Source organism: Haliotis cracherodii, unplaced genomic scaffold (genome assembly GCF_022045235.1).
Source record: "Haliotis cracherodii isolate W230 unplaced genomic scaffold, xgHalCrac1.p SCAF_22, whole genome shotgun sequence".
In the NCBI taxonomy this organism is placed as follows: Eukaryota; Metazoa; Mollusca; class Gastropoda; order Lepetellida; family Haliotidae; genus Haliotis; species Haliotis cracherodii.
The window spans coordinates 13,032,699-13,155,831 of NW_027266278.1; the positions used below are offsets into that span (position 1 = coordinate 13,032,699).

General features: G+C 42.0%; 2 protein-coding genes across 5 annotated transcripts; both read left to right on the forward strand.

Annotated features, from left to right (window-relative positions):
- The first annotated feature begins 7,739 nt into the window (after positions 1-7,739).
- On the forward strand, positions 7,740-82,675 carry LOC139471236 (endothelin-converting enzyme homolog). Of its 4 annotated transcripts, XM_071253532.1 has the most exons (25): positions 37,291-37,456; positions 48,042-48,131; positions 49,494-49,633; positions 50,652-50,744; positions 50,892-50,936; positions 53,159-53,194; positions 53,760-53,921; positions 54,298-54,381; positions 56,870-57,069; positions 58,231-58,410; positions 60,397-60,483; positions 62,810-62,943; positions 63,941-64,034; positions 68,415-68,543; positions 69,121-69,219; positions 70,647-70,724; positions 71,793-71,896; positions 73,345-73,403; positions 73,840-73,891; positions 76,302-76,369; positions 77,134-77,258; positions 78,610-78,675; positions 80,195-80,290; positions 80,747-80,823; positions 81,962-82,675. In XM_071253532.1, the coding sequence occupies exons 2-25, from the start codon at positions 48,070-48,072 to the stop codon at positions 82,059-82,061; spliced, it is 2,370 nt and encodes a 789-aa protein (XP_071109633.1). In that variant the 5' UTR covers positions 37,291-37,456; positions 48,042-48,069; the 3' UTR covers positions 82,062-82,675. The 4 variants fall into 4 exon arrangements, with proteins under 4 accessions (XP_071109631.1, XP_071109633.1, XP_071109630.1 ...); XM_071253530.1 differs by lacking the exons at positions 37,291-37,456; positions 50,892-50,936 and adding an exon at positions 7,740-7,939; XM_071253529.1 differs by lacking the exon at positions 50,892-50,936.
- A 4,947-nt stretch (positions 82,676-87,622) lies between these two features.
- Positions 87,623-110,887, forward strand: LOC139471352 (uncharacterized). Its single transcript, XM_071253670.1, has 10 exons — positions 87,623-87,726; positions 95,795-95,894; positions 97,489-97,623; positions 102,098-102,169; positions 103,331-103,391; positions 105,043-105,158; positions 106,881-106,989; positions 107,348-107,403; positions 108,201-108,393; positions 110,698-110,887. The coding sequence occupies exons 1-10, from the start codon at positions 87,623-87,625 to the stop codon at positions 110,739-110,741; spliced, it is 990 nt and encodes a 329-aa protein (XP_071109771.1). The 3' UTR covers positions 110,742-110,887.
- The last annotated feature ends 12,246 nt before the right edge of the window (positions 110,888-123,133 follow it).

Consider the following 123,133-nt stretch of genomic DNA (forward strand, 5'->3'; position numbering starts at 1 on the left):
CTTGTCGTAAAAGGCGACTATGCTTGTCGTAAGAGGCGACTAACGGGATCGGGTGGTCAGGCTCGCTGACTTGGTTGATGCTTGTCATCGATCCCAATTGCGTGGATCGATGCTCATGATATCAATCAATGGATTGTCGGGCGTTAAACAACAAACAAACCAAACAAATCCGACACGGTACTAACTGCGGATAGATAATCTTACTGAATGCTTTGCACAATGTGCCATGTGTATATAAACAGTCCTCAGAGAACTGGGGGTAGCCTAGTGGTTAAAGCGTTCGCTCGTCACGCCGAAGACCCGGGTTCGATTCCCGACATGGGTACAATGTGTGAAGACCATTTCTGGTGTCCCCCCCGTGATATTGCTGGAAGATTGCTAAAAGCGGCGTAAAATCAAACTCACTCACTCAGAGAACTGCACTGGCTCCACTGGTGTTGGAACTGCTAACTATCATCCATAACGTAACTCCTGCAAAAAGCATTAAATGATAGACGGATAAGGTCACTAATACGTAAACTGAATATATTGCATCGTATTGAGATGAACCTGTCTTTCATTAAGTATAGCGCGTCCGATTAAACTTTATCACTCAAGTAAACAGCGTTATAGACGTACCTCTAAACGACAACCTGTACCATATGTTTTAAGAAGATAAATAAAATTGCAAAAAGGTTCCCAGGATGGCTTTCGTATCACTTTACTAAGCCTTGTCTATTAACGCTTTCCCTAAATGATGTGCAAAAGCAAAGGTTTACTTCAACGCTGTGTTTTAAAAAAGCCCGAAACACGTAACGAACGGTTCATCGAGTCTTAATGTTCTCCATACAGCGTGCCTGCGCGGAGTTTACGCTATCACTACACAAATATAATTAACTCAGCCTGTACGTTTCGAGGTAATGATATTTCCCCATGGGAGGAGCGGTTAAGAAATGGTTAATTATGAAATGTGGCGTTGTGGTACTCTCGGGGAGAACAGGCCTGTATGTGTGCGCATTGTTTAGCAGTTCCATGATTGTGTTGTATAACACTTCTTTCTTGTCTCTAAACACGCACTTCCTTAAATTTCTTGCACTTCGCTGTGTTTTAACCTTGTTTACCAGATCTGAAAAAGAGTTCATCACTGTTGTCGTATATCTCTCAATCATTATGGCGTCACGAGCGGATAACATTGCTCGAGCTCCTTCTCGTGGTATCAGTGTATGGTCTTTTTCAATTATATTTGATGGCAAAGAATGTATTCAATTATCATTCAAAGTAGGTGCAGTGAGGTAGCACAGTGGTTTAAGCGGATGCTCGTCATGCTGAAGACCCGGGTTCGATTCTCGGTCTTTCCTGTCGTAATTTGGCTTGAATAATGTATTAAGAGCGCTTTAAAAAACAAATATAACGCACATGCTCCTTTAAAAAATACATAACGTCCAATGAGATATTTGTACACATCAGAAAGCATTTATCACGACGGTCGTAAGTCAGTGTTGAAGTGTGGAAGTTGCGATCGTCTTAGAGCTAAGATCGATTCCTGCAAGTGGGCCAAGTTCCAGAGTTCCTTGTAGGATGAGACAAGTGAGACCACCTACTTTGCCTTGATACTGAGTGAGTGAGTGAGTGAGTGAGTTTGGTTTAACGCCGCTTTTAACAGTATTCCAGTTATATCGCGGCGTGTCAGCTTAATGTGAGAGGAAAGCCCGAAAGGATGCAGGTCTCAGACGTTTACCACTTCGGTGAAACCCACGAGCACGGGTATGGTGCTGACAAACCTAGAAACATAATCGGGGCGAACCGGGATTCGAACCCACAATCATAGGTTTCTGGCGTGCCCAAGGGACGCAACTCTGCACAGCGAATCGCTGCGCCTTAGACGACTGGGCCACCCGTGCCCCCGCCTTGATACTGAAGGGAGTGTCCATGTATTACATCTAAGTAAAGAAATATATATCTAATGTGTATCGTTGGCATCGATTTTAAGGAATATGGGGGTGGTCAGGTAGCCTAGTGGTTTAAGCGTTCGCTCGTCACGCCAAAGACCCGGGTTCGATTCCCGACATGGGTACAATGTGTGAAGCCCATTTCTGGTGTCCCCCGCCGTGATATTGCTGGAATATTGCTAAAAGCGGCGTAAAAGCACTTACTCACTCTAAGGAATATGGTTTAAAGAAATATTTGAAGACAAACTGTTGGTTACATTAGAGGAGTCGTTCTTCGCGTTTTCTCAAATTTATCACAAAAATACATATAGATGTATATACACCTGCCGTATTGGCTTTCCTATTGTAGACCCAGCGAACCCACTTGTGGTCTCTCTGTGACTACAGGAATACTGAATTTTATTCGCTCGGTGACAAATGGTGTTTGCATACAAACAGCAATACCTGCAAGAGAGGCAAAATATTTTCTGCTAAACAACCTTTAGAAAACACCGCGTTTGTGCGCAGCAGCAATGGCGCATGCAGATGAAGACTGCGTTTCCATTGGACGTTTACTTTGTGACGTAGTTTACGTGAAATTCATGCTCTACGAGTATTGAAACCGTCCACTCCCATACTGTACCCCTTGTGGGCCTCACCGCCGTTGAATTCGATGCAAACGAAGGCTGCATGGATTCTTCAACCAATCAGATGTCAGCTTTCTAAAACGATTCGGCTTCATTTATTTATTACCGCGATTAGGAATTTTCGATCTTAGCAAAAAAAATAACCGCCAAAGAACACAACTATACCCTCCATAGTACACATTTTGGAGCAGATGCTACATCCCTCAGAAACGACAGAAAAAAAAGAATATTCACAACGATATAATAGTGCGGCTTTTTTATTTTGCATTCGGAACTCCCTGGGCATATATATACGTATTCGGGATAGATGAATCAGATATGCTTGGCTGAATGCACTCGTAAGGAGAAATTAGAAGCCTCGGCGCTGATTGGCTAATACGAAAGTTAACTCCTTTGGATCTTAACACAGAGGGATATCGAATCTGAGTAAAAGTTCTCATTATAATGAGACTGCGATCTTGCTGATTGTCTGTCATCGGGCCCTGGCGTCCAGAATATTTGGTCATGCTATTAACCTGTGGTTTGCCTGACATACGCAAGATTATTTATAGGCCGCTCTTATATACAACGGTTATAACGAACTCGAGAGGACCACTGATTTTAGTTCGTAAAAACCGTAGTTCGTTATAAGCATACATACAGCATACATTTAACAAATGGTCGGGGCTAGTTCGTTATATAGGTCAGTTCGTTATAAGCGTGTTCGTTACAAACGTAGTTTACTGTATGTTTGAAAAAAAATATTAAACAAGAATTGCATGGTTATTAGATGGTGATGGCAGTGGTTCAGCGACTGTTTCAGCCTGGTAACGTTTTGATAACGTTTGCAATTCTTCAGTCAAATCCAACTTTCTTATGGCCGCCACTTCACCATAAGTCTTAAGGCATTGTCTACAATAAAGTTTGTTTTGCCTGTCACTCAACAATAGGTCTTTCGTCATTGTCTACAAATAAACATTGTTTTGCTGGCACTTCACCATAGTTCTTACGTCATTCTCTAAAAATAAACTTTGTTTTGCTGGCACTTCACCATAAATCTTCCTGAGGCAAGGGAGTTAGCTGACTATAAAAGTCCAGTTTCCCTTGCCGAACTAGGCTGATATTATGGAGTTAGATTTTGGCTGGACTAACGAGTCTATGCATAGTCCAATCAAAATCACGCACCGAAATCGAAATCCGGTTCGTAGAGTGTCATGCAGATTTCGGTCGACTGCAGGATTTGCAAAGCATGTGCACCGCTAACTCGTTGTCAACAGATATTTTCAAAATCTTTTCGTGTTTTTAATCAAGGTGCTCACGTGATTTGATGCACTTCGCGATGTAAGACTCGTTTTATCACAATATAGATCTTGATTATCGATCAGATCGTCTTGATTGGGCGCCACCGTTTGAAACAAATGCAAGTGATACGAGAGGTTGAATATGATTGGTCAATAGGAGAGGCATAGAAAGGACATAACTCGTAATAGCCACTGGTGGTGCTACGATCGAGACCAGGAATTCCAGCCTAGTTCGGCAAGGGTGGAAACTGGACTTTCAAAGTCAGTCAACTCTCTTGCCTCGGGAAGATGTTCACCATAGGTCTTAAGGCATTAATCTACAATAAACCGTTGTTTTGCCTTCTCTTCACCATAGGTCTTACGTCATTGTCTACAATAATCTTTGTTTTGCTGTCACTCAACAATAGGTCTTACGGCATTGTCTACAATAATCTTTGTTTTGCTGGCACTTCACCATAGGTCTTATGGCATTGTCTACAATAAACTTTGTTTTGCCTTCACTTCACCATAGGTCTTATGACATTGTCTACAATAAACTTTGTTTTGCCTGTCACTCAACAATAGGTCTTAATGCATTGTCTACATTAAACTTTGTTTTGCTGGCACTTCACCATGGGTCTTACGGCATTGTCTACAATAATGATGTTTTGCTGGCACTTCACCATAGGTCTTATGGCATTGTCTACAATAAACTTTGTTATGCTGGCACTTCACAATAGCTCTCTTACGCCATTGTCTACAATAAACTTTGCTTTGCCTTCACTTCACCATAGGTCTTATGGCATTGTCTACAATAAACTTTGTTATGCTGGCACTTCACAATATGTCTTACGCCATTGTCTACAATTAACTTTGCTTTGCCTTCACTTCACAATAGGTCTTATGGCATTGTCTACAATAAACTTTGTTATGCTGGCACTTCACAATAGGTCTTACGCCATTGTCTACAATAAACTTTGTTTTGCCTTCACTTCACCATAGGTCTTATGGCATTGTCTACAATAAACTTTGTTATGCTGGCACTTCACAATAGGTCTTACGCCATTGTCTACAATGAACTTTGCTTTGCCTTCACTTCACAATAGGTCTTACGGCATTGTCTACAATAAACTTTGTTATGCTGGCACTTCACAATAGGTCTTACGCCATTGTCTACAATAAACTTTGTTTTGCCTTCACTTCACCATAGGTCTTATGGCATTGTCTACAATAAACTTTGTTATGCTGGCACTTCACAATAGGTCTTACGCCATTGTCTACAATGAACTTTGCTTTGCCTTCACTTCACCATAGGTCTTATGGCATTGTCTACAATAAACTTTGTTTTGCCTGCCACAATAGGTCTTATGGCATTGTCAACAAATAAACTTTGCTATGTTTGCTATATTTAAACCTTAATATTTTTGTTGCAGTTGATTCTGAGCCAGGAATTCACGACATTTTGAGCTTGCATTTTGTGCAAGTAAAACCGACTCAACTATATGTCATGCAGAATTAAAGAGAAATTATGTATCAGACACACATGGTTAAAGTCGGAGAAATCACACGAATTTGTTGATTCTATTTCCGGAATTATATAATTCTTATGATCTCTCTATTAAGTTTGAGTGGATACACAAATTAATAGTAATATGATGGTGTTTGTACAACAAATGTATCTCTTCGACAAGCGTTGTTTTGGCGCCTGTATTAAGCAAGGTAGACTACTCTGAATCAACTGAAACCGCTTTTGTCATCACTCGCATCTTTCCGTAACCCAATCGGCTTGTCCCGGAATGGCGTGAGTTGATCAGCAACGCTGACACAGCACTCGACATGCGTCTGGTTCGTAATTCTGACAATAGTTTGAAGATCATTATGCATTGTCTCCAAGTTCCACAGAACACACTCGGTCGTTTACGTTAACCACACAATCGTGCAGTCAGATTCCTTCACTTCCAAAGGCCCATCGAATGTGTCAGAACCATCTCATACGGACTGGTTTCTGGATGTCTCTGCGCAGTGACCTCTGTATGTTGTTAACAGACGTACTTATTCAGATATCACACCAACCCGTGAAGATCCGGGGTAGAAGAGGTCTTCAGCAACCCATGCTTGCCGTAAAAGGCGACTATGTTTGTCGAAAGAGGCGACTACGGGATCGGGTGGCCAGACTCGCTGACTTGGTTGATGCATGTCAAAGTATCCCAATTTCGGGGATCGATGCTCATGATATCAATCACTGTATTGTCTGATCAAGACTGAGTTATTTACAGACCGAAATATAGCTGAAATATTGCCGAGAGCGGCTTAAAACATACAAACAGACAAACAAAAGATCGCCACAAGGAATAACTTTATGTTTCGCTACCGATATCTTCTTAACATAATAACTGTCAGCATTTATCAGCATTTGGGTTCCCGTACAAATTAAAACTTAAAAATAAACTTATAGCGCACCTTTAATGACAGAAACAGGTATAGATAACGTTCCACAGTTTTCTCCGAACAGCACCTGTTTTATGCAGGTGGATCTAATAAATGGTCATACGATCCGTAAATTGACGGCTATTGGTCTGTCTTAACTCACCATGTAAACGCCATATAGTTATTGCTCTTTATCGAACGTGAAGCACGCTTTATATACGTTCACCGCAAAGTGTATATCTTAATACTTGTTCAACTGTTGTGAGACTATCTCGTTAATCTTTTGATATGTAATCACGAACCACCGGAATCCGATGTTCTGATTTCTTTTATGAAATTTAATGTTGTGTTTACAATCAAACACTCACTCTGGAAACAAATTAGTTTTGGTACGAACTGTTTTATGATTTTTTCACGCAGTGTTGCTTTTCGCTGACGGCAAACACAATCTAGTGTTGAAGTTGAAACATGACTAACAGAGTGCTTGCTTTTGATCTACTGATTGAATCAGTTTGGTTTATCGTCGCTGACAAACTTTAAAAAAAGTTTTTTTAGTCCAAAATACGTGTTTGACCTCCAACTGATTTCGTTTGTGAGTTTTTTTTGTTGCTATTCGGCTGCTTACCTACAAACACAATAGAAGCTGAGAAAAATACATCTTCAACTGCGTAGTGAGCGGGTGAGTGTGGTTTAACGCCGCCGACCAGTCCTTGTTTTATCCGGTTAACGCTAACTGCCAGGCAGGTAACAACAAGTACCATCTTTTAAAGTCTTTTGGGAACCCCCGACCTTTCGCTCTCTGTGCAGACACTATATGCATTAAACCCCGGACGAAGTCCCTTCACTAACATTAAGAGTTCAGATAAAGAATATATCTGTATAAGCTTGACATTGTTTACATATATCTAAGAGAAAACTATTTCCTCTTCAAACCCAGTCCTTTAAATTTCGACCGCTTCCGTTGTGTAGTGGACAGAGCGTCTGACCTGAGCGCGGAAGGTCGGCGGTTCGATCCCCAGGCCGCGTCATTCTCTCTAAGCTCCGTGCAGCGATAGTGTGATCCCTAACGAATCCGTTTACAACTGCACGGCTTAGCCTTTCTGTCATTCACGAATACTGGTGCGTCGAGTTTCGGATTGACATATATTTTTACCAGGCATAAGACAAATTCGATTTCACATGAAATATGAGTTTGGCTATTCGCAAATACTTGCCAGGTTTACCCACATTCTGAAGCAAGAACTCACGCTGTAAGAGCAAAAGAATCTCTCTCAGATCAGTCATCTTTGAAGCGACGGCAGCTTTGATGAGATAAATCAGCCGCCATGTTGTCACAAAAGCATCATGCCAGAGCTAGGGAAAGCTAGCATGCGTCTTAATTGCTGCAGTCAATCTTGAAAACCGGGCTTAGCTAAGTCTTGACAACTCCGGCGCAGGGGCACACGCTGTCTGTAAGCTCAACGGATACATCGCTGAAATACTTCAGAGATTTTCTCCAGACTTCTTCAACTATGTTATGCCGTCTTTGTGTACGGGATTCGGTGACCGAATCTAATCGAAGACGCCGTTCGTCGAGGCGTCTTTTGTGAAACGCGCTATAGTGAAATGTCACTACAAGGGGACTGGGCTGTTAACAACCTGACAGAAAAAGCTGGCATCATCTTGGAGCATGTTGGAATAACATTCTGGCAATATAAAGGTAAGCGATAAATACTCTCTCCAATTTTTTTCAGCTGTTTCCGTGAATGGCGTGTTTCATAGGGAGTTAAATTGTGTGTCGATATAAATATTACCTACCGAGAAACATATACGATGTTTTTTTATCAAACTTTTAATATCATTGTTGTAAGGTTGGGTGTATTTCCGCGGTTGAAATGATGTGGTTACATGGGTGTAAGAATTAAATGTACAGTATTTATATTTCGCTTACAGTATGTAGGTCGGGAATTGTTCAAATTTGGTAGAATTAGAACTGATTGTTTTATAAACGACCAAACCACATTTCACATATCATTTTACACACATTGTGTCAACGATATTGAAGAAATGTCAGTCTGCATCAGGATTAAACAATAATAATCGGTGGGGTAGCCAAGTGGTTACAGCGCTTGCTCGTCTCCAAGAGACGCTAGTTCGATTCACAAACAAGTAAAAGTGTGAAGCCCAGTTTCGTTGTTCTTCCCTGCGATATTTTTTTATTAGTACTCAATCATCATAAGCACTTCTCATCCATTCATTAACTCGTCCAAAAGAGTGTCCTATATTTTTTTGCCGAAGGACGTGGACGCGCATTAATATATTTTTTTTATTAAACAGATGTGCTTTAAAAATGCATTTGGAATGTAACATTGCTTTATGAAATGTTTAATAACCGTGGGCCTCATGTGGTTTATGATTAACTTCCTGTTTATTGGTCTCATGGGACTATCATCACTCAATGGTATCTCCCGGGCCCCACGTCTGTGAGATAAATGCATGTTACTTCCTCGCCAGGGTATTTATACCAGAACAGTTGGGTTTTATTTCAGATGCCTGCTACTAGGGAATGTACTGAAACGCGTTATTGACGTTTTGACCATTCCATGCACAATGCATGCAGAAACAGTCACCGATATAGCTCCCGAAATCAACTTGGTGTTGTATATGACGCCATATTAGGTTAGGCTATTTAGGGTTTAACGTCGCGTCCAAGATTATTTGACTTGTATAGCGACGTGCATGTACGTGTGTGCGTCCGTGCGTCCGTGCGTGTGTGTGTGGATGCGTGTAATAGTCTGGACTTATGCCGATTTATAGTGCTAGCTCGCTGAGATACCATGCCGCAGTTTAACATGAATACCCCACTCAGACACAGTATACTGACTCTGAGAGCCCTCTGAGATATCATGCCACAGTTTAACATGAATACCCCACCCAGACACAGTATACTGACTCCGAGAACCCACTGAGATACCATGCCGCAGTTTAACATGAATACACCAATCAGACACAGTATACTGACTCCGAGAGCCCTCTGAGATACCATGCCGCAGTTTAACATGAATACACCACTAGGCACAGTATACTGACTCCGAGAGCCCTCTGAGATACCATGCCACAGTTTAATATGAATACCCCACTCACAGTATAGTGACTCTGAGAGCCCTCTGAGATACCATGCCACAGTTTAACATGAATACCCCACTCAGACACAGTGTACTGACTCTGACAGCCCAATGAGATACCATGTCGCAGTTTAACATGAATACCCCACTCAGACACAGTATACTGACTCCGATAGACCACTGAGATACCATGCCGCAGTTTAACATGAATACCCCACTCAGACACAGTATACTTACTCCTAGAGCCCAATGAGATACCATGTCGCAGTTTAACATGAATACACCACTCAGACACAGTGTACTGACTCCGAGAGCCCACCGAGATACCATGCCGCAGTTTAACATGGATACCCCACTAGGCACAGTATACTGACTCCGAGAGCCCTCTGAGATACCATGCCGTAGTTTAACATGAATACCCCACTCAGACACAGTACACTGACTCTGAGAGCCCTCTGAGATACCATGCCGTAGTTTAACATGAAAACCCCACCCAGACACAGTGTACTGACTCTGAGAGACCACTGAGATACCATGCCGCAGTTTAGCGCAAGATTCCAGCTATACGACGGCGGTCTGTAAATAATCCACCCCGGACTGGACAATCCAGTGATTGACATCATGAGCATCAATCTACGCAGTTGGGATACGACGACATTCAAACTATCTTGGATAAATTGAATTTTTCTATTGGTTGAAAAGAATTGCTGAAACGTATGTATTGAGATTATTTGTCAGTGATTGGGTTATAGCTCATGACTTGAAGTAGCTCACCTCTTTTAAGCCCAGTAGCATTTATCAATAATGTTGAGTCAGCTACAAAAGAAAAAATTGTTTGTGCCGAGAAATAAAAAAACAACAGGTAATCGAGACACACATAGTGTCTTGAGTTGACGTTTTATACTGTAGCTACGTACGTTATGGTCATTCATGGTGGGATTGGGGGCACGGGTGGCCCAGTCGTCTAAGGGGCTGCAATTCGCTGTGCAGAGTTGCGTCCCTTGGGTACGCCAGAAACCTTTGATTGTGGGTTCGAATCCCGGTTCGCCCCGATTATGTTTCGAGGTTTGTCAGCACCATACCCGTACTCGTGGGTTTCATCCAAGTGGTAAACGTCTAAGACCTGCATCACTTCGGGCTTTCCTCCCACATTAAGCTGACACGCCGATATAACTGGAATACTGTTAAAAGCGGCGTTAAACCCAACTCACTCACTCAGTCATGGTGGGATTGGTCAAGCGTGTCTGATGGTCACGGGGCAGAACCCCACTCTCTCCGATTATCCAGTTTAATATCTGTTATTTTTTTCTGACAAATACCCAGGACCAATACGTCACCATACCGTCACTCGTTAGAGTAATTTAACTGGGGGGAGATATTTTCGTCGAGCTGTTAGAATCAGACTCCAAAAGAACCTATAGTAACTAATAGGTCAGGGTTTTTATCATAATGGAATGGAGATATTACACACTGGATAATCGAGGATAGAGTCCCACTATATAAATCTTTTGATGAACGGAATTTGTTTATTAAAATATATTTATCAACGTCAGTGTATATTGTGATGACAATATTAAGCCCATGTCAAAACACTATGACGAGCATGTCGACAAACTTACATCATCACATACTGCACAATGAAACATTCATTGAAAAATAAACAAACAAAATATTTTAGAAACGGTCTTAATGACCCCTTTGAGAATCTGGGCAGGTGAGCTCCAGTGCCGCACGCAGGTAGTAAGCGTCGGTGTCCCGGTATAAACTCTCCGCCCGGAGATTTTATACCGGTACAGATTCTTCCACGGCGAATCTGTTCTGAAATAAAATCTTCCCCGGGCGGATATATTTCGCGCCCCCCTCAGTATAAAGTCTCCCCCCTGATTATTCGGTTTGCTGCATTGTCTTTAAGTACTATATTCTTTAAATAGTTATCTTTAATGTAAGGAGGGTTACTTTAAACATAGATTATGAAATATGGTCATAATGAATTGATATTTCAGCATATTTTATTTCAATTGGTAACTGTACCTTCCACCCTAAAATAATTATAAGACATAATCATACCTCAGCTATTGAACTGCATGGCAAGATTTTATTTCGCAACGTGGGGGAGAGTTTATTTCGAGAGGGGCGGAACTATACCGGTATAAATTCGCCGGGGGAAGATTTTATTCTGGGGGGAATATATTTCGTGACACCGGCTGAAGGGAATCACGTGATACAATATGTGACGTGGCCTTATCGGTGTGCATGCTACCAGCCTCTGCTTTTGCCTGGTACATACTCAAGTATTGATAGACTGTCGTTAAAAAGGAAATATTGCTGTTCGCGTCGTAAAATAACATCCTTTCACTCACGAACTCTGTAATGGTCAGTTGGGTATGGCTAGCTGCTAGCTGGCGCGTCTTTGCAACTGTTTCCTGTGTACACAAAGCGGTGGTCAGTGGTGTGCAATGCACGATTTCCTACTGGAGCTGCACGAATGACAATGCCGGATGTTGGCGCCACCTATTGCAATGGGTAATATTAGGGTTTAACTATTTTCCACGTGAGACATTGGTCATGTGATATATAGCTGGACTGATAGGGATTATAACATTCGTATGTGTGTCATTCTGATTTTAAAAATGGTCCCTGTCGGATTGGAAATTAATCCCCCTGAATTATTAGGATACATCCACGAATATAAGAACCTCATGAATTTTCCGCGATTTGTTCTTCCTGCAAGTAACGAAGATACAGGCTCCTATTTCGATAAAAGTGTCAACATGACGTCCCACAGTGATAGATTGTGACGTCATTATGCATAACATAAACAATTCTGGCTACATTACATCAACAATGACGTTGGGCACGTGAAATAATTATTACACGTGTGCTTTGTATTTAAGAAATAAACGGCGTTGGGAGTTGTTTATCGTGCAGTAAAGCACTGTAGTGTTTTATTGTATTATAAACAACGACCACGGAGCGTTTAGTTTTTATATGAGGTATCAATAATATGTACAGTCTCTTTAAGGATGATGATAAAATGTACATCGTTCGGCCGTTTAGCGTTTAGCTGGGTTGCCCAGCTACATCTATGGGGATACTCACTGGACACTCCCCTCTCAAATATAACGTCGTCCATTTTAAGACGTCTTCAAGTTGCGAGCGCATGTTAGAATCTTCAGAAATGACGCCATGATAGATGTTTATAAACCACTCTTCGTTCTTCACTGTTCTTTGCGATTTATCGAGCACAAATGGAGCATCCAGATATCTAGATATCTGTCGCGACAGTTTAAACTGACTTCATTTCACCACGCGTAACCATTTACGTTAAATCAAATTGAAACTTGCGAAAGTGGTCGCGGGGTACGTCACGCTCAGCGGGACCCTCGATCTATCGGTAGTCGTACATTGCAAATTGATATAACGCGATTGTATAATGTCTGTAGTAGCTATATGCACAACTAAAATAGACTACAAAGCGAATTGGATCCGTGTGACTATCTTGTTTGGTCTGATAAAGTGTTGTAAATATCTCGTCATGAGATTCCTAAAGTTCCGTCTCGTAACGTTCTGTGAAAGTGAATGACGTCTCATTATGTTTTATGAATGATAAAAAGTAGTTCCGGTGTGACAGAGGTCACGGTTATCCAATCAAAACGAATAAAACTAGGTCAACCTTGTACGCCACACGTGTGACGTACGGATTTAGTATCTCACCGCCCGAATCTTCTCCACGTGGGTATTAAACAGTTAAAAAGTACAGCTAACCAGCTTCTGTGGCAGAGATATTAATGATGCCATTTGAATGTGACGTCATAGTATCCAATGACGTCACAATGGTCTGCAAATCATTGTGATGAAATTTCACTGTAGTGATATTTCCTAGGATACACCAAACGATATACCCAAGAAGCTGGTTTTGGATGATAAAAAACCCCTCTCCTACCCAGAGTTCCATGCGGCCCTCAGCCAGCTAGCATAGTACCTCTGCCACAGGCCAGCGCCATGTGACGATTCGTCACATCTTTCACTGTCCATTCAAAATATTGCGTATGCTTTTCATCCGTTTCATGTTTGACAAGTCTACACATTTTCATAAACAAATGTCAAAGAATGGTTACGGTTCATTAGGAAAATATCCCAAAACTTGAAAATCTGCTTGTTTTTGCGTAGTTATCCTTTGTTTACATTGGTTGTACGGCTCCACGTGCTGTCATCGAAGCCCAACGGAGAGCTAGCAATACGGTCACTGTGATGTATAAATACATATTGTCATGCAACTCACTGTCGTAGTTGTAGTAGCATATCTATATAATTATGCAAAGGACTATGTAAAGCGCCCCAAATACTTGCATTAGTCCTTTCTATGCTGATTTCTGAAAAAGCGCGTTTGTTTACAAACAAGAGAAAAGTCTGGTCACGTGATATGCAAATTAGCCTGTGGCAGTGGTGTTTTGCTGAGTCACCACTGCGCCGGAGTGTGGATGAAATCGAGTTACTTGACAAGAAAAGACAACGATCTTGCCGACCCTCACTCTCTGTAAACAACGGTGTCAGTCATTCGTCACCACTCGCCCCTTTCCGTAACCTGCATGAAGACTCGTTCCCCTATCGATGAATGTTATGTGCGAAAATACGACAAACCAATCAGAATGCGCTTATGATTTCAAGTTCTTCGTCAAAGAATCCCTCAGAAATAGTTTTTGATTTTACATATGTCTTGCATCTAAAAATATACCCAAGACACAGTTGAATGTGTTCAACCATACTGTATAACTTCGCATGTCCCGATGTGCTTTAAATTACATCTGAAATATATATAATATATGGGGAAAGATAAGTGAACAATCACGCAACGAGTTAACAATTGTTTTAGGCATGCCCGTTTGCGCTTAGACGGAACCCGGTCGCAAAAATATCAACGAGAGGGGCACGAGTCGCTATTCGGCTTGTCCCGGAATAACACGAGTTGGTCACGAATGCGGTGTCAGTAAGGCACACTGAAAGTAGTTCCGGTGAAAGGTGGTATTCAGGATTACATGCAGGTAGGGAAATAGCATTATTTCACCCCCAGTGACATACAATACTTCATCACTAAATACCAAAAAACCTCCATGGACTGTGTGGTAGCCTAGTGGCTAAAGCGTTCGGTCGTCCTGCCGAAGACCCGGGTTCAATTCCCAACACGGGTACAGGTTGTGAAGCCCATTTCTGGTGTTCCACGTCGTGATAGTGCTAAAATATTGGTAAGGGCTGCGTGAACCGATACTCACTCATAAATAAATACATATATTAAATAGCTCAGAATCGTATGTACAGCGGACCCGTGAAGATTCCGGGGTAGAATAGGTCTTCAGCAGCCCATGCTTGCCGTAAAAGGTGACTATGCTTGTCGTAAAAGGCGACTAACGGGATCGGGTGGTCAGGCTCGCTGACTTGGTTGATGCATGTCATCGATCCCAAATGCTCGGATAGATGCTCATGATATTAATCACTGGATTGTCTGGTCCAGACTCGATTATTTACAGACCGCCGTCATATAGCTGGAATATTGCTGAGTGCAGCGTTGAACAAAAAACCAACCAACATATGTACAGCGCGAAATACTGAAACTATCTTGAGTTATAAACTGTTAGATCACTGAGTTTATTGTCCATCGATTGCTATGGACTCAAGTTGTCACGGAACATCTTCTACAGTCGCTAGATAACACGAGACCTCACCATGAGTTAAAAACAGAACTCTTATGGTCGTAACTGCACGCACTTCCTTGTTTAAGTGCCAAATGAATGTCATTGCGCCGTCGTTTGTTTGATATTTTATTTTGTGTTATTTTTACATTCGCAACACATTCGCATACATTCGCATTCAGAAGGAAGTCCTAGGCATCGCGTCCCTGAATGGCTCCGAGTACAGCAAACATATTTCACACAAGCCGTTCAATTTTGAACTGTGCGATCAGTTGTCTAAACCGTTTTAGATGGAGTGGGTGAAGATTGTGTTGTGCCGCAATCAACCAAATCCAGCTGTATCACAGAGTGTCGTTATAAAAAAGTACATCCTTTGTCTATCAGCTTACTCGTGGTCGAGACTTTCATGTAGTGGCAAACATCTCGGGAATTCCCCGACATTTTAAACTGACACGCCGTGATGCATATTCTTTAACTGCCGAATGATGCACACACTGTCTGGAGACCATAATAATACTCACCACCAAAAGAAACGAGAACCACAGAAACATATAGGGAAGTATGTAAGAGATGTTTCCAATGCGTACCACTTTATGACAAAACCAACAATAAGTCAAGTGTTACCACAGAGTGCCTTTATTCTCATCACGATATGCTGCACGTGATTTCAAAACTTTACACGCTAATCCTGCTAATCGAGTCATGGATCTATGACGTCACATGTGATGCGTTCACGAGCGTCGGTTCACACAACATATCGCTGTGCATCGAACCAATCTAAAATCTCGTGACTATGAGAACCTTTTTTCATATTATTAACCAACATGTATGGTATTCTCGTCCCTTTTGTCGGTGAGTATATATGCAGATGCTTTAATCTTACTCAGCCCGTGTAAGATTGGTTCATGAGAGATCAATTGCCCTCTTGTGGTTGACGATATCAACCAACTGGTTTCATGGGGCTATCTTCACTTAATGATATCTCACGGGCCCAAGACCTATTCTAACCCGCCTTAGGACGTTATCCGGGAGTTACATATGGCCCCCGTGGGAATTCCGGGTTAGGACAGATCCTCACCAACTGGTCTGTCATACAGACCCTGAAACAAATATAATCAATACATCCCATGCAAGTCTATGATAGTGGGTAAATCTAGATTAATGCAGTTTCTGAAAACGAAGAGCGTCTCTGGGCTTCTTTTTATTATATTTTACTAAGATACGAAATTAACAACTCTTATTTTTGTAATATATTTCCATTCCCGAGACTAGATCAACCCATCAAGCTATACCTTTCGTAACAGGCGATTTAATGGATAGGGTGATAATGCTCGGTGACTTATCCGACTGCGGGTCATCGTCATGGACGGATCGATGCTCATAATATCAATCACTGGTTTGTCTTGTTCAGACTCGTTTATTTGCAGGGCGCCGTTATATCTGCAATAATTATTATAGAGTTGTTAAACAACACATACACTCTTTTCAGTATTGTTTGTGATTGAACACGTTCCTCCAATGATCAAATCAGCGTTAACCACGGTTTTTTTTATAACTGTGCTAACGTTAAAGTGCCTATATACAGTACTATCTTACGTTGGTCATGTTTTAAGGCATGTGTGTGTGTGTGTATTGGTCGCTTTTTCTGTTATAATCCCTATAGAAACAATATCACGGAAGTGGACGCTAAGATTGGACGCCAAAGTTGCACCCAGATACGATCCTGGTCATATGCATAGTGAGTGAGTAAGTGGTTGATATTAAGAGCACCTGTCCACGTCTTCTGGACATAACAATTTACAGTAACTCAGGTATATATTTAAATCCATTTTGAAAGGGGAACAAAAAGCGTTTTCATAATTATATGTTAAACAATGAAATATTAGATGTACTATTGTGTCTGTACATCTTTCATTCTATAATATTCTATACCACCTTTGACAGGGATAAACATATCTTTCCATCATACACGAGACAAATTTTCCTGATCTGTTAGGTGTATATTTAAACAGAATGACATCTGATGATCTCTATCAAACGTTGAGTGGTATGGTTAAAATCGGTCTATATATGAAGTACATATTGGAACTACAGCAAACTACGGTTATAACGAACTCAAAGGGACCACTAATTTAAGTTCGTAATAACCGTAGTTCGTAATATGCATATATACAGCATATATTCATTGAATGGCCGGGACTAAAAAATAAGCTCGTTATATCGGTCAGTTCGTTATAAGCGTGTTCGTTATAAACGTAGTTTATTGTATATTCTCATATGATGGTTCGTTGTCGCCAAAGACAAAATACAAATTCAATTGCAGTTATTAAACACCCAAAACAAATTGCAAGGAAACAAAACTTCACAGTCCCCCAACACATTCCGTTGATAGATAGAATCAAAATGATACCAAACCGTTTTCAAATACAAATTTCAGATAAAGAGTATTCAAATTAGCAATTACCTTGCCATAAAACGTTCACGGGCAATGTGGACTTAAAATTCCGATCACTTCAAAGTAAAAACCTCTATTCACACCATCATACAGGCCTATATTGATGTTATCGAAGACGCAAATGTCATTGGCAACACTGAATAGCACCGAGATCCGCGGCAAGCGGTCCCCGAAAGACAACGTTTAGCTGCAGATTGACCCCCGGGCAATCTTCTCGCTCGGAGTGACATGAATCTCCGTGTGTGCACACATCATCTAACTTCTATAAAGGCGGGGAATATCATACCGACCTACTGGACATTTAATCAGCGTTGTTTGGCTTTGTCTGGGACGGCCGTCTCTCGTTGGCCACGCGCGACATCACGGGTTAGAGCACTTGACTGTGTGGTGAGCTGTGGACGGTAAGGCTGTATAGATAGGTTGGCTTCCTGTTCTGTGACCCCTTGGGGGGACGGTTCAGAAGGGGTCCTCAGCATCCTTGCTTGACTCTGTGGGGATGCAGAATAGGTTCTCATCACCCGTGTTTTACAGCAAGCGTTATTGTTTCTTTGTGGGAATAAATCCTGTCAGAATAATTCCCATGCAGCCCCCAAATCACACTGTAGTGAGTGTGTTGTGTTTAACGCCGCTTTTAACAGTATTCCAGTTATATCGCGGCGTGTCAGCTTAATGTGGGAGGAAAGCCCGAAGTGATGCAGGTCTTAGACGTTTACCACTTTGGTGAAACCCACGAGCACGGGTATGGTGCTGACAAACCTAGAAACATAATCGGGTCGAACCGGGATTCGAACCCACAATCATAGGTTTCTGGCGTGCCCAAGGGACGCAACTCTGCACAGCGAATCGCTGGGCCTTAGACGACTTGGCCACCCGTGCCCCCAAATCACGATGTAAGGCCACAGATCCATGGTACATAACGTAAAGGGAGGTGAGGTGAGATGGGGTTTAACGTCACGTCCAAGATTATTGCATTTATATAGCGACGTGCATGCACGTGTGTGTGTGGCTGCTTGTACTAGTCCGGATTAATGCCGATTTTGGTGCTAGCCCACTGAGATACCACGCCGCAGTTTAACGTGAATACCCACCCAGACATAGTACTTGTTTTAGTCCCGTAACGCCGGGTTCCAGGCAGAGTAACAACAAGTACCATCTTTTAACGTCTTTTGGTGTAACGTAGCCGGGGATCGAACCCCGAACCTTTCGCTCTCCTGGCGGACGCTCTACCACTAGACCACGGAGGCGGTCACATGATGCACAGAAGCGGCTGTAGAGTTTACAAAAATGCAGTTCCTAACTTAGCATAACATATAAACAATGTAAAGTTTAGAGTTATCTTCTTGTTGGTACATGACATAAATGAAGTAACTGTGTCTATACTGATGTACATAATATTATTTTCATAATTCATCGTATCTGTAGCAAACTAACAAACAATATTTCCATCTTTAACCTTGTCCAAAGAACAATGGGTACATGATAGTAAATCTCTATGTTTAACCATGTGTGTGCCAACTAGTCAATAATATATGCGTGTGTCAACTAGCAAATAGTCTATGTGTTACAGGGGCGGTCGGGTAGACTAGTGGTTAAAGCGTTCGCACGTCTTGCCGAAGACCCGGGTTCGATTCCCGACATGGGTACAATGTGTGAAGCCCATTACTGGTGTCCCCCGCCGTGATATTGCTGGAAAATTGCTAAAAGCGGCATAAAACCGTACTCACTCACTCTCTATGCGTTACATCTGAATTGTAGCAAAGATATTCAACATTTACTAAGATTAACATTCAAAATATTGTATTCTGCCGACATATGATAATTTATAACGATTATACTACACATTTGTTTGAGGATTCTACAATGGATCTCGATTTTTGAAAGTACAAATCTATACGAGTTTGACTTATCGATAATAATAACTCATTGTGATTCCTGTAATAGATTTTGAATTTTCCAGATTGTGGGTGTATTGTTTGTTTGTTGTTTAACGCCACACTTAGCAATATTCAATCTATATGACGGCGGTCTGTAAATAATCGAGGCTGGGCTAGAGAATCTAGTGATTGACATCATGAGCATCGATCCACGCAACTGGGATACCAGGGCAAGCATCAACCAAGTCAGCGAGCCTGACCACCCGATCCCATTAGTCGCCTCTTACGACAAGCATAGTTGTCTTTTACGGCAAGCATGGGTTGCTGAAGACCTATCCTACCCCGGATCTTCACGGGTGGATTAAACTATGAAGTCGAAGCTGCATGTCGAGTGTGTGTTACAGAACCTCGGAACTCCTGACAACGAGTTTAATGAGACTGCGCAGGTCGTTCACGTCTGTTAGCGATCCTGGCATGGCTAAGGGAAGCAACTGTTTTCAGCGAATGCAAGGCGTTAGAACGTTGAGCCTCCCATACCAAAGTATTGCTTTTGTAAATTAAACAAGTATTACATATGTATCAAGGATCGTAAATTAATTGTGTCTCATCTGTATCCAATGATTTTATACAAACTCGTTTTGTTTATTTCTGTCATCGTTACATGGCCAGTTACTCTTCAGTGAGTGAGTGAGTTGGGTTTAACACTGCTTTTAACAGTATTCCAGTTATACCACGGCGTGTCAGCTTAATGTAGGAGGAAAGCCCGAAGTGATGCAGGTTTCAGACGTTTACCACTTCGGTGAAACCCACTAGAACGGGTATGGTGCTGGCAAACCTAGAAACATAATCGGGGCGAACCGGGATTCGAACCTACAATCATAGGTTTCTGGCGTGCCCAAGGGACGCAACTCTGCACAGCGAATCCCCCAGTTACTCATCAGGGTAGCTGCCTCTGTCTGAACTCAACACGTTGCCTTAAGCCCGCTGCGCTTCACACATCATGATGACTTGTGCTGAAATTACAACTAGGGCTAATTCACGTTGAAAACAAAGTACACTTATTCCTTTTTCAAAATGGCGGCGCTGTGAGCAGACGGCAGGAAGTCAGTGTATTCCTACGCGGCGTGTAACAACCTCTCACGTCATTACGCTGAATGAAGGAGGAGCGGAAAAGCAAGCAATCGTCTTGTTATATAATTCGCGTGCCCTTGAAGTGAAAACTGACGCACGTAATTGAAGCGATTGGTGAAATATTGAGCGGAAGGAACGAGCCCTAGGACTTAATCCGCCGAACTGGGATGAGGGAAGGTCTATGCTATTGCTGCAGTGGAAGACAGCTGACATTGAGAGCTTCAATCGCATGGAGAAATTGCTCAAACGCATCGACATCCTTTTCTGTACTTTAACTCACAATATTACACTAAGCTACGTTGACGAATTTGATGATGTGATAGAGGTTTCAAATTCTCTCTTATAAATACCTGAGGTGTAGTTGGTCAGGCGTTCTGACATGTGGAATTATATTGATTTGAGTTTGTGAATTAGGTCTCTTAAAAATCGTACACATCATTTCACTTGAGGAATTGGTCTAGACGATCAGGAGCGCGCTACAGAACAGAGGCAGTGAGAAGATCGCATAGACGTATTGTTTGCCTGTCTCAGAAAGAATAATTTGAAAACTGGAAGCTTTTGTCTCGGCGTGAGAGTGATCTTAGTGTCCAGTCGGGCCTTAAGTCAACTCTGGTCCGTTAAACTTGGTGTTACTTACATGTAACCCGCCAGGAAAAAATCAGATGCTTTTTTTGTCTCTGAGTGAGACTGGGAACGATGCTTTTGAAGCTTCGTAGACTTTTCAATCCTTTTCCTTGGCAGTTGTCAATATTTCAGAATTCATGGAATGCCAGTGATTAAATTTATTGGTTCCGACTTCTTCTAAATCCCAAGAGAGTTTATTAATGCCTACTCCTTGAAATTAATGTTTTGACAAGAGGAGTGAGTGATATTTTTTATCGCATCAATCAACAAAACAACATGGCCACGAATATGAGAAGCTATTCATGATCAGGAACTCATTACCATTACCAGTGGGTGACATTTCCATCTAAATACAGGAACGACTCGTCGATGTCAACTTATATGCATTTAACACTACGAAGGTACTCGTTACAAGTAAATAATCAACATTTGAGCACATCATCATTATGTAATCATAGGCGTCAATTTCAAATATTAACACTGTAATACCTTCCAAATATAGATAATATGATGTGATATGTCCTTCAGATTTAGACAATATGATGTGAGATGTCCTCCAAATATAGACAATATGATGTGAGATGTCCTTCAAATATAGACAATATGACATATGATGTCCTCCAGATATGGACAATATGACAAAAGATGCCCTCCACATAGAGACAGTATCTCATGTCCTCCAAATATAGTCACTAAAATGTGAGATGTCATACACACAGAGTATAACTTGTCAATAACTTTTCTCTCAAATACATTCTGAGTTTCCCTCGAAATATAAACTAAATATTATTAGTTGTGATATTAGGTGCAGCTGTTGCAGCCAGTACACATACATGCGCATACGGTAACCAGCTTGCACCATTGATGTAAGGTGTGCTTGTTAATTAGGCTGGCTTGGCTATTGGCAGGTGATTAGAAGGTATATCCTGCCTTTGACGTAATTGAATCAATCTCAGTAAATTGAGTGTGAAGAGTTGATAGTTTGCGAGGGCTGGTCTGTGAACGCTACTTTTCTATTTTGAACTGTCCGAGTTATCGGGGGAATTGTATGCATAATTTAGATACTTGGGACCCCCAAATGAATTCGAGACAAACGGTAATTCGACACCCCCAGCTCGACAGATCCGAGTATGAATGATCGCAGGAATTCGCAGGGACCGGAAAGTGTAGTTCAAGCAATCGGGAAATCGACATCGACAAATTCATGTTCGACACAACGTTAAATGGATGAGTATGGTTTTACGCCGCTTTTAGCAATATTCGAGCAATATCACGGCGGGGACACCGGAAATGGGCTTAACACATTGTACCCATGTCGGGAATCGAACTCGGCGTGACGAGCGAACGCTTTAACCACTAGGCTACCACACCAGTACAGCTCTTTTTTTATGCATTATATAATTGGAGGTGCGTATCATTTTGCAAGTATATATGCATTATACAATGGGAAGTGTATATCACCAGTACAGCTCTTTTTGCCAGCTTATACGCATTATATGATTTGAGGTGTATATCATTTTGCCAGTATATCTGCATTATATAATGGGAAGTGTATATCACCAGTACAGCTCTTTTTGCCAGTTAATATGCATTATATAATTGGAGGTGTGTATCATTTTGCCAGTATATATGCATCATACAATGGGAAGTGTATATCACCAGGACAGCTCTTTTTGCCAGTTAATATGCATTATATAATTGGAGGTGTGTATCATTTTGCCAGTATATATGCATTATACAATAGGAAGTGTATATCACCAGTAAAGCTCTTTTTGCAAGTATATATGCATTATATAATTGGAGATGTATATCATTTTGCTATACGCATACACGCATTATACAATCATAAGTGTATATCACCAGTACAGCTCTTTTCTCCAGTATAATTATTATGTGTGCGAAGAAAGGTGTAAAAAGATTTGTTTGTTTCTTTCATATTTTCATATTATTAATGTCTCCCTTTTCACAGACAAACGACTGGCGCTACTGATCGTTTGTACCAAAGATTTCCTGTTTGTGTCTGACCAAAATTTCAGCAAACAAACATTGTTTCATTTGAAAATAGTATTATTTCATTTGTGTTCCATTTAGTAAATACAATTCATTTTAGGCTGTGGCTTCAAAATGTCCTAATACACACTGTTTTTTTGTTGATGCTATGGTGGTGAGTGAGTTGGGTTTAACGCCGCTTTGAGAAGTATTCCCGTTACATTACGGTGTACATGATGTGAGGGAGGAAGCCTGAAGTAATTCAGGTCTAAGACGTTTACCACTGTGGTAATACCCGCGAGCACGGGTATGGTGCTGTCAAACTTAAGATCATAATCAGGGCGAACCGGAAATCGAACAAAATATTATAGGAAATCTAACTTTACTTAGGAACGCAAATGACCCGTGAAGATCCGGGGGAAAATATGTCTTCAGCAACCCATGCTTGCCGTAAAAAAACGACTATGCTTGTCGTAAGAGGCAACTAACGGGATCGGGTTGTCAGGCTCGCTGACTTGGTTTATGCATGTCATCGTATCCCAATTGCGTGGATGGATGCTCAAGATGTCAATCACCAGATTGTCTGGTCCAGACTCGATTATTTACAGACCGCCGTCATATAGATGGAATATTCCTGAGTGCGGCGTTTAGCCTCAGTCACACAGACAATGCGACCACGATGCAACCCCCCGGCGACCAATATATTTGACAATCGCAATGAGGTTTCAAGGGTCTCTGAAAGGTTTCACTGAGGTCGCCACAAGGTTTAAGAGCGGTCGCAAAACCCAGTCGGTCGCAACCAGTCTTTCGAACATACACAAAAGACTGGCTGTGACCGATTTGGTCGCTCAGAGGTTTCATTGGTCTCCTAGTGGTCCCTCAGCGGTGTTATTCTAATCGCAGATTGGTTTCCACTGTGCGGCGATCGGTTTCGTCTACACAAGGGTGTTGACTCTTTGCAACCTAGTGGCGACCTATCGGTGATTGATCAGTGACGAGGCGATGATCGACCGGCGCTTCATCGGTGACTGATTGTCGATCGGTTGCAAATTGTTTTCCAAGCGTGCGTTGATCATTCGTCGTTGGGTTTGCAACATGTCCCCGTCTGGAAAAAGACCTGTCTGTGCATTACAGCATAATTTTGCCATAAGTACTCAGAGAGTTCACATCCATTATTTCCATTCATCACTATGGTCCATAAAGGCAGGAACACAAAGGAACCAGAAATTGTAGAAGAGACAATAGAGACAACTGCTGTGGTGCACAGGTCTGCTACAATGGAGCCAGAGCCAACAATACCTCAACAAAAGAAGAGGCAGATACCTGATGAGGAGGAAGAGCCAGAGATGTCCGATGTTGACAGGCTTCTGAGCTAGCCCATGAAATCACCACGACTTTCTGTCTTCAACTCTGCCATCGGATTCTCATAGTCTCCTAGCTGTGGCCTTCTTGCTATCCAAGATCTCAGCCAATACTAATTTAGCATTGTCCTCCTCATTCTTCTGTACATCATCATGGCAGCAACTGCAGCATTTTGATTTATTCTTTGCAGGCGGGGCAACCGCAGCTGTTCTGCTGTTAACATCTGGACAACTAGCAAAGAAATGATTTGATTCAGAAAAGCACCCTTGTTATACGCATTATGTTTTGATCGGTGATCGACCGACACCTAGACAACGACCAGTCCCCGTTCAGTTGCAACCAGTCACCGAAGATTCTCTGACCGGTTGCACATGTCGCCGTATCTGCTGTTGCCGATCAATCACTGACTAGTTGCAAAACCAGTCGGTCGCAAAGGAAATCATTCGCCAAGAGGTTGCATCGCGGTCGCATTGTCTGTGTGAGTGTAGCTTTAAACAACAAACAACGAACGCAACTCTGCAAAGCGACTAAACCGGTGATCAAAGGGAAGGTGACTTGAGACGTGGGTTGTAACTGCACGTGCTTGCATTGTGTGAATTCAAATCATCTTTTCTGATTCTCGTAAACCTATCAACGTGGGTTCGAATGTTTTTCAACACCATACCCGTGCTCGTGGGTTTCACCGAAGTGGTAAACGTCTGAGACCTGCATCAGTTTGGGCTTTCCTCCCGCATAAGCTGACACCGTGATATAACTGGAATACTGTTCAAAGCGGCGTTAAACCCGACTCACTCACTCACTCTCATACTCGTTTTCAAGGAAACGCGATTATACTAGTTCCCTGGACTGCGTCCGGTGTAGGTTGTTCAATAACGTCTTTAGTGGTGTTGATTAAGTGAGTTCCCGCAACTTCTATCCAAATGTTGATGGCCTTTGGTGGATTTCATAAATTTGATTACAACTTTACAATCGAGAATCCATTTCAGGGTTTTAACAGTGCCTTGTCACTGTCGGTGTCAGGCCATGTTACACTGGGGGCACGGGTGGCCCAGTCGTCTAAGGCGCCGCGATTCGCTGTGAAGAGTTGCGTCCCTTGGGCACGCCAGAAACCTATGATTGTGGGTTCGAATCCCGGTTCCTACATCACTTCGGGCTTTCCTCACACATTAAGCTGACACGCCGAGATATAACTCAGTTTACGCTTGTGTTTAACGCCGCTTTGAACTGTATCACATTTATCTCCCACATGTCAGTTTGATGTGGGAGGAAAGCCCGAAGTGCAACAGGTCACAGACGTTTACCACTTTGGTGAAACCCAGGAGCACGGGTATGTCGAGAAACATAATCGGGGCGAACCGGGATTTGAACCCACGGCCACATTCGTGACCAACTCGTGTTATTCCGGGACAAGCCGAATAGCGACTCGTGCCCCTCTCGTGGCCATTTTTGCGACCGGGTTCCGTCTTAGCGCAAACGGGCATACCTAAAACAATTGTCAACTCGTTGCGTAATCGTTCACACGTTTTCCGAAAATATATTATATATATTTCAGATGCAATTTAAAGCACATCGGGACGTGCAGAATTATACAGTATGATTGAACACATTTAACTGTGTCTTTGGTATATTTTTAGATGCAAGACATATGTAAAATCAAAAATTATTTCTGAGGGATTCTTTGACGAAGAATTTGAAATCATACGCGCATTCTGATTGGTTTGTCGTATTTTCGCACATAACATTCATCGATAGGGGGACGAGTCTTCTTGCAGGTTACGGAAAGGGGCGAGTGGTGACGAATGCCACGGCCACAGGTTTCTGGCGTGCCCAAGGGACGCAACTCTGCACAGCAAATCGCGGCGGCTTAGACGACTGGGCCACCCGTGCTCCCCTTCTATGAAATCAAGATTCCCCAGTACAGAGCTTGACCCATCTTCCCAAGGCAAGGGAGTAAACTGACTATAAAACTCCAGTTTCCACCCTTGCCGAACTAGCCGGTATTATGGAGTTCAATTTTGGCTGGACTAACGAGTCTATGCATAGTCCAATCAAAATCGTGCAACGAAATCGAAATCCAGTTCGTAGACTGTCGTGCAGATTTCGGTCGATTGCAGGATTTGCAAAGCATGTGCACCGCCAACTCGTTGTCAACAGATATTTTCAATTTTTTTTAATGTTTTTAATCAAGGTGCTCACGCATTGCGCGATGTAAGACCCGTTTTATCACAACATAGACCTTGTTTATCCATCAGATCGTCTTGACTGGGCGCCACTGTTTTGTTTCAAGCAAATGCAAATGTTACGAGAGGTGGAATCTGATTTGTCTAAAGGAGAGGCTTAGAAGGGACAGAACTAGTAATAGCCACTGGTGGCGCTACAATAGAGCCCAGGAATTCCAGCCTCTCTCGGCAAAGGTGGAAACTGGACTTTTAAAGCCAGTTAACTCTCTTGCCTCGGGAAGATGAGCTTGACCCAGAAACGTCTTGAACCAGACAGATAACAGATACCTGTATCAGACAACAGATAACCTCTACAGTATTAATAAAACCTCTACACCTTGAACATACATACAGTTGTTAACACTAGGTATAAACACAACCATGTCTGCCCTGGTGTGTATCTGTATGTCGTTTTTTTTCATTTTTTTTTCACTTAGACAGCAATGTCTCCCGGTCAAGTCTATGAGATGAATTCGTCTTAAACTTCATCTGTACCATTTCTTGTTCAGAGTGAGTGAGTATGGTTCTACGCCGCTTTAAGCAATATTCCAGCAATATCACGGCGGGGAACGCCAGAAATGGGCTTCACACATTGTACCCATGTCGGGAATCGAACCCGGGTCTTCGGCGTGACGAGCAAACGCTTTAATCACTGGGCTCCCCCACCGCTTCTTGTTTAAAAGCATAATTCAAGACGTCAAAGCCAGAAGATATCAAGTCTCGATTATCCGCAGAAACAGACTACATGAGGCTTGAAAGTCAAAACAGTGGTGAAAATGATATGACCGGCTCATAGAAAATCAGTACGTTGTCATTTTTACAAGAATGTTTTAAAAAGGATGTTCTTACAAGGATGTACTTGATTTCCAAAACATTTATGGATTTCCTTTCATTACACATGATCAGAAACCTTAAGCCTGTTATAGATGGGGGTCTAAGTTTGTAGACAGAAAAATAATCAATAATTGACACTCTGGTGTATTATAGTCCGTTTTCTGCAAATAAATATACAGTAAACTACGGTTATAACGAACTTAAAAGGACTGCTAATTTCAGTTCGTTATAACCGTAGTTCGTTATAAACTTATATACAGCATAACTACAGCACATAGTCGGGACCAAAAAAGTAAATTCGTTATATCCGTCAGTTCGTTATAAGCGTGTTCGTTATAACCGTAGTTTACTGTATATCTGAAAGAAACAATTCGTCTTAAATGGAATGAAAATTATTTATTTGTCCATACCTACAGTAAACTACGGTTATAACGAACTCAAAGGGACCACTAGTTTTAGTTCGTAATAACCGTAGTTCGTTATATGCACATATACAACATATATTCATTAAATGGCCGGGACTAAAACAGAAGCTCGTTATATCGGTCAGTTCGTTATAAGCGTGTTCGTTATAAACGTAGTTTACTGTACTCTTCACCATCATTTCGTGTTGAAATAAACGGAAAAGGTATTTTAACTATCATGTAATTGTTGGTGGTTTGACGAGTTGTGTCTCGGATTTATAGGTACAGAAAACTACGGTTATAACGAACTTAAAGGGACTGCTAATTTTCATTCGTTATAACCGTAGTTCGTTATAAACATCTATACAGCATAACTACAGCACATAGTCGGAACTAAAAAAGTAAAATCGTTATATCCGTCAGTTCGTTATAAGCGTGTTCGTTATAACCGTAGTTTACTGTATTTTGCATTTCATCGGTACGATTTTGCAGCATACGGACTGTAGTAATTTTTCCAGGCAGAATTGAAACGTCAGAAATATATGTCCGTCCTACATGACTCACAACGTAAACTTTGTGTCTCGATTTGCGAGGTGAAGTTAAATTGGGTTCAAAGTCGCATTCGGGATTTATATGGCGACGCGCATGCACATGTGTGTGCTGTTTATACTAGTCCGGACTCATGCCGGTGTTATCATGCTAGCCCACTGAGATACCACGCCGCAGTTTAACCTGAGTACCCGACTCAGACACAGTATACCCGGAGCCGGGTCCTTGTTTTAGCCCCTTAATGCCGAAGGCCAGGCAGGGTAACAACAAGTATCAACTTCCAACGTATTTCGGTATGACGCGGTCGGGGATCGAACCCCGGACCTTCCGCTCGCTGAGTGACGCTCTACCACTAGACCACGGAAACGGTCTGGATCTGTATGTGTAATAGTTAGTGCCAGGTAAGTCCCTGGAACATATTGAAACCTTCTTAAAATGTTTCAGTTACCATAGAGACCACAGATATGGATCTGTGCATGTCGTGTCATACAACTTGCAGCCAACCGTCAAAACAACAACAACAACAACAAAAACCGATGCATACAATGAAATGCTCAAGAAATCATGTTGTCTATTATTGGTCTTAACTATTATAAACTGAGAGGTAATAGAAAGTTTTACGATTTTGTGTTTTTATGTTTACTGAAAATTTAAAGAAACTGTTGTTAAATTCGATTATGTGTCTCTAACCATCACTCATTCCTGCAACAGTTTGTACAATGTTATCTATGGCTGGGTAATGTTGTGTTAAAATAAATTGGTTCAATAAAGACTGGAGTAAGACATGAAGCTACAGCCACATGCCCCGTACCTTGTTTGAAATGTAAATTCGTGCCGAAAAACGCAAACGTTTCAAAGATAAGATGTATAAGATACCCACAAGCAGTTGTGTATTATGCGATTTATTTCTTAATGTAATTAAGTTTTTTTTATCAAATTATATTTAAAAACCATAGAACCATGTAGGTGAATGAGTGCTATGAGGCAGAGTGCATATATATGTACATGTAAGAAGAACATAAATATATATTTATGCTCTCTGGCTCATAGCACTCATTCACCTGATGAAGGAGTAAGCATATACTCCGAACCGAAACGTTGTGTTCCTCGTGATAAAGAAGTTGACATCCATAAATTCTCTTCCTTATGTGTATCACTTCTTAATGCCTTTCACAGACCTCATGTAGAATTATTCCTTGAGTGCTCCCCAAAGGCAAGTACAGTTCATTTTAAGAATATGATATCGCTGACTACAGATATTTTCCATTGAACATCAAACACATAATACATTCATCTGAGAGGAATAGTTGCCCCTCATTTTACACGCTAATTGCCATGGTCTGATCCTTAATTTGATGAGGGGGGTACGGGTGGCCCAGTCGTCTTAGGCGCCGCGATTCGCTGTGCAGAGTTGCGTCCCTTGGGCACGCCAGACACCTATCATTGTGGGTTCGAATACCGGTTCACTCTGATTATGTTTCTAGGTTTGTCAGCACCATACCCATGCTCGTGGGTTTCACCGAAGTGGTAAACATCAGACCTGCATCACTTCGGGCTTTCCGCCCACATTAAGCTGACACGCCGTAATATAACTGGAATACTGTTAAAAGCGGCGTTAAACCAAACTCACTCACTAATATGATGACGATGTTTGGTTCCTGACTGCTGGGCCTTTTCTTTCCACTGACACGTGAATGTGTGAATCCCTCTTGGCATCCATCATCAACTGTGTCTGTTCGTAACTAAGTGAATTATACTGAATGATATAAGCGCTGTCTTTTATATGGCGCTTACTATTTAATACAAAACCCCATGCTGATCGTGACTTGGGTACAGTGTGCAGACCGCTCCCCTCCCCATCCCAGTTTTCAATCTCCCGTTCCATCTCCTGCTCGGATTTCTCATCGTGAAGTAGGAGCCATGTTTGTTTTTATTTCATACATAAAGAAATGGCAATACGTCCTTGTTGCTTCGTGAATAGGTGGGAAACGTGAATGGCCATTTCCTCAATTTCCGCTTGTACCATTCACGTGTGTGTGTCCAGTCTTCGGGGATGGTGAGTGAGTGAGTGAGTGAGTGAGTTGGATTTAAAAACGATATTAACAGTATTCCAGTCATATCACGGCATGTCAACTTAATGTGGGCGGAAAGTCAGAAGTGATGCAGATCTCAGATGTTTACCACTTCGGTGAAACCCACGAGCACGGGTATGGTGCTGACAAACCTAGAAACATAATTGGGGCGAACCGGGATTCGAACCAACAATGATAGATCTATTGCGTGCCCAAGGGACGCAACTCTGCACAGCGAATTGCGGCGTCTTAGGGCACCCTGGGGATCGTATCCCAACTGCATTGATCGATGCTCATGATGTCAATCACTGGATTGTCTGGTCCAGGCTCCATTATTTACAGACCGCTGCCATTAAGCTGGAATATTGCTGAGTGCGGCGTTGAGCAACAAACAAACATGTTCACTGTGACATTGCCGCGACGATACCTCAAATACCCCAATACGTTAGTCAAGGTCAGCGCCAAGAGAATGTTACGACAATCAACGCTGTGTTCTCTGTCTTTGATGTCTGAGTTTACTGGGCACAGAGGGGAGCTTTTGATTGGGTAGATGTGTTAAGAGCCACCCAATGAATCCCTCATTAGTTTATTTGCCAACTGGTAAATATGTATATCTACACCTTGAACATACATGCAGTTGTTGACACTAGGTATAAACACAACCATGTCTGCCCTGGTGTGTATCTGTATGTCGTTTAGACAGCAATGTCTCTCGGTCAAGTCTATGAGATGGCATTCGTCCTAAACTTCATTTGTACCATTTCTTGTTCAGAGTGAGTGAGTGAGTATGGTTCTACGCCTTTTTTTGCAATATTCCAGCAATATCACGGCGGGGGACGGCAGAAATGGGCTTCACACATTGTACCCATGTCGGGAATCAAACCCGGGTCTTCGGCGTGACGAGCGAACGCTTTAATCACTGGGCTCCCCCACCGCTTCTTGTTTTAAAGCATAATTCACGACGTCAAAGCCAGAAGATAACAAGTCTCGATTATCCGCAGAAACAGACTACATGAGGCTTGAAAGTCAAAACAGTGGTGAAAATGATATGACCGGCTCATAGAATATCAGTACGTTGTCATTTTTACAAGAATGTTTTTACAAGGATGTTCTTACAAGTATGTACTTGATTTCCAAAACATTTATGGATTTCCTTTCATTACACATGATCAGAAACCTTAAGCCTGTTATAGATGGGTGTCTAAGTTTGTAGACAGAAAAATAATCAATAATTGACACTCTGGTGTATTATAGTCCGTTTTCTGCAAATAAATATACAGTAAACTACGGTTATAACGAACTTAAAGGGACTGCTAATTTCAGTTCGTTATAACCGTAGTTCGATATAAACATATATACAGCATAACTACAGCACATAGTCGGGACAAAAAAAGTAAGTTCGTTATATCCGTCAGTTCGTTATAAGCGTGTTCGTTATAACCGTAGTTTACTGTAAATCTGAAAGAAACAATTCGTCTTAAATGGAATGAAAGTTATTTATTTGTCCATACCTACAGTAAACTATGGTTATAACGAACTCAAAGGGACTACTAATTCTAGTTCGTAATAACCGTAGTTCGTTGTATGCACATATACAGCATATATACAACAAATGGCCGGGACTAAAACATAAGCTCGTTATATCGGTCAGTTCGTTATAAGCGTGTTCGTTATAAACGTAGTTTACTGTACTCTTCGCCATCATTTCGTGTTCAAATAAGTTGAAAAGGTTTTTAACTATCATGTAATTGTTGGTGATTTGACGAGTTGTGTCTCGGATTTATATGAACAGTATTTTGCATTTCATCGGTACGATTTTGCAGTATACGGACTGTAGTATATTTGCATCCAGAAATGAAATGACAGAAATATATGTGCGTCCTACATGACTCACAACGTAAACTTTGTGTCTCGATTTGCGAGGTGAAGTTAAATGGGGTTTAAAGTCGCGTTCAAGATTTATATAGCGACGCGCATGCACATGTGTGTGCTGTTTACACTAGTCCGGACTGATGCCGGTGTTATCATGCTAGCCCACTGAGATACCACGCCGCAGTTGAACCTGAGTACCCGACTCAGACACAGTATACCCGGAGCCGGGTCCTTGTTTTAGCCCCTTAATGTCGAAGGCCAGGCAGGGTAACAACAAGTATCAACTTCCAACGTATTTCGGTATGACGCGGTCGGGGATCGAACCCCGGACCTTCCGCTCTCCGAGTGGCGCTCTACCACTAGACCACGGAAACGGTCTGGATCTGTATGTGTAATAGTTAGTGCCAGGTAAGTCCCTGGAACATATTAAAACCTTCTTAAAATGTTTCAGTGACCATAGAACCTGCAGCCAACCGTCAAACAACAACAACAACAACAACAACAACGACAACAACAAAAACCAGTGCATCAATGAAATGCTCAAGAAATCATGTTGTCTATTATTGGTCTTAACTATTATAAACTGAGAGGTAATAGAAAGTTTTACGATTTTGTGTTTTTATGTTTACTGAAAATTTAAAGAAACTGTTGTTAAATTCGATTATGTGTCTCTAACCATCACTCATTCCTGCAACAGTTTGTACAATGCTATCTATGGCTGGGTAATGTTGTGTTAAAATAAATTGGTTCAATAAAGACATGAAGCTACAACAACATGCCCCGTACCTTGTTTGTAATGTAAATTCGTGCCGAAAGATGCAAACGTTTCAAAGATAAGATGTATAAGATACCCACAAGCAGTTGTGTATTATGTGATTTATTTCTTAATGTTATTAATTTTTTTATCAAATTATATTTAAAAAAATAGAACCATGTAGAAAGAATTAAGGAAGAGAATTTATGGATGTCAACTTCTTTATTATTAGGAACACAATGTTTCGGAGTAATCGGAGTAAATGCTCACTCCTCCATCGCTCATAGCGTCCATTCACCTGATGGAGGAGTAAGCATATGCTCCGAAACGCTGTGTTCCTAATAATAAAGAAGTTGACATCCATAAATTCTCTTCTTTATGTGTATCACTTCTTAATGCCTTTCACAGACCTCATGTAGAATTATTCCTTGAGCGCTCCCCAAAGGCAAGTACAGTTCATTTTAAGAATATGATATGCTTACTAAAGATATTTTCAGGTGAAAATCAAACACATGATACATCCAACTGAGATGAATAGCTTCTTTTGCCCCTCATTTTACACGCTAACTGACATGGTCTGGTCCTTAATATGATGATGGGGCACGGGTAGCCCAGTCGTCCAAGGTGCCGCGATTCGCTGTGTAGAGTTGCGTCCCTTGGGCACGCCAGAAACCTATGATTGTTGGTTCGAATCCCGGTTCGCCCCGATTATGTTTCTAGGTTTGTCAGCACAATTCCCGTGCTCGTGGGTTTTACCGAAGTGGTAAACGTCTGAGACCTGCATCACTGGTGACACGCCATGATATAACTGGAATACTGTTAAAAGCGGCGTTAAACCAAACTCACTCACTAATATGATGACGATGTTTGGTTCCTGACTGCTGGGCCTTTGCTTTAGACTCACACGTTAATGTGTGAACCCCGTTTGGCATCCATCATCAACTGTGTCTGTTCGTAACTAAGTGAATTATACTGAATGATATAAGCGCTGTCTTTTATATGGCGCTTACTATTTGATACAAAAACCCATGCTGATCGTGACAGTGTGCAGACCGCTCCCCTCCCCATCCCAGTTTTCAATCTCCCGTTCCATCTCCTGCTCGGATTTCCCATCGTGAAGTAGGAGCCATGTTTGTTTTTATTTCGTACATAAAGAAATGGCAATAGGTCCTTGTTGCTTCGTAAATAGGTGAGAAACGTGATTAACCATTATCTTATTTTCCTGGGCAACCAGTGACCACGTTCGGGGATGGTGAGACTGCAGTCAGTCGTAACTGTTATACATGTGACGATACTCACTCACTCACTCACTCCCTCAACCACCCACCCACTCACTACCTCACTCACTCACTCACTCACGGGATCGGGCAGTGAGGCTCGCTGACTTGGTTGATGCATGTCATCGTATCCCAACTGCATTGATCGATGCTCATGATGTCAATCACTGGATTGTCTGGTCCAGGTTCCATTATTTACAGACCGCTGCCATTAAGCTGGAATATTGCTGAGTGCGGTGTTGAACAACAAACAAACATGTTCACTGTGACATTGCCACGGTGATACCTGAAATACCCCATTACGTTAGTCAAGGTCAGCGCCTAGAGAATGTTACGCCAATCAACGTTGTGTTCTCTGTCTTTGATGTCTGAGTTTACTGGGCACAGAGGGGAGCTTTTGATTGGGTAGATGTGTTAAGAGCCCCCCAATGAATCCCTCATTAGTTTATTTGCCAACTGGTAAATATGTATAACAGACCCAGTTGAAAAAACAGCTCCAATTCGAAAGTAGAGGCGGGGGGAGGTGAGGTGAAATTATGTTTGACGTCGTTTTTAAGATTATAGCACTTATTGAGCGTGTTGAAATAATGAGGTGTTAATTGGTCTCGTAGCTGGTATATATACCACTAGTACACCTCTCGTGGCTTGTATAAAGACACTAAACAATGATTGAGTGAGAGAGTTGGGTTTAACACCGTTTTTCACAGTATTCCAGTTATACCACAGCGTGTCAACTTAAAGCCCGAAGTGATGCAGTTCTCTCGGACGTGTACTTCTTATATGAGCCTCTTTAAGGAGTTAATAATACTTACAAAATTTACAAATATTTACCTGTATTTAAATAATGATGACTCCCGGGGGGGGGGGGGGGGGGGGGGATGTTTTGTATTTCCTTAATATTCTCACAACCACAAACAGTTGACGGCCATTATCTGTACCTTTTCTCCTATTACGGAGTGCAATATCTCGTCCTCTTTTAGGTGCGATGTTTCGGCCACTGCGTTTTTTTGCATTGACCGGCTACACCTAAGGGGAACAATTCACTATGCTCTCGAACTCTCGAAACAGCGTCGTCCAATTAACGACGTCATGAAGTTGCGAACGTATGTTCGAATCTCCAGAAATAACGTCATGATAGAAGAACGTTTTATCGTGAAATATAATACACGTATTATGAGTTGTGTGTTCATCCATACGGTACTTTGTATGTATATATATGATGATGGTGATGATGATGATGATGATGATGATGATCCAGCTCTGGTAGTTTATGTGGTGGTGAGGTGAGGAGAAATGGGGTTTAACGTCGCGTCCAAGATCATTGCAATTATATTGACGACGTGCATGGACACAGTGTATGTGTCTGCTTGTACTTGCCTGAACTAATGCCAGGTATATAGTGGAAAACACTTGATACTGACTCCGGGCAGACCAGTGCTTGCTTTAGCCCCTTAATGCCGAGCGCCAGGCATGGTGACAACAAGTACCATCTTTAACGTCAGTCGAACCCACGACCCTCCGTTCTCCGGACAGACGGTCTATCCACTAGACCACGGAGGCGGTTGAGAATACGGAAGACATTAATACATCTGTCTATTAAGATTGTTCATGCTATCTGTAATCCCTAATTTTAATTGGTTCATATAGAGGCTTCAAACAGCAAAATATGTGTTCAAAGTCTACCACTAGACCACGGAGGTGGTCTGTAGTTAATGTAAATGCTGTGGTATGTGTATATATCCGTACCGCTCTTTTGCTAGTATATATGCAGTGAGTTATATGTAAAGACTTAGCACATATACAGTGAGTCGTGTGTATAAACATAGCACACATACAGTGAGTCGTGTGCATAAACGTAGCACATATACAGTGAGTCTGTGTATAAACTTAGCACATATACAGTGAGTCGTGTGTATAAACTTAGCACATATACAGTGAGTCGTGTATATAAACGTAGCACATATACAGTGAGTCTGTGTATAAACTTAGCACATATACAGTGAGTCGTGTGTATAAACTTAGCACATATACAGTGAGTCTGTGTATAAACTTAGAACATATACAGTGAGTCGTGTGTATAAACTTAGCATATATGCAGTGAGTCGTGTGTATAAACTTAGCACATATACAGTGAGTCGTGTATATAAACGTAGCACATATACAGTGAGTCTGTGTATAAACTTAGCACATATACAGTGAGTCGTGTGTATAAACTTAGCACATATACAGTGAGTCGTGTGTATAAACTTAGCATATATGCAGTGAGTCGTGTGTATAAACTTAGCACATATACAGTGAGTCGTGTATATAAACGTAGCACATATACAGTGAGTCTGTGTATAAACTTAGCACATATACAGTGAGTCGTGTGTATAAACTTAGCACATATACAGTGAGTCTGTGTATAAACTTAGAACATATACAGTGAGTCGTGTGTATAAACTTAGCATATATGCAGTGAGTCGTGTGTATAAACTTAGCACATATACAGTGAGTCTGTGTATAAACTTGGCACATATACAGTGAGTCGTGTATATAAACTTAGCACATATACAGTGAGTCGAGTGTATAAACTTAGCACATATGCAGTGAGTCGTGTATATAAACTTAGCACAGATACAGTGAGTCGTGTGTATAAACTTAGCACATATGCAGTGAGTCGTGTATATAAACTTAGCATATATACAGTGAGTCGAGTGTAGAAACTTAGCACATATGCAGGGAGTTTTGTCTACACCTCACATCTGCGAGTCCTGGCGTCGCGACCATCTCCCACACAACGCTCCAGCAGCTCAGAGCAACTAACTCAACTCTCCCTTCCCTCCGGGTCTGCGCTCCCGGGGAGGCAACCAAGACAGGAACGCTACAAGCGCTCCCAGTAAGCATGCCATGTGGAGGGACAAGCCCAGGGAGGTTACAAAGGGATTTAAAGGAAATCTCTCAACCAAGAAATGTGAAGATAAATGCAGGAAAGCCGGATCTCTTATCAGTTGGAGATTATAAATTGAGGTAAGCGAGGCTGCTGGACTCACTTGGATTCTAATAGTGCGAGGGTCGGTGCCGCGTCCCCTTTGACGGACTGGAATATTGAACGTTTTTGCTTACAGGAGAGAAAGGTAAGCACTCGGTGCCAGTACCATATGCAGAGTGACATGTTTGGTATCTATTGATGTGCTAGGATGTTATATATATCACCGGTTTATCACTGTTGACGTCACTACACAGACTCATAGAGTGCCCCTGCTCAAAGTTTTAGTACAAGAAATATGATTTAATTCCCGGAAATTCTGTAGTAAAACTGTTTCGAAACCTGTAAATACTTTATCACTGTAATTATCGTATCCGTGTCTTCAGGATAAGAGAAACTTGGGTTTCCTGTCTGTTGCGAAATCTCTTTACTGTCGCGCATCTGCCATATCACACTATTTGATCACCGTACCTTTTGCGAAACTGTTAGCTCACCTTACCAACATACACCGTCAGTGAACAGTGACATACATGTCCATACGTCACCACTCGCCCCTTTCCGTAACCTGCAAGAAGACTCGTCCCCCTATCGATGAATGTTATGTGCGAAAATACGACAAACCAATCAGAATGCGCGTATGATTTCAAATTCTTCGTCAAAGAATCCCTCAGAAATAATTTTTGACTTTACATATGTCTTGCATCTAAAAATATACCAAAGACACAGTTAAATGTGTTCAATCATACTGTATAATTCCGCACGTCCCGATGTGCTTTAAATTGCATCTGAAATATATATAATATATTTTCGGAAAACGTGTGAACGATTACGCAACGAGTTGACAATTGTTTTAGGTATGCCCGTTTGCGCTAAGACGGAACCCGGTCGCAAAAATGGCCACGAGAGGGGCACGAGTCGCTATTCGGCTTGTCCCGGAATAACACGAGTTGGTCACGAATGATACATGTCAAAAATAACAATGAACCTATTTCTGTTTAGAATAGATTATTGTGTTTGACAACAATAGGAAATCGCATGGTGCTTGATCCAACATACTTAATACGAGGTGTTTGATAGCACAGTGGATTTTTACGCTGGTCCGGCAGGACACTTGGGTTGCACTGTCCATGGCAGGGTTTAACACGGCCAAACTGACTAGTCAATGCCAAGCGACGAGTAATAAAAACTGAGTTTATTTTACCCAAATGGATTATAGCTGGACCTCGAGGGATTCCTGGAAAGACGATGTCACATGCAGCTGTTTTCTTGATTCGCGGGGGTGGGGCAGCCGAGTGGTTGAAGCATTCCCTCGTCACGCCGAAGACCCGGGTTCGATTCCCGTCATGGGTACAAAGTTTGAAGCCCATTTCTGATGTCCCCCACTGGGACGTTGCTAAAAGCGGCGTAAAAACATACTCACTGAATCACTCTTGTCACGCGAGACGTGGGCGGTCATACCTTGGGTGGATCGGTGCTCATAACATCAATCACTGGTTTGTCTGAACAGACTCAATCCATTATTTATAGACGTTATATGGGTGGAATTCTGCAGTGCGCAGCGTTGAAGTTTTGAATTATGCAATGAGTTTTATTTGGGAATGATATAACAATTACTGCTTATATTCTGTCTAGGAATTATATAACTGCCTATATTCTGTCTAGGAATTATATAACTGCTTATATTTTGTATAGGAATTATATAACTGTTTATATTCTGTCTAGGAATTATATAACTGCTTATATTCTGTTTACTCTGCGCTAACGCAAAAGGCCCGGACTCGTTCCCACGTAGGTATAATGTTTGAAGCCCATTTCTGGTGTCCCCCGCCGTGATATTGCTGGAATGCAAAATGTGGAGTAAAACCATACTCCTTCACTCACTCACTACTCTGCACATATGTTGAACATCCTGGTCTGTTGAATAGTACAACGGGTTTTTGGAATCAATGACCTGCTTATAGCCTTTAATGTGTTTACGCAAAGGAGTCATCATTATATACCGTTATATTATGTGTACATCAATATTAATTGGTGCTTTTTTTCTATTCGGTATATTACGTATTCTATACTTTAATGCCATTATTATAGAAGTAATCGTAGTTTTTGATTGTTTGTTGTTTAACGCCGCACTCAGCAATATTCCAGCTATAGATGTAGATGCTTTGGCAGAAGTAGTGATAGTAACAGAGGTTGTGATATCAATCTACTGCCTTCACATTCACGATACGTGCATGCCCAAGATTCATTGAGATCATCGCATTGTGAATACATACGTTGACTACATACATGTGTGAATACATACGTTGACAACATACATGTGTGGATAGATACGTTGACTACATACATGTGTGAATACATACGTTGACAACATACATGTGTGGATAGATACGTTGACTACATACATGTGTGAATACATACGTTGACAACATACATGTGTGAATACATACGTTGACAACATACATGTGTGAATACATAGGTTGACTACATATATTTGTGAATACATAGGTTGAATACATATATGTGTGAATATATACGTTGACTACATACATCTGTGAATATATATGTTGACTACACATATGTGTGAATATGTACGTTGACTACAGACGTGTGAATATATATGTTAACTACATGCATGTGTGAATACATACGTTGACTACATACGTGTGTGAATACAAACGTTGACTACATATATGTGTGAATATGAACGTTAACTTCACATATGTGTCAATACATACGTTGACATACGTTGACTACAGACATGTGTGAATGCATACGTTGACTACATATATGTGTGAATACATACTTTGACTACACATATGTGTGAATACATGCGTTGACTACATACATCTGTGAATATATATGTTGACTACATACATGTGTGAATACATACTTTGACTACATACATGTGTGACTACATACGTTGACAACATATATGTGTGAATATGTACGTTGACTACATATATGTGTGAATATGTACGTTGACTACTCACATCTGTGAATACATACGTTGACTACATACATCTGTGAATACATACGTTGACTACGTACATCTGTGAATACATACGTTGACTACATACATGTGTGAATTCATACGTTGACTATATACATATGTGTGAATATGTACGTTGACTACACATATGTGTGAATACATACGTTGACTACATATATGTGTGAATACATACTTTGACTACATACATCTGTTAATACATATGTTGACTACATACATGTGTGAATACATACGTTGACTACATACGTGTGTGAATACAAACGTTGACTACATATATGTGTGAATATGAACGTTAACTTCACATTTGTGTGAATACATACTTTGACTACACATATGTGTGAATACATACGTTGACTACATACATCTGTGAATACATATGTTGACTACATACATGTGTGAATACATACGTTGACTACATACGTGTGTGAATACAAACGTTGACTACATATATGTGTGAATATGAACGTTAACTTCACATTTGTGTGAATACATACTTTGACTACACATATGTCTGAATATATACGTTGACTACACATATGTGAATACATACGTTGACTACATACATGTGTGAATACATACGTTGACTTCATACGTGTGTGAATACAAACGCTGACTACATATATGTGTGAATACATACCTTGACTACACATATGTGTGAATACAATGGAAATAGAGCTGAAATATTTCTGACTGCTGCTTAAAACAACATTCACTCGCTAAACGTCACTCAAAATATCGGGATCGGGTGGTCAGGCTCGATGACTTGGTTGATGCATGTCATCGTATCCCAACTGCTTGGATCGATGCTCATGATGTCAATCACTGATTTGTCTTGTCCGGACTCGAGTATTTACAGACCGCTGTCTTATAACGGACTATTGCCGAGCGCGGCGTTAAACAGCAACAAAGACAACAACACCACCACCACCAACAACAACAACAACAACAACAACGAAATATCGGAGCAGCATCATGTCAACAAACGTACGCACGGACTGTTCGTATTTTTCAACAGCAACAATAATTATCTCGGGAAAAGTCGCCCCCTCCAATGTTCTGAAAAACATGACGCACTGTTCCCTCTTCAAGCAGCTGCCGGACTCCCTTGATTTCCAAATAGGGCCTGTTCCTAACGCCAACAACGGATTACCGTAATCCCCGCACCAAGCAACTAATGGCCCTGGCTGGCTCTATGGCGCTCTGGCATTACGCTCGGGAACACATCGGGCATTTCACGGCTCAAGCCACTCGGACGTCATCGGGCAAATCACGACGGAAATATACCTCTGCGGTAACCAGACGTTACGGCCGGTTAAAATACGGTTTTAGTTGAACTGTTGGTTCTCGCAGCTGTATAGAGATAAGTGCAGGATAGAGTGAGTGAGTGAGTGAGTGAGTGAGTTGCGCTTAATGCCGCTTTTAACAGTATTCCAGTTATATCACAGCGTGTCAGCTTAATGTGGAAGGAAAGCCCGAAGTGATGCAGGTCTCAGACGTTTACCACTTTGGTGAAACCCACAAGCACGGGTATGGTGCTGACAAACCTAGAGACATAATCGGGGCGAACCGGGATTCGAACCCACAATCATAGGTTCCTGGCGTGCCCAAGGGACGCAACTCTGCACAGCGAATCGCGGCGCCTTAGACGACTGGGCCACCCCTGCCTCCTTATCGCAGGATAGACATGAGCCCAGTCCATGTTATTGTATGCTCTACAGACATTAAGCATTGCATTTGATTTGACAGATGGAAACGTGTTCAAAAGAATAGGGTATGTCTTTATATTACCATGTGGTAAAATAATGTATTGGTCGAAGGCGCTGCGTTAGTTGTGCAGAGTTGCGTCCCTTTGCTGCTGGGATCTGGTAATCATGGGTTCGAAATCCATTTCCATCCCGATTGTGAGTACTCGGTTTGTCATCCTTAGCTCACCTTACAGTGGCAACCATGCATGCAGCCTGCGTCACGTTGTTACATTAACCCTTTAGATTGATTGAGTATGGTTTTACGCAGAAGTTAGCCATATTCCAGCAATATCACGTCTATGACATCTTCAAGGGACCCCGGTGGCCAAGTCGCAAGTCGTGAACGTGGGTTCGAATCCCAGTTCGCCCCCGATTAAATTATACTAAAGTGGTAAACGTCTGTTGCCCGCATCACTTCGGGCTTTCCTCCCACATCAAGCTGCCACGCCGTGATATGACTGGAGTACTGTTCAGAGCGGCGTTAAACCCAACTCACTCACCATGACATCTTGGTAGAGGGTTTGTTTCTGATACCACAGGCATCGCTCAGCCTGAATGCAAGCCAACCCCTCCCAGGCAATCTGTATGTTATGTACAGACGCGATCAATCCACAGACAAACGCGCTTGTTTAGTGGTTCCAACCGCAATATTAATAACAATTATAATAGCTGTATAAAGACTGTTTGATAACTCTCGTGACGTTTTATTTACAGTTATTTTAGAGATGAAGCGTACTTTGAAATTAAATGCCTGGCATAAGAAGACCGTGATTAGAAATAGATAATCAAAGCACGGTACCAATCAGCATTTGATGTTTAATCGTTATACGCAAAGGAGATAGCCCGCGGAAGAAATCGCAATTAAATTAGACCAATTTGTATTATATTTCTGATCACATAATTTCTCGTTGGGCATTTTATGATGAAGTACAAAAATACAAGAGTACAATCTAATTTCTAATTTCAATATATACCATCCAGATTCAGGTAGTAGACTGAACCATTTCACCATGATGTTTCTGAAGCTCTGCGCCGTGTACCGTAGGCTCCGATTGAAATCTCCGGGCATCAAAGCTGACAACACAGAGTGTTTATCACCTAAATGCAGATATACTGAATAGTGTTCAGCTAAATAGCCTGGAATTGACCATCTAGAAAGCAAAACAGTGTACACTCATTGAACAGAAAGTTCCGCATGGCCACACGCAACTCTTCGGGAGACCACTTCACCACCGTCTCTATCCATGTCCGACGTTGTAAACGTTGTGTAGTAACGTCATCACCGATTTCATCGCTTACTTAGATACAACCTAAAATAGCCGAGTATAATCAGCCTTCCGTTGTAGAGCCGTCTCACACTCAGAAAATTCGTATCATTTCGAGCGTGGGTAAAGTTGACCTCTTTAATTCTAAATTAACGCCTGCGAAACATGAAATGGAATTTCCACGTGGATGGCGCGAGATGAGAACACTAGCCCTTAACGCTAGCGTCGCGATACCCTCATCGCCGCCTCCGGCCCTGTGGCATAATTTTCAATAACAAACCCCCTCCTTGAGAAAAGAGCTCATCAAAGGGAGATTATATTGATCACCGAGGAGTAATGTCAAGGTCAAATTAGTGCCGACGTTTCTCGCGAGGAAACGCGTTGGTGACATTTATGTTTTAGGCTTGAGAAATTGTTTCTAGTTGTTGGGTAAGGCCATCCCTAATGGACGCTTGGCTGATTGGAGATTTTCTCATTTTATGCGAAAATCCCTGTAGTACCTTCAGCAAATACGGAACTTTCAGAGCGCAGGGCTGCAAAGCCGATTTACCCATTCCCAAAATAAATACGCATTCCCTTTAGGTTGTGCCATGGACGACATGGTTCTTTGAAGCTATCCTTTGTTTTAACAAGCACTTAATATTATTGAATACCACAAAGCTGATATTTCCAGGGGAACGGGCACCATAGAGGTGATACTTTTCAAATAAATTGATTTTGTCTCCAAGGACTTGAGCCTGACAAATATCGATATCTAATGGTTGAATTACCATCGCTTGGGAGGTTCTCTGTCTCCGCTTAACATTCTTCACCGTTTTGGATACGATCATCACAGCCGTTTATATTACTGCATTCGGAGGTCCAGGCTTAACAATGAACGAATGTATGTTGTGTTACGCCGCAGTCGCTAATATACAAGGAATATCAAGACATATTCGCGTCTGGGCCTGGGTCATGAGCAACGGTACGCGCCGTCGGGGAATGATGCCAGACGTTGAGTCAATTTACTCATTGCGTCAGTCAGGTTACCATTCTTATGAGACTTTTCGTGACTTTAACTCTACTCCGTTTCTTGTGGACAGAGCGTCTGCCCGGGTAGGTCAGTTGGTCAGATGTTCGATCCCCTGGCCGCGGCAAACCAAACGACGTTTAGAGATGACACTTGTTGTTACCCTGCCTGGCGATCGGCATTAAGAGGCTAAAACAAGGACTGGTCGGCTCGGAGTCAGTATACTGTGTCTGAGTGGGGTGTTCATGTTAAACTGCGACATGGTATCTCAGTGTGCTAGCACTATAAATCGGCATCAGTCCGGACTAGTACAAACAGCCACACACACACATACATGCACGTCACTGTATAAGTGCAATAATCTTGGACGCGACGTTAAACCCCATTTCACCTCACCTCACCTCCTCCCTAATGTCCCTTAAGAGTCGGACCGCCCCTGTGGTCTTGGGTAGAGCGGGTTCGATCCCCGGCCGCGTCATACCAAAAGACGTTAAAAGATGGTTCTTATTGTTACCCTGACTGGCTCGCGGCATTAAAGGGTTAATACAAGGAGTAGTCGGATCGGAGTATACTTTGTCTGAGTTGGGTATTCATGTTAAACTGCGACATGGTATCTCAGAGGGCTAGCACGATGATATCGGAGTTGGCCGGACTAGTACAAAGAAACACAAGAAGATGCACGCTCTTTTGCTATGTCCAGGTTGAAAATATGACTTTGTTTTCGTGATAACCGCTCGTAACAAGTCTCACTTTATCACATACAACACACTAGGGTAAGTCTATGGCACGGGAGCGTTGCTACTTTGTGAGTACAGCGAACTCCGTCGTTGACGAGCCAGTGCCGTAATGTGTGGACCTGTTTCCCGTGTGAGCAGTTTAGGTCAGTCAATCCAATCGAATGCGCCTCGTAAATCTAACCAATCAACTTGACCCACACATCAGCACATCTGTATTTGCCAGTGCGCAAAATATCACACTTCCGTCTTCCTCAGTGACAAGCGAGCTGTCATCCTAAGTTAATTGGAGGGGCCATTTATGGGTTGAACACCTGCGAAATATTTACAATACTCTTCCAAACGATGATTTATCAAACACTCACTTAAGTAAGCGCCGTATGTGTCGTAATGCTTTAGCATTGCTTAGTAAGTGATTTATGAATTTGTACGTTTTTCATGTAAGTTTAAATAATTTTTTTGCTATTTAATTACCACCCAAAGAGAACCTCATCAGCGAGAATTATATTGTCACAAGTAGGCTGATGAACAAATGGATTTCACTGACACAATTTCTGAACGGATTGCGGTAAATTGTTTAAAATAAGGTCGCATTTCCTCTATCATTATAAAAATAAATATCTGTAAATATATTTTCGAATCCGGATATGAACAAAGTATTGCCAACTTAATCACATATAATGTTGACTTGTAGATGCAAAGATTCCAATGCTGTGTATGTAGTAATCAATAGTCGCAACCATTCTGGCCCAAACCAAACTGTTTTCTCTCAATCCATATATGTTGGAAAAGATCTTGAATACGCAGCTAGATATAACACCTGGCACTTCAGTTTCATTGGGCCTACAAACTAATTTTCTTTGAATTGTTTTGCATATTTTGAAAGCGATTACTTAGCTCACCTGACCAAAGATCAGGTCAGCCGAAGTCCTGCTAGACCGACAGTAGAGTGTGGAAGAAGGTTATCTAACTATTGGACATCGCAATAATATGGACATAACATTACACCTTGTATTATTGCCGATAAAGAATCATTGTTTCCATAAGCCATCAAACTTGGGTGTTACTTTTCTTTTTACCCGGCAGTTTATTAAAGACAACTGATTCTGGTTCAGTCAAACCAGTGTTTGGTAGGGCGGGGTACGATGACACACAATCAGCCATGTGGTTCTCTCGCCACGCCGAAGACCCGGGTTCGATTCCCCTCGTGGTACAATGTGTGAAGCGATTTCTCGCCGTGAGAGTGCTGGAATATTGCGGCGAAAACCACACTCACTCACTCATTTTAGTCGGCGCTTACGACCCACCCAGAATTTTTCGGAGAATGTGAAGACTCCCCAACACTGCAGCCTTCTGAATTACCCAGAATGTCAGAAGGGCTGTATTCCTGGTAGCAAACCCGGGTACTCTCCCGATGTCAGTCAACAGATTGGGAGGTACAAAACCCAAGGCACCGAGAACAATGGGGAGTAGGACAACTTGGTACTTGGAATGCAAGCGTGGCATTTCGAAAGCGGTTCTGCATATTTGCCATGTTTTTCCCCAATCTTGTCGATCACATTAGTGTCAAAAGGGACAGAAAATTCAATGATATAAATGATTTCATTGGATTTATCAAAAAGGACGAGATCAGGTTTGTTGGCCTGGATATGTCTGAGGCTTTATACGGGCCTGTTCCAAAGGATTTTGTATGTACCATTTTTCATGACGCCCTCTACATATTCCGGGTCGTACCATGTGTCAAAACCACAAGCATGGCGAAGACGGTAATAAAATGATCGAACAACTCCATCATGTCGCTTAAGATGCTGTGTCTGTGCATCAACTCACAATGTGTTGGACAGTCTCATTAAATTCATTACATAATCTACATTTCATATTCACATTTTGATGCAAAATCACAAATTGACGGTTTCGAGTTGGAAGTGACTGGTCCTGAGCAGCAAACAGAAAGCCTTCTGTTTTACGTTTCAGGACAGACAACTTCATCCAAGTGAAGGACTCTGCAAGATTGCGTAAAATCGATGCAGTGGTCGTTCAGATAGCCTCTCCTTGAAAAACTTGTCTGGGCCGATTTGATATGGCACTTCGCTTGGTTGACACTCATTTCTGTACTATCCAGCAGTACAGAGACATCAACAAAATCAACACCGACATTGAGATTAAGTCTCACATCCTTGGCTCGTTTTAGGAAACTGTGGAATGCCTTGTTTTCATCATGAGTCTTGACATGCTTTACAAGAGGATCATCAGACAAATAAATGTGTGCAAAAGTGCACAAAACAATCATGCACTATCATGAAGAGCCTCCACATTAATCAAACCACGCCCTCCCATCATAATTGGTAAATATAAGCGATTGAGGGAAGAGCGAGGGTGGTGGGATCTATTGTCTGACATGATTCTTCGTGTGAGGGTGTCAATACCCTGGATTTCTTGTTTCGTCCAATCAACAACACCTAAAGAATATGAAAGGACGGGCACAGCATGAGTATTTGTGGCTTTGACTTTATTGCGAGCGTTCAGCTCTGAACTCCAGATTTTCTTCAGTCTACATTTGTACTCTGCCCGAAGTTTGCCCTTGATATGGGCATTCTGGAGTTTGTCCCTAATCTGCATCCCTAAGAACGTATAGGCCTGACCTTCCACAAGATGGTCACTAACTCCTCCTCATCCAAGTAAACTGACTGATCCTCCCTCTTCTACCTTGCCACGTTTCAAATGAAGAATGTTGCATTTGTCGAGTCCAAAGGACATTATCATCATCATCATCATCATCATCATCATCATCATCATCATCATCATCATCATCATCAATATTATTATTATTATCATCATCATCATCATCATTATTATTATGTTCCAGGTTCGACATCCTTACCTAATCAGCGGTGATGGACGAAAAGGGAGCTAACTCCTACCGGTTGGCGGAGGGGGGGAACGGGGTCGTACCCAGGTGGGTTGCAAGGTTTCCCACAAAGAACTTACAAATAATCCCAAACTGTAGTTGTGGAGATGTGGTAAACACGTGGTATTATGTCACATGCTGCACTAATTTAATCTGCGATGAGGGGGCACGGGTGGCCCAGTCGTCTAAGGCAACACAATGCGCTGAGCAGAGTTGCGTCCCTTGGGCACGCCAGAAACCTATGATTGTGGGTTCGAATCCGCGTTCACCCCGATTATGTTTCTAGGTTTGTCAGCCCCATACCCGTGCTCGTGGGTTTCACCGAAGTGGTGAACGTCTGATACCTGCATCACTTCGGGCTTTCCTCCCACATTAGGCTGACACGCTGTGATATAACTGGAATACTGTTAAAAGCGACGTTAAACCCAACTCACTCACTCATCTGCGATAAACCATATGAAGGGCAATGGTGTAGTCTAATGGTTAAAGCGTTCGCTCGTAACACCCAACACTTGGGTTCTATTCCACACATGGCTACAAATTGTGAAGCCCATTTCCGCCGTGATATTGATGGAATATTGCAAAAAGCGGCGTAAAACCATAATCACTCTCTGAGGACATAAAAGTGTGCCAACCTGTGCATGTTCTCAAGCTCCGAGATTAAGGCCCCCAGTTTCTTGGGAGGATTTAACAGCTAGCACTGTCAGAATAAATAACACAATCCTAAAATATCTGCTAAATTATTTCAGACTTGAGTTGAAAAGGTTCATTAATCGTGATCAAACACCACCAAAACCCGAGCTAAAAAGAATTACAGAAAAACAGAGCTTGAAACATGGCCGATTTCCAGCGATGAGTAGCGTCCTTTGGTCGTGCCGGGATCCGCTGATTGCGGGTTCTAATCCAAGCGTGGCACCGATTATGGGCCTTGATCTGTCAGCACAATGCCTGTTCGAACCCACATGATCAAATGACATATCATAAAATAATGGGATTTAAAGCAACGTATCTCCTGTCCCGTTCCTTGTTTAACGTCAGTCTTTCTGTCCGTCGTTACTGGGAGCTACGGGTCGCCCCGTTAGAAAAGTCTGCCAATACTCTGTTTGATTTACAGCGCACTTCTAGACTTGGATTCAAATCTTAAAATCATTTCCTTCATCAATTACCTGCATATACGTCTGATATATTTAATCGAACATAAACATTGAAACAGGGTTCCACATCAAAGTCAAACTCTGATATGGATTTTGGAAAACAAGATGGCGGACCCCACAAAAACACCTCCGCTTTTGTATTTGATCTAGACACTTTGGATGAAACAATGTTATGATATATAGACTGATATTAAACGAGGGCCGGATGTTGGAATACTGCATTCATCTACTCACTAGAGCGTCTTCTGCATTTAAGTGTATCCTACAAAAGTTCGCAAAAGATGACGGGACGGGAGAAGGTGATGCTGTGTTTCTCCGTCTTCCTCGCCATCTGCACCTTCACCCTCATCATCGGCCTTGTTGTCAAACTGGAGATGAAGACAACGTCGGACTGCTGTGAGTACACATTGCCACCACAAGGTCGTTTTTCATGGCTGGGCTCCGTCTCTTCATATGGCAAGCAGGCGAAACGCAAAAAGAGCCGGGAACCGGATATGCTGCGCCTCTGTCCCACTCATTACCCACCGCCCCACCTACCCCACGACGTGCATGCGCAAAAGTAACTTCCTGCAGCGGACTACCTCAGCAGGATGCTATTCTATAAAATGCATTTCAGAAAAAAGCAAATTGTATTACTAAAGTTAGATCACCGGGACAAGGGCGCCCTGTCTAAGGCGCCGCAATTCGCTGTGCAGAGTTGCGTCCCTTGGTCACGCAATAGATCTATCATTGTTGGTTCGAATCCCGGTTTGTCCCGATTATGTTTCTAGGTTTGTAAGCACCATGCCCGTACCTTCACGCAGCCGAGCTTTAATACATACATGTAACTTGAAAACTGTTGAAAGTGGCGCTAAAACCAACTCACTCCCTCACGGGTATCCAACGTTGCAAATGATATAATACTTGAAGGAACTATATACCTATTCTCCCTTAAACAATTTCCTGAAAAAACTGCTTTTTAGGATCGACTTAGAACAAGTACTCCAGCCCTAATCGGAAATTACAAAGGTAGCAGTTTTAGAAAGCTTTTCTTTAAAGATGGCGACCCATGAAACGGTACCGTTTGAAAGGAAATATGAATCAGACCACGTCGCGTTTGTATGCGAGTCTTTAATTGTCAGGTACAGTAGTACTGATGTATCTACCGTCGTCATGTAGCTGGAATATTGCTGAGTGTGGCGTCATCAAACAAACAAACATTGGAACCATGGAACTGAGTTTGTCCTTTTGATGAAGCGGAATGATTCGGAGTTGCTTATAAGAAGTCTGTGGTTCAGTATATGTCAGCAACACACTGGTTCCTATGTGTTTCACCTAATTGGTCAACGTCTGTGATCGGCGTCACTTGTGTTATATACCTGAAATACTGTTCAAAGCGGCGTAAAAGTTCACTCACTCACTCATGTGTTTTCAGCCTCTGGATCTTCAAGCAGCGTGTCTCCGAATGGCCAGGGCACCGCACAGAACCAGGGACAAGGGCCCCAAACACAAGTTTCCCCCAGACCAAGTAAGTTAGATATAGTGAAACCCTGGTAATCGGGACGGAAACTGTCCGGATTAACACATTTCCGGATTAATGAGTCATGGGTAGAAAGTAGGTAGTGGATAGGCATCGCTCCAAATAATTACAAACGCAACGTTGACTACATTTCAGCACCAGCCCCGCCAAGTACAGGCACACCAGCGACATCGGGTGGACGTGAGTTGGCTAGCAACATCGCCGACTACTATGCAGTATAGGCTCTTGCGCTTCTTGCAACATGTTTGAGATATTTTACAGCTGTTACATCCCCATACTTCTACTACCCACTCCCCTCTAGGGCGAAACATGTCCCAAGCACCCCACGGTCGTCGTGGGGATCGGGTGGTCATAATGTGCCACAATGTGTGACCTGGTTAACTGTGTGTAGTCGTGCGCCACCACGTGGATTGCTACTCAAGCTATCAACCATTGGTTTGCCTCGATTGCATAATGGCAGCTTTTGGTGAAATTGTTAGAACGCTAAATGCGGCTTCACTACATGTACTACTACATTCGCGAACAACATCCTCTACTACACTTACTACATCTGCGGGTGCTGCTACGGCATCTTGGCCAGTCGCTCAGTCGCCTAAGGTGCTGCTATTCAAAGCATCCCTACTACTACTACCACCACTACTCCTACAACTACTACTACTACCCCTACTGCTACTACTATACAAACTACATCCGCTACTACTACTACTACTGCTACCACTACCACTACTACTTCTACTACTGCTACTACTACTACTACTACTACTACTACTACTGCTACTACTACTACTACTACTACTACTACTACTACTACTACTGCTGCTGCTGCTGCTACTACTACTACTACCCCTACTGCTACTACTATACAAACTACATCCGCTACTACCACTACTACTACTGCTACTACTACTACACACACTTCTACTACTGCTACTACTACTACTATGACTACTGTTGTGAGTACTACTACTGCTACTACTACTACTACTACTGCTACTACTGCTGCTGCTGCTGCTACCACTACTACTACTACACATTCTACATGTACTGCTACTGCTGCTGCTACTACTACTACTACTGCTGCTGCTGCTGCTGCTGCTGCTGCTGCTGCTACTACTACTACTACTACACATTCTACATGTACTACTACTGCACGTACGACATCTAGCGTGATACAGATGAGAGTTAAGTGTGTCTGGGCAATCGTTTTTATCCTGATTTCTGCTTCCTTAAGCCAAGGAATTAACATCGATTCACATTCAAACAAAGTATACTGTCTTTGATGGTGCTATATCTTCCACTACGACATCTTCTACTTCATCTCCCACGTCTAACACTGCTGCTACAACATCTATTACTACAGCTACTGTGTCTAACACTGCTGATTCCTATCAACAACTACTACTACTACTGCACATACAGCTGCTGCTGTTACTTCTACTACTACATCTAAACTGCTGCAACTACATCTACAACTACAATACTTGCTTCTTCTTCCACAACGACATTTGCTGCCTCAACTACTACGGCTACAGCTGCTGCTGCTTCTGCTAGTCATATCAGAGTGTATTTCTTCCGCTAAACTAGTACTACATACGTATACAAACGCCTTTACCTGGTCACAGCAGCTACTTCTACTACGGTAACATCAACGTCAACTTCACCAACTACATTGCTGATGCAGCACGATACCTGGGATGGCTTCCCTCTGCCGTATAGCTGACCTGCCGTGATATAACTGAAATACTGTTCTAAACAGCATTAAACCACATTCACCTTTATTTAATTGTTTTCATTACTAAGCTACTCTTATATAACGTTTTGCCTGCTGTTTACTACAATGCAATTATATAAGCTCTGAAGCTACCAAAACATCTTTCTCTGTCAGTATGGGGTTCGAATCCGGCCTCTGGTATAACAGTAATATATAGGTGCTCGTGGGCTTTTACAGTATCAGCGGCAATAATTCTGACAACATTGTCACACACACACACACACTATACCAGCAATAAAAAGCTGAAACCACACTGGAAAATATATCTGTACCTTCACGCAGCCGTTCTTTAATAAATACATGTCGCGATGCTTAAATACTTTCATTTTGTCTTTGGGGGCACGGGTGGCCCAGTCGTGGAAGGCGCCGCGATTCGCTGAGCAGAGTTGCGTCCCTTGGGCACGCCAGAAACCTATGATTGTGGGTTCGAATCCCGGTTCGCCCCGATTATGTTTCTAGGTTTGTCAGCACCATACCCGTGCTCGTGGGTTTCACCGAAGTGGTAAACGTCCGAGACCTGCATCACTTCTGGCTTTCCTTCCACATTAAGCTGACACGCCATGATATAACTAGAATAATGTTAAAAGCGGCGTTAAACCCAACTCACTCACTCACTCATTTTATCTTTCAGGAGCAGCATGTACTTCCAAAGATTGCGTCAGGGAAGGTGAGCTACACAGACAGCGGGAAACATGGTGATAACACAGACTGACGTGTTTGCCAACTGCAAGAGTAATCTCACCTGTCATTCAGTTCCGTTCTTCCCAGGAGGGGCGGTCGGGTAGCCTAGTGGTTTAAGCGTTCGCTCGTTACGCCTAAGACCCAGGTTCGATTCCCGACATGGGTACAATGTGTGTAGCTCATTTCTGGTGTCCCCCGCCGTGATATTGCTGGAATATTGCTAAAAGCGGCGTAAAACCATACTCACTCACTCTTCCCAGGACCTGCATGAGGCGACAGTTTTAACTGTTCAATTTTGGGTTTATTTTTTCAAATATTTGTAAACTGAAAGCTGATCACTTGGTGTGCGGTTACGAATTAATTGTCAAAATGCGCAAAAACGAAAAAAATATCAATCAATCAATCAATCAATCAATCAATCAATTTGGAGCAATGAAAGTCCTTTTTTATGAGACAACAACAATAAAACCACATTGAATGTAAGTGTTTGATTTAGGAATTGTTTGATTTGTTTGATTTATTTGGCTCATTGTCGTGTTCGAACCTTTCAGCTGCCAGTCTAATAGATGCGATAGACTTCACCGTAGATCCCTGCGACAACTTCTATGAGTTTGCCTGCGGGAACTGGATGCGGAGTCGAACTATCCCGGACGACAAGTCGGCCTACCAGAGGTTCACGGAGGTTCGAGACAGCGTCCAGCTCAAACTGAAAGGTGGTTGCACTCCCTTAACCGTGACCTTAACTATGTTAAACCTACTGTGTAATCGGGCATAGGCTGCTAGTGATGTTTTTCATGAGGTCAAGTCGTTTATGCGCCGTATTTTCCTGTGCAGAGTTGCGTCCCTTAGGCGTTCCAGGATCCTATGATCGCTGGTTCGAATACTTGATTGGAACCGATAATGATTCTTTGGTTTGTAAGCACCATGCCCCTAATCATGGGTTTTACAAACGCGAAACGGTCAAAGACCTGACACGCCGTGGCTCGTAAAGGAAATACTCTTTAATGCAACGTTGAACCCAACTCACTCACTCAATTACAAATATGAACTTGCGACTCACTCAGAAAGTCATGCTCTGTATTCTTTCAGTTGAGTTGGAGAAGCCAATCACTTCCACGGACATCGAAGCTGTTCGAAAGGTCAAGGTCATGTACAAGTCCTGCACCAATGAAGGTGAACCCAAACTCTCCCTGTTGCACTTTTAAGCAAATTTCCATATTCAACTGATGAGAGGGAAGATAACTACCCCCCTAAATCAATTTCGAATGTAACCACCTCGACTAACCCTTCCCCTCAAATCCCACAGCTTTAAACAAACCTAATCTTTCTTCTTACAAAGCACATTAAGTAAAATCGAAGGATTGAGAACACAATTACAAATTGTTTATAGTTCAAAATCCAACTGGTTTGATTCTGTCCTAAATGCCTAGATATTGATGGAGTCCTTTTTATCAAATCAACCTATAAATTATTTGTCGTCTCCGTGCGATTTTATTCTTAACCGATTCCGATAAACTTGCCATCATCTAGCCGTATGCCCATGTCAATTTACCGGAGTGATCCTCGGGGGCCGGGACGAGGAGAGATGGCGGTATTTACTGATAAATCACAAGCGTTTTAGTTCAAGTTCAAAAGGGACGCAGCGTATCGGTTCCTGCTGTCCTAGGCTTGATGTGCAAATACTGCAAACAACGACGTAAAACCCAGTTCATTCGTTCCCAAGTCATTCATGTTAAACCTGCACGTGTGTTTCACTGGTGTTTTGACATTTACGCTAAATGGAATCTTGCTTTGGTGGATAATAGAGACTGGTTATTCCCTTGCGTTGACGTTTTACATTTTCACAATTAGATTATCCCCCCCCCCCCCACACCCCAACCCCCACCCCTACCCCCACCCCACCCCAAAAATGAGGTGGGTGCACAGGTGGCCCAGTCGAAGGCGCCGCAATTCGCTGTGCAGAGTTGCGTCCGTTCGGCACGCCAGAAACCTATGATTGTGGGTTCGAATCCCGGTTTGCCCCGATTATATTTCTAGGTTTGTCAGCACCATACCCGTGCTCGAGGGTTTCACCGAAATGGTAAACGTATGAGGCCTGCATCACTTCGGGCTTTCCTCCCACATTAAGCTGAAACGCCGTGATATGAGTGGAATACTGTTAAAAGCGGCGTTAAACACAACTCACTCACACCAAAATGAGGGAATTGGAGAGCTACGTCGTGTTGACCAGCTGACATTGCGCGACAGTACGCCAGCGGTCTGGGTAACTGATAAGGACACTCCTATTGGTCCCATGGCATAGGCTACCCAGATGAGAACAATCGTACAACTTATATCCTTATATAGAAGCAAGTTTGTTTGTTTGTTTGTTGTTTAACGCCGCGCTCAGTAATATTCCAGCTATATGACTGCGGTCTGTAAATAATCGAGTCTGGACCATACAATCCAGAGACTGATATCAAGGGCATCGATCTATACGATTGGGATACGCTGACACGTATCAACCAAGTCAGCGAGCCTGACCACCCGATCCTGTTAGTCACCTCGTACGACAAACATGGGTCTCTCGAAAGACAAGTTTGTTTCTTTGTTTCTTTGTTTGTTCTTTAACGCCGCACTCAGCAATATTCCAACTATATGACGGCGGTCTGTAAATAATTGAGTCTGGACCAGACAATCCAGTGATTGACAGCGTGAGCATCGATCCACGCAATTGGGATCGATGACATGTATCAACCAAGTCAGCGAGCCTGACCACCCGATCCTGTTAGTCACCTCGTACGACAAACATGGGTTGCTGAAGATCAATTCTAACACGGATATCCACGTGTATCTGAGCAATTAGACTTGCGGTGGCCATTTTCCGTTGCGGTCGGACGACATTACACAGGATAGAACATGTACCCGGCACCCCATCGACAAGAGACAACTCAAAGGGGTCCCCCCGTGGGGATTCCGGTTCGAAATGCTCCCCAGCTACCTGTGCTGGTCGTAAGATTCCTCAAAATGGATCGGGTTATTGATTGATTGATTGATTGATTGATTGATTGATTGATTGATTGATTGATTGATTGATTGATTTATTTATTTATTTATTTATTTATTTATTGATTTATTGATTTATTGATTTATTGATTTATTTATTTATTTGGGAGATATATCACAGTGGTTCTTTTTACAACACCCATCTAGACGAAATGGGCTCAGTCCTTCGGGTATCGTCCCTCCTTAAAAGGCCTCTATTGCGGATAGGGATTGGCATCCTCATTGATGAGGTGAGGTGAGGTGAAATAGGATTTAACGTCGCGTCCGAGATTATTGCGCTTATATAGCGACGTGCATGCACGTGTGTGTGTGTGTGTGAGTGTGTGTGTGTGTGTGTGATTAACGCCGATTTTATAATTCTAGCCCACTGAGATACCATGCCGCAGTTGAACATGAATACCCCACTCAGACACAATAGACTAACTCCGAGCAGACCCTGAGTGTCGAGCGCCAGACAGGGTAACAACAAGTACCATCTTTTAACGTCTTTTGGTATGACGCGGCCGGAGATCGAACCCAGGACCTTCCGCTCTCCGGGCGGACGCTCTACCACTAGACCACGGAGGCGGTCCCCCATTGATGCCATGTGTTGATATGCCACGGTGACCTGTTGCAGATGTGATCACCAAACGGGGACTTCAGGTGACGGAACCCCTGCTACAGGAGCTTGGCGGGTGGCCGGTGACGGGTGGGTGGGACGAGTCCAAGTTTAACCTTGTTGACCTCCTGGTCAAACTCGGCCTCTACAACAACATGGTCCTCATCGACACCGGCGTCTCCCCCGACGATAAAAACTCCTCTGTCCATATCATAGTGGTAAGATTTTGTTACCCCTTGCCCTGACAGAGGCTTTGTCTCTAAAAATATATAATTTTGAAAGAAACAAACAACTCTGTTTAAACTGAAAAAGAATCCCAGTGAGAAGGGAGATTCAGAAGATGTGGAAAATCTAGACTTGCTTCACTATGGAATTACAGTAAGGGTTGGGCAGAGGGGAAAATATTACGGTTCAGGGACTGAGAGACAGGCTTCCTGCACCGTCTACCAGAAAGTAATCTTAGCGTTACGATTGTCGTAAGTCAGTGTAAAAGATGGGAGTAACGGTCGTCTTCGCACTAAAACCTTTTTTCTGAGGATTTTGGTATTTTGCTGAAAAATGAAATAATTGAAACTTACAACTTCACTAAGGAACTTTCAAATGCGCAAAGATCATTCATAGATACACCGATACCCCTAGCCGTTTGTGTTTATGTAAACTCTTTCATCATTATTATTTGTTCACCTGGTCCGTCGTCCGTCCGTCGTCCGTCCTTACGTCAACAATTCTTTTCAACGACTTCTTCTTCTGAACCACTAATTAGAAATTAAAGACATTTGACTGGAAGCATCCCTAGGTGGGGGGGGGATTATAAATTGTACAAATTGAAGTGCTGACCCCCCCCCCCCCCCCCCCCCCCCCCCCCCCCCCCCGGGGACTGAGGGCTAGGGACAAATAGGAGTAGTTTGACTATATTGCTTTAAACGACTTCTTCTCTGGAACTAAGAGATAGATATCAACCATATTTGGTTGGAAGCATTCTCCAATGGTGGGGATTCAAATTGGAGAAATGGAGGGCTGAACCCCACCCCCATCCACCCATTTAAAATGCTGACAGTCAAAATTACGAAATATTTGCAATATTACAACATGTACAATGCAAATGTATATTTTGTCATGATTGGGTAAATATTCAGGTGGGCGATACAGGTCCTATGCGCAAAGACCTTTCATAGATTCACCGATACCCCTAGCCGTTTGTGTTCATGTAAATTCTTTCATCATTTTTATATTCATGTCACGTTTTATAAAAATGACAAATGAAATATAGACAATGTGGAGAGAAAGATATATTTCTCATCTCATGGATAAGCACGCTCTTTACAATTTGGTTGCATCGTCATAAAACATTCACTCACTCACTCACTCTCTATCCCTAGATTGACCAGGGCCAGCTTGGCATGCCGTCACGTGACTACTACCTCAAGCCGCGAGGCGACAACCACATCATGGTGTACCAGAACCTGGCGACGGAGGTCGCCGTCCTGTTTGGCGCTGATCGGACACAGGCTGAACAACAGATGAAAGATATGGTGGACTTCGAAATCACCATTGCTAATGTAAGTAACATATCCAGGTCGCTATAGCAAGACCGCAGCTAGGATTTTCGTAATTCATATTCACTACCTAAAGAAGTTAAGAACAATTAAATTACATGAAAGAATCGGGTGGTTCTTTATTTCTTTTGAGTAGTATTTTATTCATAAAATCCAGGTCGCTATAGCAAGACCGCAGCTAGGAGTTTCGTAATTCATATTTACTACCTGAAGACGTTAAGAACAATTAAATTACATGAAAGAATCGGGTGGTTCTTTATTTCTTTTGAGAAGTATTTTATTCATAAAAATGATTCGTAAGTGATTCCTCGGTTGTCGTACCCCACGTACAACTACTCGAAAGAAGTTATGGACAGATATAAGTATTAATATGAAAGAAAATGAATAATCTTTTGAGTAATATGTCATACTTAAGAACTGACTTCAGTATTTCATATCCCCGTGTTTACGCAAAGTGTGCACACCGTTTTGTAGTCAATATCTCCATATATGAACAAAAACTTTTGAAGTAAGTTCTTATTGAACCATTTAAACAAAAACCTAAAGTCAAAGGTACAGAATCAGTGACATCATACAAAGCAATAATGAAACACAGCCAACGAACGTGTCCCGCTAGTGGGCGTGGCCTAACCTCTTCAGGTTTATGGAAATGAAACGGAAACGAGAACTATTACTTGGTTAGCTTATATAATGACATATAATCACTTGGAATTTATTTATTTAAGGATTGATTGTGTGTGTTTTTTCGGTTCATTGAGGTATGAATCGAAAAATCGATGTGCAAACAGTCAATGCTTATAATTAAAATCGACAACGTAAAACATGTTTTATCTACAATAGTTTAACCACAAACAGGTGTATATATCAAAGAAGACAAAAATGACGACATTGATAACTATTCCAGGTGTAGGAATACATACTGTGGCGTGACATGAATCAGGTGATTGTTAAATTTATGCACATAACTTGACACGCCTACATAATCAGTAGCCAATCAACGGAGAGTAGGATCAAAACAATGTTCTGTCAATCAAGGCAAAGAGGCAAGAAGAAGTGCTACAGTCAGACTGTATAAAAAAAAATAACGAACCGGAACAAATATGTCCGGGAGAAGGCGGTTGTTTCAAATGACATGGTCAGTTACCGACAGATTCAAACATAAGTTCCCTGAGAACGGGAAAACCCAGTTGAAAAAAATGCTAGAAATGAAACCCGAAGACATCAAAGTTGTGGAACCGAGCCGAGCGGGAAAAAACAGGCGAGCGAGCCTGCACGTTTCCTGTTTCATTCCTTCTCGGCCTTCGGTCTCAAAGGGTTGTTTAGACAATGAATATGCACGAATTTCGCTAAGTGTCCTGTGCATGACTATCGATACTCTTTAATAAAAAAGGGAATTCCCTCGAATGTATTTTTGCGATTCCCCGACATTCCGTAGTAACAAAAGTAGTCCGCCTCAGTGGGCGTGGCTTAAGCTTTTACATTCATTGGGAAATGAATGCAATAACACGTGACCAATTCAACTAATCAAAATGCAGGAATATCAATGAACACAACGAAAATTTTATTATTTTAACATAAACATACTTCGTAAACAAAGATTGCTTTCATGTTTCTCATGAGCCATGCATAGGTGTCTTTCCACACGGCGACCATAGCGCCACGGTTATGGTAAAGTTACGTCGAAGGGCTAAAATAAGCCAGCATTTTTTCGCGAACACCTGGTGTCATCACTTATTTTCAGTGATCCATTTACATATGTTTGTACTGCTGTTTTGCCTTTTAAGTCCAATGGAATGTGTTTCGGCGGTTAATCGAGTCTGATTGTTCTCTGGGGTTGAGGTAATATATTTATATGGGTTATATTGACTGAATAGGTAGAAACTATTCAGCTTGATATTGAGCCTTGTTTAACGTCGGGGCGTTCACCCCTGTAGCAAATCTCAGGTGTTGCTCACCCTTCACTCACTCACCCACCCTCCTGTGTTCCAGCTGACTGTGGCCCAAGCTGAGAGAAGAAACATGGACAAACTCTACCACCGCATGAGTGTCAGCGAACTGACAGCTTCAATTCCCGGGGTAAGACCAGACAAGTACTGTATGGATATCAGAGAAGTAATGTATGGATATCAGAGAAGTACTGTATGGATATCAGAGAAGTAATGTATGGATATCAGAGTACTGTATGGATATCAGAGTACTGTATGGATATCAGAGAAGTAATGTATGGATATCAGGGTACTGTATGGATATCAGAGAATTAATTTATGGATATCAGAATACTGTATTGATATGAGAGAAGAAATGTATGGATATGAGAGAAGTAATGATTGGATATGAGAGAAGTAATGTATGGATATGAGAGAAGTTATGTATGGATATGAGAGAAGTTATGTATGGATATGAGAGAAGTAATGTAACGATATGAGAGAAGTAATGTATTGATATGAGAGAAGTAATGTATGGATATGTGAGAAGTAATGTATGGATATGAGAGAAGTAATGTATGGATATGTGAGAAGTAATGTATGGATATGTGAGAAGTGATGTATGGATATGAGAGAAGTAATGTATGGATATGTGAGAAGTAATGTATGGATATGAGAGAAGTAATGTATGGATATGAGAGAAGTAATGTATGGATATGAGAGAAGTTATGTATGGATATGAGAGAAGTAATGTAACGATATGAGAGAAGTAATGTATTGATATGAGAGAAGTAATGTATGGATATGAGAGAAGTAATGTATGGATATGAGAGAAGTTATGTATGGATATGAAAGAAGTAATGTATGGATATGAGAGAAGTAATGTATGGATATGAGAGAAGTTATGTATGGATATGAGAGAAGTAATGTATGGATATGAGAGAAGTAATGTATGGATATGAGAGAAGTTATGTATGGATATGAGAGAAGTAATGTAACGATATGAGAGAAGTAATGTATTGATATGAGAGAAGTAATGTATGGATATCAGAGAAGTAATGTATGGATATGAGAGAAGTAATGTATGGATATGAGAGAAGTTATGTAACGATATGAGAGAAGTAATGTATGGATATGAGAGAAGTTATGTATGGATATGAGAGAAGTTATGTATGGATATGAGAGAAGTAATGTATGGATATCAGAGAAGTAATGTATGGATATGAGAGAAGTTATGTATGGATATGAGAGAAGTAATGTATGGATATGAGAGAAGTAATGTATGGATATGAGAGAAGTTATGTATGGATATGAGAGAAGCAATGTATTGATATGAGAGAAGTAATGTATGGATATGAGAGAAGTAATGTAACGATATGAGAGAAGTTATGTATGGATATGAGAGAAGTAATGTAACGATATGAGAGAAGTAATGTATTGATATGAGAGAAGTAATGTATGGATATCAGAGAAGTAATGTAACGATATGAGAGAAGTAATGTATTGATATGAGAGAAGTAATGTATGGACATCAGAGAAGTAATGTATGGATATCAAAGTTTTAAATACATTTTAGTTTCCTGTGCATCTAGTGTTGTTATAAGTAGAGAAGAAACTATTCTCCTCCTTCATATCCCAACACCTGATACGTTCACCACACAACCTTCATGACCATTTCTAAACATTTCACTCAACCCTGAAGTTGGAATTCGTCCACAGCAACCTGTGCTGGGCGACAGGGGCGACGTAATGGGCCGCGGGGACAGGGTCGGTGACTTGGTTGATGGCGTGGATCGATGCTTATAATATCAGTCACTTGATTGTCTGGTTCAGACTCGATCATGCACAGGCCGTGGTCGTGTAGCTGGAATATTACTGCGTGCGGTGTTAAACAACACACACGCACACACGCACGCACGCACGCACACACACACGCACGCACGCACGCACGCACGCACGCACACACAGAGACAGAACTCAGGTTGTAAAATATATCCGGTATCAGTAATCTCCGCCATGACTTGTGGCTGTGGCTGTGGCTGTGACTTGTGGCTGTGTTGTTGCTAAAAGTGGCGTAAAACCATGCTCACTCACTCATTCACTCAGACAGGTGAATATCTGGGGTAAAATAGGTCTTCAGCAACCCATGCTTGCCGTAAAAGGCGACTATGCTTGTAAGAGGGGACAAACGGTATCGGACTCTGTTGAAGCATGTCATCGTATCCCAATCATCGATGCTCATGATGTCAGTCACTGGATTGTCTGGTCCAGCCTTGATTATTTACAGATCGACGTCATATAGCTGGGATATTGCTGAGTGCGGCATTTAACAAATACACAAACAAACAAACAAAATTGTGCAAGCAGTAAAGTCGAAGTTACATCGAGTTTGTGTCAACAAAGTTTCAACCCATTTTTTGCGGCGTTTAACAACAAACAAACAAAACAAAACACTGACTCTGTCTGTTTGCATTCAGTTTGACTGGCTAGGGTATCTCAAGGGCGTATTCGGGCCATTCAACCAGACCATCACAGCCTCCGAGCAGGTCGTGGTGTACACGCCTGACTATATAAAGAACATGCTTCAAGTCATCAAGAACACCCCACCCAAGTAAGTTTGATTGCACCTATTATCACAGTTGAATTATAACCACGAATAGATGAATTGCCCTCAGGAAAAATGCTCTGTGGAGTTGCATCCCTTAGCAGTAGCAGGATACACTGGCCGTGTGTCCGAATCTCTGATTCGATTGTGACTTCGTTTATCATCACCTTACATGGGCTCTTTTGTTTCGCCGATGTGGTATACACTCCTTAGACATGCGCCAATACTTATAATTCGGGCTTTGGCGGACACGTCATGATGTAACTGAAATTCACTCACTCACTCTTAAACCTCAAACACTATATAACATAAATACTATACTACTGAACCCAACCCCCGAACTAATTCAAATAATCCTTCGTCACGATATGGCTGAAATATTGCCGATGTGACGTTAAATCTTAACTCACTCACTCACTCAAATAATCCTTAATTGTTTCAGTTTTGCAATGAGAGATTATTACCACTACGATTCGACCAGCATGACGCCTCTCTAAGCAGAGATTTATTCAGTCCTTTTGGCAGGAAATTTGGAAAAACCGTTATTTTGAGCGAATTTCACTTCTACAAAACCATAACATTAGTTATAACTGTATACATTATGCTGAAGATGGTGCCATTACTGCAGCTTGAATTGGGAAGTGTGTAATTCCAATTAAGGTATTTTTACTGACATTAATTTGCTGCAGATTTTGGGCTGGACTAAAACTTAGTCTCTGAAAATATATTATTTTGACAGAAACAAAAAACTCCAATTAAAGAAGCTTATGTGAAATGGGAGATTCAGTACCGGGGTTAAATCTAGACTTGCCTCATTTTGACTTTTGCAATATTTTAATGGCGGAGCCGAAGGAAAATAATATGGTTCCGGGACTGAGAGACAGACTAATTTGGGGCTGAATATCGGCCTCTGGGCAGAGCTAGACAGATCCCCGCAGTGTGTCTGTAGCAGCGTGTTAATGTGATCTTCTCTTGTAAACTGACCCCCCAATGTCGCCCACAGGACAGTGGTCAATTACATGATGTGGCGGATCATGATGAACCGTGTGAACAACCTGGACGAGCGGATCCGTGACATCCAGCGAGACTACAACAAGGTACGACTACAGATACGCTCACTGACGTCACACTTCCCAGGGGTCACCCTGTGGGAGACAGGGGCGAAACTACTATTGTAGCAGAAAACCATTGCTTACACCGAAAGAAAGCACAATTATTTTTTATACCTTAAAGAACACTTTTTTATAAGTAAACCTCAAACTCCACACCGTCGAAAGTGATATCATTGTCTGACATGAAAATCGGAATCTTTACGCACTTTAGGATTTTAGTTGTAAATGGTTTGTGAGTAAACAAACCGCGCTCGCACGGTTATTTTCATGATAATGATATGTCGGCTCGCGTTCAAATATGAAAATAAATAAATAACCATCACATACTACGAATGAAGATGTAAAAACACATAAAAGTAATATTTTCGATTCGTTTTAATGTTCAAATTTTATTTGACATCCCAGATGTTTCTCGAATGAAAGTCCAAAATTTACATATATTACTAAAAATATATATAATTTAAGCTCACCATTATTTGTTGCAAATAAAATCTAACATAAACAGTCCAAAAATGCAGGAAATGGCGTTTAAGAGCATCTATTTTTGAAAGGTTTTGGGCCTAGTTGCACCCCTGGTGGGAGGGTTCACATGAACTCGTTATTGGTCAGTATAGGGGGTATACTGACCAATAACGAGTTCCCGTGGGAGTGTTTGTGTAGGACGGACGTAAGGCTGTACAGAAATCACTTGTCCTTCGAGACCCGTGAAGATTCCGGGGTAGAATAGGTCTTCAGCAACCCATGCTTGCTGTAAAAGGCGACTATGCTTGTCGTAAAAGGCGACTAACGGAATCGGGTGGTCAGGCTCGCTGACTTGGTTGATACATGTCATCGATCCCAATTGCGTGGATCGATGCTCACGCTGTCAATCACTGGATTGTCTAATCCAGACTCGATTATTTACAGACCGCCGTCATATAGCTGGAATATTGCTGAGTGCAGCGTTAAACAACAAACAAACAAACAAACAAACAAAGAAACAAACTTGTCTTTCGAGAGTGAAATCAGTACCGTTGGAAACGCTCGTTAAAATTAACCCAGCGCCACAAGTGCAGTATTTCAGCCATAAAAGCCTGTTGGCAAAGGACAGTAAAATAAGCAATACCATATGACATAAATACTGGATGACGTTGCTGACAGGATTCAGACTTAGTCTGATGGTAAAAGCTGTGGGGAGAGGCTGGTCGATTCACTCCAAGCCGAGACGAGCAGTGCTGATATATATCGGGGGGATATCATACCATTGTACAATCTCATAACACAAAATATACTCCCCGGGGAGCTGAGAATGACATTCGAGGACACACTGATCCATTGACAGGGGTAATAATGGTGTAGTGATTTGATCATACTTGTGTGTGAGTGTGTGTTTGTTTGTTTGTTGTTTAACGCTTCACTCAGCAATAGTCCAGGTATATGACGGCGGTCTGTAAATAATCGAGTCTGGACAAGACAATTCAGTGATTAACAACATGAGTATCGATCCACGCAATTGGGATCGATGACGTGCATCAACCAAGTCAGCAAGCCTGAACACCCGATCCCGTTAGTCGCCTCTTACGACAATCATGGGGTGTGAGTGTGTGAGTGAGTGAGTTGGATTGAAAGCCGCTTTGAACAGTATTCCTGTGACGTCACCGCATACTAGTGTTTGGATTCTGGCGCATAATAAACAGACTCATTTTTCAGGCATACAGAGTTTCATATTCAGTAAGGGCGGTGGGGTAGTCAAGTAGTTAAAGGGGCACTGATCTAACGCCATTCCCCGGACTGGTTGTTGCCTTTGTTATTGTTTTCTCCCCCGTGAGTACCCGGATGATACGCAACTGAGCGTGACCAGAGACTGGGCTACCGTCTGCAAGGACAGCTAAATAAACTTGGAGGCTGTAGGCAATATTTGTTTTACGCATTTTTGAATAAACACTGATTGGTTAAATGTGATCTATAAAGATTCGACAAAGGGCGCATGTTAATTAATTTCTTCAGCCTAAACAAACAGACAAAAAGAACGGCGGAGCTCATCGGAAGTCGTCATTTGGAAATACCCCAGATGGTTATAGTTTAATACTAAAAAAAGTATCCATGCAGTGAAAGCATTTTCGGATTTCGGATTGCGTCGATAATACGATTACTACTCCCTTGTTGTCATCCACGTTTTCTCGTATAACCTACACTTGTGTATTTGTCGTCATTCACTTGATGCTCAGTTAATAAATTTATTACAGGCACAATTAGTGGTAGCACCACTTAGATTACCTGACAAAGGTTCTCATTTGGCATTTATTGTGTCTGGGGTAATTATTCAATCTAAATCCAGGTTTGAAGTGAGGTTATGTAATATGCACGTGGCAGCCCAGCAAGAGATGAATGATCAGTTGATTTACTTTTTTAGGTAAATCAACGGATCGTTCCTAGTCATCAAAGGATTAACAGAAAATACGTTGATTGATTAATCACTGTTATCTTGCACAGAGGATATGTCAAAAGTGAGTGTTTACATGTCTAGATTTACTAAAACAAAGGGAATACACTCATATCATGGCGTGAAGTGCCGATGTAAAAACAACATACTTTGTTCAAAGGGTTAACTGATAATACGTTGATTGGTTGCTCATTGTTATCAAACTCAGTGGATTTTTTAGGAACCGTGGACGTAATGAAAATAGTTGTCACGTGGCCTTTCTCAGCCAACCCTTGAGACTTGACACCTATGTGAAACACCTGAAACAATCCAAGTGATCAGTTGAGAAACGAACACTGGTTATAATGTCCCGAAACGATATATATCTTTTAGAATATTTGATAGTTACAGAGACACGTGACATCGAATAAGTTATTTTGTATAGCTGCAGATGAGTGGGACATTATTCCTTTGTGTGGATATTCACAGATACATTCCTCGAACAAGGAAGCTGCCTATTTATACACATAAATTTGGTATGTTGTAAATATGGTATTTGCATTTTGTTTTCCTTCATTTGAACCGATTCGTTCTTGTTTCTCTACGTCTTGGTTGGGAAATTCTTCAATGCGCGATAGACGTTGTTTTCACAGGTCATTTCCTTTGTAAGCGTGTATAGATTACCGTCAATTTGTAAAATGTGATTCTCTCAGGCAATTTATAAAATGTGTAAATATTTCAGTCATTTTGACTAAAAAATCTGTCCAGATTGATTAAGACGATCAAAAGGGCCTACAAACATCACAACAGATTATTATGTAGGATTAGAAGCCAAACAACATAGAAATGTACTTTTCAACGTAACATTTTCAGTCTCTTGGTGATGACATTAAACATCAAAATGTTTGGAATTCGTTATCATAATAATACAGATGGTAATTTTTTTCAGTTACTTTGTAAAATAACTGAATATTTATACGTTTAATAAATATGTTACACATTTTGACAGTAAAAATATATACACACTTTAAAAAAAGCAATGCTCAGATGAAATATTTACTTTGTGTTGCAAGTCAAAATAGTGTAAACGAAAATCGCAAAATCACCAAGCAAGTGACTTATCAAAACTTCGTCACCATTACCGATGCTACCCACAAAGATACCTACATTTCCTTATTATCTCGAAAACTGTATTTCATTTTGTTGATCAATGTGACCATACGCTCTTATTACTACCGGTATCCATAAAAGTGACTAATGCGCTTACGAATGGCGCAACAGAGGTCGCGAGCTAGTCTAGATTTCTGCTCTTCATCCGGGTACTCACTGGGAAAAAACAATAACAAAGGCAACAACCAGTCCCGGGGAATTGCGTTAGATCAGTGCCCCTTTAAAGCGTTCGCTCGTCACGCCGAAGACCCCGGTTCGATTCCCCATATGGGTACAATGAGTGAAGCCCATTTCTGGTGTCCCCCGCCGTGATATGTCTGGAATAGTGCAAAAAGCGGCGTAAAACCATACTCACTCATCGTCAATACTTCACGGGCTTGTATGTCCTTCGACCATGTATGGATCAACTCGCTGCACAACCCTCTACGGTGGCACTTTATTAAATCTGGCATATTTTGCTTGACTTCGTGGATTTTGCAGTCGGTGGGGATTCGTGTTACAAGACAGCAAGCCTAAAAGAATTATTTACCCATGTTAATGAATATTTGATTTTGAAATATTTTAAAAAATTGGTGTGTATTTTAAATTATGAATATGTGTTTAAAGATATGCTTTTATTGTAGCTCATGTGGTTCATGGTTTACTTTTAATGTACGATATGTTTTATATTACAATATTTTTTATTGTATTCGTTTTTTCATGAATGTATAACACGCTCCCGTCGTTATATATTGCCGATGCGACGTTAAACGTTAACTCACTCACTCACTATTAAATCCCGTGCTCTGCTCCAGGTCATATTCGGTACCAAACGCATGCCGCCAAAATGGAGGATGTGCGTGGACTACGTCAACAACAACATGGGCGACGCCGTGGGCAGACTCTTCATCGACAACTACTTTGACAGGAAAGCCAAGCAAAATGTAAGGGATCATTGCGTAGAATTTGGTGTGGCGTGCTGTTCAAATTTTGACCATAAAACTCTAAAAAATGTTTTTTTTTCTAATTCTTGAATGAACTTATAAAGCTCAGAGGCCGATATTCAGCCCCAAGTTAGTCTGTCTCACAGTCCCTGAACCATATTTTTCCCCCTCCGCCCAGCCCTTTCTGTAATGCAAAAACCTTTTTGCTGCCATCGTCATGACACGACATGATAAAACTGTTGTATACACTCTGCTTACTCCAATATTAGAAAACATACCACTCAAAAGATTTGGAAATTTTGGTTATATCGTATGAAGCGCTCATAAAATATATGTAATACTGTTGATAAAGGGACACGTATGGTACAAGTACATACAGTAAACTACGGTTATAACGAACTCAAAGAGACCACTAATTTTAGTTCGTTATAACCGTAGTTCGTTATAAGCATATATACAGCATATATACAACCAATGGGCGGGACTAAAAATAAGTTTGTTATATCGGTCAGTTCGTTATAAGCGTGTTCGTTATAACCGTAGTTTACTGTGGTCACCGGACCATTTGTCCTTGCAGGCTGTCACGATGATCCGCTACCTGAGGGAATCCTTCGAGAACCTACTGCGGAAGGCGACCTGGATGGACGAGCAGACCCGGAAATACGCCCTGCATAAGGTATATCTGAGATAATCATGATAATGAGTGAGTGAACAGGGTGAAACTACCATTGTAGAAGAAAAACAATTGCTTACACAGAAAGGAAGCACAATTATTGTTTACACCAAAAAAAGCAATTTTCTTTAAGAAGTAAACCTCAAACTCTGCACGGTCGGACGTGATATTTATTGTCTAACTTGAAAATCGGAATCTTTACGCGCTTTTGGATTTTAGAGGAAGATGGTTTGTGACGAAAGAAAACCGCGCTCGCACAACTGTTTGTTTGTTTGTTTGTTGTTTAACGCCGCACTCAGCAATATTCCAGCTATATGACGGCGGTCTGTAAATAATAGAGTCTGGAGTGAGTGAGTGAGTGAGTATGTTTTTACGCCGCTTTTAGCAATATTCCAGCAATATCACGGCGGGGGACACCAGAAATGGGCTTCACATATTGTACCCATGTCGGGAATCGAACCCGGGTCTTCGGCGTGACGAGCGAACGCTTTAACCACTAGGCTACCCGACCGCCCCAATAGAGTCTGGACCAGACAATCATGTCATTGAAATCATGAGCATCGCTCGCACAATTATTTTCATTATATTTATCGGCTCGCGTTAAAACAATTAGTTTCATTATATTGATAGGTCGGTTTAATGTTCAAATTTCATTTGACTTCCTAGATGTTTCATGCATGTAAGTCCAAAATGTATAAATATTACTAATAAAAAATGTAATAAAAAATACCATTATTTGTAGCTGATAATATCTAACATAAATGGTCCTAAAATGCAGGAAATAGCGTTTAAGAGCATCTAATTTTTAAAATTTTCAACTAGCGGGTCCTCGTAAAATTAGATTTGCTTACGATTAGAATTAACCTAGTGGCACCCCTGGTGAATTGGACAGTTATGCCACGGTGTTCCATCTTCTTGTGGGACCGAAGTGAGTGATTGAGTGAGTGAGTTGGGTTAAACGCCGCTTTTAACAGTAGTCCAGTTATATCGCGGCGTGTCAGCTTAATGTGGGAGGAAAGCCCGAAGTGATGCAGGTCTCAGACGTTCACCACTTCGGTGAAAGCCACGAGCACGGGTATGGTGCTGACAAACCTAGAAATATAATCGGGGCGAACCGGGATTCGAACCCATGTGGGACCGAAGACCGACGTGATGGGGGTAGACGTGAAACCCACAAACACGGGTATGGTTCAAGGAAACCTAGATATATAGTCACGGCGAACCTGGATTCGAAACCACGATCATGGGTTTCTGGCACGGCCAAGGGACGCAACTCTGCCTAAACTGCAAGGAATTATTCCCTTTTTAATACAATGTATTCATCGGAATTGCGTGGACAGAGCACGCTGGCAAGTTATTGTCACTGCTACCAACCTGCCTCATCTTGATATATAGCTCCTTAGAATGATAAACATTTTTTTCTGTTCCAGGCCCAGGCAATATTGGAGAAGATCGGTTACCCTGACAACATGCTGAATGACACCATTCTCAACGATGAGTATGGGGATGTAAGAAACTTACTTTTTGTGTGTTGCTATGGTTTTTTGTTTGCTTGTTGTTTAACGCCACGCTCAGCAATATTCCAGCTATATGATGGCGGTCTGTAAATAATGAAGTCTGAACCAGACAATCCAGGATTGACATAAAGAGCATCTATCTACGCAGTTGGGATACGATGACATGCATCAACCAAGGCAGCGAGCCTGACCACCCGATCCCGTGAGTCGCCTCTTATGACAAGCATGGGTTGCTGGGGATCAATTCTAACCCGGATGTTCACGGGACGTTGAGTATGGTACTGTTGTGACAACGCTGTAGTCAGGGTCATCGTGTCCGCGAAATCATTTTGGGACAACCAGGGCTTTAAAAGGTTTACTTTGTTCATACTCTGGATTTATTTCACAGTTGTTATTTTCTTAAAATCCAAAGTATTTTAACACGGCATTCAATGAAATATACCACATCCTCTTTCTATTTCTATTGACCATGTGGTCTGTGAAATACAAGTCACCGCACCAAGCCGTAACATTGATTATAACAATAATAACATTATTTGAGAAGTGTTTCTGATATTTACTGCAGACCAAATATCGGCCTCTGGGTCTAGATTCATCCCTGCACTACCCTGTCTAACATTCTCACTTCGTCTGAGGGTTCTTTTGTCAGAGAAACAAAATATGTAATTGATTTATTTTGTTTTCAAGGTGTTTTTTTTATAATTTTCATGTATTTTCCGGAAATTGAAAAAAAAAATTGTTTCATAATTCACCCCTGAATATCTTGTGGTCGGTCCCCAAAAATTAAATGCAAAACAGATTAGAATGTTGCTTTTTAAGGTGTTCAAAACAGTTACGCCTGCGCATATAGTTCTTACCCTAAAGACTTATTTATTTTTCTTAATTGGTGTTTTTCAAACTTTATTATTGAAAATTGTAAGAGATTTTTATATCCATAGTATCCATGTTATTGAGCATTTGTTTCTATGAGCAATTAAAAAACATACATTTTGTTTTCATGCATTTTTGTCTAAGAGCAAATAAAAAAACATGCATTTTGTTTTCCTTTTGTGTTTTCAGGTGGATTTCAACGAGACGACGTATTTTGAGAATGTTCTGACGCTACTGAAGGACCGCGTCAGAGACAACGCCTGGTATCTGCGCCGCCTGGTGGACAGGGAAGAGTAAGGGAGACTACTCCGCATTCGGGTTTATGTAGTTAAGCTTGTAGTTGTCAAAAAGGCGGGACCCTAGTCAAGCTGATCTGTACGAGCTAATAAACGGGGTTAAGATTCTGTCGTCATCTGGAACGGTGACCAGTTATGATCGAGCGCGTGCGTGAGTCAGGCAGTGCCAGCGTGCTTGTGATTTTTTTGTTTTTTTGTTTGTTGTTTAACGCCACACTCAGCAATATTCCAGCTATATGACGGGGGGCGGTCGGGTAGCCAAGTGGTTAGAGCGTTTGCTCGTCACGCCAAAGACCCAGGTTCGATTCCCGACATGGGTACAATGTGTGAAGCCCATTTCTGGTGTCCCCCGCCGTGATATTGCTGGAATATTGTTAAAAGCGGCGTAAAACCATACTCACTCACTCACTCACTTTATGACGGCGGTCTGTAGATAATCGAGTCTGGACCTGACAATCCAGTGACTGACATCATGAGCGTCGATCTACGCAACTCGGATACGATGACATGCATCAACCAGTCAGCGAGCCTGATCCCCGATCCCGCTAGACAAGCATGGGCTGCGGAAGACCTTTTATCTAACCGGATCTTCACGGTAGCGGGCTTGTGAGAGTTGGGGAGAATGAGATAATGAGTGAGTGAGTGAGTTGTGTTTAACGCCGATTTCAACAGTATGTCGGCTATATGTCAGTATGTCGGCGTATCAGCTACCTTTGGGAGGAAAGACCGAAGTTCTGAAGGTCTTAGACGCGATGACAAACCCAAAAATATATTCAGGGCGAACCGAATTTGGAACCCACGAGTTGGGTTTAACGCCGCTTTTAACAGTATTCCAGTTATATCACGGCGTGTCAGCTTAATGTGGGAGGAAAGCCCGAAGTGATGCAGGTCTCAGACGTTTACCACAAACCTAGAAACATAATTAGGGCGAACCTGGATTCGAACCCACAATCATAGGTTTCTGGCGTGCCCAAGGGACGCAACTCTGCACAGCGAATCGCGGCGCCTCACATGACTGGACTGCTCTTGCCCTCCCGGCACGTCAGTTTTGATATCTACTTTTTTCAAGTGAGATCGCAGCTCTCGATAAGCGGATACTCTCACAACTAAGGGACGCAACCCTGCATAGCGATTTGCGGCGCCTTAGAGCTTTGGACCACCAGTGCCGCGCGGAGTCGGGTCACATGCAGACGGTGTTCACTTCGTTAAATGTTACCAGTACATATTAATATTCAGAAGCTAGTTTTTAGGGAAAACAAAGTTTTCAATCTTTCAACACATTAATTTATTTTAGTATTTGTGGCATACAAAGCATAACATGAATTGTGTTTCACCTTCGGATTGTAGGGAAATAATTGAGTATAACAAATCCTGGACTGATTTTTATTTGATTTTTTTGTCGATTTGTTTCTGTCGATGAATGAACGTGATGGCGTTTGTTTTAGGTGGACGACAACCCCCGCCATTGTTAACGCCTTCTACAGCCCCAACAGAAACTCCATCAGTACGTAGAACTTCGTCATTGGCCTCAGAAATTATGTTTCTTGTTAATTCATGCATTGTAAAATAATAGTTCATAAGTATTAAATACGATGCCGTAATTTCCTCTACCTCTTCAGGAATATAGATGGCTGAGTGAATATTGTTTCTCGCCGTTATTGGTTATTTATTTAAGATTAAGAGTATTGGTAAATTAAGCCTAGGATTATAAGGCTAGGGTTATTGATGAATCCAGGCGAGGATTATATGTAAATCAAGGCTAGGATTATCCATGAATTAATGATTAACGCAAAGATGAGTTCACAGTTAGTCTGACATCCCTTGAGACCAGATAAAGATATTCTTGAATTGTCATGTTGTTCAAGTTGAAAATATCCATCAGGCTTAATTCTGGACTTTAAGTCAGTGTGTCTTAGTATGCATTACGTCTGTCATTCCAGCGTTCCCCGCGGCTATACTGCAGCCTCCATTCTACAGCAAGGAATACCCCATGTAAGTACGTTGTGTGTAGACCGCCTCATTCTGCCAGGGAGGTGGGGGTCGGCGGTTGGATCCCCTGTCCTTGTACCAGAGACGTTAAATTGTGGTACTTGTTCTTACCCTGCCTGGCGCTCGGCAATATGGGGGCAGTGGGGTAGGCTAGTAGTTAAAGGGTCCGCTCGTCACGCCGAAGCCCCGGGTTCGATTCCCCACATGGATACAATGATATTGCTGAAATATTGCTAAACTCACTCGGCACTAAGGGTGAGTGAGTGAGTTTGGGCTTAACAATTTTAACAGTATTCCAGTTATATCACAGTGTCTCAGCTTAGCGTGGAATGAAAGCCCGAAATGATGCAGGTGTCAGATGTTTACCACTTCGGTGAAACCCACGAGCATGGGTATGGTGCTGACAAACCTAGAAACATAATCGGGGCGAACCGGGATTGGAACCCACAATCATAGGTTTCTGGCGTGTCCAGGGGACGAACTCTGCACAGCGAATCGCGGCGCCTTAGACGACTGGGCCACCCGTGCCCCCTCGGCACTAAGGGAACAAAACAGACTGGCCGTCTCGGAGTCAGTGTAATATGTCTGAGTGGGGTGTCTATGTTAATCTGTGGCATAGTAGGTCAGTTTGCACTATATGACCTACTATATAAAGTTCGAACTGGTGCTTGAACGTCTCCTCACTCAACGTTGTCGCTAATCTGGACAAAGTCGTTCTCAATGAAACTATCAACACCCAATGTGCCATCTTCCCGAGGCAAGAACGTCCACTAGCCATTTGATCAAAGTCTTGTATCCACCCTTACCACATCAAGCCCACTTTCCTGTGCCAAATATGATCGGACTATCGCACATATGGATAGTCCAATCAGAGAACGTCGCACAACATCCACGACTGGTACACCTTCGTCTGAATGTGATTTACCGATGCATGTCTTTGTTTCAGGGATGAAATCGCGGTTGTTTTCGTTATCTGATCGATTAGGTCGTCGCCTATATGGTATTCGCCATATTTGTAAAGCTATACGATCTCATTGGATATCGCGTTTCCATTACAAGGGGCACAACTCGTCATCTACGCGAGGTGGCGCCAGGGTCGAGCCAAGAAACGTGGCCTTAGTGTGGCAAGGGTTGAAACAATGCTTTAATATAGGCTAGTGGGCACGCTTGCCTCAGGAAGATGAATGCAATCTTGCAGTTTATCAACTGTCTTGATTAACGAATCACGGTTGGTTGGTTGGTTGGTTGTTTATCGCCGCACTCAGCAATATTCCAGGTATATGACGGTGGTCTGTAAATAATCGAGTCTGGACCAGACAATCTAGCGGTTGATATCATGAGCATCGATCCACGCAATTGGGATCGATGACATGTATCAACCAAGTCTGCGAGCCTGACCACCCGAACTCGTTAGTCGCCTTTTACTGAAACCCATCGAAGTGTTTCTTATGAGAGCCATGGAAACGTTTCTTATGACACCCATTGAAGTGTTTCTTATGACAGCAACGGTAACGTTTCTTATGATACCCATTGAAGTGTTTATTATGACAGCCACTGAAATGTTTCTTATAACACCCACTGAAGTGTTTCTTATGACACCCACTGAAATGTTTCTTATGACACCCACTGAAGTGTTTCTTATGACACCCATTGAAGTGTTTCTTATGACACCCATTGAAGTGTTTCTTATGACACCCACTGAAATGTTTCTTATGACACCCATTGAAGTGTTTCTTATGACACCCACTGAAATGTTTCTTATGACACCCACTGAAATGTTTCTTATGACACCCATTGAAGTGTTTCTTATGACACCCACTGAAGTGTTTCTTATGACACCCATTGAAGTGTTTCTTATGACACCCACTGAAGTGTTTCTTATGACACCCATTGAAGTGTTTCTTATGACACCCATTGAAGTGTTTCTTATGACACCCACTGAAGTGTTTCTTATGACACCCATTGAAGTGTTTCTTATGACACCCATTGAAGTGTTTCTTATGACACCCATTGAAGTGTTTCTTATGACACCCATTGAAGTGTTTCTTATGACACCCATTGAAGTGTTTCTTATGACACCCACTGAAATGTTTCTTATGACACCCATTGAAGTGTTTCTTATGACACCCACTGAAGTGTTTCTTATGACACCCATTGAAGTGTTTCTTATGACACCCATTGAAGTGTTTCTTATGACACCCATTGAAGTGTTTCTTATGACACCCATTGAAGTGTTTCTTATGACATCCACTGAAATGTTTCTTATGACACCCATTGAAGTGTTTCTTATGACACCCATTGAAGTGTTTCTTATGACATCCACTGAAATGTTTCTTATGACACCCTTGAAGTGTTTCTAATGACACCCACTGAAGTGTTTCTTATGACACCCATTGAAGTGTTTCTGTTCCAGGTCCCTTGTTTTCGGCGGAATAGGAATGGTCATTGGTCATGAAATCACACACGGCTTTGATGACGAAGGTACTGTAGACGGTGGACACACTTTTATGACAAAAAGTTAATATTTTTAAATTCTCAGAATGTGTAACTGGGTAGGTCATTGTGTGTAAAACTAAAAGCAAGAATTTTACACCCCAATATAGATCATCAGTATCTATATCGTTTTGTTTGTTGGTTGTTTAACGCCATGCTCAGCAATATTCCAGCTATATGATGGCGGTATGTAAATAATCGAGTCTGGACCAGACAATGCAGTGATTGATATCATGAGCATCGATCTTCACAATTGGGATACGATGACTACATCAACCGTGTCAGCGAGCCTAACCACACGATCCCATCCCGTTAATCGCCTCTAATTACAAGCATGGGTTGCTGAAAAATAATTCTAAAACAGGATCTTAACCGAGGTCGAGCCAAATATGAAATATGTTTTCATAAGCAATCGCCCCTGTACACAGTGCAGGTCCCAGGACACAGTCAATGCCTCTGTTTGCTGGTGGCGACACGGGTGGCCAATCGCTTAAGGCGCCACGAATTGTTGTGCAGAGTTGCATCACTTAGGCGTGCCAGAATGATTGGGCCTATGTTTGTGGGTTCGAATCCCGGTTCGCCCCAAGTATGTTTCTAGGTCTCTCAGCACCATACCCCTGCTTGTGGGTTTCACCAAAGTGGTAAACGTGAGAGACCTGCATCACTTCGGGCTTTCCTCCCATATCAAGCTGCCAGGCTGTGATAACTGAAAGTGACTATAGACCCAACTCACTCACTCCCTTTGTATGCAGGTCGCCAGTACGACATGGTGGGGAACTTCCATCAATGGTGGACCAACTCCTCTTTGGCCAAGTTCACCAATTTAGCCAAGTGCTTGGTGGACCAGTATTCCAGCTTCTCCATTAAGGAAGATCATGTGAGTACCTGAGGAGATCATGTGAGTACCTGAGGAGATCATGTGAGTACCTGAGGAGATCATGTGAGTACCTGAGGAGATCATGTGTGTACCTGAAGAGATCATGTGAGTACCTGAGGAGATCATGTGAGTACCTGAGGAGATCATGTGAGTACCTGAGGAGATCATGTGAGTACCTGAGGAAACCATGTGAGTATCTGAGGAGATCATGTGAGTATCTGAGGAGATCAAGTAAGCTTTCCTGTTCTCGGTAATCAAGTTCTCCTTTACCTTCATATTTCTCCAAATAGAGCTGCTCTCAGCCTTCACAAATCTCAAGAGTTGAAAGCTATTCTTAACCTTCACTGTTCTTGGGAATTAAGCTGTCCATTCCCTGTGAAGTCATCTTTAACGTTCTCAACAATTAAACTGTACTTAACTTACAAGTGTCCAAAGTTGGCCTTTCCTTCACTTCTTGTGAATGTGGAAGCTACAACATAAACACATTTGTATGGCTAAATTGTATATTAGACAGAGGAAATAACTATGACCAAGTCAGTAGTTTAACCAGATGACTCCTCTGATGGACAAAGAAAATAGTTGTCCCCCAAATTAAATCGTTCACTGTACATGCCGAATGGTCTAAAAGAAAGTGTGTTGCTGTTTAAGAATAAGAGTACTAGTATATGTTTTGAAGCACTGGCTCTCGTTTGTCTCACACGCCACGCCACGCCACGCCACGCCACGCCACGCCATGCCATGCCACGCGACGCCACGCCCAACTGCCTTTGCATCGCAGAGTAATACATTGTCAGTCCCTTGTGAACCCTACAATTGACAAGTCCACAGTATGGGAGTCTTAACAAAATCGACCTCCTCCTTGGTAGACTGGTAGAGCATCCGCCCGGAGAGCGGAAGGTCCCGGGTTCGATCCCCGGCTGCGTCCTACCAAAAGACGTCAAAAGATGGCTCTCGGCATTAAGGGGCCAAAACAAGGAATGGTCAGCTCGGATTCTGAGTGTGCTGTGTCTGAGTAGTGTATTCATGTTAATCTGCGACATCATTGGCCTCAGTGTGCTAGCACTATAAAATTAGTCCAGACAAGTACAAGCAGCCACAGACACATAGCTCGTTGCTATATAAGTGCAATAATCTTGGACACGACGTTAAACCCAATTTCACCTCACCACCACCTCACCTCACCTCACCTCACCTCACCTCACCTCACCTTAACAAAATGAATCCTCCCAAATGTTGTAACACTGTGCTATTGTTTATCTCAAATGCTTTACTCTTCACGATCCTATGTCTTGCAGCTTTACAGAGAAACAACTCCGTTTGTCTTGTGTTTAACATAGGAATTGCATTTCAGGTGAATGGTAAGATGACCCTCGGGGAAAACATGGCGGACAATGGCGGAATCAAGGCATCCTTCGAGGTAGGTTCTGTCTGTCAGATTGGTTGATTTACTCTCAGCTGTATAACCCCGTGGCACAGACAAACCAGTGGTACAATGACACGCATTGAAGTGAGCGAGCCTGGCCACGATCCATTTTGATGGTTGCTAAGGACAAATTTGAACCTGGGCCCCGACTGAGATTCCCGGCCTATGAGAAGCATGGGGTGTTGGGGATTCCCAGGCTCCGACAAGCATAGGGTTTTGGGGATTCCCAGGCTACGACAAGCATAGGGTGTTGGGGATTCCCAGTTGACAAGCATAGGGTGTTGGGGATTCCCAGGCTACGACAAACATAGGGTGCTGGGGATTCCCAGTTGACAAGCATAGTGTGTTGGGGATTTCCAGTTGACAAGCATAGGGTGTTGGGGATTCCCAGTTGACAAGCATAGGGTGTTGGGGATTCCCAGGCTATGACAAGCATGGGGTGTTGGGGATTCCCAGTTGACAAGCATGGGGTGTTGGGGATTCCCAGTTGACAAGCATAGGGTGCTGGGGATTCCCAGGCTATGACAAGCATTGGGTGTTGGGGATTCCCAGTTGACAAGCATGGGGTGTTGGGGATTCCCAGTTGACAAGCATAGGGTGCTGGGGATTCCCAGTTGACAAGCATAGGGTGTTGGGGATTCCCAGGCTACGACAAGCATGGGGTGTTGGGGATTCCCAGTTGACAAGCATAGTGTGTTGGGGATTCCCAGTTGACAAGCATAGGGTGTTGGGGATTCGCAGGCTACGACAAGCATAGGGTGCTGGGGATTCTCGTAGTATGTCAAGCATGGTGCAAATGTGGATCAGATGGCTACAATGTATTCACTTGAAAATTGGATTTGGCCAAAACTTTACTAATGTTATCAAATTAGGCTGAACAAGTTGCGGACACATACAAACTTCAGGTCCAAAACACAACTACGATACTCTTCTCAAAACATCACCATCGAATAGCCATTTCTTATTCGTTTCATTTTTAGCGACAATCATACATGGGTGTATATTTTCTTTTGGTCAACGGTATATTTTGACACAAACTGTACCGATAAACAAATGATTTTAAGGAGGGATTCCTTGACCAAAGGACTAGTGAGTGAGTGAGTGAATTGGGTTTAACGCCGCTTTTAACAATATTCCACTTATATCACGGTGTGTCAGCTTAATGTGGGAGGAAAGCCCGAAGTGATGAAGGTCTTAGACGTTTACCACTTCGGTGAAACCCACGAGCACGGGTATGGTGCTGACAAACCTTGAAACTTAATCGGGGCGAACCGGGATTCGAACCCACAATCATAGGTTTCTGGCGTGCCCAAGGGACGCAACTCTGCACAGTGAATCGCGGCGCCTTAGACGACTGAGCCACCCGTGCCCCCATCCAAAGGACTAGTAATCATACGAGAGATCTTATCAGTTTGTTGATCGATCGATACGTCAGTCTTGTGGCAGATTACAGAACGGGGCCAGGGGTAAAGAATGACATTGATACTGATGGAATGGTTACGGTCTGTTTCAGGCTTACCGGAAGTGGGTGTCCGAAAACGGAGAGGAACCGCCACTTCCGGGTTTGGAACTATCACATGAGCAGCTGTTCTTCGTCAACTTTGCTCAGGTAACGGGAGGCGAATATTGTGGCATTAATGTCTCCTCTAAATTAGATTAAGCAACAAAAATGTTCTCCATTCTTTGACCTAAAAGTGTCGTGTTTCACTTTAAGAACATTTGAGAACTTTAATTTCAACCTTGATGATAAGTTTTGCCAAGTTTCATCTTTTTAATGTGTCTCAATGTATGTTTACAGTGTTTGGACAAATAAGGTTTCTCATATATCTATCCATGGTGACGTTTCTTTTGCGGTTCAGTATAGATGCCGCAACAAGGGAGGATCCTGCATGTTTAATAGGGAGGGGTCCAAAATATCAAAATTCACTCTCAGATACATTTACTGCCTACAACATGCTACATTTGGTTTTCGTTCTGGGTCGCCTTTGTGCACACACACCAAATAGCCATTACCGCACTCATCTGATTGTCCCTTGATTCTTTCTCCACGTGAATGTATTTGCAGGGATGGTGTTCATTGAGCACTGATGCGGCTCTTCACAACCAGATCATCACCGACCCCCACAGTCCCTCCAAGTTCAGGTGAGACAGTCATTGAGGGAGTGGGTTAAATAGGTGTGAGGGGACATGTCTGTTTGTTTGTTGTTTAACGCCACACTCAACAAAATTGAAGCGATAAATAATCGAGGCAATCCAGTGATGACATCACGAGCATCGATCTAATTAATTGAGATACAATGACATGTATCACTGCGAATGACCACCCAATCCCATTAGTCGCTTCTTACGACAAGCAAGGATTGCTGGAGACAAGTTCTACCCCGGATCTTAAGTGTGTGTGTGTTTGGGGGGGGGGGGGGGGGGGGGGGGGGAGGTTGTCATTTAACCCTGAAGGGCTTATCTCATTCGTCAGGCAGACAAGGCGTCCGACCTCAGATCAGAAGGTCCGTGGTTCGAACCTTCCCACTGAGCCTCAGTAGCCTACTATATGGCCCATACTGTGGAGAGAGGAGTGTGTATAGCAGGTCGTGGCCCAAATACCATCCCGGAACGGAATTTGTCAGCTGCTACATTGACAATCAGCAGTAATGTTTTTGTTTTGAAGTAGCCAAGTCGTCTAATACATCGCATTTCGCGTCTCTTAGTGGTGCCAGAAACGTATTATCGTGGGTTCAGGTCCTTTTGTCGCCCTAGCCATGTTTTTGGGTTTGTCATCACTACCTATGCTCGAGAGTTTCAACAATGTGCCACTTGTTACCCTGTTATCCTGTTACCCTGTTATCCTGTTACCCTGTTACACGGCATTAAGGGGCTAAAACAAGGATTGATCGGCTCGGGGTCAGTATACTGTGTCTGAGTGGGGTATTCATGTTAAACTGCGCTATGGTATCTCACCGGGCTAGCCATATTAACGGGCATAAACTCCGACTAGTACAAGCAGCCTCACACACGTGCATGCGTGTGGCTATATAAGTACAATACTCTTGAACGCAACATTACCTCCCATTTCACCTCACTCAGGGCTTACTCGCTCCCTGCTTCCCTCCCTCCCTCCCTCACTCACTCACTCACTCACTTCCACACTCACTCACTTAAACACCCACCCACCCACTCACTCCCACACCCACTCACCCACTCACCAACCCACCCACTCCCTCCCTCCCTCCCTCCCTCACTGACTCACTGACTCACTGACTCACTCTCGTTTCCATGGTTTCAGGGTTATCGGCACAGTGTCAAATTCGGACTACTTCAGAGATGCCTTTAAATGCAGTCCCAAAACCAAAATGAATCCGGACAACAAGTGTGGCGTGTGGTGATTGGCTTTGACATGGAGCAGTCTGATTGGTTGAAAGTTGGCGCAATGTGATTGGTTCACATCTACATGGCAATCGTGTGTTGTGAAAAACTGATATTTCAAGCGTTGAAAAAACTGTGATTGCGAATGATAATGGATGGATAATGTTGATTCAACATGTGAAATCACTCAATTGACGAATTGTGTTTTAAGGGGATTATGTTTTCCTGAAAAATCGATCAGAAACATCACATCAGTTTAGATTACAAGGGAGGAAACAAACTTCGCTTCGTACAATGAACCCTCTCATTAAAATCAGATCTGAGTTCTTGCTAACCCTAAACAAAGATCTGAGGAGATCTAATGCTTTCTGATTGGCTAATATCGACTTCTTGTTTGTCTTTTCATTGGTAGGTCAAAGTTCGCGAAAGGTCGTTCTGACGCGATAGGACGTCCTGAGATATTTGTTTATGGGTATCGAGAACTGAGTTTTGATTTTAATGAGATTGTGAAATGAAACATGGAGAGAGGTGACTAGATGTATGTTATATATACACATACTGTTGAAAGGAAATAACGGAACATGTAACAAATATTTCATATCGACATTATTAAGACATACAGTAAAATACATGGGCGGATACAGAGGGGGGTGGGGGGTGGGGTGAGGGGTGCGCAACCCCCCTTTTTATTTCGAAAAAAATCTTTATTTCTGTATAAATTACCACCAAAGACAATAAATAGATCTTAATTGTGCATCCCCCTTTTCAAAAAAGCTGTATCCGCCCATGAAATATAAGTGACCCTGTTACCACATTATCTTCTGGGTAAATACGGACTTTTGTGATGTTCCCTTATTTCAGTTCATCAGTATATGTTAGAAACGATCAGGTACTATTGATATGTCCGTTCTGATATATCTTTGTAGAAGATATTATTGTCTTATGTAATATTATTCATGTACGTCACGTGAGGTAATTGTTAGTTAAACATGTCACTATTTCTATTTTTGTTTGTAAGTAATATATGTTGGTTGTTGGTGTTAAGAAAATATTTGTTTCTGGAGAATGTTTGTTTTGTCTGATGCTTTGGGTGTGAACCATTGGTTCAACGTGTTATTTGTTTGATATCGATAATAGTTCAATACAGATTACATAGTCACAGAATAACTCCACAACTCGGAACTACAGATCTGCCCATCGTGAAATAATTGTTATGTGCAAAAAGTGCAAAAATAATTCAAATAATCCTTAATCCCGTGTAACGAATAGAATATTAAATAAAAACATATATCCAAAATAAAGTATACCATGAGTTTCACAGACTTTGAAAGAACATCAAAAGCATGTAGAAAGTCAATATGTATAAAGTTCATTACAGGTGTGTTTTAATCTAATGTGTAAAACTGTTCATGTTATCTGAACAAAAAAACGTTAGTACTGACTGAGATACAAAGACACGTGGCGGTAAAAAATGAGTTTCACAATATAACTGTCACACCACTTGTTGAACACGAGTTTTAAAACCCCGAAAACACATTTAAAACCAGCTTAATACCGAGAATGTCCACCTTAGGCATGTCTATTAATGCACGCCTGAACACGACGTCGCACGATGACCTCAAACGTCGGATGACGTTGGGAGCAATCCGCTGCCATTCAAGGAGACATTGTTCCAGTTCTTGACGGTTGACTGGAGCCGTTGATCGTCCTCTGATCTTTCGGTCAACGAGATCCCATAAGGGGTTCATATCAGGAGAACTCACCGGCCAGGGTAAAACGTGAATGGCCACGTTGTTCAGAAAGTTCTGTTTGAGCTTTGCCGTATGCGGTCTCCCATTGTCTTGCTGAGGACAATACCACGTGGCTGTTGCTCAATGTTGCCGATGGCCATTCAGTGTGTCGGGAATAATAACGAGCCTCGTTTTGACATCACCTCCAAGTGACTGAACTTGTTGAACACAGTTTGGCACCAAACGTTCACCTTCTCGTCTGTATACTCGCTTCCGACCATCATTTCTGTACAAGCAACATCTACTCTCATCGGAGAACATGACGCCGTGACATAACTGGAATACTGTTAAAAGCGGCGTTAAACACAGCTCACTCACTCACTCTTATAATATGGCTAGCCCGCTGAGATACCATTGCGCAGTTAAACTCTTATATATATGTCAGTCGAATGACTCTGTGTCATGGTGCGGTCGCTGTAACATAGCGGTTTCGGAGATGAATGTTCCGGATGTGCTGGTCTTCAAAGGGCTTTTACGCCTGTCTGATGTCTGTCTTGCCTGTTTTAAACGTTGCATCAATATTTTGATGGCCACACGGGCGCATCCGAACGTCCTTTCAATGGCGGCGTGCGTGGCTCCATGTAGCGCTATACTAAAGTCCCGCTTCTCTCTGTAAAGCGGTTAAACGTGGCATATTTCCTTGGTGCTTTTGGAAGATGTGTTCATAACGGGCCGTATCACCAGTTTTATACGGCACTTTTGCACGTGCATTTCGTTCTATGTAGCCCAAAGTCGTTTCGGCAAAAAATAATTTTTAATATTCGATCGACCAATACATGGATTCAGTTAATCCCCCTTGCGTCTTTGAGCCAATGAATTGCTTAAACTAGAAGGATTCATAGGGTATATATTATGTTGTCAACTGCGTTTTTTCTGTATAGATACCAAGAGCTTTTGCTTTTGTGAAGGACAACAGTATGTCTGGATTGAACCATATGATTGTATATCTGGACTGGATTAGAATATTATGTATGAATGAGTTCGGAACTTGGAGAAATACCCCTCGGTGTATTTGTCCGTAACAATTCTAGTCGCCAGAAGTGTAACCCTAGCCCAACGCCCACAAAGTTGTTTTTTTATTCAACCTCGATTTTCCAGTGCATTATATGTCCATATTGTTATGACAAATACCCCGGAGATAGTGATGGGGGCTCGTGAAGCCATTTACGGAACGCAGCTGTTTTGTCGAATGGGTCCACGGTATTTACGGTAACAGAAAAAAGACACAATACACTAGATACGCGGTGATGCACTTTTCTTTCAACTTGAAATAAAGGTGAAATGCGTCAGTTCCATGGCAATATCGAAACATGTTCGTATAACATCTCTCAAACAAGGAAGCCATCGACCGATACCCAAAGGTCGCGGGCCTAAAGTAACACGTGACCACAATGCGTTTCAGTGGAATTCCCTCTCTGCACACGGTACCATTTTACAACTGCCAGTTAGGAAATGTGTGTAGTGGCTGCAAATAGCACAGTGGCGTAAACCTGTTTGTGCATAGGTCTCCAGCAACCCATGCATGCCGTAAAAGACGACTATGCTTGTCGTAAGAGGCGACTAACGGGATCGGGTGGTCAGGCTCGCTGACGTGGTTGGTGCATGTCATCGTATCTCAATTGCGTGGATCGATGCTCATGATGTCAATCACTGGATTGTCTGGTCCAGACTCGGATTATTTACAATCCGCCGTCATATAGCTGGACTATTGCTGAGTGCGGCATTTAACAAACAAACAAACAAACAAAATTGTGCAAGCAGTAAAGTCGAAGTTACATCGACTTTGTGTCAACAAAGTTTCAACCCATTTTTTATTTCGTGATAACCGGAAAATTCTCTCAGTCTAGTTCAAGGAGTAATCCAAACGGTTATTTTATAAGTTGCAGGCCTATCACGAGGCCAATACAATTTGATGTACCCTCTTTGTGTCCATTCAGAGGATTCGTCAAACCATATGCCCCGAAGTATACGCTACCACGCATGTCTCGCACCACAATTTTAAAACGAATGAGGATTGATAGGACAAGTGTTTGTTTGTCGCCATATTGACGGGTAAGCTCCAGACAACACGTGCATCAAAGTCCATGTTAATATACATTATGCGATACCGTTTCGCTGTAAGGAGAGATCGGCAAACTGTCTGTTGCCATGACGACGTGGTATACAAGTTTTAGTTGTACACGTCAGTACAAAGCAGGGTACATGGAAATTTATCAAAACGTCACGTTCAAGTATGTTACATGTAAGATAATACAATGTATTTGTTGTGTCCATGTTGACGTCTGTACATAATCTGTGTCGGTCTGCAGCCAGTCATCACTAACAGATTCAGTGTTCTTTACGAGGGATGTAGGACGTAGAGGATACTCCAAGTGTTTGTACCGAATAAACTGTCGTACCGTATCGGGTGTGTTGTGTTCTTTGACATCATGAAACGTGTTTAGTCTGACCCCCATTGAGGAATACGAGGAAGAATGGATTCCCAGTACTTAATGAGCGTCTCCTATTGAGGAATACGAGGAAGAATAGATCCCAGTACTTAATGAGCATCTTCTGTTGAGGAATACGAGGAAGGATAGATCCCAGTACTTAATGAGCGTCTCCTATTGAGGAATACGAGGAAGAATAGATCCTAGTATTTAATGAGCGTCTCCTATTGAGGAATACGAGGAAGAATAGATCCCAGTACTTAATGAGCGTCTCCTATTGAGGAATACGAGGAAGAATAGATCCCAGTACTTAATGAGCGTCTCCTATTGAGGAATACGAGGAAGAATAGATCCCAGTACTTAATGAGCGTCTCCTATTGAGGAATACGAGGTAGAATAGACCCCAGTACATAATGAGCGTCTCCTATTGGGGAATACGAGGAAGAATAGATCCCAGTTTTAATAGGCGTCTCCTATTGAGGAATACGAGGAAGAATAGATCCCAGTACTTAATGAGCGTCTCCTATTGAGGTATTCGAGGTAGAATAGATCCCAGTACTTAATGAGTCTCCAATTGAGGAATACGAGAAAGAATAGATCCCAGTACATAATGAGCGTCTCCTATTGAGGAATACGAAGAATAGGATCCCAGTACCCCCTCCTTGTCTCCCTTTAAGGAATTACGGGTCAAAATAGGATCCGGTCCCCCTTGCTTGTCTCCTCTAGTGGAATACAGGACAGGAAAGGTCACGGAAAGGTTGATGAGACACATACTGTTGCATTACAAACACACGTACATCCCGTTAATAACGCAACGAACAGGAAACTATAATTCAAATACATATTCCCCTTGAAGCCCATTGTGACGTGTTTGTTTATTGTTTAACGCCGCATTCAGCAATATTCCAGCTATGTGGCCGGCGGTCCGTAAATAATCGAATCTGGACCAGACAATCCAGTGATTAATATCAAGTGCACATTAGTTGGCGAGTTCATAAAAATCCTGACGACATGCAGCCTGTCACCTGAAAAAATAATAAATCTCTGAACTTTTGGTCAATGATAATCATAACCAACAATTGATAAGAACGAGTGCGGAATTTAGTACAGAAAAATCACATAAGTTTTTCGAATTGATATTTTTCACAGACTGGTGAATTTTTATATTTACTCTGTGAATAAAAATACTATAAAATTCAGTAATGTGTAGCTTTAACCTGTTGTATTGAAATAGCACACAAAATCAATTTCCTTCTACAAAAATATTAATCGAAAGTAGAACACCGATCAGACCGCGCAGGTTCGCGACCTACTTTCGGTTTCCGGTGCAAAATGTGTCATGTGACGATGTAAACAGTCAAAATGGCGGACGACACAGAACTTATTTGGGATCATGCGGCCGACGTCCAGTTTGAGAGCAGCGACATGGCGCGGGGGGTGAAGCATGGCCATTCTACATTCTACGGGTAGGCAAAGTAAATGTGATCGGGTCACGCAAAGGCTTCGTTGGTCCAATGGCGACAGGCAACAGGTGCTTGTTACTCGCTCACTGCATGCTGTGAAAGTTTCGCTACGTTGAGTCAAGGCCGCTGTGAACATGGTAGATCTAAACAACTACTGCAGATGCGAAGAATATCATACTGGTTATTGTCATTCCCCAACATAACAGTGGCGTTCCTTTTTGTGGATTTATTTTTTGGCAGCATAAAAAGTCGTTGTGCAGAGTTTCTCACCCTGGCCAAGAACCCACAGATTTGTGTGATAACATTATGGGTTCAAAATTCCAGTTATGAGGGTGCCACCCCGCCCCTCTCTAGGCATCCGACATGCCTCTTAATTTGTCTTGGCGTCCCATTTTAGAACTCTTGAGTTATGCCAGAGTATTGGCTGATTCAAGTAACTTTGACTGGGATTTTCATATAGAATCAATGAGCATTTGTAGCAAAGAAATTCCTACACACAGAAAGTGCACAGCTCTAACCCAGAAGGTAAAACAAATTTTAATTTGCATGTGGTACCTTTAGAATCAGGAATTAGGCTGTCACAAATTGCATAGATCGATGCTCATGATGTCGATCACTTGATTGTCTGGTTCATTATTTACAGCCTGCTGTCATATAGCTGGAATAGTGCGGCGTTAAACTCACTCACTCACTCACATATTGTCTGATTAGCCGTCCGGCAAGGCCCAGATAATTTTAAGGCATTGAGTTTTTACTTTGAGTATCAATAGTTTTCTTTGGGTATTTTCAATGTGTTGTTTCTCCCTTGGATTCAGTCTATTGGGTATTTTGACACGAAGGGGTGGACCTTTTCTGGTCACCTGAGTGAGTGAGTGAGTGAGTATGGTTGTACCCTGCTTTTAGCAATATTCCAGCAATATCACGGTGCGGGGACACCAGAAATGGGCTTCACACATTGTACCCATGTCAGGACTCGAACCCAGGTCTTCGGCGTGACAAGCAAACGCTATAACCACTAGGCTACCCGACCGCCCCGTTCACCTGAATAAAAGTTGAAATAAAATTGACCTTCACATACTCTGTTTCTAGTGTTACTGTATTCCCTGAAATGACAAGGCCTTTGAAGCTGAAATTGAGAATTTCATTTGCCAAATAAGATCCCCCATCCACTTCTGAAAGGGGAAATGTTTTCTGAAAATCCATTTAAGTCAGGGAAATGAAGTTTTACACAATGATGTTACTGGTCATGATCTAAAATGAGTTTGAAAATTGGTGTCAAAAATTCATTGTTTTACAGAGTTATGTCCCTTGCTCCCTGCTTTACACTTAAGTGCATACTGCGTGAAATGGGGACAAGTTTTTTCAGAAACTTCTGAAAGTTTGCATGCTAATCTAAAAGATACTTGTCAAGACTGAGTTTGAAAATTGATCCCATAAATTATTTTTTTACAGAGTTACAGCCCTTGATCCGTGTTATTTTTACTAGGTGCATCGTGTCTGCAATGGAAACAAGTTTGGTCCGAAACAACTGAAGTTTGTTTATATTAGAAATACTTATCAAGACTGAGTAATTTTTTCCAGAGTAGTGGCCTTTTGTGTGTATTAATCTCACATTGAATCATTTTTTCTGATGACATAAAGCGGTCCAAGTGCCTTTCTCTTCCTAATGCCAGAGACCATATAATATATCTAAGGCTTTATAGGCTGGTCATGTCATAGCAAAAGACGTTAAAAGATGGTACTTGTTGTTACCCTGTCTGGTACTCAGCATTAAGCGGCTAAAACAAGGACTGGTCAGCTCAGAGTCACAATACTGTGCCTGAGTGGGGTATTCATGTTAAACTGTGGCTTGGTATCTCAGTAGGCTAGCGCTATATATTGGTGCCAGTCCGGATTAGTACAAGCAGCCACACACACACACTTGCATGCACGCTGCTATATAAGTGTAATAATCTTGGACGCAACGTTTAATCTTAAGCAGCAAGTATGTGATGCACAAAGCTGAAGTTTCGTGTGAATGATGATAGATCATCTTCCCGAGGCAAGGGTGTTAACTGACTATAAAAGTCCAGTTTCCACCCTTGCCGAACTAGACTGGAATTTCTGGGCTTGATCATAGTGCCGCCAGTGGCTGTTAAGAGTTATGTCCCTTCAATATCCCTCCTATTGACCAATCAGATTCCACCTCTCATATCACTTGCATGTGCTTCAAACAAAATGGCGGCGTCCAGTCAAGACGAGCCAATCGATAATCAATATCTATATTATGATAAAAAGGGTCTTACTTCGCAAAGTGCAACAAATCGTGTGAGCAATTCCTCTCCTCGTTAGTCCAGCCCAAATATGAGTCCATAATACCAGCGTAGTTCAGCAAGGAATGGAAGCTGGACTGTTAAAGTCAGTTAACTCCCTTGCCTTGGGAAGATGGTAATAGATGTGGGAGGGTCGTAATAGATGTGAGAAAATACAACATGTTCAAGGTAGTTCAAGGAATCAGGAGTGGTACCTGGGTGAATCACAATGTTGCAAAAATAAGTGGTTGAATTTGCTAGAATGTATTGCACCAAGTTTGCTTCACCTCACTGTTGATCTTCAGTCACCCTAAGGTTGAAGCTGCAATAAAGCAGTGTTCCTGTTTACCGGTAATTACCATTTCTTTTTACCAGTAAAACTATACTTGGACCGATAATTCATGTCACTGCCAGTTCCTCTGGCCCTGCAAATAATGTACATAATGAATCCGTTTTATTGAACAAAACATCGGCAATATTTATATAAGTATAGTTTTCGAAAGAAGTCAACTTGTCTGTTGCCATCTTGGTCTACTTTAAGTGCAAGGACATAACATTTTGCATTGCTTGAAGGTTAAATATATATTTGTAGTGATCTTGTCTTGAAATATTAAAAAAATGAGAGAAAATTGTGACTGAACTTTGTGTGAATGATGTGTAGATCTAACTAAGTTACCTCAGAGATGATTTGATTGCAATGAACATGATATTGAAAGAATTAAACCAGGTAATTTTCATACGTTTTTATTTGTTGAAAGTTGGGACTGACAAAAATTAGGGTGGACTGGTAATTCTTAGAGTTGCAAGTCCACTAGGACTGTCAGTTTCAGAAGCCAGCGAGAACACTGTATGATATTTCTTTATACAGGTGGGGCACAGAGATTTGTTACTCTATTTTCCAACCTTACCTTGATGACTGTCATATCAGATTACCGTCCTATCAGATTACCAGACTAGACATAGAGACAGGCCAAGATCACATTACATCACCTTGATCATGATAATACTGATTGTATCATCTCTATAATAGTCACAGCTATGTGTGTATATATTTGTTGCTGAGGCAGTGGTCTGTACATGGATACAAACTATATAGACTGTTCCTAGCTTACAGAAACTTAGGACTTACTTCACATGTTTTATTAACCAGGCTTTGAAATTAACATGTCTGCTAGTTTAAGACGAGTAAAAACTAGTGACATTTCCTTGTCCTGATCATTGTATCATCAGGTTGATGCTGTAGCAGATAATTTTTGGGGACCAGCACGAAAATCAAGGGGTACTTGTCATTATTATTTAGGGTGCCCCCGGGAGAATCTCAAGGATTCCGGGCCTCCCTTACTATAAAACACTGCAGAAGGTTAGGTTACCAACATTAGTTATCTGTTTTATGATGTCTTTTTTCACTGTCAGGCTAAAAGCGACGATATATTTGATTTTGGTTTGCTGCCATGTACAGTGCCCACCCAGACCTACTCTACAGCTAGGGGGGTGGGGTAGTCTGGGGGTTAAATGTGGCACTTGTCACACCGAAGGCCGGGGTTGGATTCCTCACATGGTTACAATGTTTGAAACCCATCTTTCTTGGTTACGTTGCCTTCCGCTTTGATGTTTTGGTTTGGTTTGTTGTTTAACGCCGCACTCAGCAATATTCCAGCTATATGACGGCCGTCTGTAAATAATCGAGTCTGGACCAGACAATCCAGTGATTGACAACAGGAGCATCGATCCGCGCAATTGGGACCGATGACATGCATCAACCAAGTCAGCGAGCCTGACCACCTGATCCTGTTAGTCGCCTCTTACGACAAGCATAGTCACCTTTTACGGCAAGCATGGGTTGCTGAAGAGAGAGTGATAGTAGAGTATGTTTGCTAATTCTCACTTGTTCACTTGCTTGCTCCCTCTGTCACTCACTCACTCACTCTCCTTCTCTTCATCACTCATTCACTCACTCACTCTCCTCTTCATCACTCACTCACTCACTCACTCACTCACTCTTAAGGCAAAAAAAGAAAATGACTTGTGTTTCAGGTAACCCAACCAATCAAATTGTTTCAATTGCTACCCGGATGTTTTTATCAAAGTCAAGAAACCCTTAGATTTTAAAATCTGGAAAAAAATCATTGTTTATTTAGCTGTTTTGGCCTACAAATTCAAGACATATTGCATTTGACATCACTTCTAAGCAAGCCATAGTGTTAAACATCATTACCACAAAATATTAAAGAAAAAAACAACCCTGCCCACCGACCATACCTGTTGGATCCATTTTACCTGAAGCACAAGCATTTTTATATTTGGCCTAACATATGACTAAATACGCAGTGGCTTAAACAGTATGGGGATTAATTGTTTGATAGGCATTACTTACAGGTTTAAGGATGACAAAGTAGACACAATTTATGGATAACAACTGTTATTGATACTGCCTGTACAGTAATTAAAGAAGCTGTTATCTATAAATTGTGTCTACTTGTTTCAGGATTTCTGTGCAGGTATGCATCTATTCACGTAACAAGACTGTAACAAGTACTGTCTGGCCTTGTCACTATCTGTTGTGAGGAAGGTTTCATTTTCCCCAAGCGGTATATCTGTCATATCAAACCGGCAGTTATCACACACCAGCTGTGACCACACTGGTCAACGCTGAACACCACAAGGCTGAGTGTCCTTGGACTGGATCTTTGCACGCAGATGGCCTTTGACTGGATGTAGTTGTGAGATATAGTAGTTTCAGGATATGGACGGGTTTGTGACATTAATTTTTATTTATGAATTTATTTTTCCATTCAGTCATATCTTCATGTGTCGTTTCATATTTGTTTTATGTAGTTATTGATTAATTGATGGCATGGTGGATCCAGTGTCCGCGGACACCGCAATTCAATGTGTTGTGTTGCACTCACTTAGGAAATCTATCATATTAGTTTGAATCTCAGATTCTCACTCACTCACTCACTCACTTAGGAAATCTATCATATTAGTTTGAATCTCAGATTCTCACTCACTCACTCACTTAGGAAATCTATTGTATTGCTTTGAATCTCAGATTCTCACTCACTCACTCACTTAGGAAATCTATTGTATTGCTTTGAATCTCAGATTCTCCCACTCACTCACTCACTTAGGAAATCTATCATATTAGTTTGAATCTCAGATTCTCACTCACTCACTCACTTAGGAAATCTATTGTATTGCTTTGAATCTCAGATTCTCACTCACTCACTCACTCACTTAGGAAATCTATTGTATTGCTTTGAATCTCAGATTCTCACTCACTCACTCACTTAGGAAATCTATTGTATTGCTTTGAATCTCAGATTCTCCCACTCACTCACTCACTTAGGAAATCTATTGTATTGCTTTGAATCTCAGATTCTCACTCACTCACTCACTCACTTAGGAAATCTATCATATTAGTTTGAATCTCAGATTCTCACTCACTCACTCACTTAGGAAATCTATTGTATTGCTTTGAATCTCAGATTCTCCCACTCACTCACTCACTTAGGAAATCTATTGTATTGCTTTGAATCTCAGATTCTCCCACTCACTCACTCACTTAGGAAATCTATTGTATTGCTTTGAATCTCAGATTCTCACTCACTCACTCACTCACTTAGGAAATCTATTGTATTGCTTTGAATCTCAGATTCTCACTCACTCACTCACTCACTTAGGAAATCTATTGTATTGCTTTGAATCTCAGATTCTCACTCACTCACTCACTCACTTAGGAAATCTATTGTATTGCTTTCAATCTCAGATTCTCTCACTCACTCACTCACTCATACAAGTATTTTGTCAGAACTGGTATTTCTTTAATGTAGTCATCCATCAATTACTTGTCATTTCATCAGTTCCACATGCTTGTGAGGACCGATTAAAGTGAGTTGTGTTTGATTCTGCTTTGAAAAGTATTCAGTTATGTGTAGGGTTGGATATTGGCACATACATCGTTTTGCACTATAGTGCAATACGGAGAGCTGTATTGCAATACATATTTGGGCCAAAAAAAAACCAGACTTCAGATTGCGAGATGGATAAACGAGACTGTCATCAATATGGAATGTTATGTAACAGTGTGAAGTGCGTGCTGTTTACATGTTTTAGATAGGAACCCTGTCCATCGAAATGCCTCAAGATAGTAGATATAATTTATACAATTATATATAATTCTTTTGTGACAGTATTGGAAAAAATAAAAAACACAAAGGTTGTATTCCGATACGTATATTGCTGACGGCCGTATTGCAATATACCGGTATACCAGTAACATTGCATAACTCTAATGGTGTCAGCTTGAAGTGGGTTAAAGGTTGAGAAATATTGTAGATGTCAACCACTGTCCAGACAGATATATAGATATAGATATAGATATAGATATAGATTAGGGCTGGGACGAGTCCAAATTTACTACCCGGGTACCCACCACCCTATTACCCGACCCTACCCGGGTACCCGCTGTAGATAGCTAGAGATAGGTACAAACTATCCGATTTGGAAAAGTTTGACCTTAGCCCTGGCAAAATGTAATTAGATAGATCTAGATCTACATGTGTAAAACGATCTGATCATGCATACACTGAAGTTAACTCTATGAAGTTTTATCTTTATTCAAACATATAAAAGTCAGTCAGGTGCATTGTCAGAAAGAAATGGGAACATTATTGACTTATAGCGTAACCATAGAGTTTTAGATAATTTTTGTCATTAGACAATATATCACATGACTAACCACGGGTCCGGGTAGTCCTGTGGGTATCTGGGTCCTACTCAGGAACCACCCGACCCGAGTACCCGAGTTACCCGTCCCAGCCTTAATATAGATATTTGTCTTTGTGCTGGCAAACCTAGTACCTGATATGGAGTTTGAACCCATGATCAGTGGATTCTTACACAACTGAGACCGCAAGGACCATCTTCACTAGGCAAGAGAGTTAACTGACTATAAAAGTCGAGTTTCCACCCTTGCTGAACTAGGCTGGTATTATTGAATTACAATTTGTCTGGACTAACCAGTCTATGCATAGTCCCATCCAAATCGTGCTCCGAAATTGAAATCCAGTTTGTACACTGTCATGCAGATTTCGGTCGATTGCAGGACTTGCAAAGCATGTTCACTGCCAACGCGTTGTCAGCAGGTATTTTCCAAATCTTTGCATGTTTTTTTTTAATCAAGGTGCTCACGTGATTTGATGCATTTTGCGATGTAAGACCCGTTTTATCACAATATAGATCTTGATTGTCGATCAGATCGAACTGACCGGGTGCCACCATTTTGTTTGAGGCAAACGCAAGTGATACAAGACGTGGAATCTGATTGGTCCATAGGAGAGGCTTTGAAGGGACATAACTTGTAATAGCCACTGGTGGCGCTACGATCAAGCCCAGTAATTCCAGCCTAGTTTGGCAAGGGTGGAAACTGGACTTATAAAGTCAGTTTACTCTATTGCCTCTGGACATGCAGGAAGATGGCAAGGACGGGTCCAGCGATTTTAAAAGGGAGGGGTAGAAAATATCAAAATCCTCTCTCACTCTCAGCGTGTGTGTTGGGAGTTGTTTACAATATACTACTTGGCATTGTCTGTTTTTTATTTCCAGGCCACAGTGAACATCTGGATGATAATCTGCAGCATGAAGACACTCACTCACTCACTCACTCACTCACTCACTCACTCACTCACTCACTCACTCACTCACTCACTCACTCACTCACTCACTCACTCACTCACTTACTCACTTACTCACTCACCCATTCCTCACCTGTGTTTCAGGGCAGACAGTGTGCATCTGAGCTGTGAGCAGGCCCATGAACTGATCAGTGTCCTGGAGTCCACAAGGGAGATAATCCTGAATTACATTGACAATGTTGAGGTGTGTATCCATAATGTCTACAATTACCGTTGTAAAGTACCCATGTAGGACCGGGGTAGAACAGGTCTTCAGCAACCCATGCTTGTCGTAAAAGGCGACTAGCGGGATCGTGTGGTCAGGCTCGCTGACTTGGTTGATGCATGTCATCGTATCCCAATTGCGTGGATTGATGCTTATGATGTCAATCACTGGATTGTCTGGTCCAGACTCAATTATTTACAGACTGAGGTCATATTGCTCGAATATCGCTGAGTGCGGCTTTAAACAACAAACGAACAAACCATTGTAATGTTCAATATTTTTCAATCTCTTCCTTTGAGGTGATTCAACATATTCAAGGGCAGAATATGCCTCTATGTAGTTGTAACCATGGTAACCCATGTTAAAATGAGGATGGTACTTCTTCAGTGTGATCGAGGCCTGGGCCAGACTCCATTATTTAGCAGTTATGATATGGCTGATTGAAGACAGTGCCAAAACAAATAAATGGAGGATATTTGTGTTCTCTTGACAAAAAACAAGTTTGGATGCTGGATTCATCAACTGTTTGAATTATCATGACATTGGATAGTTTAAGAGTTCTTGTTATGAAAATGTCAGTAGAGATTTTGTCTTTTATTAATGCAAACAATTAACATTTAAAATCGATTTTCTAATGGAGTGTGTATTCCACTGTATCATGGCATGATAGCATCTCGGTGGGCTGCCACATATTCTTTCAGAGTGAGTGAGTGAGTATGGTTTTATGCCCCATTTAGCAATATTCTAGCAATATCACGCCTGGGGACACCAGAAATGGTCTTCATACATTGTACCCATGTGGGGATTCAAGCAAACATTTTAACCACTAGACTACCCCACCGCAACCCTACCCCCACCCACATCCCCACCCCCACCCCCACCCCCACCCACCCCACCCACCCCACCATGCCCACATATGGAGAGAGAGCTATTGAAACCTACTGATAGCTTTTATATTTTACAATGTTGATGAATGCCGTTTATTCCAAATTAAATATCTGGCCTTCAAATACTCAAAAACACCTGAAACATCTGAAAACACATAACGTTTATCTTCTGCATGAGATACAAATATATTAAACGACACAAAATCATTGATACTCATGTTGATTGGTAAGCTAATAATCCTTAAACTATGTAGTAGGTTAGGTGAAATGGGGTTTAACATCGTGTCCAAGATTATTGCACTTATATAGCGTGTGTGTGTGTGTCTGTGTGTTTGTGTGTGTGTGGCTGCTTGTACTAGTCCGGACTGATGCTGATTTACAGTGCTAGCCCACTGAGATACCATGCCACAGTTTAACATGAATACCCCACTCAGACACAGTATACTGACTCCGAGCCGACCAGTCCTTGTTTAGCCCCTTAATGCCGTGCACCAGACAGGGTAACAACAAGTACCATCTTTTAATGTCTTTTGGTATGACGCGTCCGGGGATCAAACCCCGGACCTTCTGCTGTCCGGGCGGATGCACTACCATTAGACCAAGGAGGCGGTTTAAACTATGTAGTAAACCAAGTGTCGTCATTGGTCAGGTGTTGATTCTGCATCACATGTCTCTGGATGTTACAGGAATCTCAGCCCCACATCATGAGAAGGAGCCAAGGATGTAATGGCGGTCACTGTTCCCCGTGTCTTCGGACACTCAAGCAGAAAGTTTTCCCCAAGATCTCGAAAAACATCACAGTCGTAACCATTGTCCTCCAGGTAAGAAAAAAACTTCGATGTTTATGTTTAGTGGTACAGCCAAAATACTGTTCAAAGCGGTGTTAAACTTATTGGTCGGAGCACATACAAGGATTTATTTATATATTTAAACATTCCGGGTTTCATAAATGTCTTTAGTGCCCTAGGGTCATATCACGTCACATGACAACAGTGTATTGTTTCCGTCATATGGACGGTATTGTTGACGTCATTCTGATCTTGTTGTGACGTGAGGTCGGAATGACGTTCGAATCTCGGTTTGCCCCGATTATGTTTCTAGGTTTGTCAGCACCATGTTTGTTGGTTGCGTCAAGTGGTAAACATCTGAGACCTGCATCACTTCGGGCTTTCCTCCCACATTAAGCTGACGCGCCGCGATATAACTGGTGTACCGTATAAAGCGGTGTTAAACCCAATTCACTCTCACTCGCCAGTTCTGTCCCTTGGTCCTGGCACAGCAACTGTCGACTGCACACACCAGTGTTTTTTGGTTCTACACATCGTGTATATACAGAAAACATCCTGGAACTTTAGCGCCTGTGTTTATTGTATTTTATTAGTTGGGTTCCAGGACTGAGAACCCGATCGGAGGGTGGATTATCTAGTCTGTGGAGACTTTCGTCTTCAACATCGAAGTCGCGGCAAGGCCTGGCCGCATCGACTGTGTCCCGAATCCTAGTAATACCTAGTTTCTGAAACTCATGAATAGTTGTGGTATCTTACTTGTTTTCACTCGTCAGATGCCAGAAATATTCACTCATTTAAAAAAATTGGTATTACACGGGAGGGAGTTTAGTATTCTGTATTGATGTAATTGTGTGTGATTATGTGATCCAGTTAATTGCAATCTCATTAAAATGAGACCTCAGTTCTCGCTACCGCTAAACAAAGATCTGGGGACATCCCATTAGGGGTCATGTCAGAACGACTTTTCATCCGACCAATCAGAGCATCGCTTACCAGATTATGAAAATGACGGTCGAAATGTGATTTCTAATCATGCAACCTATAAAACGTAAACTCGGAACGATAGTTACTGGTTTAACGACTGAATCCATACAATCTAGACTATCTATTAGCCATTCCAGAATGTTCTTTCGTTTAGGTTTCAAATTTGTAATCGAGAATTTGTCAAACTATGTTTTGAAGCGTAGTCACCAATTTGAAAGTAGTGCCGTAAAGCATAAGAGAGCTGCCTTCTGATTGGTCATTCCATTGGTCGGTCAAAGTTCGCGCTAGGTCGGTCTGGCGTGACCCGTAATGGGATGTCCTCAGATCTTTGTTTAGTGGTATCACTGACTGAGATCTGATTTTAATGGGATTGCAATTAATGGGTAGGTTTCTCGACAGGATAAAGCCAACGGATAAAAATGATATCCGTTAGGGTCATATGCGGATAGAGATGCAAATATCAAAGGTCAAGTAGGGACTACTTTCAGTGTTTATAAACAAACATGGCGTCGCCCTCGTCATTTGGCGATCGAGTCAGAATTAACCATCGGGAATCTGGATAAACTACAGGGATAATTGTTATCATTATCAAAAGAACAGTCCAATATACCGAGAATCATTGTCTAACTGTGACGTAGCTAAGGCATTTTACAGGTTTGGGCAACTTTGGAGATATAAATTGCGAAACAGTTTTGCGAGGGCACGAGGCCTAGCCAAGTGGGATCAGTAGCCATATCTGTGCTTGTAGACCTCTGCGGCTTGGAACCTTCCACAAATTGAAATAGTTGGATTTGGCCGAAATATGTTGGAATTGTTACCTATTTCGTTTTGGTGCCGTGTGTACATCTGACTGCACTTCTTAAAGTTATGACAGGACAGGCCGACTGTCAACAACATCTGACCGTGGCCGTGACGTCTCATAGACTAGGGTTGGGTAGCTTCCGTTTGACAAAGGGCAGTTACTCTAGCAGACAGACCGATGGATTGCCGCGAAAGACAAGTAAAACAAGTTGTGTAGGCAGTTGTTGTTTTATGACTTGTTGTTTTGCGTACATGTTGTTTTGCCACTGTATAAGAAACAGATTTCAGATGGAACTATTTGGGCTACTGTCACTGTCCAACTGACACATCACTTACCCTGTGATGTAATATATATCAATGTGCACATTCCAGGAAAACTTGCAATGTTTCGGTAATGTTTGTCTGAGATGGAAAGCGATTTTCAAGCACGGAATTGAAGAATGACATTATATGATAAAGAGACCAACGCTAGTTAAAGACAATGTTTATTCCTAATACAGGATATTTACGATCCCCAAACACACTCGATATTCCTAATACAGGATATTTAACACACCCAAACACACTCGTTATTCCCAATACAGGATATTTACCATCCCCAAACACACTCGTTATTCCTAATAGAGGATATTTACCATCCCCAAACACACTCGTTATTCCTAATACAGGATATTCACCATCCCCAAACACACTTGTTATTCGTAATACAGGATATTTACCATCCCAAAACACACTCGTTATTCCTAATACAGGATATTTACCATCCCCAAACACACTAGTTATTCCTAATACATGATATTAACCATCCCCAAACACACTCGTGTTTCCTAATACAGGATATTTACCATCCCCAAACACACTTGTTATTATTAATACAGGATATTTACCATCCCCAAACACACTCGTTATTCATAATTCAGGATATTTACCTTCCCCAAACACACTCGTTATTCCTAATTCAGGATATTTACCATCCCCAAACACACTCGTGTTTCCTAATACATGATATTAACCATCCCCAAACACACTCGTGTTTCCTAATACAGGATATTTACCATCCCCAAACACACTTGTTATTCTTAATACAGGATATTTACCATCCCCAAACACACTCGTTATTCCTAATTCAGGATATTTACCTTCCCCAAACACACTCGTGTTTCCTAATACAGGATATTCACCATCCCCAAACACACTCATTATTCCTAATACAGGATATTCACCATCCCCAAACACACTCGTTATTCCTAATACAGGATATTCACCATCCCCAAACACACTCGTTATTCCTAATACAGGATATTCACCATCCCCAAACACACTCGTTATTCCTAATACAGGATATTTACCATCCCCAAACACACTTGTTATTCCTAATACATGATATTTACCATCCCCAAACACACTCGTTATTCCTAATACAGGATATTTACCATCCTAAAACACACTCGTTATTCCTAATACAGGATATTTACCATCCCCAAACACACTCGTTATTCCTAATTAAGGATATTTTCCATCCCCAAACACACTCGTTATTCCTAATTCAGGATATTCACCATTCCCAAACACACTAGTTATTCCTAATACATGATATTAACCATCCCCAAACACACTCGTGTTTCCTAATACAGGATATTTACCATCCCCAAACACACTTGTTATTCTTAATACAGGATATTTACCATCCCAAAACACACTCGTTATTCCTAATTCAGGATATTTACCTTCCCCAAACACACTCGTGTTTCCTAATACAGGATATTCACCATCCCCAAACACACTCGTTATTCCTAATACAGGATATTTACCATCCCCAAACACACTTGTTATTCCTAATACATGATATTTACCATCCCCAAACACACTCGTTATTCCTAATACAGGATATTCACCATCCCCAAACACACTCGTTATTCCTAATTCAGGATATTTACCATCCTAAAACACACTTGTTATTCCTAATACATGATATTTACCATCCCCAAACACACTCGTTATTCCTAATACAGGATATTCACCATCCCCAAACACACTCGTTATTCCTAATACAGGATATTTACCATCCCCAAACACACTTGTTATTCCTAATACATGATATTTACCATCCCCAAACACACTCGTTATTCCTAATACAGGATATTCACCATCCCCAAACACACTCGTTATTCCTAATTAAGGATATTTTCCATCCCCAAACACACTCGTTATTCCTAATTCAGGATATTCACCATCCCCAAACACACTCGTTATTCCTAATTAAGGATATTTACCATCCCCAAGCACACTCGCTTGATACCCTTTATATGTTTACGACACAAGTGTCTAAATTCTGGTATCTCCCGATCACGTGTGTCGTAAACTTAGTCTGACATGATCACGAATATAATGTTCTATTTATTACCTAAGAAGATGTCAACATACAGAGACGAATTTTAGTGTTTACCTTAGCAAGTCGCAACAGAAGCGGAACCACAATTTGTCAAATGATGTCAACAATCTTCTGTTCTGACTTTGTTTCTAGTGTGACGTCATTCCGACCTCACATCCCAATAAGATTCAAATGAAGTCAATAATGCTGTCCAGATGACGGAAACAATACACTGTTGTCTCGTGACGTGAAATGACCCTAGGGCACATATGACTTTTATAAACCCCGATATGTTTGTCCTCGTACGTAATAAATATCAGTTACCATAGTAACAGATTGTTTTCATTGCAGGCCTTGAATTTGGTGATCCTCACATTTATTGACTTCTGGCCCAATAAGGATGACCAGACTGTACTGATTGCGGTAGGCTTGTTTTTTAACGTTTTTCCTTAACCACACAAAATTTTATTATATAAGATTCAGTATTCGGTTCCTCTTGTGTTAGATTCATTGTTGACATCCGTCCCTAGCACAGTGTTCATATAAAGCATGAGAATGTTAGGTACAAGAATGGTCTCTGTTTCTTTCTTCCTTACAGAACTTCTTTGATAGGCATTTAGAAGTTGGAGTACTAAGTAAGGATAAGAATTTATGGATGAACAACTTCTTTATTACAATTAAGAGCGACGTTTCGGTGTAGGTTCTAACACTGTTATCAAGCAAGTGATTTACAGAGTGCAGTAAGCAAGTATATATACACGTAGGAGGCAATGTTTATACAGTAGGGTAGATATACTGGAGTAGCGAAGCCTGCTGTGTACACACAAGGGCAGTGATGATGACCATGGGTGAAGTCAGTAATGTAAACAACGGGATTATGGCTGATTGGGGTCTTTGATGAGTTGATGGTACGCCAGGGGTATCAAACGTCGCTCTTAATTGTAATAAAGAAGTTGTTCATCCATAAATTCTTATCCTTACTTCCTTGCAGAAGTTTCAGTTTTGTGAATGGTCATTGTACAAATAGTGTTGTTTAGCACCGCACTCAGCAATATTCCAGCTATATGACGGCGGTCTGTAAATAATCGTGTCTGGACCAGACAATCCACTGATTGATATCATGATTTTGTTTGTTTGTTGTTTCACGCCGCACTCAGCAATATTCCAGCTATATGGCGGCGGTCAGTAAATAATCGAGTCTGGACCACATAATCCAGTGATTGATGTCATGAGCATCGATCCACGCAATTGGGATACGATGACATGCATCAATCTAGTCAGCGAGTGCTACCACCCGATCTCGATAGTCGCCTCTTATGGCAAGCATGGGTTGCTGAAGCCCAATTCTAACCCGAATCTTCACGGGTTCAAATTGTGTCGTAAAGCTCTGCTCATGTTACAGTATGTTGAAAATCTGATTGTATGGACAAAATGGAGGAAGTCACTGTTATATTAATTGACTAAAATGTACTAAATATGTATTTAATGTCTTAATAATTTCCTTTGATGGAGAAAACAAGTTGTTATGACAAATGGGATTGGCTGTGTACCGGCATCCTAATGTTGAATGCTGTATGTCTTCAGAGTGCTACGTCCATGATATTGCTGCAGGTGTTGAACCTGATCGCACTTGTGTATACTTCAGGTGAGTGTCCGAATGTCAGGCGCTGTCCGCAGTAGGGGCTGTCGGGTAGCCCAGCGGGTTAAGCGTTCGCTCATCACGCCAAAGACCCGGGTTCGATTCCCGACATTGGTACAATGTGTGAAGCCCATTTGTGGTTTCCCCTGCCATGATTTTGGTGGAATATTGCTGAAAGGGGTGTAAAACCTCACTCACTCACTAACTGTCTGCAGTGTTAGCATCAGTGCTAGAAAGGCTGGGACAGGTAACTCGTGTACTCAGGGTCAGGTGGGTCCTGAGTAGGACCCGGGTACCCACAGGACTAGCCAAACCCGAAATAGTCACGCGATATATTGTTTAATGACAATAACAATAATTGAGTGAGTATGGTTTTACGTCGCTTTTAGCAATATTCCAGGAATATCAGACCGGGGGGACACCAGAAATGGGCTTCACACATTGTACCCATGTAGGGAATTGAACCCAGGTCTTTGGAGGGGTCAGTTCATGGGAAGGTCTGGTAGAAGAGGGGTCAGTTCCTGGGTAGGTCTGGTAGTAGAGGGGTCAGTTCCTGGGTAGGTCTGGTAGTAGAGGGTTCAGTTCCTGGGTAGGTCTGATAGTAGAGGGATGGGGTACCTGGGTAGGTCTGGTAGTAGAAGGGTCAGTTCCTGGGAAGGTCTGGTAGAAGAGGGGTAAGTTCCTGGGTAGGTCTGGTAGTAGAGGGGTCAGTTCCTGGGTAGGTCTGGTAGTAGAGGGTTCAGTTCCTGGGTAGGTCTGGTAGTAGAGGGATGGGGTACCTGGGTAGGTCTGGTAGTAGAGGGGTCAGTTCCTGGGTAGGTCTGGTAGTAGAGGGGTCAGTTCCTGGGTAGGTCTGGTAGTAGAGGGGTAACCCGGATAGGTCTGGTAGTAGAGGGGCCAGTTCCTGGGTAGGTCTGGTAGTAGAGGGTTCAGTTCCTGGGTAGGTCTGGTAGTAGAAGGGTCAGTTCCTGGGTAGGTCTGGTAGTAGAAGGGTCAGTTCCTGGGTAGGTCTGGTAGTAGAGGGGTAACCCGGGTAGGTCTGGTAGTAGAGGGGTCAGTTCCTGGGTAGGTCTGGTAGTAGAGGGGTAACCCGGATAGGTCTGGTAGTAGAGGGGTCAATTCCTGGGTAGGTCTGGTAGTGATTGGGAATGTTGAATTTGTTTTCCAACTAGCAGTATCTTAAAACTTGATAAAACGAGAAGGGAAAGGTTTCCCACCTGATTAACTTGACAGGGTTCACATACCGTGATATAACTGCAACAATTCAAATATGCAATTGCGGAACTCTTTCTTCCAACTCTCTCTCATATACTGTCTTAGCCTCACTCTGATGCCGTTATGTGGGATTCCCTTTAATCTTTAATCCACTGAATTCCACCCTAGTGGTTTATCGCCAAACTTACCGTACATGACTGTAGATACCGGTAAGCCGAATTTTGGTTGCACTTTCATCAAACTCTTTTTCTGTTGGCGGAAAAAACTACATCGTATTGCTTCAGGTGAATGAACAACTCTACAACAAACTTAGTCAATGAAAATGTGAAATTTGTGATTGAGCATCACTAGACATGATGATTTACCATTTCAGTTTTGCTAGGTATTGTTTTATGTGTGTGTTTATACTTGAAGCGTTACTATCATTGTTCCATGGTTTCAGTGTTTCTGGCCAAGTTGTTGACAAGGCGGCGAGTGACAGCATTTGTCCTGGCACAGAACTACATATCTTCCCTCTTCCTGTTTGCTGGCCTCTACACACTTACCTACAGGCTTCAGGTAGGTGTCTGTCTCACCTACAGGCTTCAGGTAGGTGTCTGTCTCACCTACAGGCTTCAGGTAGGTGTCTGTCTCACCTACAGGCTTCAGGTAGGTGTCTGTCTCACCTACAGGCTTCAGGTAGGTGTCTGTGTCACCTGCAGGCTTCAGGTAGATGTCTGTGTCACCTGCAGGCTTCAGGTAGGTGTCTGTCTCACCTGCAGGCTTCAGGTAGGTGTCTGTGTCACCTGCAGGCTTCAGGTAGGTGTCTGTCTCACCTGCTGGCTTCAGGTAGATGTCTGTCTCACCTGCAGGTTTCAGGTAGGTGTCTGTCTCACCTACAGGCTTCAGGCAGGTAACTGTGTCACCTGCAGGTTTCAGGTAGGTGTCTGTCTCACCTACAGGCTTCAGGCAGGTATCTGTGTCACCTGCAGGCTTCAGGTAGGTGTCTGTGTCACCTGCAGGCTTCAGGTACGTGTCTGTCTCACCTACAGGCTTCAGGTAGGTGTCTGTGTCACCTGCAGGCTTCAGGTAGGTGTCTGTGTCACCTACAGGCTTCAGGTAGGTGTCTGTGTCACCTGCAGGCTTCAGGCAGGTGTCTGTGTCACCTGCAGGCTTCAGGCAGGTGTCTGTGTCACCAGCAGGCTTCAGGCAGGTGTCTGTCTCACCTTCAGGCTTCAGGTAGGTGTCTGTGTCACCTACAGGCTTCAGGTAGGTGTCTGTCTCACCTACAGGCTTCAGGTAGGTGTCTGTTTCACCTACAGGCTTCAGGTAGATGTCTGTCTCACCTACAGACTTCAGGTAGATGTCTGTCTCACCTACAGGCTTCAGGTAGATGTCTGTCTCACCTTCAGGCTTCAGGTAGATGTCTGTGTCACCTACAGACTTCAGGTAGATGTCTGTCTCACCTACAGGCTTCAGGTAGATGTCTGTCACCTAGGGGCTTCAGGTAGGTGTCTGTGTCACCTGCAGGCTTCAGGTAGGTGTCTGTCTCACCTACAGGCTTCAGGCAGGTGTCTGTCTCACCTGCAGGCTTCAGGTAGGTGTCTGTGTCACCTACAGGCTTCAGGTAGATGTCTGTCACCTAGGGGCTTCAGGTAGGTGTCTGTGTCACCTGCAGGCTTCACGTAGGTGTCTGTCTCACCTGCAGGCTTCAGGTAGGTGTCCGTCTCACCTACAGGCTTCAGGTAGGTGTCCGTCTCACCTGCAGGCTTCAGGTAGGTGTCTGTCTGACCTACAGGCTTCAGGTAGGTGTCCGTCTCACCTACAGGCTTCAGGTAGGTGTCCGTCTCACCTGCAGGCTTCAGGTAGGTGTCCGTCTCACCTGCAGGCTTCAGGTAGGTGTCCGTCTCACCTACAGGCTTCATTATGAGTAGTTCTACTATTTTATTAGGTTAGCATGATTGGCCCTGTCCTCTCTGGTGCCACAATTGGCTGTGCAGAGTTACGTCCCTTAGGCACGCCAGAAACCTATGATTGTGGGTACGAATCCCGGTTCACCAAAATCATGCTTTTAGGTTTGTTAGCACCATACCCCTGCTCCTGGGTTTCACTGAAGTGGTAAACGTCTGAGACCTGCGTCACTTCGGGCTTTCCTCCCACATTAAGCTGACAAGCCGTGATATAACTGGAATACTGTTCAAAGTGGCGCTAAACCCAACTCACTCACTCACTATTTCAAGATTGTTTTATATTTCTGTGTCTGGAAGTGTTCCATGTTAATCCTTACCTCTATTTCCACAGCCGTCCTCATGGAAGTTTATTCAGGAAGATCTGACCTCTGATCCTGTATTAGTGACTGTCCTGTATGCCAAATTCCTCTTCTTCTCCGTTTCCACGGCAACATTATGTGGTAAGCAGACATCATGGGCACATATCTATAAACAAGGATTTACCATCGTCTATTTTCAAGTACAGGCGACTCTCAGCAGTACATGGGGACACAAGGTGTGAACACAGGGTCTATCTATTTTCACGTTCGGGGGACTCTCAGCAGTTCATGGGGACACAAGGCGTGAATATAGGCATGGCACGTGGCATGGTATCTCAGAGGGCTCTCAGAGTCAGTATACTGTGTCTGATTGGGGTATTCATATTAAACTGCGGCATGGTATCTCAGTGAGCTAGCACTGGTACAAACAGTCACAGGTTGCTAAATAATCTTCAACTCGATGTAAAACCAAATTGACATCACCTCCCCATGTTTTCAGGATCTGACAATGCTCTGCCCAAGGACTGGTACAACTGTCTTTTTGCTGCAGCTCAGGTAGGTTGCACCCTGCTCAAATATACGTGCATCGATTGATTGGTTATTGATAGTTTTCAGGGATATAATAGAATGAAGAAGAGTGATCAACTCTTGCTTAAAACAACAACTTTTATAGTTGATCGCACATCAGGTGTGTGATATATTCCCCCAAATACGAATAGACTAGCACTCTCATCTGTCTGGCAACTGGTCAAAAGAATTTTTTTTATACAAATCAGTGTTTATTCTCGATTTATTACAACTTCCCCAGCAAGCTCCACACAGTGATATCCTGTTTGGGGAGCTCTCAATACCATATGGTCTCCAGTCACAGCTCCCCACTGCTCTTCAGCAGCGCATAGGGTTGACCTCACAAACGCTTGATTGTTAACATTACAAACAAGTGAGGACTCATAATGCTGAATATACGTCCCTAAATTGTTTGGTTTCATTGTCATTTTGAAATTCTATTTCATTTCAATTATCACTTAATTAGTGTAGTAAGAATGTAGGGGGGAATTTGGGTGCATTTCTGTTAATCTGTTACACCAAACCAATGGTAGTGGGATGATGCATCAATGCATCAGTGGATCACGATTTTTTACTCCTCGATACAAGTACTGATCACTATCGCACACTAAGTAAAAAGAATTGATTTAGGGATAGGTTTCTAGTTTCTTAGTTTCTAGTTTCTATAGGTTTCTAATTTCTAGGTTTCTAGTTTCTAGGTTTCTGGGTTTCTAGGTTTCTAGGTTTCTAGTTTCTTGGTACCTGGAAACAGAATTAATTTCAGTTATCTATCGTATGAATTACAGATGTTGCTAAGTTTCGTCTACTTCGCCTCCATTCTGAGTCGGTCCATGACGCCAAAACTTGCCGACATTATTCGGAATGTGGAGTCCCTGCCAGGGCCAAGGTCATCCCCTAGGCCAAGGTCATCCCTGTCCGGACGGAGAAACCATGGTTCTTTCGGCAGTCGAGAAAGTGTGGATCCCCAATACTCAATCAGTGAGTACCTCTTGTTAACCTATCACGAATCCTGTCCATTAGTTTGGACGGTACTTTTATTTTGGTAATAACCTCTTAGGCTAAAAAATAATTGTCTTGGTTCTCAAGGTACTGCTCGCATCAACATAAAGTCTGCCGCAGGTTTCGTTTTTATTTCCATTTTCGAAAACATGAAAAAATCTTTATACATTAAAACTTTTGGATCCAATATAGCACACAGTTACTTCCCTTTACATGCACACTGCTTAACTGTGCATCTTTTGTTATGGTCATGGCGGCAACACTATATCCACACTATATTTTCAAAAGTCATTGCCTGAGAACCAATTCTTTTATTTTTTTAGCCTATGGTGACTAGGAACATGTGGAAGCCGCTAACGGCACTTAACCGCCTCCGTGGTCTTGTTGTAGAGCGTCCGCCCGGAGAGCGGAAGGTCCGGAGTTCGATCCCCGGCCGCGTCATACCAAAAGACGTTCAAAGACGGTACTTGTTGTTACCCTGTCTGGCGCTCGGCATTAAGGGGCTAAAACAAGGACTGGTCGGCTCGGAGTCAGTATACTGTGTCTGAGTGGGGTATTCATGTTAAACTGCGGCATGGTATCTCAGTGAGCTAGCACTATATATCGGCATCATTCCGGACTAGTACAAGCAGCCACACACACACGTGCATGCATGTCGCTATAGATGTGCAATAATCTTGGACGCGACGTTAAACCCCATTTCACCTCACCTCTAACGGCACTTACAGTTAGACTCTGCTCAAATTTACCATGCATTATGAAAGAACTGTTCTACATTTGTGCACAAACATCTAAAACTAAGCCCAGTTTAAGCTTTAAAACATCTCATCTGTCTGCTTTAAGTGCATTGACTACAAGAAGAGAGGGTTTTAATACATGCATTCCTGGTATGGCTCATCTGAGACCTCAGGTTCTCTCACACCCATTGCTAGTTATCAAATGCTCCATAATTTGCTCTGCAGAGTTGCTTCCCTTAGGCATGCAAGAATCCTATGATCAAATCTTGGTTTCTTGGTTTGTCAGCACCATACCCTTGTCTTTTTGGACTTCACTCCCACATTGAGCTGTCACAGGCACCAGTTGGGAAACCTATGCAGATCCATCTTCCCGAGGCAAGAGAGTAAACTGACTTTAAAAGTCCAGTTTCCACCCTTGCCGAACTAGCCTGGAATTACTGGGCTCAATCATAGCGCCACCAGTGGCTATTACCAGTTATGTCCCTTCTAAGCCTCTCCTATGGACCAATCAGATTCCACCTCTCGTATCACTTGCGTTTGCTTCACACAAAATGGTGGCACCCAGTGAGGCCAATCTGATCAGTAATCAAGTTCTATATTGTGATAAAACGGATCTTACATCGCGAAATGTATCAAATCATGTGAGCACCTTGATTAAAAACACGAAAAGATTTGGAAAATATCTGCTGACGAGTTGGCGATGCACATGCTTTGCAAATCCTGCAATCGATCGAAATCTGCACGACAGTTTGCGAACCGGATTTCGATTTCAGTGCGCAATTTTGATTGGACTATGAATAGACTCGTTAGTCCAGCCAAAAGGTAACTCCATAATACTAGCCTAGTTCGGCAAGGGTGGAAACTGGACTTTTATAGTCAGTTAACTCTCTTGCTGTGGGAAGTTGATGAAGATCCAGATTACAATTGGATTTTAGCAACCAATGCTTGTCATAAGACACGACTAAATGGATCAGGTGGTCAGGTTTGCTGACTTTGTTCATCGTCATTGTCAAATGCATATATCAATGCTCATGATGTCAATCACTGGATTGTCTGGTCCAGACTCGATTATTTACAGATCCAGATATAGCTGGAATATTGCTTAGTGCGGCGTTAAACAACAAACAAACAAACAGAAGTTTAATCAGGAAACTTCGTTTGCCTGCCACGTCTTGTCAAGTTGTATACATAGCACTGACTAGGCACACATATGCCAGCAACGAGTATTGTTACATACACGTTACGCATATCTTTCTTGTCAACTACAACAACACATGCATCGACATGTGCGTGAAAGGTTCCAGATTTACAGTATATTTACAGTATATCAGAGTTATCTCCCTTCTCAACTACCTCAGCAAGCTCCTCACAGTGCTATCCTGTTTGGGGAGCTCTCAATACCATATGTGCTCCAGTGGCAGCTCCCATTGCTAGATGGTCTACAACCACACTTAGGCTTGAACTCACAAACACTTGATGTGCGAAGTAAAACAACAAACAAACAAACAAACACACTCTACTTGACATGCCACTTCCTGTGTTTCAGATGACAACCATGTGGTGAACGTTGATGACGAAATGATCACGTGACAGGACACGAGACACGGACAAGAGACATCACCTGTGTTCATCTAGTCATGACGTACAGACACTCCATCCTACAACTATCTAGTGCTGCTAGTGTCTTTCTAGTCAGAACAAAACTGGGCTCACTGTTTGTCCAGCTCATGCAAACATTCTGTGCGTGCACTTGCACATCTAGGGGTGGGTTGTGTGTGTGTGTGTGGGGGGGGGGGGTAGGGTGGGGGGGGGTTGGACCCTTTTGTTTCAGTGTGCTTTCTTAACAGCCTGTGACATCCCTCTTGCATATGTTTTTGTACATATCGTGTCTCATCAATATTCCATGGGTGTGTATGCAATACATTCCTCTATACCCTGATAATGACAATTTGCAATGTAGTCTCTGTTTTTAACTACAAAATCAAGCAATGGAATTGAGTGAGTGAGTATGATTTTACGCCGCTTTTAGCAATATTCCAGCAATATCACGGCGGGGGACACCAGAAATGGGCTTCACACATTGTACCCATGTCGGGAATCGAACCCGGGTCTTCAGCGTGACGAGCGAACGCTTTAACCACAAGGCTACCCGACCGCCGCAATGAGAATTCAGTTTACATCTCCGAGCGGTAATGATTCTTGCTTGACTTGTGTTCAACTTGTGCCAAATCCTTGTGGTATCTGATCTTCACATTGCTTCAATATCAGGCACTAGGGCTGGGACGGGTTACTCGGGTATCCAGGTCGGGTGGGTATTGAGTAGGACCCAGGTACCCACAGGACTACCCGGACCCGTGGTTAGTCACGTGATTATATTTTTTAATGGCAAATATTATCTAGAACTCTATGGTTACACTATAAGTGATAAATGTTCGACTATGCACACATTCCTTCTGACTTTAGGGTAGGTACCCAGGTAGGGTCTGGTAATAGGGGGCTGGGTACCCAGGTAGGGTCTGGTAATAGGGGGGTGGGTACCCAGGTAGGGTCTGGTAATAGGGGGGCAATAGAAGAATATTGATAGGCTTACTGATGAATTTACGCCAATTTGACTCTGAATTGGTCCCAATAAGCGCCCACCCCTTCTGTCTTTATTTTAGGTGCCCTGGGCGCTTATTGGGTCGAATACGGTATATATATTAACACATGATGTAGGAATGTAGTGTATACAAACCTGTGAAGTATTGACGATGTTTGTGTCTTTGGCTGTGTACATGCCTATCCACAATTCTGAATCTACCTTTGGTGAGCTGTGCTGTATCTTAGCCATGGCTGTTTTATCCAGTGATATTTGTTTTGTTTTTTATGAGTGGTCCAAACACATCATTGCTCTTTAGAAATCCAGTTGTGTGATTGGCCCTTGGTGTGAAAGCCAGTCCCAGTGAGACTGTCGGCCGGTATTGACAATATGGCGTGTCACTGTTTGACGTCACGCCCACTGCTTCCCAGGGTGCTTTTTGTGCCACATCAAAACAGTGAGTGAGTGAGTATGGTTTTACGTCACTTTTAGTAATATTCCAGCAATATCACGGCAGGAGACACCAGAAATGGGCTTCACACATTGTACCCATGTTGGAAATCGAACCTGAGTCTTCGGCGTGACGAGCGAACGCTTTAACCACTAGGCTACCTGACCGCCCCACAGACAGAGAAATGCATGTCGATGCAGACTTTCAAAATTAACCCTGAAAGTCACGGGATCCTGTCATTCACCTAATGTTAAATGTTGAAGAGTCTGGGGGTCCCATGAGTCATAGACCTGGGCTCAATATAGTGATATAAAACGCGCAAAAGTTCAACCTATTATTGAAAAATGCAACCTAATATTAAAGTACATGCACCAAGTGCTTGTCAAAAGGTTTCGAATTTGCATCTTATTGACCCTACCCATCCATAGAAGTATTAAGGGGCAGTCGGCTAGCCTAGTGGTTAAAGCGTTCGCTCGTCACGCCAAAGACCCGGGTTCGATTCCTGACATGGGTACAATTTTTGAAGCCCATTTCTGGTGTCCCCCCGTTGTGATATTGCTGGAATATTGCTAAAAGCAGCGTAAAACCATACACACTCACTCACAAGTCTTAAGTATTTAGAAGGAAGTATATCTGTGTAGCTTGTGAACTGATAATGATGTTGGTGATATTTGTAGATCAGCCGAACCAGAGGCCCATATCACTTTATGTAAGCGACAGGTCATTTATTACAGGGGAGGGGGTTCTGGCGACATTGAGGGGGGCATGAAAAAATGACACAGCAAAAGAGGGGGGGTCAGCAAATTAATCACAACTTAGGAGGAGGGTTTTTTTATTTTTTAAATAAATAATAAGGGGGGACGGGTAACATTATTACTTGCCACACCAACATTCAGGAATCACAATGTTTTCCTATAGATGACTGTTTTATCCATGTGGAAGTATTAGAAAAAGTTAAAAACTATTGATTATGTTTTTATTCAAAACTGTGAACATGGCAAGTGATTTTCCTGTGGGTGAGCAGCATTTTTAAAACGGGGAGGGGGGGGTGGGGGGGGTTGTGTGTCCTCTCTCTAGATATTTTACTGCCTACAACAAACTACATTTTGGTTTCAAAAGTGTGTGTGTGTGTGAAGGCGGGGGTGGGGGGAGTCCAGACCCCAGGGCCCCCCTTTTGGATCCGCCTATGGTGAGTTGGTGAGTTTGGGGTTTACGTGACTGATCGGTTGTCGATCCCCGTCCTCGTCATTCCAAAAGACGTAAAGAGTTGGCACTTGTTGTTGACCTGCCTGGCGCTTGGCATTGGGTAAAAAAACCAAGGACCAGTCGGCCTGCAGTGTCGGTACTCCTTAAAGCCCATTTCACCTCTACTCGTAGTAGACAGTTTCCATTAGAGTTGTGTGTATATATCTACAGGTGTTATGGAACCAATATACCCGAGTTGTGTTCAGAGAATGTTTATGTCTTGTATTCAAGATGTCATGAAATCCAGCTACATACTGACACACTTTCAAAATGCATAGTCAATTTTTTTCTAATACTGTATTTTCTTGAGTATACTGCGCACGTTTTTTAAAAAAAAAAACACAGCTGTGTAGAAGGGGGTGCGCATTATACACGCCATGATGAGTTTAGATGGGTTTTTTTCCTCCAACGCAAAGACATTACCATGAACACATAACACCTGAAATACCATGTCAACAAATCCTTACTTGGCAAAATTGCTACAAAAATTGCATTAAGTTGTTCTGGGTATTTAGGCATGTTATAATCAAACACAATTATGTCTCTTTTGATGTGGTGCCATAGACGTGAGTACAAAAGGACATATTTTCTGATTTAAAGTTGATTCTGCATTTTTTTTGTGTTTCAGTATAAAAATCTGCTGCAGTATGCAAAAATGTTCTTGGCTTTATTATCTGCATGTTAGTCATATATGTCATATAATGGTCTGGTTCCTTGGACTGTTCCGAATAAATATTTTGAATAATCAGTATCAGTAATGGCAGAGGCGACTATGCTTGTCGTAAGAGGCGACTAACGGGATAGGGTAATCAGACTCGCTGACTTGGTTGATGCATGTCATCGTATCCCAATTGCGTGGTTCGATGCTCATGATGTCAGTCACTGGATTGTCTGATCCAGACTCGATTATTTACAGACCGCCGTCATTTAGCTGGAATATTGCTGAGTGCGGCGTTAAACAACAACAAACAAACAAACAGACAAAAAAAGTAATCGAAGAATGGAAGTCAGGGGTTCAAGTGTCGGTTCATAACAAAAGGGGGTAACTCTAAATATTTATCTGAGGTGTGAGAATGGTGATATACTGTTTCACGATGTTGGTCCAGTGTCTACAAAACACAGAATATGTTATTTTCATGAAAACACAGACCACTTCACCATTCTCATCTTATTCCAGTGATTAATTACTTTATCAAAGATGTCTGTACTGAAGTCATACAGTTATAGCAGACACATTGAGCCAGTTAGTTTTTGACCATTTTGACTACTTTTTATAAAGAACAGTATATTTTAGTTTAGTGGTTTTATTTGGTCCAATAGGAAGGAGGCAGAATTAATTAAAGACATACATGTATGTTGTCATTGTTGACTTGAGGTTATTAATTTTCTAAACTGAACTGTTGATATTAGTTAAACGTTGGACACATTAACACTTAATAATCTATATTAAGGACCCATGGTTAAACAAAATGTCTCTTTGATTGGCATTCTAGAGGTTGTTTAATAAATAAACAACTTGTGGTCGTTTTTTATCGTACAATACAACACTTCAGGGAGAATAAACCAGGAGGGGTGTGCAGATGTATATTTTGTATAATAATGTCAACATTATGTGCAGCCTCTTTAATGATGTTGATAAAATATGCAAGCTTTTAGAAATAGTTACCTTGCTATTCATAATGATGACTCCTTGAATAGAATCCGACCTAGGGAATGTCGGAACACGTCCATTTTAGGAACAGGTGGGTTAAGTTTGGTATTTCCCACATATTCTCGCAATGCTCACGTCGATTATTTGTACCCTTTCTCCTTATACCGATTGTCATATCTCTCCCACTTTTGGATGGGATTGTTCGGCCATCGCGTTTATCTGCGTACGCCAGCTACATCTACAGGGAACAACTCACTAGACACTTCCCTCTCAAAAATAACGTCGTCCAAAATATGACGTCATCAAGTTGCAAGCACATATTCGAATCTCCAGAAATGATGTCCTGACAGAACAATGTTTTGTCGTTGACTATACCACGCTTTGTTCTTCATTGCTCTTTGTGATTTATCACGTAGCAATCTTATATAAGTAAATCTTATACAAGGAAACATGCATCTCTATAAATGGACGATAGCTTCTGCAAGGGGACCTAGCAGTTCCTACCATAAGATAATATAGTAACAAAAAGGAGCTATACCGTATTCGACGTAATAAGCGCCCCGGGCGCTCTCAAAATTAGAAATAGGGGCTCTTATTAGAAAATATTTTTGGTGAGAGAAAAAACAGAATTGAAAGATTGTAAATTTCTTGGGTTATGCTGACAGCCTGTAATGATACAAAAGAAAAGTCTGTGTGTAATGTATTTTCACAGAATTTAATTGCCCATAATTAAGGGTACACATAACACACGAGTGCGTATTATACACGAATAAATAAGTCTTGTGTACATTCATCAATTGGAAGGGGTGCTCATTGGGATTGTTATCAAGCCAATATATTAGCAAATATAGCTGTAGGCACTTATTAGAACAGGGCACTTATTACGTCAAATACGGTAATTAAAACATATATTAGGTTAAACAGGAAAAAAAAAATTAAAACTTTTTCCTTACTTAAGTGTGGACCATTAATTGGCCTTACCCATGTAATGAATTTATTGGTAGCATATACACAACTGGACAGTATTACCATATTCGATGTAATAAGCACCCAGGGCGCTCTCAAAATTAGAAAAAGGGGGCTCTTATTAGAATATTTTTTTGGTAAAAAAACTACAGAGTTGAAAGATAAATTTTGTGGTTTATGCTGACCGCCTGAAATGTTTATATACGACATATATATTTTTCCAGAATTTAATTGCCTATAATTAAGGGTGCATATAACACACGAGTGCATATAACACACGAGTGCGTATTACACGCGAATAGATAAGTCTTGTGTACATTGATCAATCCTAAGGGGTGCACTGCTAATTGGGATTGTTCACTAGTCAATATATTCGCAAATATCGCTGTGGGCGCTTATTACGTCGAATACGGTATTACATATTTATTTATCTTTAAAATCACGCAGTAACATACATAAAAGCACACAATATTTCAGATACACAGAAAAAGGTAACAAGCAGTATTACCCATCCGGATCAGAATAGGTCCTCTACTGGTTGTAAGAGGCAACTCTGTGGATTGAGTGGTCAGACTCGATGACTTGGTTGATAGCGTGTCACCGATGGATCGTTCTTCAAAAAATGGATCACTGGATTGTCTGGTCCAGACTTGATTATTTACAGGCTGCCTTCATATAGCTTAAATATTGCTGAGTTGGTTGGTTGGTTGGTTGGTTGGTTTGTTGTTTAACGCCACACTCAGCAATATTCCAGCTATATGACGGTGGTCTGTAAATAATCGAGTCTGGACCAGACAATCCAGTGATCCATTTTTTGAAGAACGATCCAGTGATTAATATCATGAGCATCGATCCACACAATTGAGATTGATGACATGCATCAACCAAGTCAGCGAGTCTGACCACCCAATCCCGTTACTTGCCTTTTACGGCAAGTATGGGTTGCTGGAGACCTATTCTACCCCGGAATCTTCACGGGTCGAATATTGGTGAGTGCATCAACTAAGTCGGTGAGCCTGACCAACACTCGAATCTTAAGGACGAGGTGGGATGAGGGTAGGCGGCTCGAGATGAGAATGTGATGAGAGTGAAATGTGGGTGATTGTTTTATTCAATATATGCTCTGGGCTATGTAAAAGAGATTATTTATTATACACTGTCATCTAGTTTTGGAAACAATATTTAAGCATTCTACCCATCAGTATTTTTTATCATTGTTTTAAGCAGCCGGAAAAGAAATAAATTAAACATAAAAATAATTATTTTTATCATTGCTTGTAATGTACACCATCAATAAAAAATGTTAAATATAATTTCCATGTCTACATAACTATCAGTGATTCAAGAAGCCAGCTGCAGTTTTAACTCCATGGCAGAATGACTTTTATATAAATAAATAAATGATTGACATATGGATTTATTTTTATTTTTATGTCGACCTGAGTTGTATGGAAAAGATAGAATAAATCCGTGAAACATCTAAATTAAAAAAGTGTGGCCTTAAGTATGAAATGAAGCCTAACCTAACTATGAAAAAGTTAAATAGGTTGTCTTTTATGCACACCATTTTGAAACTGTATTCATAATTTGCTCTTAATAAATTGAATATGGCTATTTTATTTCATTTTCATTTTATTATTATTGTTGATTCATGGCATTGTTTGTATTCTAGTCTTGCTTGTTTTAGTTTCTGTGATATAACAAATAATAAGTGCATGAAGCGCATGATCTTCTTAAACCCTCATTTCTGAGGGTATCATCATATACATGCCCATACAATGGTTCACTGAAGAAATGCAGATTTGGTGACAGTTTACTTGGTGTTTCATTGTTGAAAAGGTCCTTTTAATTATGTTTCACACAAATGGAACCAGACATTGTGAAAACTGTAGGCCAGGTCATTATATGGCTTGTTTTGTCAATGAATTCGCCCTCAATTTCACATTAGTTAAAAGATAAAAAGAACCACAATGTTTTTTAGTGTAAATGATAAATAAACAGGTGACAGAACTGATCTGGCATAGCATATAACATCATTATATATATACACAGACCTATACCACATTTAATGGAGCCAAAAGGGAGACAACTGCATGCTATTGTTGTTTAAAAGTTTATTTTGGACATGAAAATAAAAAAATTATTAAAATAGTTTTGTGTGTTGTGGTTTGTGGAAGCAATGACATGGATGTTTGTGAAAATAATTTTTCTTGTAGGTGTTAATGGTCGTCCAGTGGTTTCTGGTTTCAGCAGCTTACTCTGGGACTGATGGGTTGGAATCCCTGCTTCACCAAGGCCATTGCTATTTTGTGTTGAATCGAACCGCAACCGAGAAGAAGTGGATTGAGTGTCTGCCCCGATAGTGGCGGTCTGTGGTTCCACACACCACCCATGGCTCCACACACTACCCATGGCTCCACACACTACCCATGGCTCCACACTGTACCCATGGCTCCACACACTATCCATGGCTCCACACACTGTTCCCTTGGCTCCACACACTATATCAATGGCTCCACACTGTACTCAAGGCTCCACATATTACTGTGGCTCCATGCACTGTTCCCTTGGCTCCACACACTTTTCCCTTGGCTCCACACACTACTGTGGCTCCATGCACTGTTCCCTTGGCTCCACACACTTCCCTTGGCTCCACACACTGTTCCCTTGGCTCCACACACTGTTCCCCTGGCTCCACACACTGTTCCCTTGGCTCCACACACTATATCAATGGCTCCACACCGTACTCATGGCTCCACACACTGTACCATGGCTCCATGCACTATCAATAGTTCCACACACTCTACCCATGACTCAACACTGTACAATGCCTTCACACTGTACCTATGGCTCCACACACTGTATCCATGGCTCCACACACTGTATCCATGGCTCCACACACTGTATCCATGGCTCCACACACTACCCATGGCTCCACACACTGCTCATACTGTACCCATGGCTCCACACACTGTACCATGGCTCCACACCCTATCCATGGTTCCACACACTGTACCTATGGCTCCACAGACTACCCAGGGTTCAACACACTGTACCATGGCTCCACAGACTACCCATGGCTCCACACACTGCTCACACTGTACCCATGGCTCCACACACTATTCATGGCTCCACACACTGTACCTATGGCTCAACACACCATATCCATGGCTCCACACACTACCCATGGCTCCAAACACTGTAACCTTGGCTCCACACATTGTATCCATGTGGGGAATCAAACCCAGGCCTGAGGCAATGCTTTAACCCCACCACTCCTGGCATAATGAGGTTTATGTGGTCAATATGCAAAGGATTGGGGTCCAAAATATTAAAATCCTCTCTCAGTCCAGTTTACTGCCTACAACATGCTACATTTTAAAAAGGGGAAGGGGGAGGCCTGTATCCGCCTATGATATGTAAGACTTTGCTGATTGTGTGTCATCATACGTCACATTGTTGCTCATGCTATCAACCACTGGTTTACCCGGCCCAGTCTCAAATAGTCACAGGCCTCAGGGATACAGCTGAAATACTAAAACTGCATAAAACAACAGTCATCAATCAGCATCTAGCAGACCAGTGATTGGTTGTTTGTTGGTTATTTAACGCCGCACTCAGCAATATTCCAGCTATATGACGGCGGTCTGTAAATAATCGAGTCTGGACCAGACAATCCAGTGACCGATATCATGAGCATCGATCCACGCAATTGGGATGACATGCATCAACCAAGTCAGCGAGCCTGACCACCCCGATCCCATTAGTCGCCTCTTACGACACGCATATTTGCCTCTTACGACAAGCATATTGGCCTCTTACGACAAGCATATTTGCCTCTTACGACAAGCATATTGGCCTCTTACGACAAGCATATTTGCCTATTCTACCCCGGATCTTCACATGAAGACCAATGAGGAAGAACACAAACAACAAGACAGTTACATTTATTCAGATTCGTACATTTGTTCAGTATCATGGGCATCAGATGTGTTTTACGCCAATATTTTCAAAGGAGGAAGGAAAAAACCTCATCCTCATCCCCTTAGGAACCTTTCAAGCAACTTGTTGTCCTTTCTTGGAAGAATAAGGAATTCTGGATGGTCCTTGTATCAAGAAGGGACACAACTCTAGATTTATCAGGCATGCAATCCACTAAAACCCATGTATTTGGGAAATATGAATATCAAATTGGACGTTTCTAAAACATGCTGACCAATCACTACGTATTTTAGTGTGATATTTCAATGGAAACCTCCCCAAATTTGATAACTGTAATTTTTTTAGAGGCATTTAGGAGTTGGAGTACTAAGATTATCGCTTGCTTGATAACGGTGTTAGAACCTACCCTGAAACGTGGCTCCTAACTGTAAGAAAGAAGTTGTTCATTCACATATTTTATCCTTACTTAAATGTTTAATATCATGGTCTTACAGATGTGTCTATATAGAGGGTGATTGTTTATCCATGACTACTGAAACCTAAGTCACCCTTATTCAATGTAACAGGTAGACGACACGTGGCAGTACTGGCAGTACGTTTATATCCCGATCAAGGACTGTCAGTACATTTATATCCCGATCAAGGACTGTCAGTACATTTATATCCCGATCAAGGACTGTCAGTACATTTATATCCCGATCAAGGACTGTCAGTACATTTATATCCCGCTCAAGGACTGTCAGTACATTTATATCCCGATCAAGGACTGTCAGTACATTTATATCCTGATCAAGTACTGGCACAAGTTCTCTTTCTGTCTTAGAGCACCGAGAGCTACAGTGGAACTCAGCTTATCCAGACCCCAGATAACAGGACGCCTAGCATGACACACTATATCTATGTAAAATGAAATAAATACTACACAAAATGTTTTTTTACAGGAAATCTGGTTTCAGTACCCAAACAGTGAATTTCAATTCCCAACATTGCCAAATACACACTATTGTGTCCCACCATACTCGACGCAGCAAACATCAACAGGGGCTGGTGCCATGTATAATAATAATAAGAAGCACCATCAGCTGGTTCAGTAGGACTCGGCTTCGTCACAGCATACCGTGTAGGTCTGTCCGAAACAATGTAGTTTATCTATCAGTCCATCCTTCAAAAATCATAGACCGTGGTCTAGTGGTAGAGCGTCCGCCCGGAGAGCAGAATGTCCGGGGTTTGATCCCCGGCCGCGTCATACCAAAAGACGTTAAAAGATGGTACTTGTTGTTACCCTGTCTGGCGCTTGGCATTAAGGGGCTAAAACAAGGACTCGTCGGCTCGGAGCCAGTATAATGTGTCTGAATGGGGTATTCATGTTAAACTGCGGCATGATATCTCAGTGAGCTAGCACAATAAATTGGCATCAGTCCGGACTAGTACAAGCAGCCACACAAACACACACACGTACATGCACGTCGCTATATAAGTGCAATAATCTTGGACGCGACGTTAAACCCATTTTACCTCACCTCAAAAATCATACTTCCGCCATTCATTCCACGTAAGCCTCGGTAGAATTTGAGTAGGGTAGGGACTCCGATATCCGGAAAGTTGTTTATCTTGACAATATTGGAGAAGTGTCTGGATAAGCGAGGTTCGATTGCACTTGAGTTCCACAAACTATAAACTGCAGAGCACACAAACTCCCCCAATCATATTTGTAACAGATCGCAAAATTTCATATCAACTCTCCGGTTCATGCAGTCAAGGGTTTGTGCTTAATCCTGTCATGCTAAAATATGTTTCACGAAACATGAGTTTCACACCTCTATAAACTATATATAATACAGTACTTTATCAGCATATAAACCTACTCCACGTGACCAAAATAGTGACCACCTCTTGGATAACGGTATTTGCATTGGCTCTAATTCATTTCGATAACTCTTCCCAAGTACTTAATCTTTCTTCATGACCTTCACCTTACATGATGAGTCATAGAAATATTATCATGAACATAATCTTAAAAAAGGCAATCGTTTCCATGATGATTATATTTTAAAATCGTAAAAAAACATTCCTGGTTCCATTTTGGCCAATTTCACCAGCTAATCGGCATTCTTTGAAAAATATGGTTCCTTAATGTGACCTTTGACCCGTGAGTAAGTCCGTTGGGGTTACGCCACTTCTATACACAATGAAACACAAAGCACTTCATGATCAAATAAACAACACAATGGATTTCTAACCCTCATCAACAAATAACACTCAACAAGGACAATAACACTGGACATGCAAGTGATGTATATATTTATATATATCAATAACGACAGAGTGATATAAAACAGTAAAATATTCACTTCAAAATAAAAAGATAACTTGACACCACTCATACATTTGACTAGATACACAGAATATAACATGCACGACTGGAATTTAATATGGATATAACAAAGAATCCGAGATCAAATTTTAAGTGGAATAAAGGGAGGTAACTTTCGTATCTCCTTTTCGGCCTGTCATGTTCCTGACAAAACTTCAACAAATGTATAGATATAACATATTAATAATAAATGTTCATAACTTTATACCAAACAACCCGAATAATGATCAAGATGAGATGAGGAATATCAAAGATGTGTATTAATGTAAATATTCACATCAAATATTATGGTATACAGATTTTTGCTTACTAAACAGTATTGGTACATCGAGATAAAAATATATTGTGTTGGTCAACATATCATTAATTGGTCATAAACTGTCTGGCACTGAATCTAGTGGGGACAAACTGACCCTGCCGTATATATAAATGTACATATTACCGTATTCGACGTAATAAGCGCCCAGGGCGCTCTCAAAATTAGAAAAAGGGGGCTCTTATTAGAATATTATTTAGGTGAAAAAACAGAGTTGAAAGATAAATTTTGTTGGTTATGCTGACAGACTGAAGTGTCTATATACGACAGATATATTTTTCCAGAATTTAATTGCCCATAAGTAAGGGTGCATATAAAACACAAGTGCGTATTATACACGAATAAATAAGTTTTGTGTACATTGATCAATCGGAAGGTGTGCTAATGGGGTTTGTTCACCAGCCAATATATTAGCAAATGTCGCCGTGGGCGCTTATTAGAGCGGGGCGCTTATTACGT

Bases quoted from the DNA above. Each gene is read 5' to 3' on its own strand.
- LOC139471236 (XM_071253532.1), top strand. From the start codon at position 48,070: ATGGACGAAAAGGGAGCTAACTCCTACCGGTTGGCGGAGGGGGGGAAC. The intron at 48,132-49,493 runs GTGGGTTGCAAG...TCTGCATTTAAG, and splicing joins GGGAACGGGGTCGTACCCAG to TGTATCCTACAAAAGTTCGC. The intron at 60,484-62,809 runs GTAAGACCAGAC...GTTTGCATTCAG, and splicing joins TGACAGCTTCAATTCCCGGG to TTTGACTGGCTAGGGTATCT.
- LOC139471352 (XM_071253670.1), top strand. From the start codon at position 87,623: ATGGCGGACGACACAGAACTTATTTGGGATCATGCGGCCGACGTCCAG. The intron at 97,624-102,097 runs GTAAGAAAAAAA...TTTTCATTGCAG, and splicing joins TCGTAACCATTGTCCTCCAG to GCCTTGAATTTGGTGATCCT. The intron at 102,170-103,330 runs GTAGGCTTGTTT...GTATGTCTTCAG, and splicing joins ACCAGACTGTACTGATTGCG to AGTGCTACGTCCATGATATT.